This window comes from Moschus berezovskii, chromosome 8 (assembly GCF_049115385.1).
Source record: "Moschus berezovskii isolate FMDL1 chromosome 8, NW_MosBer_1.0, whole genome shotgun sequence".
Lineage (NCBI taxonomy): Eukaryota > Metazoa > Chordata > Mammalia > Artiodactyla > Moschidae > Moschus > Moschus berezovskii.
This window is the reverse complement of record NC_142467.1, coordinates 60113415-60231552: the sequence shown is the minus strand read 5'-3', so window position 1 is coordinate 60231552 and position 118138 is coordinate 60113415. Positions and strand designations below refer to the sequence as shown.

General features: G+C 42.3%; 8 protein-coding genes and 4 pseudogenes across 10 annotated transcripts; 8 read left to right on the top strand and 4 right to left on the bottom strand.

Moving 5' to 3' along the window:
• The first annotated feature begins 2425 nt into the window (after positions 1 to 2425).
• Positions 2426 to 8035, top strand: TMCO6 (transmembrane and coiled-coil domains 6). 2 transcript variants are annotated; one of them, XM_055431000.2, is made up of 12 exons: positions 2427 to 2610; positions 2729 to 2841; positions 4581 to 4696; positions 4803 to 4986; positions 5276 to 5380; positions 5543 to 5628; positions 5853 to 5969; positions 6177 to 6288; positions 6391 to 6577; positions 6721 to 6815; positions 7221 to 7388; positions 7620 to 8035. In XM_055431000.2, the coding sequence occupies exons 1-12, from the start codon at positions 2526 to 2528 to the stop codon at positions 7731 to 7733; spliced, it is 1482 nt and encodes a 493-aa protein (XP_055286975.2). In that variant the 5' UTR covers positions 2427 to 2525; the 3' UTR covers positions 7734 to 8035. The 2 variants fall into 2 exon arrangements, with proteins under 2 accessions (XP_088694740.1, XP_055286975.2); XM_088838614.1 differs by lacking the exon at positions 5543 to 5628 and having other exon boundaries at positions 2426 to 2610; positions 6181 to 6288.
• A 31-nt stretch (positions 8036 to 8066) lies between these two features.
• On the bottom strand, positions 8067 to 9578 carry NDUFA2 (NADH:ubiquinone oxidoreductase subunit A2). The gene is made up of 3 exons (XM_055431013.2): positions 9421 to 9578; positions 9192 to 9298; positions 8067 to 8305 (listed from the first exon to the last, which is right to left on the bottom strand). The coding sequence occupies exons 1-3, from the start codon at positions 9519 to 9521 to the stop codon at positions 8214 to 8216; spliced, it is 300 nt and encodes a 99-aa protein (XP_055286988.1). The 5' UTR covers positions 9522 to 9578; the 3' UTR covers positions 8067 to 8213.
• Positions 9579 to 9692: 114 nt separating this feature from the next.
• Positions 9693 to 21851, top strand: IK (IK cytokine). The gene is made up of 20 exons (XM_055430996.2): positions 9693 to 9842; positions 10411 to 10477; positions 12562 to 12654; positions 13170 to 13229; positions 14097 to 14264; positions 14476 to 14590; positions 15052 to 15122; positions 15215 to 15261; positions 16333 to 16496; positions 17385 to 17493; positions 17846 to 17885; positions 18047 to 18260; positions 18500 to 18518; positions 18987 to 19065; positions 19362 to 19442; positions 19991 to 20048; positions 21000 to 21088; positions 21268 to 21376; positions 21546 to 21580; positions 21666 to 21851. The coding sequence occupies exons 1-20, from the start codon at positions 9827 to 9829 to the stop codon at positions 21691 to 21693; spliced, it is 1662 nt and encodes a 553-aa protein (XP_055286971.1). The 5' UTR covers positions 9693 to 9826; the 3' UTR covers positions 21694 to 21851.
• A 2199-nt stretch (positions 21852 to 24050) lies between these two features.
• Positions 24051 to 29052, top strand: WDR55 (WD repeat domain 55). Its single transcript, XM_055431004.2, has 7 exons — positions 24051 to 24359; positions 27281 to 27381; positions 27466 to 27553; positions 27657 to 27836; positions 27933 to 28032; positions 28120 to 28289; positions 28371 to 29052. The coding sequence occupies exons 1-7, from the start codon at positions 24169 to 24171 to the stop codon at positions 28672 to 28674; spliced, it is 1134 nt and encodes a 377-aa protein (XP_055286979.1). The 5' UTR covers positions 24051 to 24168; the 3' UTR covers positions 28675 to 29052.
• Positions 28900 to 32385, bottom strand: DND1 (DND microRNA-mediated repression inhibitor 1). Its single transcript, XM_088839299.1, has 4 exons — positions 32223 to 32385; positions 31834 to 32022; positions 30965 to 31426; positions 28900 to 29837 (listed from the first exon to the last, which is right to left on the bottom strand). The coding sequence occupies exons 1-4, from the start codon at positions 32383 to 32385 to the stop codon at positions 29374 to 29376; spliced, it is 1278 nt and encodes a 425-aa protein (XP_088695425.1). The 3' UTR covers positions 28900 to 29373.
• Positions 32386 to 32496: 111 nt separating this feature from the next.
• Positions 32497 to 44796, bottom strand: HARS1 (histidyl-tRNA synthetase 1). Of its 2 annotated transcripts, none has more exons than XM_088838613.1 (13): positions 44630 to 44796; positions 44273 to 44362; positions 39839 to 39958; positions 38280 to 38375; positions 37334 to 37459; positions 36617 to 36724; positions 36367 to 36465; positions 36047 to 36140; positions 35734 to 35861; positions 35395 to 35637; positions 33582 to 33698; positions 33249 to 33395; positions 32497 to 33061 (listed from the first exon to the last, which is right to left on the bottom strand). In XM_088838613.1, exons 1-13 carry the CDS (start codon positions 44717 to 44719, stop codon positions 32810 to 32812), a joined length of 1710 nt encoding a protein of 569 aa, XP_088694739.1. In that variant the 5' UTR covers positions 44720 to 44796; the 3' UTR covers positions 32497 to 32809. The 2 variants fall into 2 exon arrangements, with proteins under 2 accessions (XP_088694739.1, XP_055286972.2); XM_055430997.2 differs by having other exon boundaries at positions 32497 to 32924; positions 44630 to 44793.
• A 76-nt stretch (positions 44797 to 44872) lies between these two features.
• On the top strand, positions 44873 to 51852 carry HARS2 (histidyl-tRNA synthetase 2, mitochondrial). The gene is made up of 13 exons (XM_055430999.2): positions 44873 to 45164; positions 46503 to 46577; positions 46963 to 47082; positions 47202 to 47297; positions 48112 to 48237; positions 48341 to 48448; positions 48710 to 48808; positions 49096 to 49189; positions 49529 to 49656; positions 49749 to 49991; positions 50149 to 50265; positions 50493 to 50639; positions 51054 to 51852. The coding sequence occupies exons 1-13, from the start codon at positions 45057 to 45059 to the stop codon at positions 51111 to 51113; spliced, it is 1521 nt and encodes a 506-aa protein (XP_055286974.1). The 5' UTR covers positions 44873 to 45056; the 3' UTR covers positions 51114 to 51852.
• Positions 51853 to 52682: 830 nt separating this feature from the next.
• ZMAT2 (zinc finger matrin-type 2) lies at positions 52683 to 57847 on the top strand. The gene is made up of 6 exons (XM_055431008.2): positions 52683 to 52805; positions 53139 to 53232; positions 54159 to 54282; positions 55450 to 55523; positions 55967 to 56112; positions 56798 to 57847. The coding sequence occupies exons 1-6, from the start codon at positions 52788 to 52790 to the stop codon at positions 56939 to 56941; spliced, it is 600 nt and encodes a 199-aa protein (XP_055286983.1). The 5' UTR covers positions 52683 to 52787; the 3' UTR covers positions 56942 to 57847.
• Positions 57848 to 72670: 14823 nt separating this feature from the next.
• LOC129558570 (glomulin pseudogene) lies at positions 72671 to 74561 on the top strand (annotated as a pseudogene).
• A 16008-nt stretch (positions 74562 to 90569) lies between these two features.
• On the bottom strand, positions 90570 to 91858 carry LOC129559076 (STARD3 N-terminal-like protein pseudogene; annotated as a pseudogene).
• Positions 91859 to 105701: 13843 nt separating this feature from the next.
• On the top strand, positions 105702 to 106284 carry LOC148777070 (protocadherin alpha-1-like; annotated as a pseudogene).
• Positions 106285 to 106933: 649 nt separating this feature from the next.
• On the top strand, positions 106934 to 107647 carry LOC129558937 (protocadherin alpha-4-like; annotated as a pseudogene).
• The last annotated feature ends 10491 nt before the right edge of the window (positions 107648 to 118138 follow it).

The window sequence follows — 118138 nt, the reverse complement described above, 5'->3', positions numbered from 1 at the left end:
TCTCTGCCCTCAGCAGTGAAATCATGGAGTCCTAACCACTGGACCACCAGGGAATTCCCTCAATAAAAATTCTTAAGTGCTACCAGGACTCTACTCTCTTGGAGTTATGAATGGGGTTTGGGAGGAGAAAACATCAAACAATTACAGTGTGACAATGACAGCTGTGAAAAGGCTTATGAAGAAGTGTATGGTGCTACATGCTTTCAAACAGGGACACTGGTCCAGTTTTTCTGAGTAGGGCAGTGGAGATCTTGAGTAGGGTTAGTTAAAGGAAGGGAGCTGGTTGTAGTAGAGGTGGGGTGGCAGAAACTGGGCTCTTGACAATGGAACAGCCTGTGCAGAAGCCCAGAAGAGAAAGAAGTGCAAGTCTTGTTTAGGGAACAAAAATCCTAGTAGAGATGAGTAAGGCACGGCTGGAGAAGTATGCAGGAAATAGACCATCTAGGGCTTAGTTGGGCACAATTCAGATTTTGAGGGTATGGAACAGTTTTTGTTTGTTTTGGCTGTGCTGCCCAGCTTTCGAGATCTTAGTGCAAGAGGGCAGATTGAACCTGGGGCTATGGCAGTGAAAGCGCCTAGTCCTAACCACTGAACTGCCAGAGAATTCCCTGGAACACGGTGTTTAATTCACCAGTGTTTCCCCATGACCTAGTAGATTCCATTCCGTTCCGTCGCTCAGTCGTCTCCGACTCTTTGCGACCCAGTGGACTGTAGCCTACCAGGCTTCTCTGTCCATGGGATTCTCCAGGTAAGAATACTGGAATGGGTTACCGTTTCCTTCTCCAGGGGATCTTCCCGACCCAGGGATCGAACCCGGGTCTCCTGCATTGGAGGCAGACGCTTTAACCTCTGAGCCACCAGGGAAGCCCAACCTAGTAGATTAGTGGTACTCAAAGTTGATGAAACAATTACCTTATCGCAAAAATAATGCCATTCACTTTTATGCAGAACAGTGATCCATAATTGTATTTGTCTCATTTTTCTCACCCGTAAAATGGGGATTTTTACTCTCCAAACCAGGCTTCAGCAATACGTGAACCATGAACTTCCATATGTTCAAGCTACTTTTAGAAAAGGCAGAGGAACCAGAGATCAAATTGCCAACATCCTCTGGATCATCAAAAAAGCAAGAGAGTTCTAGAAAAAATATCTTTTTCTGCTTTATTGACTATGCCAAAGCCTTTGACTGTGTGGATCACAAAAAACTGTGGAAAATTCTGAAAGAGATGGGAATACCAGACCACCTGACCTGCCTCTTGAGAAACCTGTATGCAGGTCAGGAAGCAACAGTTAGAACTGCACATGGAACAACAGACTGGTTCTGAATAGGAAAAGGAGTACGTCAAGGTTGTATATTGTCACCCTGCTTATTTAACTTCTATGCAGAGTACATCATGAGAAATGCTGGGCTGGAAGAAGGACAAGCTGGAATCAAGATTGCCGGGAGAAATATCAATAACCTCAGATATGCAGATGACACCACCCTTATGGCAGAAAGTGAAGAAGAACTAAAGAGCCTCTTGATGAAAGTGAAAAAGGAGAGTGAAAAAGTTGGCTTAAAGCTCAACATTCAGAAAACTAAGATCATGGCATCCGGTCTCATCACTTCATGGGAAATAGATGGGGAAACAGTGGAAACAGTGGCTGACTTTATTTTTTTGGGCTCCAAAATCATTGTAGATGGTGATTGCAGCCATGAAGTTAAAAGATGCTTAATCTTTGGAAGGAAAGTTATGACCAAACCTAGATAGCATATTAAAAAGCAGAGACATTACTTTGCCAACAAAGGTCCGTCTAGTCAAGGCTATGGTTTTTCCCATGGTCATGTATGGATATGAGAGTTGGACTATAAAGAAGACTGATCGCTGAAGAATTGATGCTTTTGAACTGTGGTGTTGGAGAAGACTCTTGAGAGTCCCTTGGACTGCAAGGAGATCCAACCAGTCCATCCTAAAGGAGATCAATCCTGGGTGTTCATTGAAAGGACTGATGTTGAAGCTGAAGCTCCGATACTTTGGCCACCTGATGCGAAGAGCTGACTCATTTGAAAAGACCTTGGTGCTGGGAAAGATTGAGGGCAGGAGGAGAAGGGGACGACAGAGGATAAGATGGCTGGATGGCATCACCGACTCGATGGACATGAGTTTGAGTGAACTCCGGGAATTGGTGATGGACAGGGAGGCCTGGCGTGCTGAGATTCACGGGGTCGTAAACAGTCGGACACGACTGAGCGACTGAACTGAACTGAACTGAACCGAAAGGTCCCATCCCTAAATTAGTGGCCCCTCCCCGCCCTCGCCCCACCCAATCCTGTCTTTGCATCTTCCCTCCCTCTGTCTGCCCCACCCTCTCGCCGCTTCGCCCAGGCCGGCCTGTGGTCCGCCCCGCCTTCACCTCGCGTCGACCCCGCCCACTGGCACCGCCCCTTCCGCCCTGTGCTGCGCCTGCGCCGGCCGTGTCCTGTTTTGGATCTGTGGGTAAAGTTGTTCCCTCTCCAGTTCGTGCAGAATTTTTCCACTTCTATCATGTGGAGCGGACGGCGGGGCCTCCTCAGGCCGTCAGGCTGCGGAGTGGAGGAGCTATGGTGCCGCCGGCGGGAGCGGGAGGCAGGTGCGGGTGGGCGAGGGAACACGGGAGGATGGGGTTATGGCGGTCGGAGATGGGGCAACGGGACGAGCCCTGGGTTGTGGGTTCCCCTCCCATGCTTAGCCGGCTGCTTTCCCCTCAGCACTGCGGAAGGCGCGGAGGGAGCAGCAGCTGGTCAGCAAGAGGCTGCTGAGAGACGAAGCTACGGAGGAAGCCGAAGGGGGATGTGTGGTCGTGATCCTCGGAGAAGCCGAGGTGAGCGGTCAGGGTGCATGGTGAGAGTCACACCCACTAGGCGGCAAATTCCTTCTGTCGTACTCGAGGGCTGTCTCCAAACCTGAACGCGGACCCTTCAACACCTCTATCCGTCTAGTGCTCAGTCGCTTCAGTCTCGTCCAACTCTTTGTGACTCCCATGTACTGTAACCCGCCAGGCTCCTCTGTCCATGGGATTCTCCCGGCAAGAATATTAGCGTGGGTTGCCATTTGCTTCTGCATCCGTCTAGTGGGCCAAGCTAGAAACCAGGAAATCATTCTTGACAACTCTTTTCCTTACCCCCACACCTATACATCATCAAGTCCTCCCCTCCCCCCCTTTTTTGTCTTCTAAGTCTTTACATGGCATTGCTGTCAAAATTGACAGTACCCTCTTCTCTGCATACTTACCAGAAGCCTCTTAACAGGTCATCTACCGAAATTTTGCCTCTCTCAAATTCATTCTTTGGGGGGCGTTCAGGATGGGGAGACACCTGTACATCCGTGGCTGATTCATGTTGATATATGGCGAAAACCACCACAATATTGTAAAGTGATTAGCTTCCTATTAAAATAAAATTTTAAAAAATCATTCTTTACACATCAGGCAGATGAGTCCAAAATCCTTCCTGTGATCTACACACTCTAGCATCGTATAACCTCTGCCATTTGCAATCTTATCAGTTTACTCATTTCAGCCACATTGTCCTCTCTTCAGTTCTTGGAACAATATAACAGCCCCATTCTTCCCTTACGGCCTTTGCATTTGCTGCATCTAAAGTGGGTCTGCAGAATGTTAATTATACTAATTATTTGCTTGTTACCTTTTTTCTAATTAGACTTGAGCCACAGGAACCTAGACTTTTTATTTGTCATCATTGAAAATTCAGATGTCTATACAGTATCTGGTGTATAGTGGATGCTCAGCATTTATGGAATAAATGAACAAAAGAACTTATTTCAGGTCATTTATTCATTTAGCAAGCATCAGGCATACCCTATGTTTATACTATGTTTATGTGTATAGTTTATGAAGAACTTATACCTACGTTATGTCATTTATTCATTGTGTGTCTATTTTGTACCAAGACACCTATGCTGGGTACTCAGGTACACAAAAAAGAAGAGTCCCTTTCTTTGACATGTTCCCAACCCACTGAAGAAGTCAGATGCGCTCCTACCTGTGGTGAAGGAAATATGAGGCACAGTAGAAACCACTGAGTCTTTCAAAGGATACCAGAAAGAACTAACTTCCCAGAGGCAGTGAGAAGGGAAATCTGAAGGAAGTGGAGGACCTGTGGATGGTATCCCAGGCAGAAGGGATGGATATTGCAAAAGCTTAGAAACATTAAAAAAAACAAGTCATGTTATGCTAAATGTTGTTGCAGTGTCAGTTGTATGGGGACAATGGCTGGAGGGGTAGGTTATGCCAGGCTGAGAGGTTTAAATGTTATTCTTGAAATAACCCAGTAAGACACCAAAGTAGATGTTACTCCCATTTTTCAGGTGAGAAACTGGGTTTAGTCCCCTGTAGGATAAGTGGCAGGGCTGGTATGAAACACAATTTTGATTCCCTCTTCGGTCCACTCTACTGCAGGGTTGCCATTTATTAGCCATAATAGTGTGAATGACAAGTTCTAGGGATCGTGCCATATTGGAGGGCTCACAGGTGAAGTAGGCAGAGCAGAACTCATGGGATCGATGAGTTGCCATGTCTCATTTGCCTGCCCTGTGCTGCAGATCCAGGAGTTCCTGCGGTTGGCCCAGCGGGGGATAGAGGAAAAGGAGAGGGAGAGGGCTCTGGTCAGCCTTCGTCGAGGCTTGCAGCACCCTGAGACACAACAGACCTTCATCAGGTCAGTGTGGATGATGTGAGTGGGTGGCTGGTGTTCTGGGGGATGGACAGGGGTGTGGAGGGAATGGGCCACTAGCTGAGAAGGACTCTGGTGCTCACTCATGTAGGCTGGAGGGCAGCATTCGGACCCTAGTTGGGCTCCTGACCAGCAACCAGGCCCTGCTGCAGCTTGAGGCGGCTCGGTGCCTTCATGAACTCTCTCACTCTGAGCAGTCTGCGGTGGCTGAGGCCTGCCTGCCAGCCACTTCCTACCTTCTCACCTACCTCTCCGGTCACAGCTCAGACTTTATAGTAAGCCCTGTCTTGTCCTACCTTGTTCTTGGTTTGGATTTAAAAATTGTGCTTTTGGGTCCAGTTTGAGCTGGCAGGTAGGTAAAAGAGGAAAACCTGGTTCCCTGACAGCCACAGTCATACATGCACCATCACCTGCCATTCCCCTGTGCCCAGATTCTCAAGGACTGGGATTCTTCATCTTTCCCATTCCCACCCCAGCCCCCGCCCACGTCCCCCCACCCCATCCACCCCCAGCCTGAGATCCTGAGGTAGGCCAAGTCCAGTGCTTTTGTTGTTCTGCTCTCAGGAGCTCTGTCTGTATACCCTGGGTAACCTGATTGTGGAGAGTGAGGCTGTGAGAAGGCAACTTCTGCCTCAGGGCATTGTTCCAGCCTTGGCTGCCTGCATCCAGGTGAGTGTCCACCTCCTTTCTTCCTCCTGGAGTACCCATCTCCTCACACACCCCACCTGCTTTGGTTAGGCAGCTCCAGCCTCTTCTTTGTGCTAAGGGATTGAAAGTCTTAGGAAATCTTATGGCCTAGGTTCCAGAGTCAGATCCCTACTCTGCTTCTAGTCTCCCCATCTGACTGTGCTGGAAGCCCTTGGATATGCCTTGTCCCAGCTTCTGCAGGCTAAGGAAGCTCCAGAGAAGATCATCCCGTAAGTAAAACTCATGTGTAGGCAGGTGTGACCTACTCGGTAGTATAGCCCCTGGATGCCTGACTGAGTCTTGTTTCCAACGCATTGGACAATTCAACCCCATGTCCCTGACTGGGAAGAGCTTTGGGTTTTGGGCACTTTCCCACCTGCTCTTTGGGTTTGAGAAGAGTGATTGACATCTTGCCTTCCATGGTTCCTACTCACCGCTCTACTTCTACTGACAGCTCTGTCCTGGGCTCTACTCTCCCCCAGCACATACTGCAACTGTTACAACCTGGCCCAAAGCTGAACCTTGGAGTAGCCGTGGAGTTTGCCTGGTGCCTTCACTACATCATCTGCAGGTAATAGGGCAATTGGGAAAGTGCCACAGACTTCCCCTGGGGCTTCCTTCCTTGACACTCAGGCTTTAGTTTCTGGAATTGTGGGGATGAGTCTTCTTTCTTCTCTGGTCCTCTCTTCTTGGAGCCCAGGGAACCCACAGACCTAGGCTGTTTGCCAGCTTAAGGTAGGACTGACTAAGTAGTGACTGCTTGCTTCCTGTTGCCCAGCCAGGTCAACAATGCCCTACTCATCACCCAGGGGGCTCTAACCACCCTGGGGCTGCTGCTGTTGGACTTGGCTGCGGCTGTCCAGAGAACTGAGGATGCAGGACTGGAGCTGGTACGTGGACAGGTCGATATCTGGGTGACCTTCTGATTCAGTTCCGGCTCGTGTGCAGGTTGCCCCTTCCTCCTTAACCTGAACCCCTACTTGTCTTTATAGTTGGTGTGCCCTGTTGTTCGGTGTCTAAGCAACTTGCTGACAGAGGCAGCAGCAGAGACTGTGGGAGGGCCAGTGCATCTCCAAGATGAGCGTGTTGTGGCGGCCTTATTTATCCATCTGCAGTTCTTTCTCCAGAAACAGCCCAGCCTGCTTCCTGAGGGCCTCTGGCTCCTTAACAACCTCACTGGTAAGCACCGCGATCTGCCTTGGCCTGGACCTTTAGCTCCTGGGAATATTTCCTCTTGGTCTGGGCTGAGGTGGGTAGGATTGGGAGTGGGTTGGTTTCATGCCTGAGTTGGAGGAACTTCACTCTGACATTTTCCCTTTCAGCAAACAGCCCTAGTTTCTGTACCTCCTTGATCTCCCTGGATCTGATTGAGCCCCTCTTGCACTTGTTGTCAGTGTCTAATGTGGTGAGCGTATTGGTAGGTATTTGGGTCCCTTGGGTCCAAGATATGGTGGCCTAAGTGTAAAACAGTGGGAGCAGACCTGAGCCCTCAGAAGTACCCTGAGCTGAGGGCTGCCAGGTGGTGTGGTATGGATTCCTTCAGGGCCAGACCATCAGTCACAGAGCAGTCTAGGTGTGAGTTCCTAAACTATAGTTTACTAGTTATTAACCTTGGGCATGTCAGCTAACCACTTTAAGCTTCAGTTTCCTCATTTATAATTGGGAATAGTAATCCTACCAGAGGGTGCCTGAGGGGATTACAGAATATGCATATTAAAAGTGCTTGGCATGGTGACTGGGCATGTGGTCAGCACTCCATTCCAGCTATCATTAAAATCTTTGTGTTTCATTGTGGGTACTGTGTACATGTTTCTGTCTGCAGGTGCTCACAGTTCTGTGCAACGTTGCAGAGAAAGGTCCTGCTTACTGTCAGCATCTATGGCCAGGGCTCCTGCTCCCCACCTTGCTGGACACACTGGCCCTCTCTGACACTGAAGTAGTAGGCCAGAGTTTGGAGCTGCTGCAGCTGCTGTTCCTCTATCAGCCAGGGGTGGGTTTCTGGCCTTAGTCCCCAGACCCCCTGTTCCACCATGGCTCCTTTCCTTATTGTCTTTAGTCATTGCTCTGGGCCTGGCAAGCCTATGTGGGCTCCAGGTTCAAACTTCTGTACTCTTATTGGGAATGCACTCTTCCAAGAAGAGGTGGGCTAACTCAAGGCTGTGGTGTTTCTGTGCTGCAGCTCAGGGACCCAGTGTTGAATCTCTTTCTTCCCTGCTCTCAGGCTGGCCAGGCCTTCTTGCAGCAGTCAGGGCTGCAGGCCTTACAAAGGCATGAGGAGGTGGCACAGCTCCAGGATCGTGTGCATGCTCTCCAGCAGACAGCTCTTCATGGGTGACTTGACTTCTGAAAGTCATGTACTCCACTCCTTGTCTCCCATACTCCCCAGTGTCGTGGCCCATAGAGCCCCTTTAGGGGTTTAGAACCATAAAGGTATCATGCCCTCAGCTCCTACACCTAAGCCAAGACCTCTGGATCCCAGCTCCTACTCTTTCACCCAGCACTGTCCAGGCAAGAGGACCAGATGGAACTCAGTGTGGTGTACTTAATATAGGTCCCTGGAATCTCCTTTTTTTTTTGATTCAGTGGCTCATGGCTTTTGATGGGACAGAATAAAATAAGTTTTATTTTTATATTCAACTGCTTTCCCTCAGATGGTTGCACAATAAGGGGTAGTCGGTGGGATGAGAATCAGATCATCTTGAGACAGCATTTTCAGCACAATCTTTATACAGAACAGAATACATTTCTCCACATTGTACTCAGTCCAGCAGAACCCAGACTCTGGGGCTGTTGTTCTTAATCCTCAGTGGAGACTTCAGGCTTTGCTACTTAGCACATTCTCCAGGGCTCTAGTTACCTGATCAGCACTGAAGTTGTTCAGAGAGACATTCTTCTCTTGGCCAAATGCTGAGGAGACAGGAAGATATTAATTATTCACTCTGCACTGTACAGGCTACCAAAGTAGTCTTCCACTTACACTCTTGGTAGGATAGGAAGGGTAGTAAAGAGATATGACCAAAATGTATTTGACATGCCTAGAATTTATCCAGTGGGTCTCCAACATATCTCGGAAGCCCAGGTCTAAGTAGAATTTTGGCTCATTCTGGATGGTCATAATGGGAAGGAAAGTGTTTCACGGAAGTTTTAAGGGGCATGGTAGCACTGATTATTAATAACCATTGTGAGCAAGAGTATTACATGGTCCTGCCTCTTAATTGTGCCCATTTAATGGCTCCTGTAGTTCATAAACTAAAGTTATTTGTGTGTCCATCTCCTCTAGTCTACTAGCTTTCAGAAGGAAAATTTTTTTCCTGCAAACAACTTTTACTGCATGGCATACTGCAGTTAGCTGCACTGTTAAAACCAATCTGCCCTGGGTGTGACTCCCTGGCTTCCCCCAGACATTCCTAGGGCAAAGTGCTCAACACACCATTATTTTAGGGTTTTACTACTGCGATTCCCATATGCCACCTGGACTCTCACTGACCATAGATGGTGTGAAAGGACCTACATTGGTGGACAGGACCAGCATCTCTCCTCCCCTAACTGAAGCCTGTTTTGAACTACAAAAATGATTCCTATGCAGGGCAAGGCCGGTCTCCACATGTTACTTAGATACACACACTGTAACTCAGCGAATGTATATTTCCTTATTTGCAACAAGATCAACAGCAAAGCTGAAGTCTGAGTCCCAGTCCCTGTATAGATTTCTGTGTGACCTTGGGCGGCCCTTTCTCTTTTCTAACCTTTGTTCCTCCACCGGGGTCACTGGTTCCCCGCGTCCCATGCTCACCGTAGCGGGCCCAGAGCTTGGGCTGCACATCCGAGCACTCGCGGATTAGGATGGGCAGGTCGGGATTCGCTTTCTTCAGCTCCACATAGCGTTTCTCAATGAAGTCCCTGCGGGGCAGGAGAGAGCACCGCGCGTGCGGTGTGGGCACCGGCCTCTGCAAACACCCGGGAGATCGAGGTCATGACCCTGGCGCCCCAAAGACCACCCGCCTCACTGGGCCGCGCCTCACCTTACGCCCTGGCTGCCGGGCGAGCGCTGGCACAAATGGATACGAATTTCACGAAGGCCCAATTTGCCTCGGACCCCACGAATCGCTGTAGCCGCCGCCATCCTGGCTAGTACTCAATCATCCGCCCTAAACGTTCCGGCCAAGTAATCCTATCAGATCAGCTTCGGACGCTCCAGCCCTGTGATAGGTTGGTGGACGTAAGGGGCGGGGCACGTTTAGCCAATGCCATAAAAGCATTGCTAGTCAACTCTTGCTCTGATTTCTCCGCCCGCGGCCGAGACGGAACAGCTCTGTCCCGAAAGGAATTGTGGGTGGTCTCCTGAGGTGCATTGTGGGGAAGTTCCTGTAGAGTCTGTGTTGTTACTGGATTCTCGGTCGTTGTTGGGGCTGAAACACCGCGGGCGAAATGCCGGAGCGAGATAGTAAGGCTTGGGTCATCTCTCCTTTTTTCCCCGCGGAACTCGGGACATTTGGCGTGTAATTTTGGCCTCAGAATTTAAGCCGTATGTGTGTGTGGTGGGGGGTGGAGTGGAGGCGGGCCGGGAGTGTGACGCTTGGAGCCTGGCGAAGCACTTGGGCCCCGAACGAGGCCGGGAAGCTCCAGATTGTCCCTAAATCTTGTTCTTGCCCAAGCGCACGAATGATAAGATTTATCTGTGAACCTCCCCCAACCCCTTTCACTTAATTTTCAGTTACGTCAATTTATCTTTCGCGTAGTATCTTAGATGTCATGTTCAGGATTTCTTGGCTGATCCTCCAGCCTGGTTTTAGGGGTCCCGTCCTTTGCGCTCCGTAGCTCCTTGTATTTTTTTGCTTCAGCATTTTTTACATTGTATTGTCAGTGTAGCTGTTCTTGACTTTTTTCCCCACTAGACTGTGAGCAAGTTGACAGGAAAAGACATATGTATTGTTCACTATTGAATCCCCAACTTTTGCACAGGACCTGACTCTAAAGAGATTGATTAAATTAATATCAATTCTTTTTCTTAGGCGAGCCGTTCTCCAACCCCTTGGCTCCAGATGGCCACGATGTGGACGATCCTCACTCCTTCCACCAGTGAGTGTTTTGATGTAGAACCATGGGAATGAGCTGGGGAATGAGCGAAGTGGTAGTGGTGATGGTGAAAGAATTCTGAATGTCTTGTCAGGAAGAATGGTCCGAGAATCATACCACTTGCCCTTTTATCTCTGTGAACTTTAACTGGGTCAGGCCAACTGCATAAAAGTGTTAAGAGGGGAAATAATGGCGGGGTGAATGCTAGTTTTTTAAAATTCATGTTTAATTTTGCGTTTTTAGGAACTAATTTTTGTTTAAAATTAAAACATCAGAATGAAGGCAATATTGTCTTTGATAACATACCCAATTTCAGTCCCTTTTTTAGAGGTAACCACTTTAGCTTTTTTACACGTATCTTTTTTTGCTACTCTTTTTTAAATGTATTTATACACATGCATTTATATCTCAGTAAAATATATCATTGCCTTGTGAGTTAAAATATTAAAATTAAGTGATGTTACATTGTGTGTATGTAATTTTGCCATCTGATGTTCTTCCCTTCTCAATATCTTAGTCCTTATTTTCATGGCAGTGACAAGGACTCTTTTTTTTTTTTTTAAGTTTGTCTTTCGTCAGTTTAATTTGCAGATCTCTGGTACAGAATATAAGAGGGTAGAGGGAAAGTTTTTCCTACGCTACTTGTTACCTACATACTTGTTGGTGTCAAGTATACTAATAGCCAGTCCTACTTGGTTCTTGTTCTGCCTCAGCAGCAACAGAGACCAACCCTCACCCTTAGTGCGATAACTCAACTTCATCTTCCTCCCAGGCAAGATACCCTGCCTTCATCTTCCCTCACAGCCTGTCCTTTGGCTTTCTCATAGCTCACACCTTGTCTCATCAGTGTCCCTCCAGGCATGAGCGTGGATCCCCAGACTGCCTGGCAGGCAGAGGCTTGTGAGGTTCATGTAGTAAGTGTCCAGGAGGCTGGATTTGGGCTGCCACACAGTACACACAGAAGTGATTCCATCGTGGTGCCACCAGTTGTGATGGCTGTATATCCCCCACATAGGTTTCTAAAATGCTGGTGGATCAGGGCCAGGGCTCAAACCCCAAAATCCCACCCTCAGAACTCTATAGTATGGGATAGCTGTGTCCTAGTGACCCCAAGTGGAAATGTAGTCAGCCCCGAAGTAGGGATGCACACCTCTGCTGAAGGACTCCCTTCTTGACCAAACTCTAGTCAGGCTTCTGCAGGGCTTATATTTTTTACCACATCTTCTGAACCCAGTTTGAGCAAAGAATTCTGTTAGGGTATGGAGAATACCATCAGTCAATCAATCAATCAATCAGTCAGTGAGAGCCAGTCACGCCTCTTGATATCTAATCAAATTCCTCTTCCACCATACCTTTGATGTCTGAGTAATTTTCCATAAATTCCCTATTGTCTCTGTTGTATTCAGAGTTGAGTTTTGATCCCTATCCCCTTTTGTAATAGTCCTAATTCCTATTTTGGTAGTGTTGAAGAGTCATTTTTTGGGGAGACCTAGCAGGATTCTTTGCTACAGTGAGCTCAGCAGGCCAAGGAAGAGGCCTACTCTGAAGAGAGTTCAAAGGAAACTTACTTGAGTTTGGTCATTGTACCAGTTAAAATTACATCTTATACCATCAGTGCTATGTTTTCCACATTTGGGAAATATTGCCACAGTTTATTTATTAATAGTCTCCAGTGAGAGTTTAGGTTGTTCCCAAGTTTTAGTTATTTTCAAAACTGTAATTAGATCTCTTTTACAGGCCGTATACACATAAAGCCAGTAATTGACCAGATTAAATACAGATGAATGGAGTTGCTGCATCATAGGATATTACACATTTAAATTTTAAAAAAGATACTGCCAAATCGTCCTCCTAGTTATCTATGCTGATTTATATTCCTGTTGGCGATACGAGAATATCCACTTCCCAAATTCTCACTCATTCCTGATTTATCAAACTTTTTCATCATTAGCACTGATGCATTAAAAAGGGCATGTCTTTGTTTTAATTTGTATTTTCATGATTTCTAGTAAAGTGAACCATATTTTTTACATATTCCTTTTCCAATTCTCATCAGGTACTAATTTGTAAAAATTTTTGCCCTTTAGATCAAAACTCACTAATGAAGACTTCAGGAAACTTCTCATGACCCCAAGGGCTGCACCTACCTCTGCACCACCCTCTAAGTCACGTCACCATGAGTAAGTTCTGGGGTGATCCAATCTGTGTTCTGACTATTTCCTATGGAAAATTTATTGAATTAGCTGTCTTAGGAACTTGAAAGCCTTTTTTTTTTTGGAAGTCCATGGTTGTAATTCTCTACCTCTTGAGACTGAAGCTCCAGGAAAGACTGGGATGCTCTAGGGATCTCAGTTTTTCTCAGAGTATGTTCCACAGACCATATGTTGGACCAACTAGAGTTGCTGCTGGTGCTTAAATAAGTAGATTTCTAGATCCATTCCAGCTCCACAGACTCAGATTCTAGGGCAGATATTTGGGTATATATAATTTTAGTAGTTCTTCAGATGGTTGTGATGCTTTCTAAAGTTTTAGAACAACTCACCTACAAATATTGACATGGATCTCTGCCTGATTAAAACTGACAGTTTTTGCTTTGGTCAGTATTCTAGGCTTTTCTTTAATCCTCAAGGGCACTTCTGTGGGTTTCTGGGGCTGTGGCAATATTTTGCTATCAGTGAATTTCTTTTTTTGCTAGGATGCCGAGGGAGTACAATGAGGATGAAGATCCAGCTGCACGAAGGAGAAAAAAGAAAAGGTAAAGGAAGGTGGAGGAGTATTGGGTTTTATGGTGGACGGTGTTTGGGGGTAAGGAATAGGGGCTAGTTAGGAGCCAAGAGATTGAGGTTTTCCTTTCTTGAGGTTCTCTGCTTTCATCTTCAGTATTCTCATGGGTAGAATCAAGATACTGATGATAATTTTTATTAGGTTGTCATGAGGATCAACTGTGACAGTTGATGTAAACACTTAGTACCAGTTCCTGGCATATAGTAACCATCCAGTCAATCTTGGTTGCCACTGTCATCATTGTCATTGCTATTATTTATATGACACCAAGCTTCCTGGATCTCAAATTTTACTTTTTCCTCTCTTGAGGAGAACTGGCAAGAAATGACTTATTTTCAGGTGAAATTTGGAAGGTGATAAAAATTCAGGTGACTTTCTGGTTGCCATATGGAAAAGTCTTATATCTGTAGAGACTCAGTGATATAGAGCTGGGTGATAGTGAAGGATTCTGAAGTGACAGATGGAGTATACTGAGGTGGCTTTAGAACAGCGTATCTGTGAGCTGGAAGATGCTGTAGTTCTGATTTTGAGGACTGTCAAGAGGTGGCCAGGGACTTCCCTGTTGGTCCAGTGGCTAAGACTTCATGCTCCCAATGCAGGGGGCCTGGGTTCAAACCCTGGTCAGGGAACTAGATCCCACTTGCCCAAGCGAAGATCGAAGATCCCTTATGTCACAACTAAGACCTGGTGCAGACAAATAAATACTAAAAACAAAAAGAGCTGACCAGCAGTTCTGCCAGGGCATATGTGAGCTTTCAGCATAGAGAGTTGGATGAAGGTATAAAGAAACAGGCAGGAAAAACCTGAGCCTCACACATTTGCCTTTCCCTGGTCACAGTTATTATGCCAAGCTTCGCCAACAAGAAATTGAGAGAGAGAGAGAACTGGCAGAGAAGTACCGGGACCGTGCCAAGGAACGGCGGGATGGCGTGAACAAAGATTATGAGGAAACGGAACTGATCAGCACTACGGCTAACTACAGGGCTGTGGGCCCCACTGCAGAAGCGTGAGTACTGAGCAGGCTAGGGCATGATTTGTCAGCATTGCAGAGTCATACAGTGGCAGTATGAATTCTTCACATTTTCCTTGCTCTGGAAAGTCTTTTCCACATACCAAGCCATTTCAAGAGGCACTTCCCGCCCACACAGGATGGTTTTTTTTTCTAGGCTTCATTTTTCAATTTATTTATTCAAAGGCTATTCTGTTTCATTCTCCAGGGACAAATCAGCTGCAGAGAAAAGAAGACAGTTGATCCAGGAGTCTAAATTCTTGGGTGGTGACATGGAACACACCCATTTGGTGAAAGGCTTGGATTTTGCTCTGCTTCAAAAGGTGAGCCTTGGTTGGTAGGTGGAGAGTAATACTGCCATGCTGAATGCTCTTGTAAGTGCCTTTTTGGGTGACGAGGGAGACTGCTGTTAGTTCAAACCATTTAAAAGGTCTCATGGTGACCTTTCTGTAGGACTAGTTGCTATTTGTCCTTCAAGTCTCAGCCTCAGTTTTATCTTCTTGGGGAAGCAAACCTTCCCTTATCACCTAGGTATGGTTGTCTCCCCACTCCTCACCTCCTACTTCCTGCACACTTTGTGTAGCTCATCTGTTTTATTTATAGCAGTTATCACACTTTGTTGTTTAATTTGGCTGCATTTCTTTTTATAAGCCCCGTTAAAGCAAGGACTATATTGTTTTCTTTAGTACTGAATTCTTAGTTCCTGGCACAGTGTGGCATAATGGTGTTCAGTAAAGATATGTAAAGTGAATAAATGGGTAAACCTTAAGTGCTTTCCTGTTAGGTACGAGCTGAAATTGCCAGCAAAGAGAAAGAGGAGGAAGAAATGATGGAAAAGCCCCAGAAGGAAACTAAGTAAGTAAACATCAGGGAGAGCTTGAGAGTTTAGAAAGACGGGGCCAAACGTAGAAACACATTTAGCAAGAACGTTCTTTCTGTCTTTTCAGGAAAGATGAGGATCCTGAAAATAAAATTGAATTTAAAACACGTTTGGGTGAGTACAGAATTTCTGCACTAGTGCCTCTGCATTCCAGATGACTTGTAGGGAATTTCGTGCTCTGGGCAGGATAGGCTTCCCTTCTCCCTCAACCTACTTTTATCTCTTTTTTGTCCCCAAACCAGGTAGCTCCCACATACTACTACTCTTAATAGAACTCAGGTGTGGACTTGTTTACTTAATATATGTTACTAATGTCCCCGGTAGTTATTTCATATGTATTACTAATGTCCCTGGACTTCCCAGGTGGCGCTAGTGATAAAGAACCTGCCTGCCAATGCAGGAGATCCAGGAGATGCAGTTTCCATCCCTGGGTTGGGAAGATCTCCTAGAGGAGGGTGTGGCAACCCACTCCAGTATTCTCGCTGGGAAAATCCCATGGACAGAGGAGCCTGGCAGGCTACCGTCCATAGTATGGGTCGCAAAGAGTCAAGATACGAGTGAAGCAAGTTAGCACACTCGCACACACTAATGTCCCCTCAGTTAGGCTGGAAGCTCTCTCAGATTTGGGCTTATCCATTAAGGGAGGTAGCATGGTTGGTGATTAAAAACTCAGAATTCGGAAACCTACATTTGAATCCTATGATGAAATCATGCAAGGCATGTGATTTAGGGTGCAACCAACACAATTTCTCAGCTCCTGCTTGTCCACTTGCAAAATGGGGTTAATATTCACCTCATGGGATTATTGGGACAAAGAGAAATAATATGTGTAACATGCCTATCACACTGGGCATGTAGCAGTGCTATTTTTCACCATCTTCAAATCTTCATCAGTACTACCATAAACTTCATCCTTCTATCTCACAGGGCCTAATACAATGCTAGGCACACAGTGTTCAGAAGGCAATGTAAGAAGGGTGGATAAGAGCTCAGGTGGATAAGAGTTAAATGGCCAGGGTCCCATTATTTTTTCTGTCTCTTAGTAGTTCTAGTAGAGCAGTAGTCAGATGACTTAAGTGGTAGTAAATCACCTAACTCTCAGACTCGGTATTCTTATCAGCTAAAAGTAAACTGCAGTTGTTATAGAAGGTTCTTGGTTACTTGCTGCTGTTTCTCTTTTTGCAGGCCGAAATGTTTACCGCATGCTCTTCAAGAGCAAAGCGTATGAGCGGAATGAGCTGTTTCTTCCAGGCCGCATGGCCTATGTGGTAGACTTGGATGATGAGTACGCTGACACAGACATCCCCACTACTCTTATCCGCAGCAAAGCTGATTGCCCCACCATGGAGGTGAGTGACCCAAGTCCCAAGAGCCTGCCTTGTGAGCCTCAAACCTGGTAATCAGCCTTGATGTTGCCCTGAGCGTCATCTACCACATTTAACCAAGTCCTGTCCACATTTTAATCTCCCAGATCTCAGTTGAATCCATTGACTTTTCTGTCTCTGCCAGTAAAACAGTAACATTCCATTCTTAGCCATCATCTCTTGCTGAAACTATTAAAAGAGGCTCCTAATTAGTTTCTACAGTTCTACTCTGTTTCCCTTTCAATATTATATTTACTTATATTATTATTGAGATGTAATTTACCTACTTCACCCCTTTAAATTTAGTGGCTTACAACCCCTACAATTTAGTGGCTTTTAGTATATTCATAGACTATACTGTGAATGTTAACTGGCATCAAAATCAGTTTTAAAACATTCTCATAAAAAATTTTCATCACCCTCAAAATAAAACCCTGTACTATATGGCCATTACCACTTCCTGTGTCTTTCCATACTCTTTTCCATTATTTTTATACATGGCTAGAGTGATCATTCTACAACATGAATTTTGTTTCATCAACGTTTAGAAGCTTTTGATAATTTCTTACTGTTAGGATAAAAAGCACAATCTTTATCATGGCCTGTGAGGCCCTGTAACTCTGGCCTTTGCAGCCTGTTTTTACCACGCTGCCCTCTTTGTTCTCCAATCATCCTGGCTTTCTTGAATGTACTAGATTCACTTTTGACCCAGGCCTTTGTATGCTGTTTCATCTCTCTGGAATGTCCTTTTACAACACCTCCTCTACCTGTCTTCACCTAGTTAATTTTCACCCATCCTTCAGTTAAAGTAAATGAATGAATAAATGAAGAGAGTCCTGCTCAGTGGGATAACATTCTTCTTGGATTTTTCAGGCCCAGACCACACTGACTACAAATGACATTGTCATCAGTAAGCTCACCCAGATCCTTTCCTACCTGAGGCAGGGTACCCGCAACAAGAAGCTCAAAAAGAAAGATAAAGGTAACCTGGAGGGTTAGGGAGAGAGACTTTACCCTTTGAGGGGCATTTGAGAATGGAACCAAGGTCTCCTGGAGCCTTCTGTTTCCAGATCTTTGGGAGGCTCCTGAGCACCAGAGAAAAATGGGAGCAATGAAACATTAGGAAGGGGATAGTTTCATCTAGGTTCTGTCTGCTCGACCCACCCAGGAAGCAGTGGTCAGTTTTGAGGCATGGGGAGGGGAAGTAGGGATAGCTTTTGTTGTCCCATCTTTTAAAAAGAAGATGTATAAAAGGGTATTGAGAGCTGGGGAGCATGGTGAGGCTGGGTGGAAATTAACTCAGGAGTGTTTTCCTTATTCTCTTTATGTTACAGGGAAAATGGAAGAGAAGAAACCCCCGGAAGCTGACATGAAGTATGTATTCTAGCCCCAGACTTCTGATCTGAGGGAAGAAGGTCTTCTGGGTTTCCTGTGTTTGGCATTTGGGGGAAGTCTTGGTGTGAGAATCTGGAGAAATGATTGGAGGAGATGGAAATACGTGTGACTTTGTCAGCTTGGGATCTCTGTTTTCCTAGTATATTTGAAGATATTGGGGATTATGTGCCCTCCACAACCAAGACTCCTCGAGACAAGGAGCGGGAGAGATACCGGGAACGGGAGCGTGATCGGGAGAGAGACAGAGACCGTGACAGAGAGCGGGAGCGAGAACGAGAGCGGGAGCGGGACCGAGAACGAGAAGAAGAGAAGAAGAGGCACAGCTACTTTGAGAAGCCAAAAGTGGACGATGAGGTGAGTGGGAGGCCCGGGCACCAGATGGAGGGGCTGCCCATCTTTGTGGCTGCCCAACCAGGTATAGAACCCCCATGAGTTATATAGGTCCCTCATGGCTCCATAGTGGCAACTGGGTCAACTAATCTGTCCTGGAAATGTGGGCAAGGGGTGGGGTAGCAAATTGTTTCAAACTTGGGGGAGAGATGAATGGGCATCCTTTTTGGTGACACTCACTTCAGTTTCTGTTTTCTTTCCAGCCCATGGATGTTGACAAAGGTGAGGTGTACCTGTGGCATCTTGCATTGGCTCTGGCAGTGCTGTTTTGTTCTGGACTGAGAGTCTGACTCAGAGTTTAGAGCTGCCAAGGGCGGGACTGGGGAACTTCCTAATTCTGGGTTCTTGAAAGATCCATGTCTTGCTTTATGGGGTAGATAGAAGGTAAGTGTGGAATTCAGTCTTCCTGCACAGTAATAGGCCATATTTGCTTTGTTCGATTTAATTCTCCCAGCTGTGGGGTACTGAGGATGTGAGGCAGGTTGAGCGAAGGATATTCTGGGTACAGGACTGCAACTCAAGCAGAGTAGCTCATTTTGAGTTGAAATTTGATTAAAACTTCATTAGTTAAAAAAGAATTCTGTTGCTTAAAAAAATGTTCTTACAAAAAGCACAGGTGGGAAGTGTGTTGTAGGGAAGGGGTTGTAAATTCCTTATTTCAAAGTCTGAACAGAGTTCTCTTTTGCGCAGGACCCGGATCTGCCAAGGAGTTGATCAAGTCCATCAATGAAAAGTTTGCTGGATCTGCCGGCTGGGAAGGCACTGAATCATATCCTTTATTTCACTTGTGTTCATGGGTTCTAGCAAACTGTTCTCTTTTCATTCCAACTCCACCTGCTTCCCCATAAGCACCACCCCTTACCCCCTACCCTCACATGTCTTGCTCTTATCCTTTTGTGCTGGATTTTGACAAGGATAAAGTCATGATTTTTCCCTTTTTCAAAGGACCCATTCACGTTCTAGCCCTCTTCTTAAGAGTTTTCATGTTGGGGCTTCTAGCCCTTGGCCTTTCCTGCTTGAGGTTTTTCTGCTGTTGGTAGAATTATTTTCTTTAATGTAGCATATGCTGAAGAAGCCAGAGGACAAGAAGCAGCTGGGAGATTTCTTTGGCATGTCCAATAGCTATGCTGAGTGCTATCCAGCCACGTATGTGAGACTTTTTTTCTTTTAATAATAATTGTTACATAGCTTTTTTTTTTTTTTAATTTTATTTTTGGCTATCCTGGGTCTTTGTTGCTGTGTGTGGGTCTTTCCTAGTTGCGACGAGCAGGAGCTACTCTCTAGTTGCAGTGGCTTTTCTTGTTGTGGAGCTCAGGCTCAGTAGTGGGGACACCTAGACTTAGTTTCCCACTGTCATGCGGAATCTTTCCAGATCAGGGTTTGAACCTATTCCCCTGCATTGGTGGGTGGATTCCTAAGCACTGGACTACCAGGGCAGTCCTAAGACTCCATTGAAGAAGGCGGACTGGGATGATTGGAGAACAAGGTTGGGGGTAGTAGCAGTGAGGTGGAAATTTGACTTGCTGGAACCCAGGGGTACTTCTTATTGGATAAAGTATTCTATTAGGCTCTGTGTGGGAGGCTTAGGAGGGAAGGCTGTTCCTAGGCATATAATCTCTTAGTAGGTAGGTTTCTGAATGAAGCATAGGAGTCTGGAATTCCACCATCTCTTTTAAACTGTTGCTTCTTTTTAGGATGGATGACATGGCCGTGGACAGTGATGAGGAGGTGGATTATAGCAAAATGGACCAGGTGTGGAGCTGGAAGAATGGGTGGGGGCAGTTACTGTTTAGCATATATCCTGTTTCCTCCTCCCAAAAGATCTGTCATTTCCTGAGGCTCATCTTCCATCAGAGTAGGAGCAGTGGCATTGTGGGGTCTTGGGCAGCTTAACTATTTTAAAGCATCCCTACAAATTCAAATGAGATAGGGCCAAAAATATGTTTCTTTTTATTTTCTATAAAGTGCCAGGCTTTGACTTCCATCTTAGGCAGTAAGCAGGCCTTTAGTGCACATGTAGAAAAGGGCAGAAGGAATTTCAGTTTTTAGAAAATAACTGGCAGGAGAAAAAGGAAAATAACTTGAGTTTTATTATAGCCAGGATGGATATTTTCCTCTAAGCCTTAAACAAAAGCACCAAACACCAATAAGGGTGAAGAAGTGTCATCTAACATTTTCCTTGTTCTCTCTGTACTTTTGTGCTTAACAGCATGGTTTAATTCTGTTTTGGAGCCTTGCTTAACCCTGGCTTTGCCAGATATTAGTGTTGTGACCATGTCAAATTATGTTACTGCTTATTCTTCAGTTTCCTCATTAGGAAAATGGAGAGAACTCTTAAGTTCTCTCAGAAGAGTTTCTGAGAGAATTAAGTAAGGTACATGTTAAGTGTGCAGAATAATGCCTGGCCCATAGGAGTGAGTGAAGTGAAAGTCGCTCAGTTGTACAACTCTTTGCGACCCCATGGACTATACAGTTCATGGAATTCTCCAGGCCAGAATACTAGAGTAGGTAGCCTTTCCCTTCTGCATTGGATCTTCCCAACCCACAATAAGTACATAGTAAACAGTTATTATTGCTTATTAAGGTAGGATTTATTAATGATAAAACCTGGGATTATGGGAGAGCCTGGCTTTAATCAAGGGCTAAAATTTCATTTCCACTGACAACTCTTCCTTCCCTGCCCCCCATTCTGTCCTGCCACAGGGTAACAAGAAAGGTCCTTTAGGCCGCTGGGACTTTGACACCCAGGAGGAATATAGCGAGTATATGAACAACAAGGAGGCTTTGCCCAAGTAAGTCTTGGTACTAAATATAGCCAAGAGTGAGGAGAGGATGGCTGTTGGTTAGAGGGTTAATCTGGCTGAAACATTATGAAATCAGTTCTCTGCTCATAGGTCCTCTGGGAACACCTTGCTACTGCTCTGCAACCTCTGATGCCTTCTTCCCTCAACTCCCCTTTTTTTCCCTTCAGAGCTGCATTCCAATATGGCATCAAGATGTCTGAAGGGCGGAAAACCAGGCGCTTCAAGGAAACCAATGACAAAGCAGAGCTTGATCGCCAGTGGAAAAAGATTAGTGCGGTAAGTGGGACTGGTTCTGGGTGGCAGGGCCTTAGCTGGGAAGACATACTTGCCCACAGATTCAGGAACCAGGCAAAGGGTTGGAGAGCCATGGAAGTAGGAGAGAGGTCAGCCTTGGGTTTCACATGAGCTTAGACTGGCAGTCTATCAATTATAACTGTTCTTGCAGATCATCGAGAAGAGGAAGAAGATGGAAGCCGATGGGTGAGCAGCATTATTCTTCTTCTGTGGGACTGGTGAGAATTGCTTAGTATATTGATGTTATGTTCATTTCTCCTTTTTATTGCAGAGTTGAAGTGAAAAGACCAAAATACTAAAATATCTGGTTCCAACTCCAAGAATAATCTCCACAAGGATTTAGTCCCCACTGCTTGCTTTATACAATTCCAAAAAAAAGTTGATTCTTTTTTTGTGTGTGAATGTATATACATTTTATTGTATAATGTTTTGATCCCATTAAAGTTGGTTAACCTGCTGTCTTGTCTTATGTATGTTGAGGGCCCAGGTACACCAAGACGTTTACTAATCCCACTGATTGTATAAAAATCACATGGGAAAAGTCAGCTCAGTCCTTTGCTGAGCTGTGCTTCTGTTAATAAGATTCCTAAGCAATATATATAGTAGCCAGGATACCGAGTGTAGAAGGGACGATTGACCCTTACTGATAGCACAGAAAAACAAGGATGATTGGTCTTAAATATCAAACTCATCTGGGGACCTAGTCTTAGGGTAGAGGTTCTCTGGGACTTAGGGTTAGCCCAGTGGGCTGCCAGTCTGATCCCAAGGTTGTGCACAACTGGGCTCTAGGTGAAGACACCTGATGAGAAACACTCCTGGGAACAAAAAACCTTTCACAGATTTATGCCCTCCTGGGGTCTTCAGTAATTAAGCAGAAATCACTGCTTATTGGGTTGGAGGGGAAGTGAGGAATCCCTCACTTGAGGAATCCCTGTCCTAGATAAGAGGGGTTTGGTGCCCTTCAACACACTGAACAGTTTGTCAAGGCCTAGGTGTGAGCTCCCTGGCCTTCAACTCACTCCTTCACCACCCTTTTCTTCTCAGCTTACTGCCAGCAATTTGGTACTTGTCACAAAGGTCACAAGTTATTTCTGGCTGGTACATAGCTGCCACTGCCTGCCCAGAGGTACAACCTGAAGGCTTACAAGATCCAAGAAAAGCTAGATGGCTACCTTAGCCATTGCCTTTGGTTACTTTCACCTTGAGAGAGTAAGGGCTTTTTGAGGAAGCTAGCTTTGTGCATGGCATCTAGGCGGCTGAAATTGGGCTCTGTCTTCAATAACACCTAGATGGATTAATTTCAGACAGTAAGTGATACCCTGATTTCTTGGTTGTTGGCAGCAGTCACAATTAGGGAAAAGGTCACAGAAACCGACCTGGCTCAGATGAAAATACGTAGAGGGTCACTTAAGATCCAGACCTGGGGGTTGACTGCCAGTTTAAGTTTCTGCAAGTACCACCAAGCCTTGTGGAAGTAACCAGGTGGCCGCATCGTGAGGAACAAGGACTCACAAGACCATACAAAGGACTTGGAGCCTCGCTGAGGTCTCTAACCTCATTTCTTTCACTGCTTCTTAAGGGAGCTGGGTATCAGCATGTAAGATGTCTTGGAAGGCTTATACCACAATGTGAGAACGTTCTCTTCAGACAGGAGCCCATTTTCCTCCTCATCTGTCCCACAATACAGAGTGCTGTCATCTTTGTGGAATCTTTGGTAATCAGAATGTCAACTGTTGTGCCAATTTTTCCTTTTCAGCAGCTCCTTGCTAGCTCAGCACTGCTGGCCAGTCCCACTGAGGGTCTGCAGCCAAACAGTAGGAACTGGTGGGGCACTGTTGGTTTGCCCACGAGGATGTTCAGCATCCATCCATGGCTGCAGCTTAAGTGTGAGTGGGCTGCCTGCTGTCAGGGACCCCCCCAAGTCAATTCTTGTGGTGTGGGCTTTTGTCGCTTACTGATTAAACTGGTTGTGGCTCATCTTGGTCTTTCACCAAGCCATGAATGACTGGCGTCCTCCTCCCCTGAGGGCAGGCAGTCATCCTTACCTTTTGGGGGTTGTTGGTCACACTAGGTCGTGTCTGGCTCTGAGACCCCACGGACTGCAGCACGCCAGGCTTCCCTGTCCTTCACTATCTCCTGAAGTTTGCTCAAATTCATGTCCATTGAATCTGTGATGTTACCTAACCATCTCATTCTCTGTCGCCCTCTTCTCCTTTTGCCTTCTATCTTTCCCAGTATCAGGGTCTTTTCCAGAGAGTCGACTCTTCGCATCAGAAGGCCAAAGTATTGGAGCTTCAGCAACAGTTCTTCCAATGAATATTCAGGGTTGACTTCCTTTCAGATTGACTGGTTTGATATCCTTGCTGTCCAAGGCACTCTCAAGTCTTCTCCAGCACAATTCAAAAGTATCAGTTCTTTCCGGCTTAGCCTTCTTTATGGCTGACTGCAGGAGGCAGTACCAAACTGTCAGCCTGGATCAGGGAAACGCAGCTCCCATCTCCAGGTGAAGTGGCCAAGGAGGGGGATGACGGTTGTGCTGTACAGCCAGCCCAGCAACGCATGGAAGTACCGGGCTTAAGCGGCCGAGCTCCTCCGTTTGTTTCTACCTACCAGCCAAGTCCGACCCCGCCTCTTCCGGGATACGGAGAACGCCTAAACGCCACTTCCTGTCCAGCCCCTCAATCCTGAAGCGGTTCTCTGGGCCTTTCCTGCTTCTGTGTAGCTGGTTCTTGGGTTCACTTCCCGGTTCCTTCGCGACTCAGGTCATCTGGTGCATGGACCGCATGTGTGAGGAGAGGCCCGCGGAGGATGGGAGCGACGAGGAGGATCCCGACGCCACGGAAGCCCCAGCCCGGATCCGGGACACTCCGGAAGATATCGTCCTGGAGGCTCCGGCTAGTGGGCTGGCGTTCCATCCTGCCCGCGACCTCTTGGCAGCGGGGGACGTGGACGGGGACGTGTTCGTGTAAGTGCGTGAAGAGATGGGGGCGTGAAGAGTGTGGTGGGCCTAGGGCTGCTCAGTCTGGAAGCTCCTCAGGAATGGAGCTGGGATGAGGAAAGAAAGTTACAGGGAGATTAAGTTTACAGGACTCAAATCTTGTCCAGTTCGTTTAATAACGTTTAATAACGTTCGACTTTAAGCAGGTTACCACACAAATCTCTTAAAAGAACTGAAAGAGTGGCTGGAATGCCGTGACGGAGCCCGGACAAGCAGGCGAACAAGTAGGCCTTTAGGACACTTACTTCCCACCGAAATATGTACTGATTCTGAAACAGGACCAACTGGGCCCCCTGCTTTCCCTTCTTGCCCACTTTAGTTGATCTTTTAAAAACACGAATCCGACCCCTTCACTTCCTTCAATAGTTTACGTTTGCTTTTAGGATTTAGATTCCTTAATCTGGTTAAGGGCCTTGACCTTCTGGCCCTTGTTCAGTTTTTTTGCTTTCTGTGCTTATTCATTGTTACCTTTTAAAAAATGCACCTTGAAGGCTCAGCTCCTTTGCACATGTTATCCTTCTGCCTGGAATTTCCCTCTCTTGCACCTATTGTCCCAGAGTTCTCAGCATCTCCTCACTCTTCCAAGGTGATGCAGACTAAATTAGATTACCTGTTAGATGCTGCCTTGGCACCAGATACCTTTTCCTCCTAAACTGCATAATAATGTGTAATCTGTGTAATAATTTGAACGCTCTCTCCTCCACTAAAATTTTTTTTTTTTACTTTTTTGACCTCACCCCACAGTAAAAATACCTTTTATGTTTTGTGTGGTGCACTTTGATATTGTCTGGTTTATTTTATCCTGTTGTAATCGTGGGCATACAGAAAATGCTGACTGCAACTCACTAATGGGTCACGACTAGAATTTGAAATACAGTGTTCTGAAGTGTATAATCTGTAGTCTGTTTAGTTCTCATTATGTCTGCTTCTTCTAGCCCAGGGTGAGTGCTGAATACATGTTTGCTTTTTGAATAAAAAATATAAGCTGGAAGCAGTGAAAAGCCATTGAAAGCCCTAACCAGGAGAGTTGTTCTATCAGATTTACTTAATGGATTTAAATCCCAAACCCCTCATTACAGTGTCCTTGCTGCTGCTGCTAAGTCACTTCAGTCGTGTCCAACTCTTTGTGACCCCATAGACGGCAGTCCACCAGGCTCCCCCGTCCCTGGGATTCTCCAGGCAAGAACACTGGAGTGGGTTGCCATTTCCTTCTCCAATGTGTGAAAGTGAAAAGTGAAAGTGAAGTCGCTCAGTCTTGGGCAGGTTAAATTATTATTATTTTTTTTAATCTTTGGAAATGGGAACAATTGGTAATTCCCTGGTGGTCCAGTGATTAGGACTTGCTGCTTTCACTGCCAGGGTTCTAGTTTCAATACCTGATTGGGGAACTAAGATCTCAAGCTGAGTGGCGCAGCCAGAAAAAAACAAAATAACAATAATACTTATTTTGTAGAGAGGTTTACTATTTCTGTCCATGTTTACAGTGTCAGGTACTTGGGAGTCACCTTTCTTCATACCCCTCATGGCTTCTGTTTGTCTCCTTCCTACCCTCAGCCACTGCCTTCTGGAGGCCTTGAAGTTAACTCATGACCATTCCAGAGAGGTTCCTTTTGCCCAAAGAATTCAATTCAGACTTCTGTTTGGCCTGCATGATTGTTTTAAGCCCAGTTCAGCTCATCTTTCAAGATTTAGCCATACCTCTCTTGCCACTCTCCTCATCCCTTTTTTCTGGAGAAGGCAATGGCAACCCACTCCAGTACTCTCAAAATCCCATGGACGGAGGAGCCTGGTAGGCTGCAGTCCATGGGGTCGCTAAGAGTCGGACACGACTGAGGGACTTCACTTTCACGCATTGGAGAAGGAAATGGCAACCCACTCCAAAATTCTTTCCTGGAGAATCCCAGGGATGGGGGAGCCTGGTGAGCTGCTGTCTATGGGGTCGCACAGAGTCAGACATGACTGAAGTGACTTAGCAGCAGCAGCATCCCTTTTTTCTGCCCTGGGAAGCATCTGTCTCCAGTATCTGCCCCTTGTTCTCTGCCAGGTGAACTACTTATTCTTCATGATCCAACTCAGGTGTCATCAGTGTGGTTAGCTTTCCAAGACTCTCTTCCCTTCCAAGGTATTCATTCAGTTTGTGAATATTTATTAAGCAGCTTTTTCATGTTAGGCACTGGGACATTTATTGGACCCTTTTTGAAGATCTGCTGAGGCAGGCACTGTGGATGATCTCCGGACAGGTCCTTGCCTGAAAGCTGAGCTTACAGGCTGGTACCTCTCTGTTCTCTCTCCCTTTTCATCCTGCCACTATTTCCGCATGCGCTGTAATTAACTGTGGCTTCCCTTAGCTCCCCTGGGCTTCCACTGTGGCTCAGACGTTGAAGAATATGCCTGAAGTGCAGGAGACTTGGGTTTGATCCCTGGGTGAGAAAGATCCTGGAGGAGGAATGGGTATTCTTGCCTGGAGAATTCCATGGACAGAGGAACCTGGCGGGCTACAGTCCAGATCGCGGGGTTGTAGTCACACTTAGCTCCCATAGACCTGGAGTGTAAGATCTCTGTCTTTATTAATCTTTACATTTCCAACCTCTGGCCTGTTCTTCTGTTGTTAGTTTTGGACTTCCAGAGTGATTCAGACCTAATCTTTCCCCAGGCTAGGGTTTCCAGTGATGAAGAGGGATGGGGGTGGGATGAGGTCCCATAACATACATTGAGTGAAAAAAAGATCTAGCATTTGAAGCTCACTGAAAATGGGAAAATGAGATGCTAAGCTCCTTGGGCTTGGAGGTGTACAGCCAGTAACTCCTAGGTAGATGGAAAGTTGGCTAGTTGGTCCTACGCTGCCAGGTGAGGTCTGGGGTCATTCATTGTTCTTCCATTCTCCCCAGCTTTTCCTACTCCTGCCAAGAGGGAGAAACCAAGGAGCTCTGGTCCTCAGGTCACCACCTCAAGTCCTGTCGAGCCGTTGTCTTCTCTGAAGATGGGCAGAGTGAGTATTAGGGAAGGCTGCCAGCAATGTGGTGGTGGAAGGGAGCAATGAACAGTACCATGACCTGGGCATTTCCCCCCCCAGAACTTGTAACTGTCTCCAAGGACAAAGCCATCCATTTTCTAGATGTGGAGCTGGGCCAACTGGAAAGACGCATTTCCAAGGCTCATGGGTAAGGGGAAGCCGATCATGTGTTGAGATAAAGGGTAAGGATGGATCGGTACATCCCTACTGGGACAGAGGTGCTCCAGGAAGTTCTGTATCTATGTCTCTAGTGCCCCCATCAACAGTCTGCTGCTGGTGGATGAGAATGTTCTAGCCACTGGGGATGATACAGGTGGCATCCGCCTCTGGGACCAAAGGAAGGAGGGCCCCTTAATGGATATGCGGCAGCATGAGGAGTACATTGCTGACATGGCTCTGGATCCCACCAAGAAGCTGCTGCTGACAGCCAGGTACAGTTTCAAAGCTGTGTCCCACCCCTTTTCCTAATTACACATCTCCATCAGTGAGTACCTCTAGCCAAACCTGCTGCTTTGCTCTCTCTACAGTGGAGATGGCTGCCTAGGTGTCTTCAACATCAAGCGACGCCGGTTTGAGTTGCTCTCTGAGCCCCAGTCTGGAGACCTCACCTCTGTCACACTTATGAAAGTACAGCTGGGTTGGGTGGGATGAGGGTGTGATAGGGACTTGATCTGATGTGGCTCCACAAACATGTTTTGCCCTGTTTCCCTGCAGTATGGGAAGAAGGTGGCATGTGGCTCCAGTGAAGGTACCATCTACCTCTTCAACTGGGATGGCTTTGGAGCCACAAGTGACCGCTTTGCCTTGAGAGCCGAGTCCATCGACTGCATGGTTCCAGTGACAGAGAGTCTGCTGTGTACTGGCTCTACTGATGGAGTCATCAGGTGAGAGAAGCCACATGGCCCTCAAGTCATAGGAAGGGCAGACCTAACCAACCCATACCCAACACTTTTCTTTCTGCCCAGGGCTGTCAACATCCTGCCGAACCGAGTGGTGGGCAGTGTGGGCCAGCATGCTGAGGAGCCTGTAGAGAAGCTAGCTCTCTCCCACTGCGGCCGTTTCCTGGCCAGCAGTGGCCATGACCAGAGACTCAAGTTTTGGGACATGGCCCAGCTGCGGGCTGTGGTGGTGGATGACTACCGCCAACGCAAGAAAAAGGGAGGACCACTGCGAGCACTGAGCAGCAAGGCCTGGAGCACTGATGACTTCTTTGCAGGACTGAGGGAAGAGGGAGAGGATGCCACAACTCTGGAGGAGGAGAGTGACTGAAGGGATGAGCCTGAAACTCAGGATGGGTTCTCAGTGGACAAAAGTCTTGTTTTCTAGGTTGGATCCCTAGAGAGGCTGGGAACTGAAAATATCCTATTGTGCAGCACAAGAAGATGCTCAGGATCAGCACACTGCTGTGAGGAAGTACTGGCTTTGTAGCAGCTGCTCACTCCGACAGTGTAAGACAAAGCCCACATTTGGGGCAAGACAGCACGGACACATGTATATACCAACCAGGGGTTTAATATAAATACAACCAGCAAAGAAGAATTCAAACTACACATACACCAAAACCACAACACCAAGGGGTGGGGGCAAAGGCAGATGTTTGACCCTTTGGCTCCACCAGCCCTCAAATAAAAACTTCCAACAAAGAAGACAAAACGAGAAAATAAGAAGCAAAGATTCATACTAAGCTGTGGGAGGAGGGGAGAGGGTGTGAGGGTGTGTGTGTGTGTGTGTGTGAGACACAGAACACTGGGGTCAGATGAAACCCCAGAATGGGAGAAGGGAAGTTCCCTCACCACAACTTTGGCCAAACCTGAGCTGCCCCCAGGTATTCTGGGGCCCTGCCCCAGCTGGGAGGCTGTGTCAGGTCTAGGGCAGGGCCCATGCTCCTCCCCTTCTTGGGATCAGATAGTGGCTGCCCAGGCCTGCTGGGCCGGGTGCTGACACACGCTGCCTGTGGAGAGGATAAGGTCACTGCTGAACCATGGTGCCTCCTGCCTCAGCCCCAGGAGACCAAAGGAGGCTGGCCCTAGACTCACTCATTGCCTCCAGCAGCCGTGCAGATACTGCATCCTTAGCCACTTCATGCCCATCCTGACCATCTGGGGTCAGCACAACCCAGATGAGGCCACTGAAGGGCACTGGATGCCCAGGGATCACCACCTGGTACCAGAAGCGGTGCCAGCCAGCAGGGCCTGTGCCCAAACACTTGGTGAGGAACACTGGGCTGCCCAGCTTCATCCGTTGGCAGAGCAGCTGCAAGGCAACCTGAGACCCTTGGAACTCGAGCTCCTGGTCCCTGGCCAGGGCTAATCGGCTGCCCTCTGGCTGTAGGCACTGTAGCGAGGGACCCATGAGCTGCTGGCGGAGTCGCTGCTTCAGGTCTGGCTTAAGCCACTCCACAGCCACCTGTTCTCCACAGAGGTGGGACTGCCCTGCAGGAAAAAGGCAGAAACAGGGTAGGTCTAAGCCCCAGGTCCAAACTCCCAGAGTGAGTCCTTTGGAGTCATATCTTTTTAATCTGTTAGTTGGTCAGTCATGTCCAACTCTTTGTGACCTCATGGACTGTAGCCCACCAGGCTCCTGTCCACAGAATTCTCCAGGCAAAGATACTGGAGTGGGTTGCTATTTCCTTCTCCAGGGAATCTTCCCGACCCAGGAATTGAACCTGGGTCTCCTGCACTTTAGGCAGATTCTTTACTGTCTGAGCCCTTAGAGTCACATAAGCCTATTTAATTTCTAATCTCCCCATTTCCTGGTGGTGTTACCTAAGTGTGCATGTTTGTGTGCTTGGTTGTGTCTGGTTCTTTGCAACCCCATTGACTGTAGTCCAGCAGGCTCCTCTGTCCAAGGGATTTTCCAGCAATACTGGAGTGGTTGTCATTTCCTCCTTCAAGGGATCTTGCTGAACCAGGGATCAAACTCCTGTCTCTTGTGTCTCCCGCAATGGCAGTTTGATTCTTTTACCACTGAGCCACCAGGGAAGCCCGTGACCCAAGGCAACTTAAGTTAAATAGGCTTCACTGTGTTTATTTACAAAGGGACCTAATAACTGCTACCTTCTAAGTTCCCTTGGGGTACTGGTTGATTGCAGGCTTTGCCTACCTCATAACCATCACAATAGCTAAACTTTACCATGAATACTTGCCAAGAATTTGCCAAGAACTTGAGAATGTGCTAAAAGCTGTTTAATTATTCTGTCTCAGGAAGCAGGGTCTACAATGTGTAAAAGGTAAGCTCAGTTGATTGCCTCCGGCAAGTCAATTTTTCTTAAAACAGTCTCCAATCTCAAGAGGGACAACATTTTGTTTCATTACGGTGTGGAGGGTTAAGTCAGGAGATAATGCGTGGAAAGTGTTACGTTTACGTTTAGGTCATTGATAGCTGGTAGGACCAGTGAAAATATAAAAACGAGGTCAAACAGTCAGTCTCAAACTTGACTCTAAGCTCTAGCAGCTTTAACTCGTTTTTGTTGAACTATGCTGACCTGTAGAGGTCAAGTGTCCGGCATAAAGTGTTTGCTCCCAACCAGCGGTCCCCCGCAGTCTCCATCCAGTCCTACCTTCCACCAGGGCCTTTTTGGCCATGGCAGCGGCCCGGTGCGAGCTGAACTTGAGCAGTGCGATCTGTGCGGGCGTCGGCCCGGGACTGGGCAGCAGCAGCGCCTCCTGCAGGCCTGGTCCCAGCGGTTGCAGCGCGCGGAGCAGCGCGCGGTGGTTCAGGCCCAGCGGCAGCCCGTCCACGCTCAGCTCGCACTTCTCGGTGCTGCGGCACACGAGCAGCGGGCAGGACGGCCGCAGCAGGTGGTTGTGCAGCGTGGCGATGGCGGCCTGGGCGCCGCGCCTCGAGCTGTAGCGGGCGTAAGCGAAGCCGCGGTTCAGGCCGCTGAAGGTCATCATCAGACGAAACTCGTAGAGGCGGCCCACGCGCTGGAACAGTGGGATCAGCTGGTGCTCGTACACGTCCTGGGGCAGCCGCCCGATAAACACCTCCGACCCGGCCGGCGGCGGGCTGCCCACCCATCCTGGGAGAAGCGGGGTGGGTAAGGGCACAGTCATCCAACCGAATAGTTCCTGGGTCGGGGTCCAGGGACCGAGCGCGTGAGGGAGTATGTGTGCACACGTCTGTGAAATGGGTAAAACACCCGTACTCCTCCGGGTCGTCGGCGTAATCGAGTGACTGAATTACCAACGGGGCTGGCATCTTATGACTAGACTTGCTCCCTTTCTCGAGGGGGCGGGTGTGTGGGAAGGCACAGATTACAAATTTCATCTGCTGGGGGTGTGTGTGCATGTAACGGGTAGTTTGGGGTTTCTGACTAAACTCGGAGTGGAGCCTCGGGGTAGGCCCCTCCCTCCCCCGAACGCGGCGGGTCGGGTCCGTAAAGGCTGGCTTAGCCCCCTGGCAGGCATACGGCTGGGACGACCTTACCTGGGGGTGGCCCGCCATACTTCCTCTGCCCGTTCACCTGCACCAGCCGGATGCCCGTCTCCCTGACCCACGCCTCCAACGCTGCCTTGTTCTCGGGATTCACCCTCTCACACCACAGCTGAGGGGAAAAGGGTGGGTTGGAATGGCGGACTGCCGCGTCCGTCCCCGTCTCGCCAGCGATGCCCAGGGCTCATCGACCTTCTAGCAGTCAACCACTTACCTCACACTCCCGTTTGGACTGCATGGCTTCCCAGCTGGCTCACTCCTACCCCCTTTATAACCTTCTCCCTATCTGCCTATCTGGAAGCTTCCCTACCCCACCACCCGCCAAGCTCTCATTGGCTCTGATCACAACCCCGCCCACCAAGGGGGTGGGGCATCAGCCGAACTTGCGCCGCTGGAACCTCGCACCCGCAGGTGAAAGCTAGAGACCCTAGCGAGTGTGTCTGCAGACAGCTCCACCTCTTCAAAAATGGCTTGCAGACTGGCAGGATGGAGGTTACATACAGGTGAGAACGTCCAGGACACCCTCCACCCTGCAGAAGAGCCCATGGGGTCTACTGTTAAGTGTCTCTCCCCATTTTCTACCGCTGAAGTGGTTACAGTGGGCGACCCAGACTCTGACCAGGAAGGCAGGGCTAGGCGGTAGTGACACAGGCAGGCTCCAGTGGTTGAGGCATTTTATTGGACCTTCCAAGGCTGGTTGTGGGAGCGTTCCCTCCCACTGGTTGTAGGGCTCTGCAGAAGCGACCATCTTGCACAAGGTCCCTGTAGCCCAGGGACACAGGCAGGACTACTAAGCCCCCAGAACCATATGGAAAATGGTATAGTACCTGACCATTTTTGTCTGTGATTACAAATAAAATAAACATAATAAAAATAAAAAAGTCTCTGTTCTGACCACTTTTCAGGTCTTCCTGTTGGGACAGAAATGTGCAAAGCTGTTGAAGTAGGTATGCAGAGTCTTATCTTAGCCTTAAATAGTGTCTGTCTCACTTTCTTCTGATAGTTTGCTCAACTCAGCAGATGCAAAGGGGTTGGCTTGTTCTCCTTTTGATTTCGTCCACAAGGTCTTCTCTTCGGACGTCCACCTGGCCAGGAAGGAAGGACAAGGTGGTATGAGCATCTTATGTTCCACTGCTGAGCGCCCATGTCTTCCTCTAGTCATTAGGCCTGGCTCCGCTGGGAGCAGGAACCCAATCAAACACGTCAGGGGAGACAGTGCTTCCTGGGGAAGCCAGAGAGAGACACAGGGTATGTGGGGATGGAGACTATAAGCATAGTAGCATGCTACCCTCTTAGTCCTTTAGGGCGCTAATATGAATGCCAGGCTTTTGCTCAGGTCTTGAATGGGCCACCGCATCCAGAAATGGCATTCATTCCGTGTCCCTCCCCCTTCCTGCCCACCTACTTACCTCTTCCCTGCTGGCCACTGAGCGCAGCTTGATGACCCCGTCCTTGAGCTCTTGCTCACCAATGATGGCCACCAGTGGGATGCCTGTCTCCTCACAGTACTGCAGCTGATTCAATAACTTGGGGTTCTTTTTGTAGAGCAGTTCTGCCTGCAGGGGAGCAGGGAAGAAAAAAGGCCGGCTTCTGCAGTCCTCAGGGACAACCTTCTTGGGGCCCCTTGCTCTGATCTTCACCCCAAGAAATCAGCAATGGCAGGGCCACTGTGGACAAGCTTTTATTTCGTATGTGTTCAGCATTCCCAAATGTGCTGCCACCCGGGGGCTTGCCTCCTCTACCTTGATCCCAGCATCCCATAACTCTGAGACGAGCTTCAGTCTCTCTTCCAGCAGCTTCTTCTGTGCGGATGCCACAAGCACCTGTGTCTCTGTGGTCCGTACCTTCTCCTCCAAGGCCTAGAAAAGAGTTAAGAAAGAGCTGAGCTACCCTTTACAACACCTTCAGTGAGCAAACAGAGTAGGCTCTTGTCAGTATTCTGAGAACAGGCCCCAACTCCGTTAGGGCGGGCTAGTCTTTTCTCATCTAGCAATTGGGCAAAAAGTAGCTCTTAGAAGAATAAGAAATGAACTGAGTGGCTTATGTATATGACTTGCCAGAATAAATAATGGAGGGTAAAAGTAGCTTTTAAAGGAAATGGCAACCCACTCCAGTATTCTTGCCTGGAAAATTCCATGGACTGGCGGGCTACAGTCCATGGGGTCGTAAAGAGTCAGACACAACTGAGTGAGCACACACAAAGGTAGCTTATGTACAGTTTATGAACAAGCTTATCACCATCTACTATCTTGTGGATCCATCATAAGAAAGTGATATTCTGCACTCACAAAGGCAATCCAATCACTCCTAGCAGTTCTAGTACTGAGAGACTGTGTAGTACAAGACACTATCTCTTACACTAAAGCCATAGGAGGGGTTTGGATGGAAGGGAGAAAGAATGCTGCTGCTGCCTGTTTCTTTTTATGGAAAACTATTTCTGTTGTTCTTACAACGTAAGCTGCCGTTGGAACTTCAATTGGAAACCAGTGACCTCAAGAAAAGAATGGGAGCAGTGGGAAGGTTACCTAAGAACAGTAGCAACAGAAGTGGGCCTGAGGCCACGAAGGGCTTTCCTCACATTACTGTAGGTGATGGAGAGTCAAGATAGCCATCTGAAGGATCCCAGAGCCTCAGATACATGCTTCCCACTTAGAGATAGTATCAGAGTGATTGGGAACAAGACTGGAGTTAGACTGCCTGCATTCAAATTCTGACTGTGCCATTTAAACCTTTGGCAAATTATTTGATCTATAATCTTCAGTTTCCTTGCCTGAAAAATGTAAATAAGAAGCCCATGGGGTCACACAGAGTTGGACACGACTGAAGTGACTTAGTAGCAGCAGCAGCTACCCTCTTGGGTTTCCCTCATGCTGCTGCTGCTGCTAAGTCGCTTCAGTTGTGTCCGACTCTGTGCAACCCCATAGACGGCAGAGCACCAGGCTCCCCCATCCCTGGGGTTCTCCAGGCAAGAACATAGCTGTTGGTGAAGAATCTGCCTGCAATGCAGGAGACCTGGGTTTGATTCCTGGGTTGGGAAGATCTCCTGGAGAAGGAGATGGCAACCCACTCCAGTATTCTTGCCTGGAGAATCCCATGGACAGAGGAGCCTGGGAGGCCACAGTCCATAGGGTCATAAGAGTCAGACATGACTTCGCGACTAAACTACTACTACTATCCTCAGAAGGCTGTTTAAGAAGTTTTTCAGACAGTGCATGAAAAGCACTAAGCACAGTGGCCAAGCACAGAGTAGTAAAATGTTAAGTATTCTGTATTATGAGAAAGATCCAGGTCTTTAGATATATTGGCCTGGATTTCTGACAGCTCTGAGCAAAGTAGGGACCCAGAGCAAAGGATTATGTGAAGAAAGAATGATTAAAGATCCATCAAGCTGGCCTATATTAGAGTGAGAGTCTGAAGGACAGCAACTGTCTTCTCCCTTTCTTTGCAAAGATGCTCCTTGACCAGTGCAGTACTACTTCCTCCTTAGAGATCAAAGCAGATAGCTCAGGTGCCATTAGCTACCCAGAATTTCTTCCACCCAGCCCCAAGCCCTACCTCCAGCCTCTGCTCCACGATGGAAAATATCCGCTCTACTCCAATGCTGAGCCCCACACAGGGCACCTTGCGCCCTTTGGGATCAAACATGCCCACCAGCCCATCATAGCGCCCTCCAGCGGCCACGCTGCCCACACCCAGGGGTTCTTCCCCTGCTCGGGTTGGGGGCTGTAGCAGCACCGCCTCATAGATCACGCCGGTATAGTAATCCAGTCCTCGAGCAAGGCTCAGATCGAAGGAGATCTGGGGGGACAAGAACATGGTCAGTATCAGATGAGGCTCAAGCACCGGCCTTCAGCCCCAGAGCTCAGCTGAGGCTCCCATCCCAACCTGACTCACCTTGTCAGCAATGCCAAACAAGGTCAGATACTCAAATAGCAGCTTCAGGTCTCCCAGGCCCTCGAGGGCCTGTTTGTTCTGGGACAATTTAGGATCCTGGAGCAGCTGTTCCACCAGGGATACTCCACCTGGGGAGACAGATCTGTGAACCAGACTGACTGATAAGAAGAAAAAGATACATGTATGCATACACACTCATATACTCCTCTCTCTCTCCCTCTTTCTCCTATGCATGTACACATACAAAAAGGAATTTCGGCTTTAGTTTGAGGGCAGAGGGATGGCTGCTTGGGAGGTAGGCTTTGTTTCTCACCATGCTGCTGGATGTAGTCCCCAATGCGGTCAGCCACCTCGGGTGCCAGGCCCTTCTCTCCTACCATCTCATTCTTTACTTCCTCCCAGGACACCTGGGCAGACAGATACGGGTCAGGGAACCCTGGACAGCTTCCCCAGGGCAGAGCAAGATAAGGCCTCTTCAAGGGGTGTCTTGAGCAGAAGCTGCCTGTCAACGTATATCCTGGAGCTAATCTTTCTCTGTGGGCATAGAGGCAGGGCCCTCTCTCTCCTAATCTTTTCCATATCTCAGGGCAAGGTTGGACCTGGGAAAAGAATAGTCAAGTGTTTGGTGGTTACCTTGTCCAGCTTGTCCACTGAGGAGCAGATGGTGCGGAACTTGCTGTCTGGAACACCACAGACAGCAAACATCCCATCTAAGATGCGCCGATCATTCACCTACAGTGACCCAAGGCATAGTGATAAGGAATCTCTTTACATGACCCTTGATAGTGCTGGATGGTTAGGCTACTGTTCCCTCTGTACCAGGACCTTCTCCTGTTAGAGGCCAGGCCCAGCTTTGCCCCCCGCAGCTCCACTCAGCTCTGACCTTGACCAGGAAGTCGCCGATCTGGAGTGAACTCAGGATCTCACACATGATCTTCAGGCACTCTGCATCAGGAATCATGGGGTCAAATTGCCCAGCAATGTCAAAATCCTGTAGGGAGAGAGGTGGTTAGAGGTTCTCAGGGGTTTAACCATGAGGGAGGACTCCTGGGAGCTCTGCTTTCCATGAGGGAGGCCTCATTGCACTCATGTACAGGGCACGTTCTTCATTTTCTGTCTGTCAGCCCAGAGGAAAACCCCAGCCTTCCTGGGTCTCTTACCAGGCCTGGTTTTCCTCCCATCTACTGGGGCTATTCTTTTCAATATTTTTCCTTATTTCCTTCCACTGTTGTGGGGGGAGTTCATTTTCTCTCTTCATTTAGAAGCTCTGCCACCAGTCTGGATGACAGTACCTCAAATCCAATTTCCTCATCCTTTGCTGTCATCCTATCTCTGTGGTTTAATATAAAGAGCACTGGACCAAGACTTCTAGTCCTAACTTTGCCTTTCTTATCCCTATAGTCTCTTTATCTTCCTGAGCCTCAAGTTTACTCATATGTAAAATGAGGAGAATAATCCCTGTCCTATATGTGAAAATACTAAAGAAATCTTAGGGTTAGCATTATCTGGGGCATCTAGTTTGTTCAGGACACCATGAGTACGCAATAGGTTCTACTAGCTCGAGGGAGTGCTGCCTTACCCAGCGTGCCCCTATACTCACACATTGGTAGAATTCCCGATATCGGCCTCGGGTCATGGCTGGGTTATCCCGCCGATATACTTTTGCTATGTGGTAGCGTTTAATGTTGGTCAGTTTATTCATTGCCAGGTATCGAGCAAAAGGAACCTGATGACAAAGTTAAGGAGAATGGCCCACTTATCACAGTCTGGAAGTTGATGATCCTCACCAACAGAAGCTGGGGTCTAACCCCACCCTGTGTGGGTTAAAACCACCACCTGTAAGATTAACAGCATTTCTGAATATCAGCAAGAATCAACTCTGTTACCACAGGGACAGCTGAAGTCTCAAAAAATATTAAGGCTCTTTTGGGGCTGTGGTGAGCACAGCAGAGGGGTGGGCAGACTGGCCGGGGAGCAGAAAGGAGGCCCTATTCAGCGATGTCTAAGCAGATGATTCTCTGACATAGCTTGGAGATAAAGGAAACAGGCTTTTGGTCAGTTAAAGAGAACGCCGTCCATTAGACAGGACAAGGGAGATGTATTCTGAAGCCAGGGGATTGCTGCCAGAGTCAGAACTGGACCCTGACATAAAGCTGAGGTCTCAGTCAGGATTTCAGAAGCCTTCTAAGGCTAGCTATGCTCTGTTTAGCCAAAGCCCAGTTCCTACTTTAGAGAAAGAATTTCCCTGATTGCAAGATGCATTCTATTTGATCCCACCTATGTCTCAGTTCAGTTCAGTTCGGTCGCTCAGTCGTGTCCGACTCTTTGCAACCCCATGAATCACAGCACGCCAGGCCTCCCTGTCTATCACCAACTCCTGGAGTTCACTCAAACTCATGTCCATCGAGTCGGTGATGCCATCCAGCCATCTCATTCTCTGTCATCCCCTTCTCCTCCTGCCCCCTATGTCTAGCTGCCCTCAAACCTGAGGCTAGAAAAAGCCCCAGCCCAATGAGGGCCAATCCAGCCAAAGTTTAAAAAGATACAGTGAGGTCATATCGAAGAGACAGCAGCTCTCCACCCTGGTCCTTCAGGTCATAGATAAGCTTAGAGTCTTCTCCATACTTTCCAGTCAATGTTTCCTGGAGAAAAAGAAATGTGATCACAAAGATAAATATAAAAATTTAAAAGGAAGTTTTAAAAACAAAACCCCTCATTCTAACGATGACTGATTTCAACTTACATTTCTTCTAAAATTCATATATTGAACCCCCAGTCACCTCAGATTAGGGCTGTATTGGGGGACAGGGTCTTTAAAGAAGTAACTAAGCTAAAATGAGGTCATTAGGGTGAATCCTAATACAATAAAACTCATGTCCTTATAAAAAGAGGAAATCTGGACACAGAGGAGGGAAGACGATGTGAAGACACAGGGAAAAGACACCATCTAAAAGCCAAGGGGAGAGACCAGGAACAGATCCTTCCCTCACGACCCTTAGAAGGAACCAATAGCTTATCTTGGACTTTCAGCTTCCTGGCAATACATTTCTGTTGTTTAAGCCACCTCGTCTATGGTATTTTGTTATGGCAGCACTTGCAAAACTAAGTTGGTAGAAATAGAAATGAGTACAACCATTTGTTGCAGAAATTCTGTCTCTGGGAATTTACCCTGTAGATAAACGCCCACTAGTACCAGACATTGTTCTAAGCCCTGTGTCTCCATCCATGAACAAAGGCAGTCCATGCCCTCTTGGATCTTCTGAAGTAATGACAAGAGACAGGCAGTACATTAATGCAAGGAAACAAATTAACAGATAATTTCTGATAGTGATAGCTGCTTTAATGGAAATAAAATAGGTTGATATGCTAGATAAGGGTTGCTTTAGAAAAGGCATTGGAGAGGATTATTTGAGGAATGGCATTTTAATCTGTTATGTCTAATTTACCCTGAAATTAAAGTCATGCAAAGAGCAAGGGAAAAAGGGAGCTCAGGAAGAGGGAAGAGGAAGAACAAAGGCCCTATGACAGACACATTTAGCATGTTCCAGGAACAGAAAAAAGACCATGGTAGCAAAGTGGACAAGAGGAAGAATAGCATGAGATGAGAAGGGAAAGGGAGGCAGTTGCCACATCATGTAGGGTCTTGTAAGCCTGAGTATAGAGCTTAGATTTTACTATAAATGCATTGGGAGCCAGTGGGTTTTAAGCAGGGAGTGATGCAAAGAACTGCTTTTTAATAGAACTAGAAACCACCTCAAGGTCCATCAATAGGATACTTGGTTGCGTATTTATCCTTTATACGTTTGATCTGCTTGTATCTAGGAAACATCTTGGGTACAGGTGACACAGAATTCAGGGTAGTCTCGAGGCATAACAGCTTCCACTCCTGAGAAGGGCTCTCTTTTGGAAGCTGCTGGCTGCAACCAGGATAAATAAAAAGCAGGCCCTCTCCCTCTATGCCAGTCCTGTCCCCCTTCTCATGGAGAAAATACCAAGCTTTGTCTGCAATAAGAGAGAGGCCTTTGGGCCTCACTCCCTTGCCACCCGCTTTGTTGTTGGTATTCCCATTCTTCCACCACATAATTTCTCCTCATCCGTCTCTCACCTTTAGTTCAAATACAGGTGTATCAATCACTTCTGCACCATGGCGCTTGAAGCAGCTGATGATTACATCAAACACCTTCTCCCGAACTGCCATCTGCCGGGGACTATAATCTCTTGTGCCCTTGGAGTCAAAATCAGCCAGAGAACCAAGGATGCGGTTTAAAAACAAAGAACAATACAATCTAGAAATATACAAGTATGACTTCAATGATGATGAATGAAAACTCTGTCCCAAACTTAGAGTTCCCTACAGGTGACCTAGTTGTAAAACAGGTGCAAACAATTTCCTATTAACTACCACACCCATTAGCTCTCACTTTTCTAAATTTTGACCCAACTTTTACTTTGGTTCTCTCTTCCAAAATTCTTGGGGCTCTGTTCTCTGAGAAATTTTCCTAAAGTCATTTTTTGGGATAACAAAACATTTCCCTGCCTAACAGAAAACATCTACCTGATGACAGGCATATAAGCAACTCAAACTGGCTTAACTCATTGAATTCCAAATTTTACAAGTAATATTCTCTCCCAGCATACCTTAAAAAAAAATTCTAGTGAATACTATTTACCTTTAATTTGTTTCCGATAGCCCTATGACATGGACTGAGTAAATGAATTAGAACATGTTGAGAAGTTAAATCATTATTTAACGCCACTCAGCAGGTTCATGGCAGTCAGTACTAGAACTCTGTTCTTTCAGGTCAGAACTTCTAGTTTGGGTTTTTACATGCTACTCACAAGTAGGACCTCTTTATATTCTTACTGTTTACTAAGGACTCCAAAGTGGATTATTCCTGTCAATATTTATCATGTTTGAAATTAAAACTGCAAACATTTAAAAATATTAATTCACTTAACAAAAAAGAAAATCCATTACATGTTAACATAAATAACATTTTAGGAAAATGTAACTATTTTCCAAAACAAAAAGATTTGGTGAGAAGAGTGGCACTGCTTTACATTTTTGCAAATCTTTAATGTCTGGATTAACAGAAGTCATCTCTATTCTCATATATGCTTTTTGCATTCAATTCTGTGGTGATATGTTGTTCTGGTTGAGTATATAAAGAAAATCTAGCCTTACAGAGATACATAATTGTAAAATGAGGAATATTTTAATAAACTTTTCAGCTAACTTTAGGTAGTCTTAAACTACACCAAAATCTGACGAGGGAAAGCTTCTTAAGGATTGGTTACAATGTGGAATCTAAAACTACATCAATGAACTTTTTACACTGTCACATTAAAATCCATTATAAGGAACACAGAATTCATAGACAGAAAGTAGAACACTGCTTACCAGGAACTGGAGGGATGGTAAAATGGGGTATCACTACCCCATTTAATGGGTAAAGAATTTTAGTTTGGTATGGTAAAAAAGTTCTGGAGTATGAACAGTGGTGATAGTCACACAACAATATTAATGTACTTAATGCCACTGAACTGTAAACCTAAAAATGGTTGAAATGGCAAATTTTATCTATATTTTACTACAATTTAAAAGGATCTGTTACTCTATCTTGTACTTGGAATGGCTGTTTTACCCAGGCATGATTTTATAACATCAGGCATTGGTTATTTAGAAAATATTGGTTCTTTGATAACAGTTATACAGATCTTCTAAATGTTGATATGCTTCACTATACAATATCAGAAAACCATATTTGTTCATGTCACCATAGATCTCATCAAAAAAGTTTTAAGTGTTGGGAAGCTGTCAGATTCATGGTGGAAAATAACAAGTTCTAACTTTCTCTTGAACACTTGAATTTTATTTTATTGGCAACACATACTGTTGAATGTTTTGAGGTGTCAAGGTTCACTTTGTTCATTTTTGTTAAAAGATCTGCCAGATATCCAGATCTTTAACACAATAGTTTATCTTTCAAATACAAAATGTTTTCCATGAAGAAAGCAGCTAGTTCAGCTTATAATTCATACATAGCACCAAGCATTTTTTCTATTTTGGGATGTAGCAGAAGTGCTTTATGCGTGCTTCCCTTTACATCATGTAGAGTATTAAAAAAGTGTACTCAAGGGTCAATAATCAATAAAATTAATAATTTTTACTGTTTTATCAAGGACATTCTTAAGTAAAACTGAATTTTTTCCCCCTGTTTTTGAAAGTAAAGAACATAAAATGGCTATTAGTATTAGTACAGCTCCATGCCAGCATCTTGATTTGTGCTAAGACACCAGCCGTTCTACACACCAGTGATTTTGCACCTCATTGCAAATGAAAAGGGCATGTAACATTATGAAAATAATTTTGACCAGGAAGGTCCCTTGAAAGAGTCCTTTCCCTGTAATATTGAGTTTTTTGTTAACTATGAATCACACATCAAGAAATGTATTTCAACAAACTAGAGTGGATATTAACTCTTCACTATACTCACATTTTCTTTTAACATTATATGATGGAAAATTTCAAATACACATCATAGAGAATAGTACACTGAACCACCAGGTATCTACTATCCTGCTTAAACAACTATCAACATCTGCTATTTTTAAACCAAACCCCAACATTTTTTTCCTGCAGTACTTTAAATTAAATCCTAGATATCATATACTTTCATCCACAAATATTTCAGTATGATTTTCTAACATACAAAGATTAAAAAACAAAACACTGTAATACCTTTCTTACAACCAACAAAACTTAAGATCAGCCCACTTAACAGCAACCCTTTAGATAGTGCCCAAACTGTATTTATTATCGGTTGCAGTCATATCTTTTTATGCTTGGCTTGTTTGAATCAGATTCTAAATAACTTCATGGCTTGTACTGGGTTGATGTGTCTCATGTCTATTTAATCTGCAACAATTTTCTTTTTTTTTTTTTTAAATTGTCCTTTCTTGTTGAGGACATTGAGTCATTTTTCTGAAAGAATTTTTCTCATTCTAGATTTGGTTAACAGTATACTCAATGTGGTCATTTAACATGTGTTCCTCCATTTCCCATATTTCCAGTAAACTGGTAGTTAGATCTGAAGACCGATTAAATTCAGGTTCAGTTGTTCTTGGCAAGAACACTTCATAGGTGGTGCTGTGTACTTCTTATTGCATCACATCTGGTGGAGTATAATATCTGGTTGTCCTACTTTTAGCGATGCTAAGGTTGATCATTGGGTTTAGGTGAGGCCAGCCTGATCTATCAATAAATCCCCATTAATCTTTTCACCCAATAGTTTGAATAGCTATTGATGGTTACTGCCTTGGGATTTTACACACTGTCTTTTTAATGTTTGAAATGAGTTACATGTAGAAAAGAATAGCTCAATGATTTTAGGAGCGCAAAGAATTACTCTTTAAAGGTGACATCTCAACATAAGGAAGACAAATCATCTCCTACTGTGGAAGTAAATTTCACATACATTCAGTGAATACCTATTTAGTCCCAGGCAACTAGTCTCAGCCTCTCAGGTTAAATCAACCATGTGAATAATGAAAAGTCAGCAATAAATGCAATAACAGAGTATTTATGAAGTGCCAAGGGTACCTAGATGATGTGTAAGTTCAGTTTATAGAACTCACAGAGAGTGTCACCTGAACTGAAATCATGCAGGCTGAGCTAGCAACTTCATTTCACTCTACTGTCCCTCTCTATTTGATTCCAGACATAAAGTCTTTTTCTATCCAAGATTCTTTCTTGCTTCAGGATTTCCCTACCCTACCTGGGCCGATCTTCCTCACATTCTTCACCTGGCTGTCTCCCACTCATCTACAGGTCAACTAGTCTATTATTTCTTCGGACTCTGCAGTTCTCCCTTATTTTTCTCAGAGCATCCTTCCTATTTCTTTGCAGAATTTAACTTGTATTACATATCCATGTGTGGGATTATTTTTCTTCCCAAGTCTGTTTCCATTGTAGGATGTAAGGGGTGTGTGTGTGTGTGTGTTTAGTCGCTAAGTCGTGTGCAACTCTTGCGAACACATGGACTGTAGCCCACCAGGTTCCTCTGTGCATGGGATTTCCAAGGCAAAAATACTGGAGTGGGTTGCCATTTCCTTCTCCAGGGTATCTTCCCCACCCAGGGATCTAACCCGTGTCTCCTGCATTGAAGATGAATTCTTTTATCACTGATCCACCAGGGAAGCCCAAGCTCTCTGAGGGTAGGCTATATTGTTCACCATGGTACACTCACTGCTTTGTACACTGCTAGGAACACAGTGAGCACTCAGTAAATATTTACTGAATGAAAGGAGGAGTAGACTCCCCTAAGCACCCAGCTGGCCTAGCTTCTTCTATCACTTTGCCATCCCAGAATGACTCAGATAGAGTCTAGTCCAGCCTGGCGCCAAGAGCAACTGCTGTATCCTCTGCAGCATTTCAGAGGATCCTCCTCAGTGATCTGGTTCAGGGAGGCAGGCATATGTGTCTTTGTGAGTGGAATTAGGGACCCTCTAGAAGGCTCCCTAAAGGAACGATATTTACCTTGGGGGTTTTGAGCACAAACTTCGGTTTTCCTTCATCAGGGCCCAGCTGTGCCTTCAGTTTCAGTAGTTTTGCCACCTCCTCCTCGATCTGTGGAGGGAAAGTAGGCGCTGGACTACCACATCTGACACTTCCACCCGCTCCCGCCATTCATTCAGTATCCCTCCCTCATCAGGATGTGGGGCCTATCTCTCTCCTAGCTTTGCTTCTCCCAAATCCTACCCCAACTACCTCCCCACTCAGCCCGTCCTGCTATTTATCTGTCCAGTCCCATTTTCCAGATCCCTATCCTCTGAGCAGACCACCCCGGCTCTGTCCTCGCTGGCCTTGTTTTGTCCTCTCTCCCGCTGGTCGTACCTGCTCGGCGCTGGCCTTCTGCTGCTTAAGGCCCCGCACACGCTCTCCCTGAACTCGCACCAGATCCTCCAGCGCCGCACGATCAGCCATACTGGCTGCCGACTAAAGCTGACTGCTGGCTAGATGGGCTGCGGTGGCCACAGCCTCGACTCGGAGGACTTCCGGATATCGAGTAGTTGGCCCATACGCCTAGAGAGCCACCGCCCAATAAAAAATCACTTCCGGCTCCTACCGGAAGTTCGGTGGCCGGGCGGGAGCCGGAGAGGAATGAGCTAATGTGCTAGGTTTGAGAGATATAGAAGCACTTATCTCATCTTTGGTGCTCGCCTTCGCCTCCACAGCGTCCTGTAACCTTTCCTAGGGTCCTGTCTGCCTCATTCTTAGGTCCTTTGCCTCTTGTTCCGGAGATCCTGCTTCCTGCTGCAAGATGCCCCAGCTCGGACTCCTACGTGGGAGAGCCTGGACTGTGTTGCTTGGCCAGCTCCGGCGGCCGCCCGGTGCTGTGTGCATCAGGGCAGTCCGTTCTCACAGTCAGGTGAGCCAGACTGAGATAGCTCTGGTCTGTCGGGGCAGGATCTCCAGGTCTGAAAGCATGGACTCTCAGCCGGTATTCCCGCCGTATAGTCGGTCTTTAGTGAGTGCCCTCGATGTACCGACACAGAGCTAAGGCCTTTTAGGATGCTTTATTATTTAATCATCAAAGGAATCTTGAGAGGTTGGGGTTATATTTCCATTTTATAGTTGAAGCGGAGGCTGTAAGGTTAAATGACTTACGTATGGCTACGTAGTATGGGAGCATTTTAGTACAGGTCCACAATCCCTTATCTGAACCTTTTGGGGTCAAACACATTTAAAAAAATTTTAAGCAAAGAATGTGAACATTCCCACTAACGACCATAAGTAGAATGAGTTCACGTTAGAATTTACCTCAAAATGAATCCTCCTTATCCCAGTTTGGGGCTGTGGGCTTCACTGCCCTGCCTTGGAGGACAGAATCCGCCGAAGTATGAACTACACCCTTTATATTTCTGGAAGGGTGTACAGTCTGCTGGTAATAAAATCACAGATTCTGTTTTACCTTGGGAAAGACACTGTTGACTTCCTAGTAGATGCTTTGTGTTATCATGACTAACAGGGTGCATATCTTTTGTTATTTGCAGTCACAGCATCTTACTCATCTTTTCTTTTTTTTAATCCATTCCTGTTTGTTCCACAGGCATTGTTCTCTGTTCTTGAAAGAAAAAGAATGGGCTGTTCTTGGGCTGGTTCTCTCCTGTTTTCAAGTTATTTTTTCCCTATCTCTAAGCCTAATGACCATTGCTATCTTATTAACAATTTTTATTTTTTGCTCTTTGAGTGGAAACAGAACGGGAGATCATACCAGTCCCTGCTTCTAGATGGTCAGTGTTGGTAGTCTTGGGTTCCTTTCTGCCTTCATTGTTTTTGGGTGGTTAAGCTTTTCCATGTATTTTGAAAACTCCAAATATTGTGAGGAAGCTTGTATGGTAAACACCTGATCTTATATGTATTGCATATACAGCTGGGTTTTTGGAAGTGCGCTGAAATTAGGATAGATAGGTAGTGTTCAGAGTTCCTGTTGCTCAGGGCCAAAAGTATTTGCAGGTTGGTGGTGCACAGGGCCAGAGATACCACAGTCCTGGCCAGTATTTGGCCATGCCTGGTCTTAGTTGCAGCACGCAAGATCTTTTAGTTGTGGCATGGGAACTCCCAGTTGCAGCATGTGGGATCCAGGGGACCAGGGATCAAACCCAGCCACCCTTGCATTGGGAGTGTGGAGCCTTAGCTGCTGGACCACCAGGGAAGGTCCTCTGGCCAGTATGAGAGGAACTGTATCTCACATTTTTTCTGCCAGGTTGCAGAGGCATTGTTTGCATCCCAACTGAAACCTCATCAAGAGAAGTCAAATTTTATTATCAAGACCCCAAAGGTAATACCTTGTACCCCACCCTGTCCATTAGAGTGCCTTGGAGTTCTGCCCTCTGCTTCCCTTCCCAACCACTTTTAATGTTTTTATTTGTTTTGACCATACTCTATGACTACAGTGCAGAATCTTAGTTCCCTGACCAGGGATTGAACCCATATCCTAAACACAGAGTGCTAACCACTGGACCCCCAGGGAATTCCCTACTTTTAACGTTTTTTTAAATTAATTTTTAAAAAAGTCTTTACTATTCTGGAGGTACTGGGTAGGGCTCATAGTCATCTGAACCCAAAGTGATTTCAACTCCAGACCTTATATTGTAGATATAGTTTAACTCTTTGTCTTAAATGGACTTGATTTTGTTTTCACTCTGGCTCCGTTTGATTTCTAGGGTACCAGAGATCTTAGTCCCCAGCAGATGGTGGTGAGGGAGAAAATTCTTGATGTTATTGTTAGCTGCTTTAAACGTCATGGAGCAAAGGGGTTGGATACCCCGGCATTTGAACTAAAGGTAAGAGGAGAAAAAGTTCTGGAACCCCATTTCTTTACTTGCCTTATTTCCCAAAGGGCTTCTAGCCTATGTTCTGGAGTTTTCCTTTTAACCATGGCACTTCTGTTTGACCTCTGTAGGAAATGCTTACTGAGAAGTATGGAGAGGACTCTGGGCTCATCTATGATCTGAAGGATCAGGGCGGAGAGCTGTTGTCGTTGCGCTATGACCTTACTGTATCCTGAGTTCTGGAGGCTTCCCTCTTTCCAAACCCAGAGGGCAACTCTGACTAACCGGAAAAGAGTGGCTCTGGGACCCTATAGTCTTGTTGGCAGCAGTCTTAACTTCTGGTTTCTTCCAGAAGGCAATTCTGCCAGCACAGCCTGTCCTAGTGCCTTGTCATTGAAGTTTATAGTGTGTTAGGTGACCTTCCCTGGTGGTTCAGTGGTAAGACTCAGGCAGGGGGTGCAGGTTCGATCCCTGGTCGGGGAACTGAGATTCCCCCATGCCATGCAGCACAGCCAAAAAAAAGCATCCCTGGGGTAAACTTGCCGAAATACAATTCTTGACCTCTAGCCCCTGATGTTCTTAATTCTGTAGCTGGAGTAGGAGTTAGCAATCTGCATTTTAAACAGGTACTTGGGAATTAGGATGTAGGTGGTCCTTGAGCATTTGAAGAAAAATTGACTTAGAATTGTAGACAAATCGAGGTTCTGAAGCTTGACAGAACAGAACTGTCTTGACTAAGTCAAGAATTGATCTGAGTGGGAGGGAATGCCCAGACTTGAGGTTCTTGGGTCATTTCTATCTCTGTTTCCACTACTTTTTACAGAACTTACAGTCTTGCTAGCTGGGATTCCTTTGTTTGACACTATTTAACATATATTGATTGTTAAGCCATGGGTGTAGTGAGAAAGGAGACAAATAAGGTCCTTGTTCTAATTCTAGTGGGTGAGATCTGATTGATAGAGCCCCAGTCCTCCTTAATGTCTTTCCACTGGGCCTAAACTTTGGATGCAGTGTCGTTCTTCCTTAACCTATTTATATAAGGTCCCTTTTGCTCGTTATCTGGCTATGAATAAAGTGAAGAAGATGAAACGCTATCATGTTGGAAAAGTGTGGCGGCGGGAGAGCCCAACCAAAGTCCAAGGCCGCTACCGGGAGTTCTACCAGTGTGTAAGAGACCTGATGGAGGCAGCATGGTTTGATAGTTCTGGGGGCCACGACCAGGGAACTGGCTGCTCAGTAATTTTTTTCCCCATCTTTTTCTTTGCTGCAGGATTTTGACATTGCTGGTCAATTTGATCCTATGATTCCTGATGCTGAGTGTTTGAAGATCATGTGTGAAATCCTTAGCGGATTGCAGCTGGGGGATTTTCTCATTAAGGTGAGGCCAGAGCTGAGGACTGAGGGGCGAAGTCTGGATTTGGCCTAATGCTGTCTCAAAACTGTCTCAAGACATAGGTGACACCAGCCATTGAGCCTGTACCTCTAGGATTTTCTTTGTACAGGTGTTGCATTTCATACCTATATCTATATAATCATTCTGTGAAACTTCTGTCCCTTTTATGAGTCAGGAGAGATGGGACTGCCATTGTTTTGATGGCGAGGTCATTGACAAGGCATTTGGGTTCCTTTGAGTTCACAGGTCAATGACCGGAGGATTTTGGATGGGATATTTGCTGTCTGTGGTGTTCCTGAAAGCAAGTTCCATGCCATCTGCTCCTCAGTAGACAAACTAGACAAGGTAACGAAGACATGCTTCAGTAGACCCTGCCTTCAAACCTATACCCTTAGAGGAGATGGTGGCCAGAAGTGAGTTATTTCTGGGAGGGATGTAAGGAGACATTCTGAAACAAGACCTGAATTTTGCTGTGCAGTGGAGATAATGGCTAGATTTCCTAAGTTGCCTCTAACTGTGCTGAATATATTGTTAGCTACTTATGACATACCTAATGAATGAAACAAGATATCCTTTTCCATTTAGAGAAAGAGGGATCTTGGGGCTAGCATAATGTTTGGATTTTTGTGCAGATATCTTGGAAAGATGTGAGACATGAGATGGTGGTAAAGAAAGGCCTGGCTCCTGAAGTGGCTGATCAAATTGGGGATTATGTCCAATGTCATGGTAAGAACCAGTGTTTTTATTTTAGAAGTACGTGATAGAACCAGAGTAAGGATGATCCGTGTATAACTTCTACGTCTGAAACAGCTCCTTTCCATAAATGTGCTAAATTCCAGAGCCTGGTTTGAATTTAATAACCTTTTTACTTACTGTAATCAGTTATGTCTTCAGATGTCAAAGATGGAGACGTGATGAAAAGCTGGTCGGATGTGATCAGGATCTTTCTTTTTTTTTTTTTAAAGAAAATGAGGAGGGCTAGTTGGAGCACATTAGGGTTAAATTTGAATGAAACACATCTGGGTGTATAGCACAGACCTTATTTCTCCCCACATGTCTCCCCAGGTGGGATATCCTTGGTGGAGCAAATGTTCCAGGATCCCAGACTATCCCAGAACAAGCAGGTCCTAGAGGGGTTGGGAGACCTGAAGCTGCTGTTTGAATACCTGACTTTATTTGGAGTTGCTGAGAAGGTTAGCTGAGTAGGGAGTTGACCTCTTGCTGTGTCTAGGGCTCTCAGGGTCTTGAGTCTTGTGTGATACTGAGTATAACTTTGTCTCCACAGGTCTCCTTTGACCTGAGCTTGGCTCGAGGCCTGGACTACTATACAGGAGTGATCTATGAAGCAGTGCTGCTACAGACCCCAGTGCATGCTAAGGAGGAACCACTGAATGTGGGCAGTGTGGCTGCTGGTGGTCGCTATGATGGGCTGGTGGGCATGTTTGACCCCAGAGGCCACAAGGTGCCTTGTGTGGGGCTCAGCATTGGGGTAGAGCGAATCTTCTCCATTGTGGAGCAGAGGATGAAGGTAGGTCCTTGGTAGGGTTAGAGTGGGGCTGCACACCTTAAAAACTCATGTTTCTGGAGGTGTAGTTGGACTATTTTTTGATGATTGTTTTTGTTTTCTTGAAATATTGGTGCAAAAGAAGTTTTTATTAGTTTACTTTCTCTCTCTCTTTTACTAGACTTTTGGTGAGAAGATACGGACCACAGAGACCCAAGTGTTTGTGGCCACACCACAGAAGAACTTTCTTCAAGAACGGTTAAAGCTAATTGCAGAGCTTTGGGATGCTGGGATCAAGGTATAAAGGAGCTAAAATCCACACCATCTAGGTATATGTAGAATTCGTGCACCAGGCCCACTTCTAGCTTATATCTAGGGTGGAACTCAAGACCTTTCTAGTCTTCACTGGAGTATCTTCTTAGGGTACAAGTAGGCTAGCTACTTACCTGTTAGGTATGTTTGCTCCTGGGATTTCAGTGGTATGCTTAACTTCTAAATCCCCTATTCTTACTCCATCCTTTTCAGGCAGAGCTGATGTATAAGAACAACCCTAAACTACTACCTCAACTGCACTACTGTGAGAACATGGGCATTCCACTGGTGGTCATTACTGGTGAGCAAGAACTGAAGGAAGGGGTCATCACGCTCCGTTCAGTGGCCAGCAGGGAGGAGGTGAGTCAGGCCAGCCAGAAATGGAAGGGACCAAGTGTTTCTACCTTTCTTAGATTCTTTGAGAAATATGTATATTGTAGCTGTGGAAGTATCCAGGGTTAATAGTGTGAGAGGTGAATGAGGCTCCATCCTGGGCAACCATTAGAGCTGATGATTGGCTGGATGGGCAAAATGACAAGTGAAATCTCCATGGGTATTTCGAGATTAATCAACAAAACAGACATAGATTAGGTGTTTGAATCACTTTAGTCTTGAGGGGAAACATTGTCCAGGTCAGGTTGAAGCACATACTCCTCCCTACTGGTTGCCCAAGTAGTGGGAGCAATTGCAGAGTTAAATGAATCCAGAAAAGCAGAGGCTAAGAAACTAGTATCACTTTCTAGTTTGTCACATGAGGGTTCTCTTATGTTTCAGGTGGCCATTAAACGGGAAAATCTAGTGGCTGAAATTCAGAAACGACTGTCTGAGTCTTGATCATCACCTGAATGCCATCTGCTGGTCTTCGTAGAAAAGGTTTCACCTAGGACTGACTTCCTAATGGACTTCACACCTGCTGGCCAGAATGGGTGACAAGTGTGTCTGGATCCTTCCTCCTTTCTGCGTACGGAACTGTAGAACGCCCTGAGGACTCCTAGGCTAGTGTGAGCAGCTTTGCTGCATGGGCACAGATGGCTGGTATGTGAAAGAGATATGCTCTAACTGCCAAGGCAGATGGCAGATTTGAAATGCCATTGAACGCTGCCAACAGTGTGCTGAGATGGTTGCTGTCAGCAAGTCTCTGGGAGAGTCACCTCAGGTTGAGAGGATTCTGAACCATTGAGATCAAAAGTCAAATATTTAGCCTTCCACTATGACTTCTGGAAAGTTTGTCCAAAACCTAGTCATGGGCTGTCCAGGGAGTTTTGGGGAGACAACAAGGAGGGAAATGACTGCTTTCTTTTTTTGTTTGAGAACAGAGTTGCTATCCTAAGGGTATTGCACTGCCCATATTGATGTGGCATCTCTCTAGCCCATCCACTGTTGATAATAACAGGGTGAGCCTGTTTGTTTAATAATCTTGAATGTTAAGCTTAATAGGTGACCTGACAAGATGGAGATATGATTTTGGAGCCCATTACCTGTGCTGGAATCACTTCTCTGACTTCCATGTCCTGCCATGGAGGTAGCTGTTCTTGAAGTGGTTGTATAATATATTAAATAAAACTTAAATGGAGTAGTTTGAGTAATTTGTTATCAAGGGGTTGGTTTGCATAGGCCATAGAAAACGCTTGAGTGTACACTGGAGGATTCTGTGAACTTGGAGTACTCTCCCTGGGGTGATGCTTCTGTATTGAGTGAAGGGAGTGGCCACTGTTCCCCCTCCTCCCAACTTAGAGATAAAATCACACCACCAAATCAGTGTATAGTGAGATATCTGCTAGAGTTCTTCACGGGAGTGTTGCTGATACCCACCTTCCCAAGTCCAATCATGTTGTTTATACTGCCCTATGGAGTTGGTGATGGACAGGGAGGCCTGGCGTGCTGCGATTCGTGGGGTCGCAAAGAGTCGGACACGACTGAACGACTGAACTGAACTGAAACTGATGGATTAAATGACCCTAATATTCTCAGCTGGAGGAAAAATGAGTGAACCAAAGGGTGCTAGCATTGCTTCAAGATAGAGACAAATTGCAAAAAGCGCTTTGTATTTGTGTGTTGGGAAGGCTGCAACCTTTACAAACAGTTCTGAGCTCTGAGGCCGTATCTTTAGTGCTTGCGGTGAAGCACTAAAAGTGAAGCATTTGAGACCCTATAACCGCGCTTCAGCCTTAAATGTTTGGAAGCTCCCGGAATGCACTCAAGTTTATTAGACTAGATCGGAGAGCACTGATCTGAATCTGATTTTCAAGACGAGTGGAACCTGCCTGTTGTGAAAGCCAGGGCAAAAACGTTTGCAGGCGCCCTTACTTCCGTGTTGCTTCATACTTTCCTTGCGCATGCGCTATTTCCTTGGCGCGGAGGCGGGGCTGACAATCCTGTTTTCGAAGCCCTCCAGTTCTTTCCTCGTTTAGAGCACGAGAGTCTAAGCTGATTGGAGGCAAGCTTGCTTTACGGCTCAAGGCCGCTTTTTACGGCATTTTCCGGCTTCCCATTCACTTCGCAGTGAAGATGGCGTCAGGCAGTGGGGTAGGTGTTGTGTGTGAGGAGGCTTGGAGTCTGGGGTAGGGGGTGGCTTCTCGGCGCTGAATATTCCATACCCAATTGGCTTTCCGACACCTCTTCGCAACATAATGGCTCCAGTTCAAGAGCTCCCCAGTGAGGCTCTAGCGCAGGGTCTGAGGAATCGGGGAGGACTCGGGTTGGGGTCCTGAGGTAATCTTAGCCTCCTAGTGGTGTCCGGAGAGGCTTCACTCTCTTCAGGTCCCGGGCCGCCTTGGCTCCGTGGACGCGGTTTCTTCAGTTTTTCCAGGAGTTGGACAGGACTAGCGGGGAATCTTAAGCGCATTTTTCTTCCCTCAGACAAAAAACTTGGACTTTCGCCGAAAGTGGGACAAAGATGAATATGAGAAACTCGCCGAGAAGAGGCTCACGGAAGAGAGAGAAAAGAAGGATGGTGGGTACTTGCTCCATCAAATGCTAACTGTATTGTAGAGGCGATGCAGTGGTTGGAGAGTGGGTGGGGAGTTGAAATGCGCTGTCCTCCATACTTCTGTAATATTTGGCAGAGTCTTGCCTCCCTGGTTCTCAATTTCTTCAGGTATAAGGTGAAAGCGAGGAGATGAAGTGTTTTTGAGGTGCTTTCCAGCTCTGTGATTCTCGGCTTCCTTGCTCTACCTTTGCTTGGCACATTTAGTACTTTCCTCCAGTACAGAGAAGAGAGTGGAATCCTTCTCTGGACAGGAGGAGGAGTATTTCGCTGCTGTGTGTTACTACTATTGAAGAGCCTCTTCTTCTCTCAGCAGGAAACATGGTATTATTTACCGTAGCGTCTAGCACAGTTCTCTGTGCGATAGTGTCAGGGAGTTGGTGCTCCTCTTCTGGAGATTCCATTTATGTAGAAAGAAATATCGAACTTTCTTGTCTGTTTTCAAACCGTACATTCTTCTGCTTTCTTCCGCACCAGATTACACACTCTAAACCTTTTAGTTTTTATATAAATTGTATAATAGTGCTTGGCATGCAACAGATTATTTCCTAAATATTGGTCTCCCTTTTAAGAGTGGTCTTGCTGTTCTTTTAAAAGGTTGCTTTTTGTGCAAATTCAGAACTCTTGCCTTCAGTTAATTAATTAAAAAAAATCGCTTTTAGATTCGTTGGCTTTAAAGTGGAGAAAAGATGTAGAGAGTTAAGAATTGCTTGTCATTTTTTTGTGTTGAGCTTCTCCTTAGCTGCTGCTACAAGTGACTGTTGTGTCCTTTGCTTCATGTTTCAAAAAAGAAGTGAAAGTAGACCTCTGGATTTTGGACTTTATGCATTTCTTTTCCTTTCTGGTTAAGGAACTCTAATAATGAAGGGACTTCCTTCCCCATTATATTTCAGGAAAACCAGTGCAGCCAGTTAAGCGAGAGCTTCTCCGGCATAGGGACTACAAGGTGGACCTGGAATCCAAACTCGGGAAGACAATTGTCATTACCAAGACCACCCCACAGTCTGAGATGGGAGGGTGAGTGGCTTTTCATCTTTCTCTGCAGCCAGGAAGTGTTACCCAGGTACCTGCCCCCAGAATAACAACCTTGTTTCCTGTAATTCCATCCATTTTCCTCCAGGGTCTCTAGTTAACATGTCAAAGAGGTGGTTACTCTGTAGGCTTCTTCATATTAGCACTGTAACTACTTCTTAATATCTTAAAAGGGATTGTTTGTTCTTCCAAAGGAAGAAATGAAGGAAAGGACTACTGAGGAGATTTCTAGGGGAGGAATTAGATGCAACTAAAATGGAGCCCAGAAACTGTTAATGGTGAGGTTCAAGACTGGCTACAGAAGTTGTTGTTACGTATTTTCTGGTTGTGCACCTTCCTCCTAGTCCCTTTAGGAAGAAAGGTCTCACAAGAATTCTTCATCTTTTTGCCTAACACTACTACTCTGTCTAGGTGTGTTTTCCAGCAGGAGCATAACACAGATAACAGTAAGTGACACTTCTCTGAGCTGCTTCGCTGAGTAAACTCACTGTTAACTTTCCTCTTTGTGTTAGTTATCTATTGCTATTTGTGTTAATACATTAACCCAGTATTTAGCATCTTAAAACAAAGAATAACTCACAATATCTCACATGGGTAAGTAATATGGGAAAGGCTTATCTAGGTGGTTCTGGCTCAGGGTCTCTCACAAAGAAAGCTGCCGTCAGGGTGTCTGCTGGGTCTGTATTCATCTGAGGTGTAACTGGGGCTGGAGGATCTTTGTCCAAACACTGTCACATGACTGATTTGGAGGCCTCAGTTCTATGCTGTATGGGCCACTCCATAGTGCTGCTCACAACAAAGCAAGTGGTTTCCCCAGGGCAGGTGATCTACATGAACAGACTAAGCAGAATGCATGTTTTTTTAAAAAACATAATCTTGGAAGTGACATAGCATTACTTTTGATATAGTCTATTGATCACAGGGACTAACCCTGGTACAAATTGGGAAGGGCCTATATAGGGTAGGTGGCATCATTGCGGGGGCCACTTGGAGGATGGAAGCCACACTCTTGCAAGAACAAAGGCTTTGTTGAAATGAGAAGTGTATCCTCTAAAAAGAATTTTTACCTGAAAAGTATCAGTTTCTTGGCTGAAAACGATAAAATCTTCATAATCAGATTGGAAACTAGTGTTGTTTCTTTTTGTTTTCCAGATACTACTGCAATGTCTGTGACTGTGTGGTGAAAGACTCCATTAACTTCCTGGATCACATTAATGGAAAGAAACGTAAGGCTTGGAGGTAGTTTGTGATTGAGGCTGAGATTGAATTTTGGTGATGGGGTAAGAGAGAGGGTAGTTTCTATTGAGCCTCTTTTTCTATGTCTGGGGCATTCTCTAGTTCTTTCAGCACAGGCCATTCTTTACTTCATTATTTAATGTTCCTGGAGTCCATGAGGTGAAAATCTGTTCTAGGCTCCCAACAGGTCCAAACCATGGTTTTCTCCTGGGCCCAACTGTCCCTGTTGGTGTGCATTTGCTCAGTAAGAGTAGTTGAAAGCTGCTTTATCTTATTATTGGGGGCTGCTGCCAAGAAGTTTTTTTTTAGTCCTAATATTTTTTACTGCATGTTTTATGAATTTTTGGTTTTGTTTTTAATGTCAGGAAAAGACTTTTTGAGGGACTGAGGAAGCTTTAAGAACCTTACCTTTTTTTCTATTGACCCTACCCAGATCAGCGAAACCTGGGCATGTCTATGCGTGTGGAACGTTCCACCTTGGATCAGGTGAAGAAACGTTTTGAAGTAAACAAGAAGAAGATGGAAGAGAAGCAGAAGGATTATGATTTTGAGGAAAGGATGAAAGAACTCAGAGAAGAGGTAGGCTCTACTATCCTTCTCTCCCCTCTCCTTCAGCTTTAAATTTTATGTTATGAATCATGAGGAGGCTCTTTTCCTCATTCCACTCCCACTCCCAGAGGAGAATTGTGTCTCCTGAACTCCTGTACAGTAAAGGAAACATTTATTGCCCTTGTTTGGGACTCTCATAATCTGAAGGAAATGGCTCTAAACCTGTCCTTTTTTTCTAAACTTTCTGGGCCATATTTTTTTTTCTTTTTACTACCTGAGTTATTAATTAAGTGCACCTAGTCTCCATTAGGCCTGTGGAACCAGGCTGACTGGGTCAGAATTCTGTTTCCTCCACTTACTGGCTGTGAATCTTGGACAAGCTATATAACCTCTCTACCTCTGTTTCCTCATGTTAGAGATTTTAGTATGTAATATACATGAAGCACTTAGACCATCTCCTGGCTTATACTATATGCCCTGTGGCTTTTCTCCCATCACCTTGTGAGCTAGAGATGCACTGGGATGTAGGATTGAGAAATGCTTTCCATAGGCTGAAACTTCTCTTTCCTGTCCCTTACAGTCTTTACTGTGGCTTTTCCTTTGCTCTTGAAATTTTACTTGTCTATATTTTTCTTCTAAAGATGGACACTCACCTATCTCTTTCAGCAAGATTTGCTTAGGAGTCTGAACTGATTCTGAGTGATTTCCCCTCTAGGAGGAAAAGGCCAAAGCCTACAAGAAAGAGAAGCAGAAGGAGAAGAAAAGGAGGGCTGAGGAGGACTTGACATTTGAGGAGGATGATGAAATGGCAGCTGTGATGGGCTTCTCTGGCTTTGGTTCCACCAAGAAGAGTTACTGAGGCTTTCTGTGCTTGGCTTTTTGCTGGGCCTAACTGTGTGTGTGTGGGTGTCATTTTGGGGGAGGTACTGGGAAAAGTCAGTAAGAGTGGCAATGGGGAGGGCTAGAGGGTGGGTGTTTCTGGTTTTCCTCTGCCTTGGGAGAGAGCACAGAATGCAAAGGAACATGCTGTGGCATATTCCTTCAGCCTCAGTACATCACTAGAGACACAGGACCTCTGACCATCTGATTTCCCAATAAAGAAAAACCCCTCTTCTGAGGCTGCTTTCCCAAAACTCCCCTTGCATCTTTCCCTCTCCACCTATCCGTCTCTTATCTGAGCATCCTACATTTATCCTGTGTTCTGCCTTTGTTTTAATTTTGACTCAGCCCACAGCAGAAGGGTTCTCTGGGTCCCCAGTTTCCAGTTGACAGTATATCCTTGACTGTCCCCTCCCTCCCCAACCTCTCTCCATCTCCCTTGTGGTTCTCTGGCCACCTGTGCATGCATGTGTACTTCTGCCTGGATCTGTGGTATGTGCGGGTGTGTGTGCATGAATCTGTCACATAGAGGGAGCCTGAGCTGGAGCCTCAAGAGCATTGCTGTCTTGGGGCCTGGTGTTCTCAGCTTCTTCAGAGCATGTAACAGGAAATTAAATGGGATGAGTGGTGTGGTTTTTGTCTGGTGAGTTTTTTAACTTGTGTTCTTCATATGTAAAATCTGTTCAGCTTTTCCTATTTGTTTCATTTTATTGAGGATTACTGTTTTTGTCTTCCTTGTAAGCAGGCTCTTGGAAGAACCTGTTTGATGCAAAAAAGAAAAAGAAAAAAACCTCATATGGGAGCCCTTGGGTCTCAGAGGCTGTTCAACATGTATAATAAATGGCATTGACTGGGCCTATTTCACATTTGGTGGGAACATTCCATATCCTTCCCTGTGTATTGTTTTTTTTTCTTCCCCGCACTTTTTCTTCTCCCTGTATTTGAGCCCTGTCACTTTTTTTCTAGATTTCCTTCAATGTGAGTTATACTTCCCTCTGATGGGATCTGTGCCTGGAGGAGTCTAAAAAAACTTTTCCTATTTTTTTAGCCTCCTTTGATCTGCTGGTTTTGGAACAGCAGAGCTCAGGGTTGAAAACTTAGTGTTTTCTTAACTATCTGCAGTTAGGCTAGGCACAGGGTTCTCAGTTTTGCACTGTTGACATTTTGGCCTGGATAATTCTTTGTTGTGGGGGCACCCTTGTGCATTGTAGGATATTTACAGTATCTTTAGCATCTACTGACTAGTTGCCAACAGCACCTTCTTCAAGTTGTGACAGTTAAAGATGTCTGTGTCCCCTGGAGGTTGGGATGGAGTGACAGAATTCCTTCCCCTAGCCCCACTGAGAACCATTAAGAAGCTCCCTTGCGTAGTTTGGTCTGACTTGAGAATTAAATGGCACAAACTGGTTAACTAAAGTAAAAACACCTTTGGTATTCCCTGGATCAGGTACTATGCCAGGTCCTAGGGATGCCGACGGGGAGTGGGGGGTGGGGATCAGTTCCTGAAAGTAAAAAAACACAAATGGTAATTACACAAGTTTTAAGCAAGTGAATTCTATAACAAAAGTTAACAAGGCTGCTACCATATAGGTTGTTGACATTTTCTGCCTCATCTAGCTCTTCTGACACCTTTATGTAGCATCTGAACCACTTGTGGGTCCCCCAGAGTACTATATATGCTTCCCTTTGGACTTTTGTGCAAAATTTCCTTACTGTCAGACATATCTTTTACCTAATTTTATTTCTGATGCTGAATCTTGCCACTGGAAACACTGAGAGTGTCTTTACTGGTTCAAAATTTCTCCTACAGTATTTGTTGCAGGCATATTAGTTGGTGCTTTCCTTGGCAGGATTCTGTGTTCTACAGGTCCTCTGGTAAGAATCTGCCTTTGTCCCCTGGATCGTTTTGTTCCCCCTTTCAAGACAGACTGGAGAATTTATCAATGTGCTGAGTTCTTTCAGTGCTTCAGTATTCTTCAGGCAGCTAATTCAGCTTGACTTCAAGTGATTCCCTCCCGTTTTGGTACTGGTGGAATCTGACTTCTGGTTACCTCTACTGTAAAGCAATTCTGAAGTCCATTTTCTCTACGTTCCCTTGGGACTGGCAAGTGGGTTGAGTTTCCAGGGGATCTGTCTGGCTCATGGGTGTTTAGAGGGGTTCAAGCTGGTGAATTAAAAGTGGTGGAGGAAGGAGATGGGATGGAAATTTAGGGGCCTAGAGCAATCCTAGAAGAATTTCTCGGAAGAGAAACTTTCTTGATGTTTGTGGTCTTTCTAAAAATCCAAGGAAATTTTGTATTCTGATTGAAGAGTTTGCCTGTGACTGGCCAAGGTGAGTTCATTCATTCAGTGAGTTCCGAGATGCTGAACTTGTTCTAGGTCCTGGTAGTATCTTCTGGGACAAAGTATCAAGGTCCCAACTATCATGGAATGTACATTCTGGTGGAATTGCCAATTAAAGTATTTAGGGAACAAAAGATCTGTATGGCTTCTGATGATTCTTTGGCTTCAGGCACACCCAGGGCCTCTCAAATCTCCCCCAAAACCTCCAAAAATTTAATACAAGAGTCTTTAATCCAGCAATTCTACTTGTGTAAGTATCTGTCCTAAAAACAGACTTGCTTATGTATACATACACATGTAAGAATATTTAGTGTAACAGTGAAACATTTAAAGTAAAAATTCAGCCATTACAGTATGTATGAATTAGATCTATGTACATACTGACAAGCTCTCCAAGACATGTTAACAAAACAATACCCAACAAACTAATCCCCAATAAGCCTACCTGCACCCCTCACTCCCACCAGTCAAGACTATGGTGTGTATATTTATAGTGTGTATAGAACTGGGGGGATGCACGCTGAAATCGTAAACATGGTTAACTGGAGAAAAGTAGGCATTGTGGCTGTTTACAGTATACACAAAGAATAGGGTATTCATATGCAGTTTAATACTACATAACGCCTGGGAACTGTGTAACACCTGGGAACTGTGTAACACCTGGGATAGGCTCCCTAGGGTTTACCTAGTTAGCTGCAAATTTTCAAGATAAGGCCCGAATAGCGATTTGCAGCTTGTGAAGATTCAAATCTCCTGACTCAGGGCACTCTGAAAACTTAAGTTCACTTAGCGGCCCTGTGTGGGGGGCGGGGGGAGGGGAACAGGGGCGAAGGTTTGTTGTGGGGGAGCAAGAGGCTGGAGGAGACGTCCAGAGACTAGTTGACCAGGTGACTGCCGAGTAATAGAAGGGAAAGGGCCCGGAAGCAACTGCGGAAGAGCTCACTAGGAGATAGGAGAGGACTTGGGCCCTTCTCACTGCTGTGTGTCCACAGGTGCGCACTCCCCAAGTATCTGGACTGGGGATGGGGGAGCAGATGGGTTTTCTAAGGTCTCCAAGTTAGCCCGGATCACGTATACTTTGATTGGTTTATTATGACGCAACTCTTGCTCAGCAGTCAAGAGGACAGAATACGAGCGGCGTTCTCGGGCTGGCCGTAGCTCAGCGGTTCCTTCGGCTACATCATAATTAAATCACCCTCTTTCTGAGGGTGGTTCGAGACCCGCGGGCGCTCTCCAGTCCTTTTGCTGCTGTCCCGCCTTCATTTTCCTCGTGATTCCGCTCGGAGAGAGCGTTTTGACATTTCTACCCCGCCGGGAGCGCGACAGTGACCACCTTTCCCAGTGGTTGTTTAGCTCCCATTCGACTAGGAACCGGGGATCCTTGGAGAAATCCCTGGTTCTAGAACTGGGGCAGGAAATAACAGAGATGAACCTAGCGCATCTTGGATTCGCCTAGTAGTTCCCGGAAGTAAGGAAGTGCTAACCTCCCCCCACCCAACCCCCCAAAAAAACCTTTGAAAATTACTTTTGATGTTAAGTAATGTTTGTGTTTTTGTTCCAGTAGTTATCCGTTACACCTCTGTCTTTTCCAAGTCCTCAAATAACTTTTCCATAGCTGGCTGTATTATTTGTCAGCTATATCTTGACTCCCTCTTATTATAGGTGCTGTGCTAAGTCGCTTCAGTTGCGTCTGACTCTGCGACTCCATGAACTGTAGCCCGTCAGGCTCCTCTGTCCATTGAATTCTCCAGGCAATAATCCTGGAGTGGTTTGCCGTTTCCTCCTCCAGGGGATCTTCCCGACCGAGGGATGGAACCTACCTCTCCTGTGGCTCCTGCATTGCAGGCGAATTCTTTACCGCTGAGCCAACACACTACTTATATAAAGATCAATTATTTTATTCTTTTTCCCCCTTTTTCTCCTCCCGAATTGAGACATACTGTTTTCAGAAAACAATTTGCATACTCTTTCCCCATCGTTGTTACCCCCTTTATTTTATCTGCAGATCTACAACTTATTAGTATATTTAACACTAACCATCATGATGCTTTCTGAATTTTCCTGTTAGTTCTTGGTTGGATGAAACTAATTTTCTAGTAAATTTCTCAAAAGAGGCTCCTGAGTACAGTATTCTGAGTTCTTGCGTATTTAATACTGATTTTCTATAGCCTTAGTATGTAAAGGACATCTTGGCTGGATATAAAGTCTTGGGTCTCACTTCTTTTCTGAAGGGTGTTTAAGAACTTATTTGCTGCCTCTCTTGTGTGCTGTTGTGAAACCTGTTACCAACCTGATTTTTTTTCCTTCCTAAATAATTTGGTCATTTTTTGCTTGAAGCCCAGATTTTTTTTTCTTTCAAATCTAATTGATTTTTCTAAGATACCTCAGTTCTATTTTTAAATTATTTGAGAAAATTCCATACTGTTTCTATAGTGGCTGCACCAACTTATATTCCCATCGACAGTGTATGAGGATTCTCTTTTTTCCACATTCTTGCCAACACTTTTCATTTATTGTCTTTTTGATGATAGCCATTCTGACAGGTGTGAGGTGGTATTTCTTTGCGGTTTTGTTTTACATTTCCCTGATGATTAGTGATATTGAGCATTATTCTATGCAACATAGATCAGTTTTCTTTATTTTTAATATTGTGGTAAAATACACAGAAAAAATTTACCATCTTAACCATTTTTAAGAGTACAATGGATTTAACTCAATGGAATTAACTATGTTCATATTCTTATGCAACCATCACCACTACTCATCTCCAGAACTTTTTTCATCTTGCAAACCTGAAACCATATCTATTAACTCTCCACCCCCACCTTGCCCCTAGCTTCTGGCAACCACCATTCTACTTCCTGTCGCTATGAATTTGACTACTTTAGGAAACTCATATAAATGAAATTGTATTTGTCTTTCTGTGACCAGCTTATTTCATTTAGTATAATGTGTTGTGGCATGTGATAGGATTTCCTGGATATATACCCAGAAGTGGAATCGGATCATATGGTAGTTTTGGACTTCCCTGGTGGCTCAGACAGCAAAGCATCTGCCTACAATGCAGGAGACCTGGGTTTGATCCCTGGGTCAGGAAGATCCCCTGGAGAAGAAAATGGCAACCTGCTCCAGTATTCTTGCCTAGAAAATCCCATGGATGGAGGAGCCTGGTAGGCGACATATAGTCCATGGGGTCACAAAGAGTTGGACACGACTGAACAACTTCACTTTCATGGTAATTTTATTTTTAGTTTCTGAGAAATCTCTATACTGTTTTCCATGGCGGCTACACAATTTTACATTCCTATCAACAATGCACAAGGATTTCAATCTCTCAATATCATTGACATTTGTTATTTTGTTTTTGTTTTTTTAATAGTATTGATCTTAATTGGTGTGAGATGATTCCTCTCTATTCTCCTATGTTATTTTTTTAGTAGGTCTGCATCCATATAGTGTTAGTATTTTTATTCAGTTCAGTTCAGTTGCTCAGTCATGTCTGACTCTGCGACCCCATTGACTACAGAACGCCAGGTCTCCCTGTCTATCACCAACACCCAGAGTTTACTCAAACTCATGTCCATTGAGTCAGTGATGCCATCCAGCCATCTCATTCTCTGTCATCCCCTTCTGCTCCCACCTTCAATCTTTCCCAGTATCAGGGTCTTTTCAAATGAGTCAACTCTTCGCATCAGGTAGCCAAAGTATTGGAGTTTCAGCTTCAACATCAGTCCTTCCAATGAACACCCAGGACTGATCTCCTTTAGGATGGACTGGTTGGATCTCCTTGCAGTCCAAGGAACTCTCAAGAGTCTTCTCCAACACCACAGTTCAAAAGCATCAGTTCTTTGGCACTCAGCTTTCTTTATGGTCCAACTCTCACACCCATACATGACTACTAGAAAAACCATAGCCTTGACTAGACGGACATTTGTCAGCAAAGTAATGTCTCTTCTTTTTAATATGCTGTCTAGGTTGGTCATAACTTTCCTTCCAAGGAGTAAGCATCTTTTAATTTCATGGCTGCAATCACCATCTGCAGTGATTTTGGAGCCCCCCCCAAAATAAAGTCTCTCACTGTTTTCACTGTTTCCCCATCTATTTGCCATGAAGTGATGGGACCGGATGCCATGATCTTAGTTTTCTGAATGTTGAGGTTTAAGCCAACTTTTTCACTCTCCTCTTTCACTTTCATCAAGATTCTCTTTAGTTCTTCTTTCTGCCATAAGGGTGGTGTCATCTGCATATCTGAGGTTACTGATATTTCTCCCAGCAATCTTGATTCCAGCTTGTGCTTCCTCCAGCCCGGCATTTCTCATGATGTACTCTACATTTAAGTTAAATACGCAGGGTGACAATACACAGCCTTGATGAACTCCTTTTCCTATTTGGAACCAGTCTGTTGTTCCATGTCCAGTTCTAACTGTTGCTTCCTGGCCTGCATACAGGTTTCTCAAGAGGCAGGTCAGGTGGTCTGGTATTCCCATCTCTTTCAGAATTTTCCACAGTTTATTGTGATCCACACAGTCAAAGGCTTTGGCATAGTCAATAAAGCAGAAATAAATGTTTTATTAGGATTATATTAATTTATCTAATAATTTGGAGACAATTGAGATCTCTATGATGTTAGGTCAAAAGAACTTACTCTAAGAACAAGGAATATTTTTTACTTGCTCAAATCCACATTTGTGTTTTTTAGAAGTGCATCAAAGTTTTCTATACATGAAATTTTGTACATTTTTTGATGTTTGCTTTTCATAATTTCTACTTTTTTATTTATAAATAGGACCTTATGTTCCATAATAGTTTCTAATTTGTTATTGTTTATGTATAGGAAGATTGTTGATTTTTTAATGTAAATTTTATGTCCTAACACCTTGTTGAATTGTTCTATACTTTTCCAGTTTTGTATACCTCATTTGTTTTTCATTCTCTGATTGCTTTGGATAATTACTCCAATTCAGTGTTAAATAGTAGTAGAAATAAAAAGCATCCTGGCTTCTGGTTCAAGATAACAAAGTAGGAGGATGTACACTCATCTCCTCCTGCAAAAGCACCAAAATTGCAACTAGCTGTTGAACAACCATATACAGGAGGACACTGGAACCCACCAAAAAAAAGATACCCCATGTCCAACGACAAAAAGCTGCAGCAAGACAGTAGGAGGGGTGCAATCACAATAAAATAAAATCCCATACAACCCCCCTCCAGGCTGATCAACCGACAAATTGGAGAACAATAATACTAAAGTGTTGTGAAGGTTCTGAGCCCCATGTCAGGCTTCTCAGCCTGGGGATTCAACAAAGGAACTGGGAATCCCCAAGGAATCTGACCTTGAAGCCGAGCAGTATTTGATTATAGGACTTCCACAAGACTGGGGAAACAGAGATTCCACTCTTGAGGAGCAGAAACAAAATCTTGCATGCATCAATGCCCAGAGGAAAGGAGCACTGACCCCACAGGAGACTGAACCAAAACTACCTGCTAGTGCTGGAGGGCCTCCCTGTGGAGGTGTGTGTTGTCAGGGGCTCACCACAGGGATAGAGGCATTGGCAGCAACAGTCCTGGAAGGTCCCCCTTGGTGAAAGTCCTCTTGGAGGTTGCCATTAACCCTATCATAGAGCTGTAGGCCTCAGGGTTGGGTTGCCTCAGGCCAAACAACTAACAGGGAGGGAGCACAACTCCACCCATCAGCAGATAATTGGATTAAAGCTTTACTGAGCAAGACCTAGTCTTTCCCACCCTGTCCCTCCCATCAGGAAGTTTACAGAAGCTTCTTAGCCTTATCCAAGGACTTCCCTGGTGGCTCAGACAGTTAAGTGGTTAAGTGTCTGCCTACGATGTGGGAGACCTGGGTTCAATCCCTCAATTGGGAAGATCTCCTGGAGAAGGAAATGGCAACCCACTCCAATACTCTTGTCTGGAAAATCCCATGGACAGCGAAGCCTGGCAGGCTACAGTTCGTGGGGTCACAAATCACGACTGAGTGATTTTGCTTTCACTTTCACTTTCTTAGTCTCATCCACCAGAGGGCAGACAGAAGAAGCAAGTAGAACCACAATCCCACAGTTTGGCTAGAACAAAAATCATATTCAGTTCTATAGAAAGTTAATCAGGATGAAAGAGCAGTTATATCCCAGATGAAGGGACAATATAAAGCCCCAGAAAAACAAATGAAATGGAGATAGGCAATGTTTCAGAAAAAGAATCCAGAATAATGATAATGAAGATGATCCAGGATCTTGGAAACTGAAGAAGATGCAAACATTTACTGAAGAACTAAAGAACAAATAAACAGATGAATTATACTAGAAGGAATCAATAGCAAAACAACTGAGGCAGAAAAACAGATAAGTGATCTGGAGGAGAGAACGGTAGAAATCACTGCTACAGAACAGAATATAGAGAAAAGAATGAAAAAAAAAAAAAAGACAACCTAAGAGACCTCCGGGGCAACATTAAATGTATCAACATTTGCATTATATAGGAGTCCTATAAAGAGAAACGAGAGAGAGGCCTTGAGAAAATATGTGAAGAGATAATAGCTGAAAATTTCCCTAACATGGGCAAGGAAATAGTCAACCAAGTCCAGGAAGCAGACAGAGTCCCAGGTAGGATAAACCCAAGGAGGAACGTACCAAGACACATAGTAATCATACTGAAAAAATGAAAGACAAAGATAAAATATTAAAAGCAACTAGGGAAAAACAACAAATAACATACAAGGGAATTCCCATCAGTTATTAGCTGATTTTGTAACAGAAACTCTATAAGCCAGTAGGGAATGACGCAATACATTTGAAGTGATGAAAGAACACAACAACCAAGAATACTCTACCCTGCAAGACTCTCATTCAGATTTGATGGAGAAATCAAAAGCTTTCCAGACAAGCAAAAGCTTAGAGAATTCAGCACCACCAAACCAGTTTTATAACAAGTGCTAAAGGAACTTCTCTATGCAGGAAACACAAGAGAAGGAAAAGACCTACAGAAAATAAATCCAAAACAATTAAGAAAATGGTAATAGGATCATACACATTAATAACTACCTTAAAGGTAGGTGGATTAAACGCATCAACCAAAAGACATAGACTGGCTGGGCATATGGAAAACATGTACATGTATGAACTTCCACTCACCACATCACTCTGCTTGAGCCCCCAAATTCTATGTAATTATTTTGTATTAAGTTAATCATGTTCCCATTATAACTTGCAATTGTAATTATCTTTTATTTTTTGTCTATTGATTGTGAAAACTGATAAACATCTTTTACTATTGTGAAAAAAAAAAGCAAAGCAAGGGGATAGTGAAAATTACCTGTAATCTCACTCCTCAGTTCAGTTCAGTTCAGTCGCTCAGTCGTGTCCGACTCTTGGCGACCCCATGAATCACAGCACGCCAGGCCTCCCCGTCAATCATCAACTTGCGGAGTTCACTCAAACTCATCTCCATCGAGTCGGTGATGCCATCCAGCCATCTCATTCTCTGTCATCCCCTTCTCCTCCCACCCCCAATCCTTCCCAGCATCAGTCTTTTCCAGTGAGTCAACTCGTCGCATGAGGTGGCCAAGGTACATATTTTTTGGCAAAATTAGGATTGTACTGTTTACACAGTTTTGTATCTTGCTTTTCTACTTGTCATTATATCATGACTATTTAACTGACTAAATCATCTCCAAAATACATTGTCCATACCTATGAAATGTTCCAAATATAGCACATATTATTATTTACTTGACCATTGCCCTAATATTGTTCATTTAGCACTCTGCCAATTTTTTACTATATAACTAACCCTCTCTACGGGCTTCCCTGGTGGCTCAGAGGTTAAAGCGTCTGCCTCCAATGCGGGAGACCTGGGTTCAATCCCTGGGTTGGGAAGATCCCCTGGAGAAGGAAATGGTAACCCACTCCAGTATTCTTGCCTGGAGAATCCCATGGACGGAGAAGCCTGGTAGGCTACAGTCCACGGGGTCGCAAAGAGTCGGACACGACTGAGTGACGGGACGGAACGGAACCTTCTCTACAGTTGCTTTTATAGAACATTAATTAGATTAAACCTTCACTTAAATTTCCTTGATTGCAACAAGATAAAGTACACAATATACTTTCAAAACTATTCATTTCAAGATAAAATCACACTTTTTTTTTCTTCTGATGGTTAAAGTTTTGAAGTTATTCATGTTTTCCTCTGCACCTTTATTTGGTTTATTTGATATCATACAAAGATAACATACAGACTTTTCTATCCAGATGTATCTCCCCAACCTGGAAGCATGAACTTAACCAGCATTCTTTTGGTTCCTTAGCAGCCCTGCTGTTGCTCAGGCTTTTATCACTTCTTGCCTGAACCATTGCAATAGCTTACCAAACTCTCTGCCTCTAGCCAAAAGCACTTCTTGTTTATTCTTAGGATCGACAAAATGATCTTTCTGAAATAAAATTTTTATAATCATATTTATAAAATCATCTTTATCTATTATATATACATATAATGGAAAAACAACAAGATCCTACTGTATAACATCAGTTCAGTTCAGTCGCTCAGTCGTGTCCGACTCTTTGCGACCCCATTAATCACAGCACGCCAGGCCTCCCTGTCCATCACCAACACCCAGAGTTCACTCAAACTCATGTCCATCGAGTTGGCGATGCCATCCAGCCATCTCATTCTCTGTCGTCCCCTTCTCCTCCCGCCCCCAATCCCTCCCAGCATCAGAGTCTTTTCCAGTGAGTCAACTCTTCGCATGAGGTGGCCAAAGTATTGGAGTTTCACTTTAGCATCAGTCCTTCCAATGAACACCCAGGACTGATCTCCTTTAGAATGGACTGGATCTAGGAGGTTGGATCTCCTTGCAGTCCAAGGGACTCTCAAGAGTCTTCTCCAACACCACAGTTCAAAAGCATCAATTCTTCGGCGCTCAGCTTTCTTCACAGTCCAACTCTCACATCCCTACATAACCACTGGAAAAACCATAGCCTTGACTAGACTGACCTTTATATTCAGTATCCTATGGTGACTTCCCTGGTGGCTCAGAGGTTAACGCGTCTGCCTCCAAGGCGGGAGACCCGGGTTCGATCCCTGGGTCGGGAAGATCCCCTGGAGAAGGAAATGGTAACCCACTCCAGTATTCTTGCCCGGAGAATCCCATGGATGGAGAAGCCTGGTAAGCTACAGTCCACGGGGTCGCAAAGAGTCGGACACGACTGAGCGACTGAACAGAACAGAACATGGTGACTCAGAGGTTAAAGCGTCTGCCTCTAACGCGGGAGACCCGGGTTCAATCCCTGGGTTGGGAAGATCCCCTGGAGAAGGAAATGGTAACCCACTCCAGTATTCTTGCCTGGAGAATCCCATGGACGGAGAAGCCTGGTAGGCTACAGTCCACGGGGTCGCAAAGAGTCGGACACGACTGAGCGACGGAATGGAATGATGATAAACATAATGGAAAATAATACAAAAGAGAATGCATATATAGATGTATGACTGAATCATTTCACTGTGTAAAAAGAATCCTTATCTTGTTCCAGGCATTTCTAAGAATTCCTCCAGTGTTTCCCCATTAAGTAAGATGCATCTTTAACATGATTATGTATATGTATATATAAAATATGTTCATGATATTTTTATATAGTATATATACATATAATGAGTATAGTGATATTGCTATCATTTTCCATCTTGATTATTTTAAAAATTTGGAATGTGTGTTAAGTATTACTGAAGGGCACTTAAACACATATGGAAATAACTATTACCTTTTTTCTTAGATCTATTGATTTGGTGAATTATACTAAATGTAATTCCTAATATTTCATTCTTACATATCTGGAATAAATTCTATTGGGTCACACTTCTTTCTTTCTGAGAGTATAATTATTTTATACCTTGTAGCATCTGATTTGCTAATATTTCGTTGAAGTTTTTGCATCTATGTTCATGAGAAAAATGACCTGTAGTGTGCCTTTCTTATATCATTGTCTGTGGTATTAGTGTAATACTGGGGCCTTATAAAATGTTCTTTCTGCTTCTGTTTTCTGGAAGACATTGTACAGAATTGGTATCATTTCCTTTTTAAATGTTTGGTAGAATTGGAAACCATTGAGACTGGTGATTTCTATTTTGGAAGATTATTAATTATTGACTCAGTTTCTTTAATAGATATATTAAAGAAATTTGTGTGAGTTTTGGCAGATTGTATCTTTCAAATGATTGGACTATTTCATCTGGGTTTTCAAATTTGTGTATATAACACTGTTCTTTTGTTGTTGTTCAGTCACTCAGTCATGTCTGACTCTGCGACCTCATGGACTGCAGCATGCCAGGCTTCCCTATCCTTTACCATCTCCAAGAGTTTGCTCAAACTCATGTCCATTGTGATGCCATCCAACCATCTGATTCTCTGTCGCCGCCTTCTCCTCTTGCCTTCAATCTTTCCCAGCACCAGGGTCTTTTCCAGTGAGTCAGCTCTTTGCATCAGGTGACCAAAGTACTGGAGCTTCAGCTTCAGGCCTTCCAATGAATATTCAGGGTTGATTTCCTTTAGATTGACTGGTTTGATCTCCTTGTGGTCCGGGACTCTTAAGAGTCTTTTTCAGCACCACAATTCAAAAGCATCAATTCTTTGGCACTCAGCCTTCTTTATGGTCCAACTCTCACATCCATACATACTCTCACATCCATACATACATATATGGCATACATATAGCTTTGATTATATGGACCTTTGTCAGCAAAGTGATGTCTCTGCTTTTTATTATGCTATCTAAATCCAACCAGTCCATTCTAAAGGAGATCAGTCCTGGGTGTTCATTGGAAGGACTGATGCTAAAGTGAAACTCCAATACTTTGGCCACCCCATGCGAAGAGTTGACTCACTGGAAAAAACTCTGATGCTGGGGGGACTGGGAGCAGGAGGAGAAGGGGAGGACAGAGAATGAGATGGCTGGATGGCATCACAGACTCGATGGACATGAGTTGGTGATGGACAGGGGAGGCCTGGCGTGCTGTGAATTCATGGGGTCACAAAGAGTCAGATATGACTGAGCGACTGAACTAAACTGATTTGTCATAGCTTTTCTTCCAAGGAGCAAGCGTCTTTTAATTTCATGGCTGCAATCACCATCCAAAGTGATTTTGGAGCCCAAGAAAATAAGGTCTCTCACTGTTACCATTGTTTCCCCATCTATTTGCCATGAAGTGATGGGATCGGATGCCATGATCTTCGTTTTTTGAATGTTGAGTTTTAAGCCAGCTTTTTCACTCTCCTCTTTCACCTTCATCAAGAGGCACTTTAGTTCCTCTTTGTTTTTTTGCCATAAGGGTGGTGTCATCTGCATATCTGAGGTTATTGATATTTCTCCTGGCAATCTTGTTTCCAGCTTGAGCTTCATCTAGCCCAGCATTTCACATGATGTAGTCTGCATATAAGTTAAATAAGTAGGGTGACAATATACAGCCTTGACAGCATTGTTCTTACCATTCTTTTATTATTCTTTTAATATCCGAGGGATCAATAATTATAATGCTTCTTTCATTTCCAGTGGACTTTGTGATTTGTATCTCCTCTTTTTTTTCTTGGTTAGCTTGGCAAGAGGTTTATAAATTTATATTTTCAAACAACCAGATTTTAGTTTCACTGAATTTGCCTGTTGTTTTTCTGCTTCCAATTTCATTGACTTCTACTCAAATCTCCTCTAATTACATTTAAAGATTTCTTCTGCTTACTTTGGATTTAATTTGCTCTTTTTCTATTTCATAAGATGGAAACTTAGATTATTGATTCTAGATCTTTCTTTAATAGTATATGTTTCATTGTATAAATTTTCCTCTATGTACTGCTTTTGCTGTATACCATAACTTTTTTTTTTGGCTATGCCACAAGGGTGGAATTTTAATTCCCTGACCAGGGATTGAACCTGGGCCCCTAGCAGTGAAAGCATGGAGTCCTAACTACTGGACTGCCAGGGAATTCCCTGTATCCCACAAATTTTGATATAATATTTAAATTTTCATTTAGTTCAAGTTATGTTAAATTTTATTTGGTGATTCCTTCTTTGACCCATATGTTAGTGAGAGGTCTGATTTTCATTTTGTTTTGTTTTTTTGCTGTGCTGGGTCTTTGTTGCTGTATGGGCTTTTCTCTAGTCGTGGCGAGTAGGGGCTACTCTCTAATTGCATTGCACAGTCTTCTCATTGTAGTGGCTTCTCTTTTTCCAGAGCATGGGCTCTAGATTGCAGGGGCCTCAGTAGTTATTGCAGCATGTGGGCTCAGTAGTTGTGGCTCCTGGGCCCTAGAGCACATGCTCAACAGTTGTGGCAAACAGGCTTGGTTGCTCCATAGCACGTGGTATCCTCCCAGACAAGGGATTCAACCTATATCTCCTGCATTGGCAGGAGGATTCTTTACAATTGAGCTACCAGGGAAGCCCTTGCCTCATGTATTTTAATGGTTGTGGTTAGGGACATGTGCATTCAGAATTGTTATGTCTTCCTAGAGAATTGGTCCATTTTAAAATTATGTAATGTCCACCTTTTAAAAAAATTAATTAATTTATTTTAATTGGAGGCTAATTACTTTACAATATTTTAGTGGTTTTGCCATACATTGACATGAATCACCCATGAGTGTACATGGGTCTCCTATCCTGAACCCCCCCCACCTTAATGTCTACCTTTGTCACTGATCATTTTATTTGCTCTGAAATCTGCCTTTTCTGAAATTAAAATGACTATTCCAGCTTTCTTTTTAAAATTTTTATTTTATTTTAATTGGAGGATAATTACTTTACAATATTGTGATGGTTTCTGCCATACATCAATGTGATCAGCCATAGATATACATATGTCCTCTCCCTCTTGAACCTCCCTCCCACCTCCCTCCCCATCCTACCCTTCTAGGTTGTCCCAGAGCACAGTTCTGGGTTCCCTGCCTTTCTGGCTTTCTTCTGATTAGTGTTTGTATGGCATATCTTTCTCCATCTATTTATTTTTAACCTATATATGTCTTTATATCTAAAGTGGGTTTCTTGTAGACAAGATATAGTTTCGTCTTATTTTTTTATCTACTCTATATCATCTTTTAATTGGTATATTTAGATCATTCACACTAAAGTGATGATTCATAAAGCTGGATTAATATTTACCTTATTTGTGTCTGTATTTGTTGCCCTTTTTTTTTGTTCACCTTTCTGTCTTCCACTCTTTTTCTGCCTATTCTGGTTTTAATTGAGCATTTTATGTGATTTCAGTTCCTGACCTCTCTTAGTATATTGATTATTCTTCTTCTTAAATGTATTAGTCGTTACATTTAAAACTAGTCTTATGGAGAGGGGTGAGAGGCCTGGTGGTAGCATCAAAACTGGAAAAAATAAGGAATGGCTGTGGAGGAACTACTGTCCATCATAAAGAGATGTCAAATCCTAGAAGAGCAAGACTTTAAAGAGGAAGATTTTGGCCTGTTTCAGTTAGCAGGCCAAAGATGTATAGATGAAGAGCACATAGATCAGCTATTAGAAATTATTCAGAATGAAAAGAATAAGGTCATTGTTAAGAATATGGGCTGGAATCTTGTTGGTCCTGTTGTTCGATCACTTTTAAGTAATGAGAAGGAAGATGATAAAGGAAAGTGTCATTTTCTGCTGCTTGATTTATTGGTAAAGTTATGTAATCCAAAGGAATTATTGTTGGGCTTGCTTGAACTGATTGAAGAGCCCTCCGGAAAACAGATATCCCAAATTTTTCTTCTTTTACTTCAGCCATTACAAACAGTGATTCAGAAACTTTGTAACAACAAGGCATATTCAGTTGGGTTAGCATTGTCTACACTTTGGAGTCAGCTCTCTCTCCTTCCTGTTCCATACTCAAAAGAACAAATACAGGCAGATGACTATGGCCTTTGTCAGTGCTTCAAGGCCTTAATAGAGTTCATGAAACCTATTGTGGAGTGTGTTATTGATAACAAGGAAAACTCAGTGGAAAATGAGAAATTAAAAGATGAAATACTGAAATTTTGTTTGAAAAGCTTGAAATGCCCTTTGCTGACAGCACAATTCCTTGAGCAGTCTGAAGAAGCTGGAGATGATCTTTTGAAGTGTTTTGAATCTGAAATAATAGGATTTTTGTCAGCAATTTGATACCCTTTTTCCAAAATGATTTTTAACCATGGAAGGAAAAAGAAGACTTGGGATTATCTTGAATTTGAGGAAGAAGAAGACAAGCAGTTATCAGACTCTATGGCTTCTCTGGCATATCTAGTATTTGTACAGGGCATCAGTATTGATCAGCTTCCAATGGTCTTAAGCCCATCATATCTTTTGCAATTTAATATGGGGCATATTGAAGTCCTTTTACAAAGAACAGAGGAGTCTGTTTTCTCCAAAGGATTGGATCTGTTGGAGAATGGTTTATGGAGAATAGAGGACAACAGTCTGCTTCATCAGTACTTAGAAATCAAGAGTTTTCTTACTGTACCTCAGGGCTTAGTCAAAGTAATGACCCTCTGCCCCATTGAGACATTGAGGAAAAAAGGTTTAGCTGTGCTTCAGCTGTATATTAACAAATTGGATCCACAAGGCAAATATACATATTTAGGTGCTTACTGAATACAAGTAATCACTCAGGTGTGGAGGCCTTTATTATTCAAAATATCAAAAATCAAATTGACATGTCATTAAAGAAAACACATAACAAATGGTTTACAGGACCACAGCTGATTTCCCTTCTCGATTTGGTACTCTTTCTCCCAGAGGGTGCTGAAACAGATCTGCTGCAAAACTCAGACAGGATAATGGCTTTGTTGAATTTATTGAGGTATTTGGTTATCAAAGATAATGAAAAAAGACAATCAAACTGGTTTGTGGACAGAACTTGGAAAGATTGAGAATAATTTCTTAAAACCCCTCCATACAGGACTCAATATGTCAAAAGCACATTTTGAAGCAGAAATTAAGAATAGCCAAGAAGTCCAGAAGTCTAAAGATCATTGTTCACTAAACACAGGTAGAGAAGAGATCCCAAATATGCCTCCTGAAATGCAGCTTAAGGTCCTACATTCAGCTCTTTTCACATTTGACTTGATTGAAAGTGTTCTGGCTCGAGTAGAACTCATTGAAACAAAAACAAAGTCTATCTCTGAGGAAAATATGGGATAAAGTGAAAGCTCCATCTCCTAAATAAAAACTAGTAATACACTATATTTTTCATTATGGTTTATTTAATACCTTTATAGAAGTTTTTCTGTAAAACACACTGATAGAAAATAAATGTAGCTTCTCTTACTTATCTGTTTCAGCAATGACACATTATGGATCAGTAGCATTATTTCCTTTTAAAAAGGTATCTATATGGTAAATAATGCCCATGTGTTTTAAATACTACTGTTGAAAAACTAATAAGAAGCAATAATTTTATATTATGATTTCATAAAATGTTCTGGAATAACCTTTATTCATACAGTTGTGAGTTTATAAAAATTCTGATACACTTTATGTTCCAGTTAGATGCTATTTTAGAACTCCCAGTGTTAAACTGGCTATCATAGCACCGTAAGAGCTTAGAGAAAAATTCTGAGTCTGTGTACTACTCCTAATTTCCCTTTTTTTCCCTGCCTCAGGAGTCTCAGAGGGCAGAGTCCTCTATCACCAGCTTTCCAGCAGTAGTTACAGTGTGAAAGTATCTGTGAAGATTAATTTTAGAAATAGTGGCTAGCTTGTATTATAAAAAGGTATATATGATATGACTTTTTCTTTAACCCAAGGGGCTAATTAGAAAATGCTGTATACTTATTTGCAATTAAACATTTGTTCTTCCAACTTAATTTGTATCAATAAGAAGCTTCAATCTAAATTTTATATACATGTACCAATATTTTTTGAACATTATTAAAGGAATTAACTGAAAAACTAGTCTTACATTCATTTTCAAATAACACTATATCACTTTATGGGTAATTATGTACCTTATATCAAGTCTTCCCCATTTCTTCTTGTCCCTTACTAACATTGCTATCATCACTTATCCATCAGCTATAACCATCTGGTATATTGTTTCTGTTTTATTTTGAACAAATTGAAACCTGCAATAAATTAAGAATAAGAAAAAAATATTTTATATTGTTATTGCTCAGTCGCTAAGTTATGTCCAACTCTTTGCAACCCCATGAACTGCAGCACTTCAGGCTTCTCTGTCCATCACTATCTCCCTGAGTTTGCCTAAGCTCATTTCCATTGAGTCAGTGATGCCATCCAACCATCTGATTCTCTGTCCCCCTTCTCCTCTTGCCTTCAATTTTTCCCAGCATCAGGTTCTTTTCCAACAAGTCAGCTCTTTGATGGTCAAAGCGTTGGAGCTTTGGCTTCAGCATCAGTCCTTTCAATGAACACTCAGGATTGATTTCCTTTAGGATAGACTTGTTTGATCTCCTCGCTGTCCAAGGAACTCTCAAGAGTCTTCTCCAGCACCACAGTTCAAAAGCATCAATTCTTGGCATTCAACCTTCTTTATGGTCTAACTCTCACATCCATACATGACTACTGGAAAAAAACATAGCTTTTACTATATGGATCTTTGTCAGCAAAGTGATGACTCTGCTTTTTAATACACTGTCTAGGTCTGTCATAGCTTTTCTTCCAAGGAGCAAGCATCTTTTAATTTCATGGCTTCAGTCACCGTCCAAAGTGATTTTTGAGCCCAAGAAGAAGGAATCTGACACTTTCCACATTTTTCCCATCTATTTGCCATGAGGTGATGGGACCAGATGCCATGATCTTCGTTTTATGAATGTTGAGTTTTAAGCCAGCTTTTTCACTCTCTTCTTTCACGTTCATCAAGAGGCTCCTTAGTTAACTCTTCACTTTCTGCTGTTAAAGTGGTATCATCTGCATGTCTGAGATTGTTGATATTTCTCCTGGAAATCTGGATTTCACCTTGTGATTCATCCAGCCCAGCATTTCACATGATGTGGTAACCCACTCCAGTATTCTTGCCTGGAGAATCCCATGGATGGAGAAGCCTGGTAGGCTATAGTCCACGGGGTCGCAAAGAGTCGGACACGACTGAGCGACTGAACAGAACAGAACAGAACTCTGCACATAAATAAACAGGGTGACAATACACAGCCTTGACATACTCTTTTCCCAATTTTGAACTAGTCCATTGTTTCATGTCTGGTTCTCACTGTTGCTTCTTGCCCTGTATACAGGTTTCTCAGGAGGAGATAAGGTAGTCTGGTATTCTGATCTCTTTAAGAATACTCCAGTTTGTTGTGATCCACATAGTCAAAGGCTTTAGCATAGTCAATGAAGCAGAAGTAGACGTTTTTCTGGAATTTCCTTGCTTTTTCTATGATCCAGCGTATGTTGGAAATTTGGTCTCTGGTTCCTCTGCTTTTTCTAAATCCAGCTTGTACATCTGGAATTTTTCAGTTCACATACTGCTGAAGCCTAGCTTGAAGAATTTTGAACATAATCTTGCTGGCATATGAAATGAGTGCAGTTGTACAGTAATTTGAACATTCTTTGGCTTTGCCTCTTTGGGGGATTGAAATGAAAACTGACCTTTTCCAGTCCTCTGGCCACTTCTGAGTTTTCCAAATTTGCTGGCATAATGAGTGCAGCACTTTAATAGCAACATCTTTTAAGATTTGAAATAACTCAGCTGGAATTCCATCACCTCCACTAACTTTGTTCATAGTGATATTTCCTAAGGCCCACTTGACTTTACACTCCAGGATGTCTGGCTCTAGATGAGCAACCATATCATCGTGGTTAACTGGGTCATTAAGAACTTTTTTGTACAGTTCTTTTGTCTATTCTTGCTGCTGCTGCTGCTAAGTCACTTCAGTCGTGTCCGACTCTGTGTGACCCCATAGATGGAAGCCCACCAGGCTCCCCCATCCCTGGGATTCTCCAGGCAAGAACACTGGAGTGGGTTGCCATTTCCTTCTCCAATGTGTGAAAGTGAAAAGTGAAAGTGAAGTCGGTCAGCTGTGTCCGACCCTTAGCGACCCCACGGACTGCAGCCTACCAGGCTGCTCCATCCATGGGATTTTCTAGGCAAGAGTACTGGAGTGGCTTGCCATTGCCTTCTCCATCTATTCTTGCTACCTCTTCTTAATCTCTTCTGCTTTTGTTAGGTCCTTGCCATTTCTGTCCTTTATTTTGCTTATATTTGTATGAAATTTCCCTTGGTATCTCCAATTTTATTAAAGAGATCTCTAGTCTTTCCCATTCTATTGTTTTCCTCTATTTCTTTGCATTGGTCATTTAAGGTTTTCTTATCTCTCTTTGCTATTCTCTGGAACTCTGCATTCAGTTGGGAATATCTTTCCCTATCTCTATTGCCTTTTGCTTCTCTTCCTTTCTCAGCTATTTGTAAGGCCTCATCAGACAACCACTTTGCCTTCTTGCATTTCTTTTTCTGGGGATGGTTTTGGTCATCACCTCCTGTACAATGTTACATACCTCCATCCATAGTTCTCCAGCCACTCTAGAGATCTAGATAATGAGTGCAGCACTTTAACAGCAATATCTTTTAAGATTTGAAATAACTCAGCTGGAATTCCATCACCTCCACTAACTTTGTTCATAGTGATGCTTCCTAAGGCCCACTTGACTTTACACTCCAGGATGTCTGGCTCTAGATGAGCAACCACATCATCGTGGTATCTAGATCTAGTCCCTTGTATCTATTTGTCACCTCCACTGTATAATCATAAGGGATTTGATTTAGGTTATACCTGAATGGCCTAGTGGTTTTCCCTACTTTCTTCTATTTGAGCCTGAATTTTTCAATAAGGATCTGAAGAACTGAGCCACAGCCAGCTCCAGGTCTTGTTTTTGCTGACTGTATAGAGCTTCTCTATCTTCAGCTGCAAAGAATAGAACCAATCTGATTTTGGTACTGACCATCTGGTGATGTCCATGTGTAGAGTCATCTTTTGTGTTGTTGGAAGAGAGTGTTTGCTGTGACCAGTGCGTTCTCTTGGCAAAACTCCCTTAGGCTGTACCCTGCTTCATTTTGTACTCCAAGGCTAAACTTGCCTGTTATTCCAGGTATCTCTTGACTTCCTGCTTTTGCATTCCAGTCCCCTATGATGAAAAGGACATCTTTTTTGGTGTTAGTTCTAGGAGGTCTTGTAGATCTTCATAGAATCATTTAACTTCAGTTTCTTCGGCATTAGAGGTTGGGACATTGACTTGGATTACTGTGATGTTGAATGGTTTGCCTTGGAAATGAACTGAGATCATTCTGTCACTTTTGAGATTGCAACCAAGGACTGCATTTTGGATTCTTTTGTTGACTATGAGGACTACTCCATTCCTTCTAAGGGATTCTCACCCACAGTAGTAGATGTAATGGTCATCTGAATTAAATTCTCCCATTCCTGTTCATTTTAGTTCACTGATTCCTAAAATATCGATGTTCACTCTTGCCATCACCTGTTTGACTGCATCAAATTTACTTTGATTCATGGACCTAACATTGCAGGTTCCTATGCAATATTGTTCTTCATAGCATTAGACTTTACTTTCACCACCAGATACAACCACAACTGGGCATCGTTTCTGCTTTGGCTCAGCCTCTTCATTCTTTCTGTAGCTATTTCTTTGTTCTGCCCTGGTAGAATATTGGGCACCTACCAGCCTGGTGGGTTCATCTTTCTGTGTCATATCTTTTTGCCTTTTCATACTGTTCATGGGGTTCTCAAGGCAAGAAAACTGAAGTGGTTTGCCATTCCCTTCTCCAGTGGACCACATTTTGTCAGGCCCTAAAGAGCAGGGACATACCCTTCAGCCACTCAACATAGCTGAATGATATGCCTGGTGCCCTGGCTGTCCCACTGCTGGTCCTTGTTGAGCATTTAAACTTCACTGGCCACTGGGTATTGGTCGACATATGGCTACATTATTCCTTATAAAATGCTGTTCCTTTCATTAGATAGATCTATATTATTTTTCTTCTCTCTGAAGTACTTTTAAAATAGTTCCTGCAAGGCAGATCTACAGGTGATAAATTCCTTCAGTGATTGGTTTGTGAGAAAGTCTTTATTTCTCCTTCATTTTTGAACAGTAACGTTACTGGATACAGAATTCTAGGTTGATGGGGTTTTTTCTTTCAACATCTAAAATATTCCATTCTTCTCTATTGTTGTTTGCATGATTTGATGGCTAATTTTATAATTCAACTTGGCTGTGTAACAATCTCTAAATATGTGGTCAAATACTTTTCTGGATATTTCTGTGAGGGTATATTTTGGATGATATTAACATTTAAGTGAATGACTTTGAGTAGAGCAGATTGTCTTCCACAAAGTGTCTGAACCTCATCAATCCTTTGAAGAGACTGATCTTCCCTTAGGAAAAGTAAATTCTTCCAGGAGATGGTTTTCAGACCTGAACCAAACTGAAGCATCATCTCTTCTGTTGTCTGCAGCCTGACAGCTCACTCTGAAGATTTTGGACTTGCCAATCTCTGTAATAGAATGAGCCAGTTTCTTAAAATAAATACTTTTCTATTTTATACTTATTCCATTGATTCTATTTCTCTGTTCAGTTCAGTTCAGTTCAGTTGCTCAGTCGTGTCCAACTCTCTGCGACCCCATGAATCACAGCACGCCAGGCCTCCCTGTCCATTACCAACTCCCGGAGTTCACTCAAACTCATGTCCATCGAGTCAGTGATGCCATCCAGCCATCTCATTCTCTGTCGTCCCCTTCTCCTCCCACCCCCAATCCCTCCCAGCATCAGAGTCTTTTCCAGTGAGTCAACTCATCGCATGAGGTGGCCAAAGTATTGCAGTTTCAGCTTTAGCATCAGTTCTTCCAATGAACACCCAGGATTGATTTCCTTTAGAATGGACTGGTTGGATCATTGTCTCCAAATTCTTAGATATTCTCTTCATCCACCCCCAACTGTTTTCTTTTCTTTGTTTTTCAGTTTTGGAGTTTCTATTTTGAAATATCTTCAAGCTCAATGATTCTTTCCTTAGCTGTGCCCAGTTTACTGATGAGCATTCATCATTTCTCTTGTAGTGTTGTTGATTTCTAGCACTTACTTTTTTTGTAAATTAGAACATTTATTTCCCTTTTAAAATCCATATTTGAAAAATAAACACTTCTTAGAATTTCTTTCCCTCCAAACACAATTTCAATATTGTTTATATTCCAGACTCAAGCAAGAGCTGAAACACAATTCCAGCATAACACTATATAATGATCAGTTGGATTCTGTTTGGCTTTGGAAATACCAAGCCTAAAAACAGACTCCTGTCATCTTGCTCTCATCCTTATGTACCTGATAATTTTTCTTCAAGTGGCAGAGTGAATTGTCAGACTTACTTCATGAAATCTTGAAAGTTCAATCTATCACTTGAAATAATTACCATATTGATAATAGAGGAAGTTGAAGTATCAAATTATGTTATTAATATATACTTAAAATAGGCTATTGTAGATCTAAGACATTTTACATGGACAACTTGGGAAAAACTTATCCATGAGGAAAGAGGAAAAGAAGTGATACTGGATCTCATTTTAGGTTTCTGTTCAAGATAGGCTTATATGTGCTTTCTTTCATAGCATCTTCAAATTCATGAAAGATTCTAATTTTAGTTGATAGTACTGCAACAGTTTCAATAGCCACTTTGTGGCAAGCAACACATTCTGGGAGAATTGGAGAGAAATTTTGTTTTGTTTGGATTTTCCTTTAGAAAAAGTTATATCCAATTGATTTGAGTTTCATCTCTTGTATTTCCTTTTGATTCTTTCTTTGAGTTTCTATATCTCTGCTTACATTACCCATCTGTTTTTGTATGTTTTCCACTAGAGCCCTTAACATAATTATTTTAAACAACATAAATAACATAATTATTTTAACAAAATAAATAATATAATTATTTAAAATTTTGAGTCTTTATTATTCTAAAATCTCTGTTATATCTGATTCTGATTCTTGTTCTGTCTCTTCAGTTTGTGTCTTTATCCCTTTAAATATGACTTGTAGTTTTTTGTTGAAAGCTGAACATGATGTACCAGTTAAAAGAAAATGAGGTAAATAGATTTGTTTTTGTAAAGTTTTGTTCATCTGGCTGGGGGTTAGTCTGTTTTTACTCATAGTTGTAGGTGTGAGAGGTTAAAATTTCCGCTAGTATTCTTGTTTTTGTCTTCCTTGTTGTCTTTAGTTCTATGTAGAGACTTGTTAAGTAAGAGCTGATACGTGTTTTTTCAGTTGCAGTCTTTTGTTTTACAGGATCCCAAAGGTCCATCTAGTCAAGGCTATGGTTTTTCCCATGGTCATGTATGGATGTGAGAGTTGGACTGTGAAGAAGGCTGATCGCCGAAGAACTGATGCTTTTGAACTGTGGTGTTGGAGAAGACTCTTGAGAGTCCCTTGGACTGCAAGGAGATCCAACCAGTCCATTCTAAAGGAGATCAATCCTGGGTGTTCATTGGAAGGACTGATGCTAAAGCTGAAACTGCAATATTTTGGCCACCTCATGCGACGAGTTGACTCACTGGAAAAGACTCTGATGCTGGGAAAGATTGGGGGCGCGAGGAGAAGGGGATGACAGAGAATGAGATGGCTGGATGGCATCACCGACTCTGTGGGCATGAGTTTCAGTGAACTCTGGGAGTTGGTGATGGACAGGGAGGCCTGGCGTGCTGTGATTCATGGGGTCGCGGAGAGTCGGACATGACTGAGCGACTGAACTGAACTGAACTGAAAGATGTGGTGGTAAGGTGTACGGGAAGGAGGGAAGTGTTCTTGAATCCTAAGATTACATCTGAGTCTTTTTTAAAAATTAGTTATTTATTTGACTGTGCTGGGTCACATGGGATCTTCGATCTTTGTTTTGTGTGATATTGATGCATGTATATATTCAGTTCAGTTCAGTTGCTCAGTTGTGTCCGACTCTCTGTGACCCCATGAATCACAGCACGCCAGGCCTCTCTGTCCATCACCAACTCCCGGAGTTCACTCAAACTCATGTCCACAGAGTCGGTGATGCCATCTAGCCATCTCATTCTCTGTTGTCTCCTTCTCCTCCCGCCCTCAACCTTTCCCAGCATCAGAGTCTTTTCCAGTGAGTCAACTTGTCGCATGAGTGGCCAAAGTATTGCAGTTTCAGCCTTAGCATCGGTCCTTCTAATGAATACCCAGGATTGATCTCGCCTAGAATGGACTGGTTGGATCTCCTTGCAGTCCAAGGGACTCTCAAGAGTCTTCTCCAACACCACGGTTCAAAAGCATCAATTCTTCGGCGATCAGCCTTCTTCACAGTCCAACTCTCACATCCATACATGACCAGGGGAAAAACCATAGCCTTGACTAGACGGACCTTTGTTGGCAAAGTAATGTCTCTGCTTTTTAATATACTGCTGCTGCTGCTAAGTCACTTCAGTCGTGTCCGACTCTTTGTGACCCCATAGACGGAAGCCCAACAGGCTCCCCGTCCCTGGGATTCTCCAGGCAAGAACACTGGAGCGGGTTGCCATTTCCTTCTCCAATGTGTGAAAGTGAAAAGTGAAAGTGAAGTCACTCAGTCGTGTCCGACCCTTAGCGACCCCACGGATTGCAGCCTACCAGGCTTCTCCATCCATGGGATTTTCTAGGCAAGGGTACTGGAGTGGCTTGCCATTGCCTTCTCTGTTTTAATATACTATCAAGGTAATATGTATATATTACAAAATGTTTATCACAATTAAGTTAACACATTTTCGTATTACATAATTACCAGTTTGTTGTTGTTTTTATGATGAGAACATTACAGAATAGTCTCAGAAAGCTTCAAGTATACAGTACACTATTGTTAACTCTAGCCACCATGTTGTACATTAGTTTCCTAGAACCTGTTCATCTTACATTTGAAAGTTCGTACCCCTCCCCTCTCTAGGGGACACATGTACACCCATGGATGATTCACGTCAATGTACGGCAAAAACAACCACAATATTGTAAAGTAATTCTCCTCCAATTAAAATAAATAAATTAAAAAAATTTGTTTTTAACTGTTCTGAGGCAGCCTGTGGGATATTAGTTTCCTGACAAGGGAAACCTTGTGCCCTTGGAAGCATGGAGTTTTAACCACTGGATAGCCAGGGAAGTCCCCTGAAAGTTGATGCTTTTTAACCAACACCTCCCCTTTTCCCTTACTCCTCAGCAGTTGGCAACTACTGTTTTCTACTGTTTCTATGAGTTCAATGATTTTAGATCCCACCTATACGAGAGATTATACAGCATTTGTCTTTCTTTGTTTGATGTATTTCACTTAGTATAATATTTCATTTCACTTATTAATATTTCACTTAGTATAATATCAAGTTTATCCATGTTGTCACAAATGGCAGATTTTCAGTTTTTAGGCTGAAAATAAATAAATAAAAGGTGAGAGGAGGGAGAGAGAGAGAGAGAGGCAGCAGTTAGGTTGTTTCCATGTCTTGGCTACTGTGAATAATACTGTAATAAAAATGGGAATGCAGATAGCTCTTGGAGAAACTGATTTCATCTCCTGTCAAAATATATCTAGAAGTGGGATTGCTGGATTATATAGTAGTTCTATTTTTAATTTTTTGCAAAGCCTCCATACTAAATATTTTCTGTAGTGGCTGCACCAGTTTACGTTTCAACTAATAGTGCCCCCAAATCCCCTTTTCTCCACATCCTCACCAGTATTTATTTCTTGTATTTTTTTGCGTAATAGCTATTGTAGCAGATGTGATATTTAATTATGTTTTTTATTTTCATTTCCCTGATGATTAATGATGTTAAGCACATGTTCATGTACATGCTGGCCACTTGTATATCTTCTGTGGAAAAACATCTAGTCAAGATATCTGCCCACTAAAAAATTTTTTTAAATTAGTTGTACTCACCACTTATCTATGTTGGTTATTAACTCCTTATCAGATATACTGTTTGCAAATATTTTCTTCCACTCTGTAGGTTGCCTTTTGATTTTGTTGATTATTTTTCTTGATATGTAGAAGCTTTTTAGTTTGATAAATATCAACAAATATCACTCATTGATATTTGCTCTTGTTTGTGTTTTTGGTGTCATATCCAGAAAATCATTGGCAAGATCTATGTCAAGGAGATATTGCCCTATAAAGATTTCATAGCTTACATTTAATCTCTTGGTTTACTTTGAGTTAATATATGTGAATAGTGTAAGAAAGGAGCTTGGTCTAATTTCATTCTTTTGTATGTGAATATCTAGTTTTCTCAGCACCATTTATTGAAGAGACTATACTTTCCCCATTTAGTATTTGTCACTCCTTGTCAAAAATCAGCTGACTACATAACTATAGGTTTATTTCTAGGTTCTTAATTCTATTCCATTTGTCTGTATTTTAGTTTTAATGATAGTACCATAGTATTTTGATTTTTATATCTTTGTAATAGTGTTTGAAATCAGAAAACATGATGCCTCATGTTATTGTTTCTCTGGATTCCTTTTAGTACTTGGGATCATTTTTGGTTCCATATGAATTTGGAGATTATATCTATTTCTGTAAAAAAATGTCATTGGAATTTTATTAGGGATTGCATTAAATCTATAGGTGGCTCTGGATAGTATGGACATTTTAAAACAGGATTAACTCTTCCAATTCATGAACATGTGATGTATTTCTGTTTATTTGTGTCTTTTCTCTTTTTTGGAGGGGGGGGCGTCTTCCCTGGTAGCGTGGATGGTAAAGCATCTGCCTACAATGGAGGAGATCCGGGTTCCATCCCTGGGTTGGGAAGATCCCCTGGAGATGGAAATGGCAACTCACTCCAATATTCTCGCCTGGAAAATCCCATGGACCGAGGAGCCTGGTGGGCTACAGTCCATGGGGTCGCAAAGAGTCGGACATGACTGAGAGACTTCACTTCCCTTTTTCAGTTTCTTTCATCAGTGTCATATAACTTTTATTGTATAACTCATGTACTTCTTTGGTTAAATTTATTTTTAACTTTTGCTGTTTTTGATCCTATTTTAAATAGGATTTTTTTCATATAGTTTGTTCGTGTAAAGAAATGCAACAGATTTTTTAATATTGTTTTTGAATGCTGAAACTACTGAATTCATTGATTAGTTCTAAAAGTTTTTGAGTGGAGTCTTTAGGATTTTTTAAATATATAAGACCATGTCATCTACAATTTTACTTCTTTTCCACATTGGATGCCTTTTGTTTCTTTTTCTTGCCTAATTTCTCTAGCTGGACTTTAGTACTATGTTGAATAGAAGTGGCAAGGGTGGGCGCCCTTGTCTTGTTCCTCATATTAGAGGGAAAGTTTTCACCCTTTAACCACTGAATATGATGTTACTTGTTGGCTTGTTATATGTGACCTTAATTACTTTGAAGTATGTTCCTTCTCTACTTAATTTGTTGAGAGTTTTTATCATGAAAAGATAATGAATTTTTTCAAATGCTTTTTCTGCTTCTATTGAGATGATCATATTATTATTGTCTTTCATTCATTTTGTATGGAATATCACATTTATCAATTTGCATATGATGAACCTGGAGAAGGAAATGGAAACCCACTCCAGTATTCTTGCCTGGAGAATCCCAGGGATGGGGGAGCCTGGTGGGCTTCCGTCTATGGGGTCACACAGAGTCGGACACGACTGAAGTGACTTAGCAGCAGTAGCAGCAGCATATGATGAACCATCTTTGCATCCCAGGAGTAAATCTCATTTGATCTTTTTTTTTGGCTGTGCTACACGGCCAATGGGAATCTTACTTAGTTTCCTGACCAGGGACTGAACATGTGCCTTGAGCAGTGAAAGCACAGAGTTCTAATCACTGGATGGCCAGGGAATTTCCCTACTTGGTCCTTTTTTTTTCTTGTTACTTGGTCCTTTTAATGTACTGTTGAATTTGATTTGTTAGTATTTTGTTGAGAGATTTTGCATCTGTATTCATCAGGGATATTTGTCTGTAGTTTTCTTTCTTTCTTTTTTAAGTCTGTAGCTTTCTTGAAGTATCCTTATCTGGTTTTGATATTAGGGTAATGTTGGCTTTGTAAAATGAATTTGAGATTGTTTTCCTCTCTCCAAATTTAGGAAGACTTTGAGAAGAATTTGTGTTAATTCGTCTGTAACTGTTTTGTAGAATTCACCTATGAAGCCCTCTGGTCCTGGGCTTTTGCTTGTTGGGAAGGTTTTTACTGAACTCAGTGTCCTTATTTGTTGTTGGTCTGTTCAGATTTTTATTTCTTCATGATTCACAGTTGGTAGAGAATACATTTATTTCCTCTAGGTTTTCCAATTTGTTGCATATAATTGGATATAGTAATCTCTTATAATCCTTTTTATCTTTGTGGGTATCTGATGTAATGTCTCCTCTTTCATGTATAATTTTATTTATTTTAACTCTCTTTTTTCTTTGTCAGTCAGTTAGTCAGTCAGTTCAGTCGCTCAGTAGTGTCCGACTCTCCGCGACCCCATGAATCACAGCACGCCAGGCCTCCCTGTCCATCACCAACTCCCGGAGTACACTCAAACTCATGTCCACAGAGTCGGTGATGCCATCCAGCCATCTCATTCTCCTTCGTCCCCTTCTCCTCCCGCCCCCAACTTTTCCCAGCATCAGAGTCTTTTCCAGTGAGTCAACTCGTCGCATGAGGTGGCCAAAGTATTGCAGTTTCAGCTTTAGCATCAGTCCTTTCAATGAACATCCAGGATTGATCTCTTTTAGAATGGACTGGTTGGATCTCCTTGCAGTATAAGGGACTCTCAAGAGTCTTCTCCAACACCACAGTTCAAAAGCATCGATTCTTTGGCGATCAGCCTTCTTCACAGTCCAACTCTCACATCCATACATGACCACGGGAAAAACCATTGCCTTGACTAGACGGACCTTGGTTGGCAAAGTAATGTCTCTGCTTTTTAATATACTATCAAGGTTGGTCATAACTTTCCTTCCAAGGAGTAAGCGTCTTTTAATTTCATGGCTGCAATCAGCATCTGCAGTGATTTTGGAGCCCAAAAAAACAAAGTCTGACACTGTTTCCACTGTTTTTCCATCTATTTCCCATGAAGTGATGGGACCAGATGCCATGATCTTTGTTTTCTGAATGTTGAGCTTCAAGCCAACCTTTTCACTCTCCTCTTTCACTTTCACTTTCATCAAGAGGCTTTTTAGTTCCTCTTCACTTTCTGCCATAAGGGTGATGTCATCTGCATATCTGAGGTTATTGCTATTTCTCCCAGCAATCTTGATTCCAGCTTGTGCTTCTTCCAGCCCAGCATTCCTCATGATGTACTCTGCATATAAGTTAAATAAGCAGGGTGACAATATACAACCTTGACGTACACCTTTTCCTATTTGGAACCAGTCTGTTGTTCCATGTCCAGTTCTAACTGTTGCTTCCTGACCTGCATACAGGTTTCTCAAGAGGCAGGTCAGGTGGTCTGGGATTCCCATCTCTTTCAGAATGTTCCACAGTTTATTGTGATGGACACAGTCAAAGGCTTTGGCATAGTCAATGAAGCAGAAATAGATGTTTTTCTGAAACTCTCTTGCTTTCTTCATGATCCAGCGGATATTGGCAATTTGATCTCTGGTGCCTCTGCCTTTTCTAAAACCTGCTTGAACATCTGGGAGTTCAAGTCTAGCTAAAGTTTTATCAATTTCATTTAATCTTAAAAATCTTTTAAGTTTTCTTGATCTTCTCTTTGTTTTTCTCTTTATTTCATTTATTTCTGCTCTGATCTTTGTTATCTCCTTCCTTCTACTAACACTGGGCCTAGTTTGTTCTTATTTTTCTAGTTTTTTTTGAGGTGTAAATCTTAGTTATTATGTGAGAGCATTCATTTTTAAATTAATGTAGTTCTAGTAAATTTTACTCTTAGAACTCCTGCTGCATCCTGTAAGTTTTTATATGTTTTGTTTCTATTTCACTTATTTCAAGGTATTTTTTATTTCATCTTTGACCCATTCATTGCTCTGGAGTGTGTTGTTTAATTTCTACATATTTGTGATTTTTCTAGTTTTTCTCCTGTTATTGAATTCTAATTTCATGGCTTTGTGATCAGAAAAGATACTTGGTATAATTTCAGTCTTAAAATTTTCTAAGACTTGTTTTGTGACTTAACACCTGATCTATTCTGGAGAATGTTCCAGGTATGCTTCAAAGAATGTATATTCTACTGCAGTTGAATGGAATAGTCTATATATTTCTGTTAGGTCCATTTGATCTAAAATATAGCTCAATGTTTCTGTCTGGCTGATCTATCAACTATAGAAACTTGTGTATTAAAGTCTTCTATTGTTGATTAGGTGCTGCCCAGGTGGTAGAGTGGTAAAGAATCCACCTGCCAATGCAGGAGACATGGTAGATGTGGATTCAATTCCTGGGTTGGGAAGATCCCCTGGAGCTGACTATGGCTCAGATCATCAACTTCTTATTGCAAAATTTAGGCTTAAACTGAAGAAAGTGGAGAAAACCCACTAGGTCATTCAGATGTGTCTAAAGCAAATCCTTTATGATTATACAGTGGAGGTGACAAGTAAATTCAAGGGATTAGATCTAGTAGACAGAGTGCCTGAAGAACTATGGGTAGAAGTTTGTAACACTGTACAAGAGGCAGTGACCAAAACCATCCCAAAGGAAAAGAAATGCACGAAGGTAAAGTGGTTGTCTGAGGAGGCTTTACAAACAGCTGAGGAAAGAAGAGAAGTGAAGAGTAGAGGAAAGATATTCCCAACTGAATGCAGAGTTCCAGAGAATAGCAAGGAGAGATAAGAAGGCCTTTTTCAATGAACAGTGCAAAGAAATAGAGGAAAACAATAGAATGGGAAAGACTAGAGATATCTTCAAGAAAACTGGGTCTATCAAGGGAACATTTGTGCAAGGATGGGCATGATAAAGCACAGAAATGGTAAGGACTTAACAGAGGCAGAAGATATTAAGAAGAGGTGGCAAGAGTAAACAGAAGAACTATACAAAAAGGGTCTTAATGACCAGGATAATCACAATGGTGTGGTCACTCACCTAGAGCCAGACATCCTGGAGTGTGAAGTCAAGTGGGCCTTAGGAAGCATTATTACCAACAAAACTATTGGAGGTGATGGAATTCCAGTTGAGCTATTTCAAATCCTAAAAGATGATGCTGTTAAAATGCTACACTCAATATGTCAGCAAATCTGTCCAGTAGACATGTACAGATAGGAGTGTTAGACTGTAAAGAAGGCTGAGCACAGAAGAATTGATGCTTTCAGATTTGTGGTGCTGAAGAAGACACTTAAGAGTCCGTTGAACAGCAAGGCGATCAAACCAGTCTATCCCAAAGGAAATTAGACCTGAATATTCATTGGAAGGGCTCATGCTGATTTTGAAGCCCCAGTACTTTCTTTGGCCACCAGATGTGAGGAGCCAACTCATTGGAAAAGACCCTGATACTCGGAAAGATTGAAGGTAAAATGAGAAGTGGGTGGCAGAGGATGAAGTGGTTAGGTAGCATCACTGACTCAAGGACATGAACTTGAGCAAATTCCAGGAGATAGTGAAGGACAGGAAGCCTAGTGTGCTGTAGTCCGTGGGGTTGCAAAGTCAGGCATGACTTAGCGACTCAACAACAACAATACATCATTAGCAAAAAAACATAAAGTGAGAAACACACATTAAAATGATGTTTAACATAACCACATTCATATAAGAATGTATTCCAATATCAAATGGCAGAGTTCAACAATGGAACAGCAATTACTTCTGCACCAATAAAATATCTACAAAAATGATCATATTGTCTCATTTTCTAACACATAACTCAGACAGAAATTCTGTTTAATCAATAACATAAATCCTACCTTTATCAAAATTGAGAGAAAACATGCTCTAATTGGAAATAATGTAATCAGAAAGAATGTGGAATGACCTTTAGTAGTGGATATCAGTTTACTCACCATCAGGGAACTCAAAGCAAAACAAAACAAAAAGACATCAGAGAACTCATACTGGTGAAAACACAATGACTGTGAGAAGATGTTTAAATTTAAGTCATGTGAGAAGATGTTTAAATTTAAGTCAGTCAGTCCTTACCATACCATAGAGAATTCATACTGGTTAGAAATTTACTTTTTTTTTCTTTTTCATTTTGATACGTTGGATTTTATTACCTTTTAAAATTGTACAAATAGCGCATGTGCATGAGTTAAAAAAACATAAGGGAAATGTAGGAAGTTAAAAAAGAAATACAAAAGAAATTCGAAACATGGGACAAAAAAATTCCATTCTGCAAATCAAAATAAAAATATATTTTGCATACTAAAAGAGTGTTATTCCAATATATTAAGAAGTCTTTTTGATTAGGAACACAGCACAAGACTTTCTGCAACTATTCATTGACAGATCAGATCCAGTCTCACTGAATATAGGGTGGACCATGACATTATCTTACCAGCCACAGGCAGGTGACATAAATGGATGTGGGTATGGTATCATGTCTGTGAGGTATTAAAATAAATAAATTCTTTATTAGCCATTCAATAATGTCAGCAGTGAATGTCACCATTTCAACCTTCAATAGGGAGACCCTATCTCCAGTTCCTTTTTCTTTCTGGTGACTTTCAATGAAGGTTTTTCACATTTAACAAAAGTCTTACTCATAGTTCTAAAAGTGGTTTTTCACTGTCCTGATTTTCTTCAGCTTCATTTTCAGATCCTGCTTCAGATTCCGGAGGAGAATAAAACTGAACATCAGAAAGACCCTCAGGTATCAGCGCCGCCCTCTCCGAGGCATCCCGAACTATCAAGAGTCTGTTTTCTTTTTCTGCTTCTTGAGGTAACACTTTGAAGTCCGGGAACCATGTCTCGATCCAGGCAAGGATGAAGGAAATGATGGGCAGCACATAGCCAAAAGCCCCTTGTGAGAAAAGCTTTGAGAGGATCACTTTTGCTAATAAAAAGGCACTGGTCACTGCTGTTGTCAATGCTATGGCCCACCAGTGGCGCAGTCTGCACACCGCATATGCAAGTATTAACCCTTTAAATCAAAAAACTGCCAAAAGAAATATATCAAAATAAGAAGAGTAGTAGTCATACTGCACCACCTCTTTCTCTAATGTGTTCTCAATGCCTCAATGTGAATCATTTAACTCTATTAACCACAGTAATGTTACAAATAAGAGGTCAAAGGTGACAAACAAACAGAAAGTCCTCCTGACATCAGATATGCCTTTCTTCTCCCTTCCTTCATAGGACTCGATCCTGGCCATGAACTGCGTGGGGTTGATGGAGTGGATGTCGCACACAGAAGCGTGTGAGCTCTGACTCCCCATAAGAGTATTCTCCATGTCTTCTGGCAGGGGGTTCATCCTGCAGGAGGGTTAAAGGAGCCTCTCTCCAACTTCACCATCCCTCGAGGGAAGAGATCTCATCGGGTGGTTCTGGGCCAGCCGCCCCAGGCTGGCCAGGAGAACGTGGCTCTGTGGCTACACCCGGCAGTCTCCCAGAAATTTACTAATGTTAAGAATGTGAAGGCTTCCCTGGTGGTTCAGTGGCGGAATGTCCACCTGCCAATGCAGGAGATATTGGTTTGATCCCTGGTCTGGAAGAATCCCACATGCCACAGAGCAACTAAGCCCATGTGCCACAACTATAGAGACTGTGCTCTAGAGCCTGGGATCTGAAACTACTTAGCCAACTCACCACAACTACTGAAGCCCACATGCCCTAGAGCCTGTGCTCCACAAGAGAAGTCACCACAATGAGCACCCCATGCACCAAAACTAGAGAGTAGCCCCAACACACCTAAAGAAAAGCCTGCAAATCAATGAAGACCCAGCACAGCCAAAATAAATAAATAAAATTTAAAAAGAAGAATATGTGAAAGCCATTATTTGTGTGGATAATATAGTCAACACCAGAGAATCCATACTGATAGAAAATCTTGTGAATATAAGGAATGTAGGAAGTTGTTTAGAACTAACTGAGTTCTTTTGTAAACCAGAGAATTCATACTGGTGATAAACTTTATGACCATTAGTAATGTGGGGAAGCCTTTCTTATGTGCACACAAATTACTTAACATTGGTAATTTATACTGATGAGAAACCAATGAATGTAAGAAATATGGAAGGATATTTAGACTTAATGCAGTCTTTACCATGTATTAGAGAATTCATACTGGTGAGATGCTTTATGAATATTAGAAATGTGATAAGGCCTTCATTCTGTGTGGATAATTTGTCCACATTAGAATATTCATACAGGTGAAAAATCATAGGAATATAAAGAATGTGGGAAGGTCTACAGACTTGATTGCATTCTTTCCTCAAGGCAGAGAATTCATACTGGTGATAAATTTTTTGAATGTAAGGAGTGAAGGAAAGCCTTTATGTGTGGACAAATTACTCACCATCAGAGAATTCATACAGGTGAGAAACCACAGGAATATAAAAGAAAGACTTTAGACTGAACTGAGTTCACTCTTTAAGTGAGAATTCATGCTGATGATAATCTGTATGAATGTAAGAAATGAGAGAACGTCATTATTGTGTCTGTACAAGTGACTTAATATGAGAGAATTCATACTGGTGAGATACCTGATTAATATAAGAAATGTGTAAAACTGTTGCTGGGAATATAAACTGATACAGCCACTATGGAAGACAATATGGAGATTCCTTAAAAAACTAGGAATAAAACTACCATATAACCCCAAAATCCCATTACTGGGCATAAACCCTGAGTAAACCATAAAGAAAAAGATACATGTACCCCAATGTTCATTGCAGCACTAATTACAATAGTTAAGACAGGGAATCAACCTAAATGTTCATATAATGGAACATTACTCAGCCAAAAAAAGGAATGCATTTGAGTCAGTGCTAATGAGGCAGATGAACATAGAGCCTATTATACAGAGAGAAGTAAGTAGAAATAGAAAACAAATATCATGTATTAATGCATATATATGGAATCTAGAAAGATGGTACTGATGAACTTATTTGCAGGGCAGCAGTGGAGACGCAGACATACAGAACAAACTTATGGACATGGGGAGGGGAGGAGAGGATGGGACAAATGGAGAGAGTAGCATGGAAACATATACCCTACTGTTTGTAAAATATATAGCCAGTGGGAATTTGCTGTATGACTCAAGGAACTCAAAATGAGGCTCTGCGACAACCTAGAGGTGTGGAATGGAGTGGGAGGTGGGAGGGAGGCTCAGGAGGGAGGGGATATATGTGTACCTATAGCTGATACATGCCGATGTATGGCAGAAACCAGCACAATATTGTAAAGCAATTATTCTTCAATTAAAAATAAATTGTTTTTAAAATGTGCAAAGACAACCCACAGAGTGGGAAAATATATTTACAAACAGTTGACTGGCAAGTGATTAATCTCCAAAATTTACAAACAGATTATGTAGCTCAATATCAAAAAACCAAACAACCCAATCAAAAAATGGGCAGAAAATCTAAATAGATATTTCTCTAGAGAAGACATACAGATGGCCAAGAAATGAAAAGATGCTCAGCATCAGTAATTATTAGAGGCAAACCAAAATTATAATCAGATATCACCTCACAAGAGTCAGAATGGCCATTATTAAAAAGTCTACAAACAATAAATTCTAGAGAAAGTGTGGAGAAAAGGGGACTCTCCTTCACTGTTGGTGGGAATGTAAATTGGTAGAGCTGCTACAGAGAATAGTATGGAGGTTCCTCAAAAAACTAAAAATGGACCTAGCATATGATCCAACAATCTCATTCCTGGCATATACCTAGAGAAAAACGTGTTTCAAAAGCATACATGCATCCCAACATTCATTTTAGCACTGTTCACAATAACCAAGATATGGAAGCAACCTAAATGTTCATCGACAGACTGATGGATAAAGAAGATATGGTACATATATACAATGGAATAGTTAAAGTGAAAGTCGCTCAGTAATGTCTGACTCTTTGCAATTCCATGGAATTCTCCAGGCCAGAACACTGGAGTGGGTAGCCTTTCCCTTCTCCTGGGGATCTTCCCCAACCCTGGGATCAAATCCAGCTCTCCTGCATTGCAGGCAGATTCTTTACCAGCTGAGCCAAAAGGGAAGTCCAAGAATAGCGGAGTGGGCAGCCTATCCCTTCTCCAGTGGATCTTCCCGACCCAGGAATTGAACCAGGGTCTCCTGCATTGCCACTCCAGTACTCTTGCCTAGAAAATCGCATGGACAGAGGAGCCTGGTGGGCTGCAGTCCATGGGGTCGCTACTAGTCGGACACGACTGAGCGACTTCACTTTCATTTTTCACTTTCCACTTTCACATGTTGGAGAAGGAAATGGCAACCCACTCCAGTGTTCTTGCCTGGAAAATCCCAGGGACGGCGGAGCCTGGTCGGCTGCCGTCTATGGGGTCGCACAGAGTCGGACACGACTGAAGTGACTTAGCAGCAGCAGCAGCAGCTCCTGAATTGCAGGCAGATTCTTTACCAACTGAGCTATCAGGGAAGCCCACAATGGAATATTACTCAGCTGTAAAAAGAGTAAAATAATTCCATCTACAGCAACATGGATGGACCTGCAGATTTTCGTACTAAGTTAATCAGACACAGAAAGACAAATGTAACATGACACTGCTTATATGCAGAATGTAAAAAAAAAATGATACGAATGAACTTATTTGCAAAACAAAGACTTATAGACTTAGAAAACAAACTTATAGTTACCAAAAGGGAAAGGTGTGGGAGGGGAGGGATAAATTGGGAGTTTGGAATTAACATATACACTCTACTACATATAAAATAGGTATGCTAAAAAATAAAAATAGGTAAGCAATAAGGATCTACTGTATAGTGCAGGGAACTCTACTCAATATTCTGTAATAACCTAAATGGGAAAATAATTTGAAAAAGAATATAAGTATATACACACAACACTGGAAGTCAACTATACTTCAATATAGCATACAAATTTGAAAAAACGTGGAAAGATGTTTAGACTTAATTCAGTCCTTACTATATGTTAGAGAACTCATACTGCTGAGAAGCTTTATGACTATAAAATACTTAATAAAGTCTTTACTGTGCATGAACAACTTACTTAATACCAGTTTATTAATATTGGCCAAAAGATCATGTGTGTAGTCAAAATGGGAAAACTATAGCTTCCCTGGTGGCTCAGAGGTTAACGCGTCTGCCTCCAATGCGGGAGACCCGGGTTCGATCCCTGGGTCGGGAAGATCCCCTGGAGAAGGAAATGGTAACCCACTCCAGTATTCTTGCCTGGAGAATCCCATGGATGGAGAAGCCTGGTAGGCTACAGTCCACGGGGTCGCAAAGAGTCGGACACGACTGAGCGACAGAACAGAACAGAACAGAACATTAGCATGCATCAACAGGTTCCTTGATAATATTCATATTGACAAGAAGCTCTTTGAATATAAGGAATGTGTGAAAACTTTTAGATATAGTTCAATTCTTAATACATGTTGGTGAATTTATACTGGTATGAATTATTATGAATATATGGAATGTGAGAAAGCCTTTAATCAAAGAAAACATACTGATATGCAAAAGAGAATTCATAATGATGAATATTCTATAAATATAAAATATGTGGCAAAGCCTAAAATAGTGGCTATCAGATTACTTAATTTCAGTGAATTCATACTGGGGAGAGACTCTATGAATGCATGGTATGTGGGAAGACCTTTATTCATCTTAGAAATCTTAGTTTTCATCAAGTAATTCATTCTGGTAAAAACAAATTTTAGGAACTTAGGAAGAACTTTAGGCAACACTTACATCTTTCTCAGTTTGGGAGAATTCATAATATAATTTAATTAACAAAGAAAGCCTTCACTTTTTATACTTCTGTTTGTAGATAATCAGAATATCTATTCCAGAAACAAAATGGGTAGTGTAGAAACTCTGTATGCTAATTTATGTTCATATGTCTTTTACTGGTGCAGTTTTACCAGGTATAATTTGGAATTATAATAGTTACTTTGGAGAAAGTACATTTTGAGGCACAAAGGAAATAATATTTCTACTTCCCAGTGGAGTTCTTTATTTAATTTCTGTGAGGGCTCTTCCACCTTGAAACTGGACTTTAAAATTGCCTGACATAATAATTACTTAAAGCAAATTAAAATCATGAGAAAGTTAGAAATGCCTTATTTGTAGATCCACTAAAGCCCATTACATTCCCCTCCATATCTTTTCTACTTTTCCCTTATCCATCTTCCACTTCCAGGACTTTGTTCAATTTTCATTGATTCCTTTTTACTCCTTATCCTTTTCCTCAACTCACAAAACCCTCATTAATGTATCTTAAATTTTATGTTCTCACTTGGGAAAGACTTCAACATGTAGCCATGTTTGGATTTCTGTGTTTGGATTTTCCATAGCCCCAAATAAAAAAGAATAATGTTTATTAAGATGATCATGTGGTTTTGTCTTTTACTGATTTAGAGTATTGCACTAAATAGATTTTCAGATGATGAAACAACCTTGCATTACTGGGATAAATCACCATTAGTCATGATGCTTTATCTTTTCAAAATTTTGCTGGATTCAATGTGCTAGTATTTTGTTGAGTAGTTTTGTCTATATTCATAAGAGATATGAATGGGTTTTTAAAAATTTTTATGTATTTATTTGGCTGCACTGGATCTTAGTTGCGACTTGTGGGATCTTTGATCTTTGTTGTGGCAGGTGAAATCTTTGGTTGCTGCATGCAAACTCTTAGTTGTGACATGTGGGATCTAGTTCCATGACCACAGGTCAAACCCAGGCCCCCTGCATTGGGAGCACAGAGCCTTATTAGTCACTGGACCACCAGGGAAGTCTCTATACGTTCTTTTTTTTTTTTTTCTTGTAATATCTTGTCTGCTTTTACTATCAGTGGCGTCATAGAATGAGTTGAGAAATATTCCTTCTTTTTCTATTCTTTGGCAGGTGTGATGCAAAACCTCTATTAAATGACTATCTGGTCCTGGGATTTTCCTTGTGGAAAGTTATTATTTTTCTTTTTATGACTAACTCAATCGCTTCACTTGTTATAGGTCTATTCAGATTTTTATATTTTTTCTATAATCAATTTTGGTAGTTTGTGTCTTTCTAGGAATTTTTCCATTTCATCTACATTATCTAATTTGTTGGTCCACGTTTGTTCACAATATACCCTTATCATATATGATTCTTATTTCTACAAGGTCAGTAGTCATGTTCTTTCTCTCAGTTCCAATTAGAGTAATTTTATTCCTTTTCTTTTTGTCAGTCTAGTTAAAGTTTGTCAATCTTACTGATCTTTTTAAAGAACTTTTAGTTTTATTGATATTTTATTTATTCTGTACTTTAGTTCATCAATATCTATTATGTCTTACTATTTATGTCCTTCTGGTTGATTTAGGTTTAGTTTGCTCTTCTTTTTTTCCCCTACAGTGTCTTAAGGTAAAAGTTTAATTTATTAATTTAAGATCATTCTTCTTTTTGAACTTACAGTTGTAAATTTCCCTTGAAGCACTTGTCTCCCATTAAGGTTTGGTGTGTTGTGCTGTATTTTTATTTACCTCAAACTATTTTTTAAATGTTTATTCCTTTGATGATTGGTCATTTAGTAATGAGTTATTTAATTTTTACATATTTTTTGCATTTCCCAATTTTTTTTCTGTTATTAATTTCTAATTTCCATTAAAGGGGAACACCCTTTAGTGAGTTATTTTTTTAAATATATTGAAACTTGCTTTATGTCTCGGTTATGGTCTATCCTGGAGACTGTTTCACGTGTACTGGAGTACATTTGGAGTACATTGTACTTGAGTACATTTGAGTACCTTGAGTGTATATTTTACTGATGGAGTTTTCTGTAGAAGTCTGTTGTATCTAGTTTCTAGAATCTAGTTTCTACAGACAGTTATTCAAGTCTTCTGTTTCCTTGTTGATCTTATGCATGGTTATTTCATACAGGATTGATAGTGGAGTATTGAAATCTCCGTTATGGAATTATAATGTCTTAATGTTTGTTTCTTTAGATTTATTCTACTTGGAGTTCCTTGAGTTTATTGGATTTGTAGATACATGTGTGAACTTTGTTGCTCAGTCATGTCTGACTCCTTACGACCCCATGAATGGTAGCCTGTCAGACTCCTCTGTCCATGGAATTTTTCAGGCAAGAATACTGGAGCAGGTTGCCATATCCTACTCCGGGGATCTTCCTGATCCAGGGATTGAACCCATATCTCTTGCATCTCTTGCATTGGCAGCCACATGGGAAGCCAGTGTAGTTTTAAAATAATCTTTCTACTCATTTCTCTTTCTCTTCTCACTCTTGGGCTCCAATAATGTATATATTCTAATTCTTGGTGTCCCATGAGTCCCTTAGGGCTCCAGTTACTTTTCTTCAATCTTTTTTCTTTCTGTTCCTCAAACATTTCCATTGTCCTACCTTCCAAGTTTGCTGATTCTTTATTCTGCCTACTAGTTTTGGCCGTTGAACTACTCTGGTGAATTTTTCACTTCAGTTATTGAAAATATTTTCATGTGTTTCTTTGACATTTTTGGTGAAATGTTTCTTCATGTCTTTTGTCAAGGTTCTAATTGGGCTATTCACTTTTTTACAGTTGAATTTCGTTTTTTCATTATACATTCTAGATATGAGTTCTTTGTCAGTTTTATGTGGTTGAAGACAATTTCTCCAAAATTTTAGCTTTTATTCCCATACCCTAAATATGGTATTTCACAGAGTAAACTTTCTTAAATTTGATGAAGTTCAATTTATCAAAATTTTCCTTTTACAGACTATGCTTTTGCTATCAGGTCTAAGGATTCTTTCCTTACCCTTAGATCTTAAAGATTTTCTCCTATTTTTGGTAAAAGTTTTAGAGTTTTATGTTTTATTTTTATGATAATGATCCATTTTTAATTGATTTTAATGTAAGATATGAGACTCACGTGGGTCTTTTTATTTGTTTTTTGTTTTTCCTAACAAAGTCATGCTCAAAATTCTCCAAGCCAGGCTTCAGCAATATGTGAACCATGAACTCCCAGATGTTCAAGCAGGTTTTAGAAAAGGCAGAGGCACCAGAGATCAAATTGCCAACATCCGCTGGATCATGGAGAAAGCAAGAGAGTTCCAAAAAAATATCTATTTCTGCTTCATTGACTATGCCAAAGCCTTTGACTGTGTGGATCACAATAAACTGTGGAACATTCTGAAAGAGATGGGAATACCAGACCACCTGACCCGCCTCTTGAGAAACCTGTATGCAGGCCAGGAAGCAACAGTCAGAACTGTACATGGAACAACAGACTGGTTCCAAATAGGAAAAGGAGTACGTCAAGGCTGTATATTGTCACCTTGCTTATTTAACTTCTATGCAGAGTACATCATGAGGAACGCTGGGCTGGAAGAAGCACAAGCTGGAATCAAGATTGCTGGGAGAAATAGCAATAACCCCAGATATGCAGATGACACCACCCTTATGGAAGAAAGTGAAGAGGAACTCAAAAGACTCTTGATGAAAGTGAAAGAGGAGAGTGAAAAGGTTGGCTTGAAGCTCAACATTCAGAAAACAAAGATCATGGCATCTGGTCCCATCACTTCATGGGAAATAGATGGAAAAACAGTGGAAACAGTGTCAGACTTTATTTTTTTGGCTCCAAAATCACTGCAGATGCTGATTGCAGCCATGAAATTAAAAGACGCTTACTCCTTGGAAGGAAAGTTATGACCAACCTTGATAGTATATTAAAAAGCAGAGACATTACTTTGCCAACCAAGGTCCGTCTAGTCAAGGCTATGGTTTTTCCCGTGGTCATGTATGGATGTGAGAGTTGGACTGTGAAAAAAGCTGATCACCGAAGAATTGATGCTTTTGAACTGTGGTGCTGGAGAAGACTCTTGAGAGTCCCTTGGACCACAAGGAGATACAACCAGTCCATTCTAGGCGAGATCAATCCTGGGGGTTCATTGGAAGGACTGATGCCAAAGTTGAAACTGCAATACTTTGGCCACCTCATGTGACGAGTTGACTCACTGGAAAAGACTCTGATGCTGGGAAAGGTTGGGGGCAGGAGGAGAAGGGGATGACAGAGAATGAGATGGCTGGATGGCATCACCGACTCTGTGGACATGAGTTTGAGTGAACTCCGGGAGTTGGTGATGGACAGGGAGGCCTGGCGTGCTGTGATTCATGGGGTCACAGAGAGTCGGACATGACTGAGCAACTGAGCTGAACTGAACAAAGTCCAATTGCTGTAACAGTATTTGCTAGAAAATCTGTCTTTCTTGCATTTAATTGCTTATGCATCTTTGACAAATTCAGTTAATTCAGGACATTTGAGTGGGTCTATTTTTGGATTATTTATTTTGTTCCATAGATTGATCTACCTGTCTATTTATGTACCAATAATACAGACTTGATTTCTGCAGCTGTATAACTCTTAAAATAGGATATACTGGTTCCTTCTAATTTTTACTGTTTTAAAAAATTGCTTGAGGTATTATATTTCCTCTACGATTCCATATAATCTTGTCTATGTCTATAGAAAATCTTGTTGAGGTTTTGGGAGAAATTGTGCTAAATTCATATGATAATTCAGGGAAAAGTAACATCTCCCCATGGCATATTGAGTCATCCAATTCATGAACATAATAGAAATTCCTGCTTATTTAGATATTCTTCCATTTCTTTCATCAGTGTTTTGTTGTTTTCAGAATATTGTAGACATTTACACCTAAGTATCTTTTTTGAACTTATGTAAGTAGTACTGTATTTTAAATTTAATTTTAATATGTATATTTTCATTGTTAGTATATGGAAATATATTCATTTTTGTATGTTTGTTTTCTGTGACATTGCTGAACTCACTTTTCTAGGAGGTTTTTTAAAATTCTTTGAGGTTTTAATGTATACAGCTGTGCTATCTGTAATTAGGTGCAGCTTTGTTTTTCTCATCCATATGCCTCTTATTTCCTTTCCTTGATTTACTGCATGGAGTAGAACTTCCTGCTGCTGCTGCTAAGTCGCTTTCAATCGTGTCCGACTGTGCGACCCCATAGACGGCAGCCCACCAGTCTCCCCCGTCCCTGGGATTCTCCAGGCAAGAATACTGGAGTGGGTTGCCATTTCCTTCTCCAATGCATGAAAGTGAAAAGTGAAAATGAAGTAGCTCAGTCGTGTCCGACTCTTCGCGACCCCATGGACTGCAGCCTATCAGGCTCCTCTGTCCATGGGATTTTCCAGGCAAGAGTACTGGAGTGGGGTGCCATCGCCTTCTCCGAGAACTTCCTGCACTGTGTTAAAAAGAGTAGCATTTGGCCTTGTTTCCAATCAGAGATTGACACATTCAGTTCTTCACAATTAGGTATAATGTTTTCTGGAATCAAGATTGCTGGGAGAAATATCAGTAACCTCAGATATGCAGATGACACCACCCTTATGGCAGAAAGTGAAGAGGAACTCAAGAGCCTGTTCATGAAAGTGAAAGAGGAGAGTGAAAAGCTGACTTAAAATTCAATATTTAAAAAATGAAGATCATGGCATCCAGTCCCATCACTTCATGGCAAATAGAAGGGGAAACAGTGGAAACTTTGACAGACTTTCTTTTCTTGGGCTCCAAAATCACTTTGGATGGTGACTGCAGCCATGAAATTAAAAGACTCTTGTTCCTTGGAAAAAAGCTGTAAGACATCTAGACAGCATATTAAAAAGCAGATACATTACTTTGCTGACAAAGGAGCATCTAGTGAAAGCTATGGTTTTTGCAGTAGTCATGTATGGATGTGAGAGTTGGACCATAGAGAAAGCCGAGTGCCGAAGAATTGATGCTTTGGAACTGTGGTGTTGGAGAAGACTCTTGAGGGTCCCTTGGACTGCAAGGAGATCAAATCAATCAATCCTAAAGGAAATCAGTCCTGAATATTCATTGGAAGGACTGATGCTGAAGCTGAAGCTCTAGTACTTTGGTTGCCTGATACGAAGAGCTGACTCATTGGAAAAGACCCTGATGTTGGAAAAGATTGAAGACAGGAGGAGAAGGGGACAACAGAGGATGAGATAGTAGGATAGCATCACCGACTTGATGGACATGAGTTTGAGCAAACTCTGGGAGATGGTGATGGACAGGGAAGCCTGGTGTGCTGCAGTCCACAGGGTTGCAAAGAGTCGGATATGACTGAGGGACTGAAATTTCTATAGATTGTCATGGATGCACTTTATCAAGTTGAGAAAGTTCTACATTTTTTGAGGAAAAGTCAGATATAATTTTTATATTTGTTCATGTATAGATAAAGTGTATTTTCCCTCTGGCCTCTTTCAGGATTTTTTAAATTAAACTTTTTATTTTGAGATAATTGTACATTCAAATTTAGTTGTAAGTCATAATACAGAGAGATCTTGTGTACCTTTCACCCAGTTTCCCATGATGATAACATAGAGTAAAACTGTAGTACAATAATAGAATTTTAATTTAATCATCGATTTTCTATAATGTGAAACTGATATGCCTAGATGTAGATATTTTGGCATTTATTCTGCTTGGTGTTATCTGAGCTTCCTGGATCTGTGATTTGATGTCTGAAATTAATTTGGTGGAAATTCTCAGTCATTATTATTTCAAATATTTTTTTCTTTTCTCTCTTTCTTCTCCTAGTACTCTCATTATGTGCATGTTATACTTTTAAAAATTTGGCCTACTGTCCTTTGATTTTATGTTCTGTTTTTTTAATACCTTTTTACTCTTTGCTTATTATTTCTGAGGAGTCTATTGATACATCTTTTAGCTCAGAGATTCTTTCCTCATCCATGTCCAATCGACTAATGAAGATCAAAGTCATCATTAGTCATCAAAGTCATCTTTCATTTCCGTTACATTTTTTATAAAATCTCTAACATTTCTTTTTCGTTCTTCCTTAGGACTTCCATCTCTCTGTTTACATTGCCTGTCTCTTCTGTCCTTATATATTGTCTATTTTATCCATTGAAGTCATTAATGTATTAACCATAGTTGATTTAAATTCCCAACCTGATAATTTCAACATTCCTGTCATGTCTGGTTCTGATGTTTGCTCAGCTCTTCAAATTGTGGAGTTTTCCCCCCCTTTTTGTATACCTCATAGTTTTTTGTTGGTAGCTAGATATAATATTGGAGAAGGAAATGGCAACCCACTCCAGTGTTCTTGCCTGGAGAATCCCAGGGACGGGGGAGCCTGGAGGGCTTCCGTCTAGGGGGTCACATAGAGTCGGACACGACTGAAGTGACTTAGCAGCAGTAGCAGCAGATATAATATACCTGGTAGAAAGAACTGCTATAACTAGCCTAGTCATAATGAGGTGGTGAGGTGTGGGGAGAAGGGAAACATTCTATAGTCCTATGATTAGGTCTCAGTCTTTTAGTGATCTTATGCTTCTGCAGTATGAACTTCACAAGTGTTTCTCATTCCCTCCACCACAGGTCAGACAGGATAGCTAGAATGCCCTGGAATTGGGTACTTTTCTTCTCTCTTATGGAAGGTTAGAGTCTGCTGGAATTGGGTATTTCCTTTCCTTCAGGTCAGTTAGGCTCTGATAATAAACAATAAATAATTAAACTTCCATTAATTAGTTTCCCCTGAGGGAAGGTCTCTTAAGAAGCAAAGAGTACTCTGGGTATTTCACAATGGTTCCTTTCCCCCCTCCCATTGCCAGAAACATGAGGGGATTTTTTTTCTGATATTTACTGTAGGAATCTGGTCAAGCTCTGGGAGATAAATTTCAAAATATTTTTGCCCTCCTTCACCTCAAAATGCTTCCCCCTAGATTTTTCAATTCTGAGACTCATCCACATTGAGCCTCAAGCAATTTATGCATTATAATTCAAATACTCCTGCTACAGCTCTGATTCCCATAGTGGCTTCTGCTCTTGGGTCTCTGTGTCAGTAATCTCTGACTTTCTGTATTTCCCTATTTCTTTTATTTTGGGGGCAGTGGTGTGCCCTATGTCCTCCCTTCTCTTACATATCCAAAAGAGGTTGTTGACTTTTTTCAGTCTGCTAAATTTTTGTTGTTAGAATGCAGTGGTGATTTCAAAGCCTCTTACATTCAGAACTAGAAACTGGAAGTCATTGATAGTGTCTTTTGATAGAAAAATTATTTTTCAACTTTTTTAGAGTCTAATTTGTCTATTTCTTATTTTGTTGCCTATACCACATACAGGGAATCATCACCAAACTGAAAGTCATGAAGCTTTTGCCATGTATTCAGCTAAGTATTTTACAGTTTTAAGTCTTACATTTAGGTCATGGATCTATTTGAGTTAATTTTTGTATATGGTGGTCAGTAAGGGTATATTACTCATGAGGATATCCTGTTTTCCCAGGTGGTGCTAGTGCTAAAGAGCCCACCTGCCAATGCAGGAGACATAAGAGATGTGGGTTTGATCCATGGGTCAAGAAGATCCCCTGGAGGAGGGCATGACAACCCACTCCAGTCTTCTTGCCTGGAGAATCCCATGGACAGAGGAGCCTGGTGGGCTACAGTCCATAGGGTCACAAAGAATCAGATATAATTGAAGCAACTTAGCATATCCTGTTTTCCCAGCACCATTTGTTGAAGACTATTTTTCTTCTCCTTGAATGGTCTTAGCACTTTTGTTGAAAATCGTTTGACCATATATGTAAGAATTTCTTTCTGGATTCTTTTTTTCTTCCCATTGGTCTATGTGTCTGTCTTTATGACAGTGCCACACTGTTTTGATTACTGTAGCTTTGTATTAAGTTTTGAAATCAGGAAGTGTGAGTCTTCTGGCTTTGCTCTTTTTCAGGATTGTTTTGGCTATTTATGGTCCCTTGAGATTCTGTATGTTTCCATATGCATGCTTGCTAAGTCACTTCAGTCATGTCCAACTCTTTACAATGCTATGTACTGCAGTCCACCAGGCTCCTCTGTCCATGGGATTCTCCAGGCAAGAATATTGGAGTGTGTTGCCATGCCCTCCGCAAGGGAATCTTCCTGACCCAGGGATGGAACATGTGTCTCCTACATTTCATGCATTGGCAGGCAGTTTCTTTACCACTAGTGCCACCTGGGAAGCCTATGTTTCCATATGCTGCTGCTGTTGCTAAGTTGTTTCAGTCATGTCTGACTCTTTGTGACCCTATGGACTATAGCCCACCAGGCTCCTCTGTCCATGGGGATTCTCCAGGCAAGAAGACTGGAATGGGTTGCCGTGCCCTCTTTCATGGGATCTTCCCCACCCAGGAATTGAACCCAAACCTCCTGTATTGCAGGCAGATTCTTTACCACTGAGGAAGCTCATGTTTCCATATATTAATTACCAAAAACTAAAGAAGGAAACCATTTTGTCATTACCAGAGAGAAGACAAAAACTGTAAAGAGATAATTTATTTCAAATATGAAGCTTTAAAAAAGCAACATTTTAAAGTAAAGTGAGAGTGACAGGAAAGGTGTAATGCTTTTTCAATGCTATTTTCAAGGAGAGGTGGCCAGGGATGCCAGTTCCTGCTGCTTTCACTTCTGCTCCTTACAGCCTGAGGGACTGGCAGTGGCCAGGTTCATTCTCAGTCCCTGAGGAAGCCAAACACAGCACCTTCCGGGGGTCACATCGCCCAGGACCTGGAGCTGGAGCTGGCAGAGCTGGTGCCATGCCTGTTCTGGGTTGCATGGGGAACTGGTTCCACAGGGAACTTCTGAAGATGAATCTGCAGAATGGCATTTTGTTTGTGAATTCTCAAATCCATTGGGAGAAGCTGTGTGGACAGAGGGCAAAATGTAGTATCCACCTAGAGGTAATCGTGGACAGGCCGCCTTAGGTTTTCCATGTGGATGTGGGGTTGCATGCTTTAATAAAAATCCTCTGGTTTTTGGAGCAAGAGAAACAGGTTCATTTATTTCTGAATCTAGATCGCTAGATTCGCGTTTCCCGATAGAGGGCGCTGCTATCACAGACATTGGTACCAATGCTATTCTAACCCTCAGCTCCAGGGTTTATTTCTCTTTGGGTGTACAGGCACGTGGTGAACTAAGTCACTTTAACCTGAATTGAAGTCTTTGGTTAAGAAGAAACACCGGAACTTCGTTTATTATTGACAGCCACTGGGATGGGAGCAAACCAGAATTAGAAGGTACAGTTTAGCTGCTGATGACAGTGCTTGACACTCCATTGTTTGCCCAGGCTTTGTACACAGTGTACTTATTAGAGACTATAGCAAATGCAACATTAGTGATCACATTAAACACCTGTGACGCTGATGAAGGTGTAAATGGTGAAACTGCCTTTTCCTTTGGCAATGATATCCCTCTTGACATAAAAACAAACAAAAAGCTTCAAAATTGATTCCAGCTCAGGGGAAATTAGGCAATCGGGTAGACTGAATATGAAGGAATGAAACCCTACGAAATTCAGGTAAAAGCAGTTGATAAAGGACGTCCTCCAATATCAAATGACTGCAAGGTTTTAGTGAGTGCTGGATGTAAATGATAATACTCTTTACCAGTCAGAGGACCCTTCCCTCTGCACTGTCATTGCCTTCATCTCCTTGTCCAACTGTGACTGTGGTGTCAATGGGTAGGTGACCTGCAAGCTGGTGTCCACCTAAAAGAATTCATTGGTGCTGGATAGAGCCCTAGACTGTGAAAGCGTGTCAAAATATGTGGTGGTGCTGACCGTAAGGTGCTCACCTTCCCTGTCGACCATGACCAACGTGTTCATGGAGGTGGCCAATGTGAACTGCAACATGCCTGCGCTGCTGCCTCCTGAGCTGGGTGACTGGGCCGCACAGTGAGCCAGCTGGTGGTGGGGTAGGTGAGTGTGGGCCACATGGTGGTGAAGGTGCACACAGTGGATGCAGACTGGGCTATAACACATGGCTGTCTTAAGGACTCGGGGCTACCATGTGTGGCCGTCATACGAGCTGTAGCCAGTGGTGGGTGGCGAGCACAGTGCGTTCCGTGTGGGGCTGTACACTGGCGAGATCCACACGACGCATGCCCTGGACAAGGCGGACGCACTGCGCCTGCTGGTGCTGGTGAAGGACGAGGGTGAGCCGGCGTTGACAGCCATGGCTACCGTGCTAGAGGACAGCAGCCGGACGCCCAAGGCCTCTTTGTGGGCTTCGACGGGCATCGCTGGAGTGGAAATGGTGTTAGTGGATGTGAACGTGTACCTGATCATCGCCATCTGCGCTGTGTCCAGCCTGTTGATATCATGCTGCTGCTGTACAGGGTGCTGTGATGCTCCGTGCTGCCCAGCGAGGGTGCATGTGGTCCACGAAGCCCAAGCTGATGTGCTCCATCACGGTGGGGAGCTGGTCTTACTCTCAGCAGATGAAGCAGAGGGTGGGTGCTCTGGGGAGGGACCACCCAACACCAACCTCATGGCTTTCAGTTCTGTCTTTGTTCAGGTCTGAACATGTTGGGAGGAAATGAACATCCAGAAACAAATTCGGATCTTCCTGGTAATGTAAATTCAACTTCCAAGCTTTAGGTTTAGTTTTTAAAATTTTTAACTTATCTAACCATCTTTTCAAATGTCACTTTAAAAACTGTATTCCAAGTGTTCACTAAAGTCAGAACAAATCTTACTGTTTATTGTAGATGTTTATTCTGTTACATATGGCTGCATCTTGAATGAAACTTGGAATCAAACAAGCACATATAGGGACAAATCATCATATTCCTTGGTTTAAATAGCAGGATACTTTTGAAAGAAATACTGAAGAATTAAGTAGGTTTGAGCATATTTAACATAGGATCTTAATGTAGTCAAATACAGTGACATTTTCAAGTTTATTTATATCTCACAATGAAATGTCAAGCTCTGGACAAAAAACTATAGGCAAATTTTTAGAAACCGTCTGCCTTTATATTTTAAGTTTCAAAGTGGGCAATTTAAAAAATCATTTTAAGCAAAAGTAATTTAAAATATATTTTAGGGTGATATTTTAATTTTTATATTAAAATATACAGTTATATTTTGGTTTCCATTATGGTCCTGATGCCAATGACTTTGAGTTCTCCTGGTTCTAGAAAGCTTGATGTGGAATAATTTTGTTATTATAGGATCATTGACTAGGAAACACTTACTGAGCACCTTCCATTTACTCACAAATGTTCTAAGACACTTTATTTTTATTTCTCTCAACCTTTCCAATAACTTTCTGAAGTGCATACTTTAGTCTCACTTTGTGGATGAAGGTGCTGAGGCTCAGAAAAACTAACTGCAATATTTTTACTCAGTTTCCTCTAAATTACCCAAGGATATCCAAAATTTGCTTGCTCTAATGCACTTCATTGCCTTGTATAAAGTATTTAAAGTAGCTTACAATGGAAGATATTTATAAGAATGATTTTTAAAATCTGTTTAAAAGTCAAAGATCAAGAGAAGAGTTGGAACAATTTATCAAAAAATCAATAATAGCCTGAGTGCAAACCCTAATACTCATCTTCCTAGAAGTAAATACAGAAATATAAAAAAGAATAAAAGGAAATTCTCTATACCAAATTTTCATGAGAGGAAAAAAAACTCCTCTCTTTCTGCTGTAAACTCAAACAGTTGATTACTGATCATTATGTAAGGGTTTAGCAATATACTGAAGAGTATGTTTGATAGCAGTTTTGCAAAGCCAGCTGAAACATATTTGTTAAAAATATTATACTTGCTAGTCACTAAGTCAAGAGCATAATGTTAAATTTTATTTCCTACGTTTAATTCTGAAGTTACACAGCATTAAATGAACATATTTTTGTCTGCAAACATTCAAATAAACATCCAGAAAACAACCTATGAAAGTCTCCTTTTAGAAGCATTCTATAAGAAGTTAGTATAATTTAGTAGTTAAATTTCTAGAGATTTGAACTGATATAGAACTGTTGCTTAGAGTGTTTCAAAAAACAGGTGGTAAGCATGTTTCTGCAACTTTTCAAATATTAATTATCATCCCCCTAGGCTTTTGGCAAAACTCAGCAAAATAATATTAATAATAATAATAATTTTAAAGTCATATTGCCAAGTTTCCAGTTCCTTTAAATGTGAGGTAAACTTTGCAAGATTATAAAGTTGAGAAAGATAAATTGAGTCACAAAAGAATTTCTCTTCCCTAATTCAACCTACCTATGTCCCTATGTCCAGGCTTAGGAATTTCTCTAGGGACACTCAATATATTTACTTTTTTTTTTAATTTATTTTTTTAAATTTTACAATATTATTTTGGTTGGTTTTGCCATACATTGACATGAATTCGCCCCAGGTGTACATGAGTTCCCCCTCCTGAACCCCCTCTCACCTCCCTCCTCCCTTTATCCTCCCTCTGGGTCATCCCCGCACACCAGCCCCGAGTATCCTGTAACATGCATTGACCCTAAACTGCTGATTCGCTTCACACATGACAACATACATGTTTCAATGTCATTCTCTCAAATCATCCCACCCTCACCCTCTCCCACAAAGTCCCAAAGACTGTTCGATACAACTGTGTCTCTTTTGCTGTCTCGTATACAGGGTTATATTTCCATCTTTCTAAATTCCATATATATGTGTTAGTATACTGTATTGGTGCGTTTCTTTCTGTCTTACTTCACTCTGTATAATAGGCTCCAGTTTCATCCATCTCATTAGAACTGATTCAAATGCATTCTTTTTAATGGCTGAGTAATACTCCATTGTGTATATGTACCAAAGCCTTCTTATCCATTCGTCTGCAGATGGACATCTAGGTTGCTTCCATGTCCTGGCTATTATAAACAGTGCTGCAATGAACATTGGAGTACATGTGTCTCTTTCAATTCTGGTTTCCTCGGTGTGTATGCCCAGAAGTGCGATTGCTGGATCATATGGCAGTTCTATTTCCAGTTTTTTGAGGAATCTCCACACTGTTCTCCAAAGTGGCTGTACTAGTTTGCATTCCCACCAACAGTGTAAGAGAGTTCCCTTCTCTCCACACCCTCTCCAGAATTTATTGCATGTAGACTTTTGGATAGTAGCCATTCTGACTAGTGTGAAATGGTATCTCATTGTGGTTTTGATTTGCATTTCTCTGATTATGAGGGATGTTGAGCATTTTTTCATGTGTTTGTTAGCCATCTTTATGTCTTCTTCGGAGAAGTGTCTGTTTAGTTCTTTGGCCCATTTTTTGATTGGGTCATTTATTTTTCTGGAATTGAGCTGCAGGAGCTGCTTATATATTTTGGAGATTAATCCTTTATCAGTTGCTTCATTTGCTATTATTTTCTCCCATTCTGAAGGCTGTCTTTTCACCTTACTTATAGTTTCCTTTGCTGTGCAGAAGCTTTTGATTTTAATTAGGTCCCATTCGTTTATTTTTGCTTTTATTTCCAATATTCTGGGAGGTGGGTCTTGGAGGATCCTGCTGTGATTTATGTCGGAGAGTGTTTTGCCTATGTTCTCCTCTAGGAGTTTTACAGTTTCTGGCCTTACATTTAGCTCTCTAATCCATTTTGAGTTTATTTTGGTGTATGGTGTTAGGAAGTGTTCTAGTTTCATTCTTTTACAAGTGGCTGACCAGTTTTCCCAGCACCACTTGTTAAAGAGACTGTCTTTTCTCCATTGTATATTCTTGCCTCCTTTGTCAAAGATAAGGTGTCCATAGGTGCGTGGATTTATCTCTGGGCTTTCTATTTTGTTCCATTGATCTATATTTCTGTCTTTATGCCAGTACCATACTGTCTTGATGACTGTGGCTTTGTAGTAGAGCCTGAAGTCTGGCAGGTTAATTCCCCCAGTTCCATTCTTCTTCCTCAAGATTGCTTTGGCTATTCGAGGTTTTTTGTATTTCCATACAAATTGTGAGATTATTTGTTCTAGTTCTGTGAAAAATATTGTTGGTAGCTTGATAGGGATTGCATTGAATGTATAAATTACTTTGGGTAGTATACTCATTTTTACAATATTTATTCTTCCAATCCACGAACACGGTATATTTCTCCATCTATTAGTGTCCTCTTTGATTGCTTTCAGTAGTGTTTTATAGTTTTCTATGTACAAGTCTTTTGTTTCCTTAGGTAGATATATTCCTAAGTATTTAATTCTTTTCGTTGCAACAGTGAATGGAATAGTTTCCTTAATTTCTCTTTCTATTTTCTCATTATTAGTGTATAGGAATGCAAGGGATTTCTGTGTGTTGATTTTATATCCTGCAACTTTACTGTAATCACTGATTAGCTCTAGTAGTTTTCTGGTAGAGTCTTTAGGGTTTTCTGTGTAGAGGATCATGTCATCAGCGAACAGTGAAAGCTTTACTTCTTCTTTTCCAATTTGTATTCCTTTTATGTCTTTTTCTGCTCTGATTGCTGTGGCCAAAACTTCCAGAACTATGTTGAAGAGTAGTGGTGAGAGTGGGCACCCTTGTCTTGTTCCTGACTTTAGGGGAAATGCTTTCAGTTTTTCACCATTGAGGATAATGTTTGCTGTGGGTTTGTCATATATAGCTTTTATTATGTTGAGGTATGTCCCTTCTATTCCCACTTTCTGGAGGGTTTTTATCATAAATGGATGTTGAATTTTGTCGAAGGCTTTCTCTGCATCTATTGAGATAATCATATGATTTTTATTTTTCAGTTTGTTAATGTGGTGTATTACGTTGATTGATTTGCGGATATTGAAGAATCCTTGCATTCCTGGGATAAAGCCCACTTGGTCATGATGTATGATCTTCTTAATGTGTTGTTGGATTCTGATTGCTAGAATTTTGTTAAGGATTTTTGCATCTATGTTCATCAGTGATATTGGCCTGTAGTTTTCTTTTTTTGTGGGATCTTTACCAGGTTTTGGGATTAGGGTGATGGTGGCCTCATAGAATGAGTTTGGAAGTTTCCCTTCCTCAGCTATTTTCTGGAAGAGTTTGAGTAGAATAGGTGTTAGCTCTTCTCTAAATTTTTGGTAGAATTCAGCTGTGAAGCCGTCTGGACCTGGGCTTTTGTTTGCTGGGAGATTTTTGATTACAGTTTCAATTTCCGTGCTTGTGGTGGGTTTGTTCAGATTTTCTATTTCTTCCTGGTTCAGTTTTGGAAAGTTGTACTTTTCTAGGAATTTGTCCATTTCTTCCAGGTTATTCATTTTATTGCCATATAATTGCTGATAGTATTCTCTAATAATCCTTTGTATTTCTGTCAATATATTTACTGATGGATCCATTCCACAAGCACAAATGGAAAGCCTACTGCATACTAAGTCCTGCTGTAGAAACTAGGGACCTATAAAGAGTGAAACAAGATAGGTGAGGTCCCTGACTTCAAGGTGATCACACTGTAACTTATTTAAAAGTCATAATTGTTTTATGAAAAGACTTGGATTTGGTGTAATATTGCCTTTTCAGTTTTCTTTGTCTAAACAAATTGTCTTATAAAGGAGAATCTCATTTTATTAATAACTTTTTAAAAACAGGCAATATAATGCTGACTGCTACTAGTCGTAGTTAATATTCTTGTGCCATTCAGAATCTTTGTGCCAACTATCAACAGTTTTGTCTTCCTTTATAAGATTTCTTCCATGAAATGTATTCTTTCCTTTCTTCTTCTTTATTAAGATGACCCAGTTGCCTTATTTTTCTACTTTTCCACCATTCTTTGCTATCATTAACGTGTTATATAGATTTATGGGAAAGTTTATTTTTTGGCACATATTTCATGGTATGTTTACAATTCAAATTAGTCATTCATTTGGGAAATGTATTATCTTAAAATGGTAATATCTTCAAAAGGTAAAGTTATATATGTTGAGATCTCATCAGATATGGCGGGCTACAGTTCATAGAGTTGCAAAGAATTGGACACAACTGAAGCAACTTAGGATGGGTTAATATTAATTATCCATTAAAGCTGGCAGCTTCACACCTTTGTCATCTATCTGAAAAAACTAGACAGAGATCATTGTGCTGTTAATACTTTTTATTCTCATTTTTCTATGAAGGCTCCAAAAATCATCCCAGTGGAAACAAAACCTATCATAGCTTTCAGTAAAATATTGGTAAAACATACCTTATTATCATTTGATTATTCAATTTCAGTAATGAATTTCAATTTCATAACTATGATTTTAGGATACTTTCAAGTTACCTTGGTATGATTATAACAATGTAATTTAATTTGTAGGGGAATACTACAAATTAGCATTGTCTAAAATATAAGGAATAATACCTAAGAAGACTATTTCTTGATATGTTCCTTCGTTTTCAGAAAACTTCCTTTCTAAGATTAGAACTGTGATTCTATTTTCTAGTATTTGTTGTTCAGTTGCTAAGTCGTGTCTGACTATTTGTGATTCCATGAACTGAAGCATGCCAGGTTTCTCTGTCCTTCACTATTTCCCCGAGTTTGCTCAAACTCATATCTATTGACATGACCATTGACCAAACTCATGACCATTGAGTCAGTGATGCCATACATCTCATCCTCTGTTGCCCCTTCTCTTCCTGCCCTCAATCTTTCCTAGCATCAGGGTCTTTTCCAATGAGTCAGCTCTTTGCATCAGGTGGCCAAAGTATTGGAGCTTCAGCATCAGTCTTTCAAATGAATATCCAGGACTGATTTGCTTTAGGATTGACTGGTTGGATCTCTTTGCAGTCCAAGAGACTCTCAAGAGTCTTCTCCAGCACCACAGTTTGAAAGCATCAATTCTTTGGTGCTCAGCCTTCTTTATGGTCCAACTCTCACATCCATATATGACTACTGGAAAAACCATAGCTTTTACTATATGGACCTTTGTCAGCAAAGTGATGTCTCTGCTTTTTAATAAGCTGTCTAGGTTTGTCATAGCTATTCTTCCAAGGAGCAAGCATCTTTTAATTTCATGGCTGCAGTCATCGTCCACATTGATTTTGGAGCCCAAGAAAATGAAATCTGACACTGTTTCCACATTTTCCTCATCTATTTGCCATGAAGTGATGGGGCCGGATGCCATAATCTTAGATTTTTGAATGTTGAGTTTTAAGCCAGCATTTTTACTATCTTCTTTCAGCTTCATCAAGAAGTTCTTTTTGCTCCTCTTCACTTCCTGCCATTGAAGTGGTATCATCTGCGTATCTGAGGTTGTTGATATTTCTTCTGGCAATCTTGATTCCAGCTTGTGATTCATTCAGCTTAATGTTATTTTCTAGTATGGGCTGTGCTATGCTTAGTCATGTCCAACTCTTTGCGACCCCATGGGTTGTAGCCTGCCAGGCTCCTCTGTCCATGGAGATTCTCCAGGCAAGAATACTGGAGTGAGTTGCCATGCCCTCTTCCAGGAGAATCTTCCCAAACCAGGGATCAAGCCCAGGTCTCCCTCATTGCAGACGAATTCTTTACCATCTGAACCATCAGGGAAGTCCATGAATACTGGAGTGGGTCGCCTATCCCTTTTCCAGGGGATCTTCCCAACCCAAGAATCAAACCAGGGTCTCCTGCATTGCAGGATTCTTTACCAGCTGACCTACCAGGGAAGCCCATTTTCTAGTATAACAGTAAATAATTAGAGAAGTTAGGTATCACTTCAAGTACCTTTGAGACTTATGGTCAGGCAAGAATACAAATAGATGAGAATGAGAAACAGTTGTTTATTTTGGTAGCCACTGTCAATATTTCTGTTTTCCTCCTTCTGGGAACACTGGAGGATTTCATTTCCTTGCTACCCTGAACTTTGATTTTCTTTGATCAAATACATGTGAATGATGTATATCACTTCCAAGCAGAAACAGATAATTGCCAGTGAAAGATTGCCTCCTGCTGTCTTTTCCTGTTGTAGCATTTATGGAAGTACAAGTTGATGCTGAGATGCCATTGATCAAAATATTCTGGGATGCTGAGCCAACATGTGGAGAAAAACTGTCCTAGACAGTCTCCCATAACCACAGAGGACTTTGCAGGAGTCATAGATAAAATCGTGTTTATTTAAAATGGAAATAGTCAATATACAGCAACATGGTCATTGGGGTTCCACTGCCATTAAGCTAATGTGAATAGAATACATTTTACAAGAAGAGCATTACAACAGGTAGTCTATACAACTGATAGGAGAACATTATTATTGACCCATTCACTAAAGCATCTGACTATTATTTAGATTAGATAACTTGGATTGCATGGAAAAATTATTGTGTAGTGATTTCTTTTTATATAAAAATCAGAAGAAAAATAATAAACTGAATTTAAAATGTTTTAGGCACCTCTTTATTTTTCTTGCCTATCATCCATTTCCCTTTCTTGTTTTCTCCTTCTGGGGCTTTGTTGTAGTTTTGTGAAAGACTTGAATGAGCATTTTTGAAGAATGAATGCTCAGAGACATAAAATCGTAGGGAATTGACAGTTTGCTTTGGTAAGTGCGAAGGGTATTCTTCACAATGGATACTATATTGGTTTTGTAATGCTTCTGTATATAACAAGCTACCACAACCTTGGGGGCTTGAAACAACACAACAGAAATTTATTCTCTCACAGTTCTAGAGGCCAGAAGTCCAACAAGGTGTTGGTAGGGCCATGTTCCTTCTGAAGACTGTAAGGGGAGAATTCTTCCTGGCCTCTTCCAGTTTCTGATGGCTCCAGCCATTCTGTGGCTCGTGGCAGTGTAACTCCAGTTTCTGTCTCAGGGGTCACAGTTCCTTATTTCACATGCCTCTATGCATTTTTTCTGTCTAAGGGTATTTGTCACTAGATTTGTGACTCACCCAATCTAGGATAATGCTAAGTTTAGGGTTATCTTAATTATGTCTGTAAAGATCTCTATTCCAAACAAAGACACATTTTAAGATTCTCAGTGGATATATCTTTTGGGAGCTACTATTCCAACCACTACAGATACAAAGAAATGTCAAGCTTATTGGCTAAGCTTAGTTTTGCAGACTCCTATCCTCACTGGGGGAAATGTGCTTGGATTTCTGGCAATGGGAATCTGTCTCTCTGAGAGACAGGGAGAGATATTCTGGGTCCTCAGAAACCCTGAATAACAGAAGAATGTGCCTCATACCTTCAGACATGTGATTCTCAAAATCCAGCAAAATTAGTTTATAGGATTGCAAAAATTTCCTTTAAGTAAGCCATGTTTCCTAGAGCTAATATCTGGATTTTAGGCATAATTCCCTAGTTATGTCAACAGTAGCTGGTATGTGGCCACAGATCATTAAAAAAAAAAAACCCCGTAGGGTATTACAAATATACAGTTGCACTGCAACTACTTAATGATATAATGACTAGCCTGTAGCTATGTGCAATCACCCTAAGCTCCAGGAGAAACTGAGTACATGAGTCCTTATACTAGCCTTAATGAAAACTAACCTCCTCATTTTCAGTCCACATAATTTAGGTGTGCCTGATTTCATCTCCTGGCTTCAATAATAAATAAGTAAACCATGTCTGGCCAGTGTGAGGACCATCACCACTACTGACTAAAGAAAAGATATATCATCTAAACAGGGTCAAAGGAAGTGATTTATCTAGGATTTTTTCCTGGGCTACTAGGAAAAGGGCATTTTTCTTTCTGCTGAGAGTCACTACATGTGGCCTGAAAATAGGTAGCCTAAAAGCTACCCTAGCCATTTTTGCCATCATATGTAAAAGTATTATGAATGTTGAGATAATTTTCTTACGGCATTATTAAAGTGTGTACACTCAGCTCTTCCTGAAACTAGTACATAATTTTCCATTTCCATGTATAAAATAATAAATGTTCTGCTTTTTTGCTTAAGTCAGTTTACTTGGGGTTTATTGTTAGAATATGATTAATAGACATATATACTTCATAGATGATGTGAATAAGTATCTTAAGATATTGGGCTCAAGGGAGAAATTAGCATTGGTTTTCAGTACCAGGAAAAGCTAGATTTTGTTTAGCAAGGATTTTTTCTTTTACCGACGCTATAAATTTTGCAGATAATTTTTGTTTTCCTCTTTGCCAAAAACAAAGTTTGTGACCGTCTTATTGTTGTTCAGTCATAAGATGTGTCCATCTCTTTGCTACCCCATGAATTGCAGCACTCCAGGCTTCCCTGTCCTTCACCATCTCCTGCAGTTTGCTCAAACTCATGTCCATTGAGTTGGTGATGCCATTCAACCATCTCATCCTCTGTCTCCCCCTTCTCCTCATGCCCTCAATCTTTCCCAGCATCAGAGTCGTTTCCAATGGATAGGCTCTTTGCATCAGGTGGCCAAAGTATTGGAGCTTCAGCTCAGCATCAGTCCTTCCAGTGAATATTCAGGGTTGATTTCCTTTAGAACTGACTGATTTAATTTCCTTACTGTCCAAGGGACTCTCAAGAGTCTTCTTCAGTACCACAGTTTGAAAGCATCAGTTCTTCAGCGTTCAGCCTTCTTTGTGGTTGTGACATCCTTAGAGTAACTGAAGATAACTTTTATGCATTTTGAACATTGACTTACCCTCAATTCATTTTGTTTTGTCGATATGTTATATTTGTCATATTTTCATATCATTTGTATATGAAGGGGACAGCTAAGAATTATTAAAGTAAGATATTCTCAACACTAAAAAGAGATCAATTGTACTGTTCTTGAATAAAAATCCAAATGTAGTAGAAAAGGGGATATTCTTAATTAAGAATACATTATCCAAATGAGGAAAATAAATTATTAATTTACAAACATCTGTGAACAGTCCAGAAAGCAAAATTAAATCACAAAAGCAAAAATTAAATACATAAATATATTTTAAATTTATAAAATATAAACTAAAATATCCTTTGATTTCTATGTGCTTTATTTGAAGAAAGAGAAAAAAAAATTCTGTTATATCCAAAAGAACTGAAAGCAGGGTCTCACAGATATTTTCATGGTGGTGGTGGTTTAGTTGCCAAGTTGTGTCTGACTCTCATGATCCCATGGACAGAGGAGCCTGTCAGGCTACAGTCCATGGGATTCTCCAGGCAAGAATACTGGAGTGGGTTGTCATTTCCTTCTCC

What these genes read in the sequence shown, in the direction of transcription:
- TMCO6 (XM_055431000.2), top strand. Translation starts at nt 2,526, where the DNA reads ATGTGGAGCGGACGGCGGGGCCTCCTCAGGCCGTCAGGCTGCGGAGTG. An exon ending in AGGATGCAGGACTGGAGCTG is followed by an intron (nt 6,289 to 6,390) that starts GTACGTGGACAG and finishes TTGTCTTTATAG; the next exon opens with TTGGTGTGCCCTGTTGTTCG. An exon ending in TGTTCCTCTATCAGCCAGGG is followed by an intron (nt 7,389 to 7,619) that starts GTGGGTTTCTGG and finishes CCCTGCTCTCAG; the next exon opens with GCTGGCCAGGCCTTCTTGCA.
- DND1 (XM_088839299.1), bottom strand. Translation starts at nt 32,385, where the DNA reads ATGGGCTCTTCTGCAGGGTGGAGGGTGTCCTGGACGTTCTCACCTGTA. An exon ending in GCGAGGTTCCAGCGGCGCAA is followed by an intron (nt 32,023 to 32,222) that starts GTTCGGCTGATG and finishes AAGGTCGATGAG; the next exon opens with CCCTGGGCATCGCTGGCGAG. An exon ending in CAAAAAGGCCCTGGTGGAAG is followed by an intron (nt 29,838 to 30,964) that starts GTAGGACTGGAT and finishes TTTTTCCTGCAG; the next exon opens with GGCAGTCCCACCTCTGTGGA.
- HARS1 (XM_088838613.1), bottom strand. Translation starts at nt 44,719, where the DNA reads ATGGCTGATCGTGCGGCGCTGGAGGATCTGGTGCGAGTTCAGGGAGAG. An exon ending in AGAAGGCCAGCGCCGAGCAG is followed by an intron (nt 44,363 to 44,629) that starts GTACGACCAGCG and finishes TTCCCTCCACAG; the next exon opens with ATCGAGGAGGAGGTGGCAAA. An exon ending in CAGTGGACAAGCTGGACAAG is followed by an intron (nt 36,141 to 36,366) that starts GTAACCACCAAA and finishes CTGTCTGCCCAG; the next exon opens with GTGTCCTGGGAGGAAGTAAA.
- IK (XM_055430996.2), top strand. An exon ending in TCTAAGTCACGTCACCATGA is followed by an intron (nt 12,655 to 13,169) that starts GTAAGTTCTGGG and finishes TTTTTTTGCTAG; the next exon opens with GATGCCGAGGGAGTACAATG. An exon ending in GTGGGCCCCACTGCAGAAGC is followed by an intron (nt 14,265 to 14,475) that starts GTGAGTACTGAG and finishes TTCATTCTCCAG; the next exon opens with GGACAAATCAGCTGCAGAGA.
- WDR55 (XM_055431004.2), top strand. Translation starts at nt 24,169, where the DNA reads ATGGACCGCATGTGTGAGGAGAGGCCCGCGGAGGATGGGAGCGACGAG. An exon ending in GTGGACGGGGACGTGTTCGT is followed by an intron (nt 24,360 to 27,280) that starts GTAAGTGCGTGA and finishes CATTCTCCCCAG; the next exon opens with CTTTTCCTACTCCTGCCAAG. An exon ending in TCTACTGATGGAGTCATCAG is followed by an intron (nt 28,290 to 28,370) that starts GTGAGAGAAGCC and finishes CTTTCTGCCCAG; the next exon opens with GGCTGTCAACATCCTGCCGA.
- ZMAT2 (XM_055431008.2), top strand. An exon ending in AGAGAGAGAAAAGAAGGATG is followed by an intron (nt 53,233 to 54,158) that starts GTGGGTACTTGC and finishes ATTATATTTCAG; the next exon opens with GAAAACCAGTGCAGCCAGTT. An exon ending in CCACAGTCTGAGATGGGAGG is followed by an intron (nt 54,283 to 55,449) that starts GTGAGTGGCTTT and finishes TTTGTTTTCCAG; the next exon opens with ATACTACTGCAATGTCTGTG.
- HARS2 (XM_055430999.2), top strand. Translation starts at nt 45,057, where the DNA reads ATGCCCCAGCTCGGACTCCTACGTGGGAGAGCCTGGACTGTGTTGCTT. An exon ending in TATTTGGAGTTGCTGAGAAG is followed by an intron (nt 49,657 to 49,748) that starts GTTAGCTGAGTA and finishes TTGTCTCCACAG; the next exon opens with GTCTCCTTTGACCTGAGCTT. An exon ending in TTGTGGAGCAGAGGATGAAG is followed by an intron (nt 49,992 to 50,148) that starts GTAGGTCCTTGG and finishes CTCTTTTACTAG; the next exon opens with ACTTTTGGTGAGAAGATACG.
- NDUFA2 (XM_055431013.2), bottom strand. Translation starts at nt 9,521, where the DNA reads ATGGCGGCGGCTACAGCGATTCGTGGGGTCCGAGGCAAATTGGGCCTT. An exon ending in CCCGGCAGCCAGGGCGTAAG is followed by an intron (nt 9,299 to 9,420) that starts GTGAGGCGCGGC and finishes CCTGCCCCGCAG; the next exon opens with GGACTTCATTGAGAAACGCT. An exon ending in CAAGCTCTGGGCCCGCTACG is followed by an intron (nt 8,306 to 9,191) that starts GTGAGCATGGGA and finishes CTGTCTCCTCAG; the next exon opens with CATTTGGCCAAGAGAAGAAT.